Source organism: Ylistrum balloti, unplaced genomic scaffold (genome assembly GCF_031769215.1).
Source record: "Ylistrum balloti isolate Yb309-2 unplaced genomic scaffold, AGI_CSIRO_Ybal_v1 Utg370246, whole genome shotgun sequence".
NCBI lineage: Eukaryota > Metazoa > Mollusca > Bivalvia > Pectinida > Pectinidae > Ylistrum > Ylistrum balloti.
Window position 1 is genome coordinate 424,355 of NW_026782198.1, and position 144,179 is coordinate 568,533.

Genomic DNA, 144,179 nt, shown 5'->3' on the forward strand with positions numbered 1-144,179 from the left:
ACTGTGAATATCTGGATAGCACATAAACATTAATGGAAATATATCAAACATGTACACTCAAGAACAGAATTAATGTTTTTACCGTGATGTCACATTAATTCTCATGGGGCTTAATATAACCAAAAATTGTGGAGAAATCATCCTTGACCAAAATAATTTTCAACTGTTCAGCCACTCAATGCAACTTAAAGTTGTTAATTTGAAATTATGCCGATTTCTTTTTAAACTTTTTTCTTTCTGTTGCTACCAAACGGAAAACTACCATTACTATTATTCTAGTACTGTTAAATTCCTGAGTTATGTAGTTTCATCTTTACACCTTATATCCATTAAAGAATAGGGTGTGTATGGCTGCCATTTACAACACAGTTCCAATATAGGTTTGTTATTGCACCTTCTGTGTAAGGAAATATCCTTTGATGTTAACAATATTATTACTGGATAACAATCATGAAAACAGTCTTGCATCTCAAACTCAATCTTACTTGACAAAATAACTCCCCCACTCCCCTCATAGACGTAATTATTCATATTAACATGCACAAAATATCAAGGCCTTACATTGCAATGGACATACGACACACTCCTGGAAATTTTCCCTCTTCCAAAATATTTCACAATAAAAGAGCACTATTTCACTCATACTAGATCACAATGTACATAAACTTGCTTACATGGTTGATTCTACAGCTCATCTCTTATAGCAATAAGGAGAAAAATATTCATGAAGGTAAAACTTCTCTTCACTCTTTCCTTCATTTCAATTAGAAATATTTGGTTACATGTATATATCATCAATATGATCTGACAGCTTTCTTTTATAATTAGTAAAGTATTGTAACAATTACAACTATTGATCAAAGTATATTATACCTAAAATTTTTTATGAATGTGCAATAAACCAGACAGATACAGGAGGAAACGAATAATAGATGTTGGTGATATAACAATTTTCAAAGCCTTACTATAGTAAATCACACCCACAGTTACACATCTTGAATTCTATGACAGAAATGAAAATCAATAAGTTACACAAGTCCAAAACAATGAAATGTTTTATAGATTTCAAATGATAAAAATATTGGTTTAATGCAGGAATGACACTGGTGAACAATTAAATAATAAGGATTTTTAATGTTGAAACTATCTTCCACTGTCATCAGTCAATAGCTACCATTTGAGCGATTATTCTTAACCCTGGAGACTTTTAAATCCAATCAAAGCAAACATACAGCCAATCAACAAATCATTTACAGCCAATACCATCTTGGTAAAAATCATCTCCAGGTATACAGAATAAGAGTTAAACACTGCAGTTTCAAACACTAAAACATAATATTGGGAGTCTTGTACAATTTAACTTCAGTGGTCATGAATTTTCTCAGTCAAAGGTAATTTTTTCTGCTTTCAGACACACTTCAATATCAAAATTGTCCAAGAGGTTTTGCTGCTGTGCTACTTGATCTGCCCATGAAACCTTTTCCTCCACACAATTCTCATTGTCTCTGTCTCCATGTTCAACAGAGATAACATCACATTCTTCCATACAAACAGATGGAGTTGAACTACGATCTCCAACCTCAGAAGCACTCTCAGATGATGTGTCTGCAAACAGACCTTCCATGCTGGAAAAATAAAAAAAAATGGGAATGAAGAAATTTCGAAGTGTAACAACTCAACAAAACGATAACAGACCTTATAGTATATATCTCAACCCATCCACAGAGAATTCACAAATTGATAATGGTTATAATGCATGAAAGTTAAGACTTTTCAGGGCATTTTTTTAATACTTTATTGCAGGTTTTTTAATGAAACTTTAAAAAGATTACAAAAGATACTTGCATCAAGCCATCACTGCAGATTTTGGTTTACAAAAATGAATACACCAATTTCAGTATCTGACAAGATTAACACCGCCCATCCAAAATGCAAGCAGACATGGTTTGTCAACTGTAGTTTTGAGTATACATGAATTCTACTTGACTAGTAAAAGGCTATAAACAAAAGGTCATACAATCTGGATTTGATATATGATGCTTGAAGTTGAGAGGGTGATCTACAAAGACATCCAGTAATGCTAGCATGGCACCTCTCATAGTACAAATTGGCCTTACAATTAGGCAGGTGCAATTGTGCAAAATTGTAACTTGCATCCCTGTGTAAGACTGCATTACAATAAATATTCACTATATTTAATTGTATTTGAAATAATATTTGAAAGTATTTTTTTACCAATTTAACATACAAGTGAAATACATCAATACAGTATCGGTTATTTCTTTGATTCACTTAATACTAATTGATACAAAAATGTTTCTTGGAATTAACGAATGTCAAAACTAGTAGCAATGTTTTTTTTGGGTCAGGTCCACATTATAGTGATGGGACGATGATCAGATATAATCTATTACCTAATCGTTTAACCTCATTTTCTTAATTGATCATTGGTACCTTCAGATGTTTTAGCAAAAATTAAATTCATATGAGTAATAAATATGCCATTTGCCAATGGTATTAATTTTTTGTTAGTTCTAGGTAAGCGAGATATTGAATATTAAAGACATAGCCAGACAATTATGTAATTGATTAACTACATCAATACGCCTATAAGTTTTTAATTGATTATTGATTGCGGGTTAATTGTTTGATGATCTGACAACAGATAGCCAAACTCCCAATTTTGACCTCTCAAAATTTCACCATTAGTATGATTACCTCTGTCCGGGGGTAGAAGAGTTGTTCCAGCGATGCAGCCCTATTCTCCATAATCTGACCTGTTGATCCCAGGACCGGCGACTACATTTCTGGCCCTTGTCTGGTGTTCTCGGGTAACCTTTCTGTCTCTCATGTCTGATCACAACAATATATCAAAATTGTTATAAAATATAAATGATACAAAATCATTTAAATTTGAATTAGTATATTAAATATGTTGAATTCCTGAAAAAACAACATTCCATTGATCTTCCGTCTTGAAGTTATCCCATGGCTAACTACTGATATTTCAAATGTCACATGTCAATAAAGTAATAAGAGTTCTGTTGAGATAAAGCACTTCACTGGAAATTTTGTTCCACAAATGGATGAACTGATACCTTAGATCATACAAATTAACTTCTTTAAATAACTCAAATTTTTCTTGTGATTACCTCTTGATCTGTTCAATATAGTTGTCATATGCAATGGTGTTTTTGCCGTAATCAAGAGCCTTTTGACGCCTGTTGAGTATTACTTCATTCTTCTCCACTTCAGCATCCGTTCTACTGTTTTCTCTAAAAGTTACAAGGAACAAGATGTTTTTGTTTTAAGAATTCTGGACAATTTAATCATAAAAACACTTTCGCAGCCTTCCCAGCTACATTCAAGCAATTTTGGGTTTTGATTTGAACAGTCTGCAAAACTGAACGAAACTGATCATATTACTGCATTAGAAATCTTGTTACTGATGTTTTGCTGACTGATTTTGAAGTTTATATTTCCACTTATGAGATAGATTAAGGCTAAAAAAAACTCTGAAATATACTGGTAACTTATTTTAGAACTTCCTGAATAAAAAATTTCTACATGGAAATTGGAAATGTTTCTACCATTTAATTCATAAACATGTAGACAGCATTTTAAAGAATACTTTATAAAATATATCAACATTTTGGAAAAACATGCAACATGCACAACAAAAATTCTTAATCATTTCAACATCAACATTAAAGTGCGTCAGTAGTACTTGGTATCTGGTAAATGCCTACAGCTTTTCCCATTCATGATATGACTGAAACGATTCATTGTGACATTTTAATAGTGTATTCTGGCTTCCTCCCACAGTAAAACCTTCCATTCAGGCCAACAAGAGTAATTAATATAAGTTTCAGTTAGTTATGAGTTAATATTCTAATTATACTTCAAATTGGGCTCTTGTTCCGATATATTATCTTGTTCCGATATATTATCTTGTTCCGATATATTATTGTATTGTGGTCAACTTTTATTGTTCCTATTTAAGTCAAAATTAAATATTACAAACATCAAGTGTACCATATCAAAAATAATGACATCTAAGTTTGTGTCATCATTACTGCCTTATTCATGACCAACTTAAAAATCTGAAAGGTAGGAAAACAATATTAATTCTGTTACAGATTTTATTTGAGGTCATATATAAAAGGATACTTAAAACATTTAAAACTATTCTTTTCTTTGAAATGGCAATAAATGCTGCTACAATCAGTACAAAAAAGTCTGGATTAATCAGAACCGATTTTGTACCATTCTGAAATACTGATCTAACAAGGCTAAACTACTCCAGTTTAACAGGGTACAAACCTGAAGACTTTCTTTGAGTTTTTCTTGTTATCTGTCATCTCCAACTTCCTACGAAATCTACAACATCATCATACAGAACCTTACAATAAATCATGATAAGTTTAGTTTTACGATATACGTTTAAAATCATAATTATTATTATTAATTAACTGCTGAGGTGTTGAAATCCATTTTAATCAACACACTGGTAACGTATTTCAGGTCAGTATGCTTCATAACAAGATGACTTGTATATCAAAGCCCAGATCAGCCAATAACTGCATTCGATGGTTCTCAAACTTTTAATGTAATTTATAACAAAAACCAAACAATTAAAAAAAAACTCCCAACTAGGCATAGCCCAAAAAAGGTACAAGGCAAAATAAAAAACACAGATTATTATCTAAACATACCTCCTGCTTTCTTTGTCACCAGTGGCCTGACTAGTTGTCGTGTTTGTTACATCTCTGTTTACCTCAGGAGTGAATCTGAAGGAAAAAAACTTTCAAATAAGTTTTCCATCCACATATCTTTGAAGTTATTATTTTCAATTTTGGATATATATGAAAGATGCAGAGACTTGCCTACAACTTTTTTGTATTGCAATTCAACATATCTAAAATTTGGTGATTGGTGCTGAGTGTCATTAAATGTTTATAAAGACATTTTTTTAGATATATAAAACAAACCGGCAAGATCCTAAATCAGGAAAATCTTCGTCCTTCAAACTGATCTTTGTGAACTCCTGGTTGTCCAGCTCCTTCCAACATGCACGTCGTTCTCTAAAAACCAAAAAAGTAAAAAATCTTAATTTTAAAAATTATATAAAATATTATGGGGACTGTAAAATATCTTGACAAACACTATAAGCTGATTCGTTTCTTTCGTGTCCTTTGTATTACCTTCTGTCATCCAAATGTTTCGAGACCCCTTGGCCTTGCTTTGGGTTAAGTGGACTTCTTAGAGGACTCAGTGGACCATTTGAAAAGTATCGGTCATTTCTGTAAATATTGAAGAATGAAAGGTTAAACATGTATTCTTCCATGGATGCTACATGCAAATTTGTTACATGTATCCTTCCTGTATTACTTGTATTATTCTCATACTTTATCAACTTTCCTATTCTGACACTCTATTTACTTTCCTGTATTTGTGTGGTCTGATTTCAATGTATATCAGAACTCAGTAGTGAGCAGCTGATGATCAAAAACAGATAAAAATCAGTTATTCATTCAAAAGCAGCACTGATAATTTGTTGTGATTTTCTGTCCGATTTCAAACACTAAAATTTATCCATTAACCATAAAAAATGTCTTAATGCAACAAATATGCAATGAATCTACCGTTTTGTTTTTTTCCTTGATTATTTTCATTTCTTTAATTCTATCAAGAAAAAATTAACCACAATTTTTTTTTTAATTTGCTTTGGTAAAGTATAAAGACAAAAGCACTACTTTCTGCCTAGAGTCTAAATGGATTATGTTACAATAGAATAATTATTATAGTGGTCACAGTTACATTAAGTTTTTAAGTAGCCATCACTTCCAGTAAACATCTATTGTTGGTAATTATTTACTTTATCATAATATAATTCGACACATGTCAAAAGATTCTGTCCAAGCGATTTTGGCTACTTACACGATCAAGTCCTTATTCCAATTGGCGTATAACAGGTTAGTTTGCGTATCTTACACAGCGTTTTCCTTGACCTGTTTATTATGCTGTATCAATATTTAGATTTAACTGATTATGCAAACACTTCAATCTTCTTTTTTTTTTTCTATTCAGGAAAATGATTTTATTCAATTACTCGTAATTTTTAATTTTCCATTGATCAATTTCAGCATGGAATGTAGTACCTTTACATTAACTTATACATTGGTACATGTTTTAGAGTTGTTTGAATGTTCACCCTGCCGGTCGAGAGGATGCCTTTTAAGTTTCAGTTAATCCTGCCATTCGAGAGAACGTTCAAGTTCATCTCGAGATGCTCATAAATCTATAGACATTATCGACGTAACGAATTTTAACCAAATTCAAATTCAATAAATCCACTAACATGATAGAGTATCAAATGAATACACATTATCAATATATTTTACTCTCTTTATGGTACATGGAAAATAAATGCCACATTGAAAGCGCCAAAAAATTCTGGACTTTGTTTTTGGGAATGAACAATGTTTACCTTTCTATGTTGTCGTTTCTGGTGGCCCTTCTTCTGTATGCTTGCCTCTGCCGTCTTTCGTTTCTTGATGTGCTTTCCGACATTTTAAAGATTTTTGAATATACAATAAGAAGTGTTTAAAAGAATTAACGATAAGTTTATTACTAACCTAAAACGTCCCTACGAGTCAACCCTATCAACAAATGCCCAGCATATTTCGCGCCAGCTCCCTACGCAAGCGCATTTCTCCGAATACACTTTATGAATATTCATTAAGTATTGGCCTCGTAAAGACCTCGTTCAAAATATTCTTTTATTTGCAATTTATTATTTTCTTATTAAGACAAAAATAAAATTATCAAATAGATTATTTTTTATTTTCAAATAGTCAAAGAAGGTGCTTGCCACCGAAACAACTTCCTGTCTACACATGCTAAGAAACGCGTATTCTGATTGGTTAATTCTGTGTTGTTTTTCAAACTCTACGGCGGCGGCCTATCTGCCTGGACACATCTAATGCTATGAACAATAGAACATAAGAAAAACACCAAACGATGATGTCCAGGTAGATTCCAAAGAAGTAGACTTGACTCACCACCTACATGTCGTCCTGAGTCTGTTGTTTATCTGGGACGTGCTGTGTTTCGAACAGATAGCGTGCGTGTGTTCCAAAATACTAGGTTTTCCAACCCTGACAACACGACACTCGACCGCTTCGCCAGCTGATAAGTTGTTCTCACATTGGTGCTAACACATCTATATGGAACTGTGAATGTTCGTGGCTTGGACTTTTTGGATTAGTGGTTTACATTTTCGGTGTGGGCCAAGTAATGGAAAATGTCGAAAAGTAGACATGAGCATGATCGACCTCCCCCATTGCATCTGCCTTTGAGAACTTTAGCAACTAGCAATACACTATCGCCTGCATTTGGCTTTGGAAACTTAGGTCCAGTAAAGATGAATTCTCCTATGTCAAACCTGGCTATCAATCTCAGCGAACTGTCAACAGGAAGGTAAGTAAATAACATGCTTATTTAGGTGAATGACACCTCGTGCTAATGATATTCTGATACTGATACTTATATTTTATTTAATGCTTGCAAGTTGTTTCTCAATATTTTGTATATTTAAGCTTATTGATATACCTTATTTACTGTTTACGGATTTCTACTTAAGACTCAATGTTGCATACATAAATTTATTAGATTGATTGAATAGGTTATTCACGTTATTGTGTACACAACAATATAACTTTCTGGTGAGTGACATTCATTTACCATGCATGATTGAACACTCAAATCATTTACTAATAGTTATCAACATTTTGTGATTTGTGTATTCTTGATTGTAATACTCTAGCAATTTATTTTCATAGGCACAAAAAAAAAAAAAAAAAAACATCACCAAATGTAACATTCAAGATACATGAGCTGGTTTTCATTCTTTCATCCAGAGGCACTCCAAGAAGAAAGCTGTCATTATCAAGCACCGATACACCATCTTCATCAAGCCACCCAACTCCAGAAAGGATGAGTTCTACAGAATCAGGTAATATACAGTTTATGCAAAACAATATTTAAGTAACAGGAATCAACATATAAGGTGAGATTAATATTTGTCAAGCTATTGTTACAAAATTTTAATCATTTTCATTATACTTTTAATATTCTATGACTAAGTTACATATAAACTGATTAGTATGAAATAGATGCAGAGGCTGTATTGACTGGTATGATATATTGACACTGATTATAGTATATTGATTTACATATGTATGAAATTAAAATTTATTAAGAAAACCTTAGATGTAGGCCTTTTCCTATTGTATGTTACTTTGCAGGTCCTTGTCAATTTTTATTGTTCTTCATTTAATTAATAATTAATGTTGATTGAAAAACTATCTTGCCCATAAAAATGGAAAGACATCGATATATGCCATTTGAAACAACCTTACATCCCTATATTTTGCACATTTTGTAGAAATCAATATACACCATCTCAAATGACAACATATGATCTTTATATAAGTATATTTTGTGCATTTTGTTTTATGAATTTGTGTTTTTGATAACCTATTTATAGTTATAACTGACATATTTTAACTGTGGAGATGATTTTTAAAGATCCAAGTAGTAGAGGTTTCAAAAGAAAAAATTGATGAGGGATACAAATACACTGATTCAGTGTTTGCTTGCAAAATTTTCATTGCCCCATACAAATATACACACTTGTAATTGATATTCAATTAATCCAGTTTACATGACCTAATTCCTGAATACATTTGGTATATTTGCCCCACCCCTTAGCTTACCTTGTCCAGTTTTGCAAGCAATAATGATTGGCTTGGGGAGGAAATGGGAAGTAAAGTGAAAAAAGGATGACAGATGGGCCAAGGAATTTTATTGCATTTACTCCCAGTTTTAACACCCATTAGAACACTCAGAGGTATGAAAACCTTCATAGCTTCAGGGCCAAATGGAGTCCATTAGGATACCAAAATTGTTTCTAATAATGTACACTTTACCTATGTGATGTGCTCTTGACGTTTTGCTTCCTACTTAACTTTATGATATAGGTAAACATAATCACCTGTTCCTACCTATGCCAAAATCTAGATACAATTGCAATTAGATGATAAATGGATAGCCATTACAAAATGTTGTTTCCTGCTCTATTTTAATCAAGATTCATTAATTAGTTATTGAATTTCATATCTTCTTTCACAACACTTTTGATCTCTATAAAAAAATGTTTCATTTGACATACTGGAAAAGAATGGTCTCAAATTTTATGCCATTACAAATATTAAAGAAAACATAAAATTGAATTGACATTTGATATTGGTTCCATGATACAGTTAACAAAGTATTGTTACTTTCCACTTGATGTTGATGCTATAGAATAAATACTACTTGATATTTACATAAATATTTCATTTCTTCTTTGACATAAATCTTAATGACCCATTTGAAATATTATTTTACTGTAAGTAATCTTGTTAAAAGTAAGTGATATGTTTGTGTATGGCTGAAAAGCAAAATTAAAATAAATGTTACAAGAAGTTATGTCATGGTCTGTGTCCTACCTTATTGTTCTTTCTGTCCTTATTGTCAAAATATGTTTTTGGTTGCCATACCCCCTGAAGTTATGATTTTCAAGAGAAGTCAGTGATGCAATAAATTGCTTGCCTAAAAATTCTTTTATGGACGAGCAGAAAATGTATAATGATAGTATCATATGGATTATGTCAATATTACCCATTGTTAAAATTATCAATTTTTTGCATCTTGAGTCACTTTTGACCCTGAGGAGCTCTTGCAGTTGTAAATGGTACATTTAGTCTTCAAACTAGCTAGATGACAGTTGAAGTGACAGCTACCCACACCCAGTGCTACCTGTACAACCAAAACAAGTTTTATATAACCAAACTTACATATTTTGCTTGGGGTGAAGTTATATATTTCAATAGTTCTAAAGAACAGTTATATGAGGTATTGGCATCACACGATTAGTGGTTGACAAGACTCACTGGACAATGAAAAAAGTTCAAAGAGGTCCTGTCTGATCTGTCATTTTAATATTCAAAGATTTTATTCAAAAGGTGTCAAAATTTGAAAGTTCTTTTGTTGATATGAATCCTACCTAGCACCTGTAGTGCAAGTTTGTAATCACTTTCACAGTTAAGTTTGGACTCTACAGTATTATTCATTTATCAGTTAGGACATCCATCGAAAGAACATCACTGAATAGTTTGGTGAGAAATTGTGTTAGAACAAATAGGTACAGTGTTGTGTTTTTTACCTTAGATATCCTGTTACTATAGAGTTTACTGTGTATCATTTTGAAATATTTTGAATTGTTTTATCATTTGTAGAAAATGTTTTGGTATTATTCATCTACTTTGAAATTGATTACATATATCATCTTATTTCAGGATGTTTTGTGGATTCTCCAACCCCTCTTGACTCACCGACACTGGAAATGAGGTAAAATTCATTTGGGTTTTATAACTAACAAGGACTTTGTGTCTGAAAAATATTTCAGCGATATCATGACACTTCTATTTCCCCAAAATATCTTGGGCACAGGCTGCTGTAAAGTCTTTGTTATGAAAAAACACTGCCTCATTGTGAGCTTATTATATATTGTAGAGATCAATGGCCTAATCATTAATGATTTTGGTCTCAATTGTCTCTGGCTTCAGATGACAAGATACAAGTGCTCAGTCTAGACTTCTCCAGCTGGTCAACCTCACCCACACTTCAGGGTCTGATCACTACAAGGCAGAGCCAGAAGTGTCTTATCTAATAAACGCCCCAGTGTATATGCATGACCCGTCTTATCCCAGTTTCTGATAACTTTGATTTGATCATTGAACTTTTGGTATCCACTTCTATATATATTTTTTTTCAAATTTAGATCATTTGTTTGCTGGAAAATTTATTTGGATTTGTAATTTTCCCATAGATACTGAATACCAGGTGTGCTTATTAAGTGCAATGATGTAATCAGGATGTTAATACATGCACTTGTTCATTCCAATTAGCTGATTTATTTGTATAAGAGGCAAACAGATGCTTGAAATGTTAACACTTATTGAAAATGAGGTAGCTTGATTTGAAAATTGAGGTAATTCTGTTTAAAAATAAGATTGTAACCATTAAGGCCCAACTGATAAAATTCAGGCGACAAGGTTATTTTGATTTTTTTTGTGCCAGTATATTTGTGGATGGCTTCTCCTGTTTAAGCATGATTAGCTGAGTCAGTGCATATGAAATATATTGACTATTAAGGAATGAATGGTCATGTTTAACCTCTGGTCAATAGTGATTGATGGGTAGTGACCAAATCATTGCATCATAACTACATGTTGAACATTGACCAGGGAAATGTCCTTTGATCAGGAAATCAATTTTCATTTATGTAATACTTGTAATAGGGTTTGTAGGACTACTTCCTATATATATATTAGGCAATATTTTATGTTACAATGTTTCCAGTGTACTTCTCGGCAATAACTCTGGCTTTCATTCAGTGCTGCTCTGCACCCCTTGTTTACACATCTTGTATATTATTACCACCCTGTGTACCAGATAGAGTTTCAGGCTGAACAAGTATGGTATTGTAATATGAAATTCCTAGTTCTTGAGTTCTTTTCTAGTCAGGACTCTTAATGTCACAATGTGAGTTAGATGTATTTAAAAGTTAGGAATAAAAAAGAAAAAGAAAAAATTTAATCCACACATGTACATCGAAATCCATGCATTTTGTTCTTTAGATAAATTGTTGATAAAGAATTTCAATTTTAAAAACATGATGAAACATGATCAAAAAAGTTAACATGATCTTGTTTTAGATAACTTCAGTTAATTTGATTTTATTCAGATTTAATTTTGTACATGGTTACACAAATACACTACCCAATATTATAAAAAGAAAGTTTAATTAATTTTAAACTTTCAAGTCATGATATTTTACTTTTAAAATGATATAGATATTAAAATTTTACACAAAAAGTATCTAGGGGCCAAATAGGGGCTTAGTTTATTATGCCTGTTGGGTATGTACTATGTAGCAGTCATATATTGCAGTATCATAATCTTTATGCCAAGATTATGTTCAGGCACAGGGAATATTTATGACTTCATTAAGGATTATAAAGGCTTATATTTCTCTTGTCATGGCTGGTGTAAAAATGATACCTAAACCTTGTGCAATCTATGACTGGTAGATGGTGATTTAACTTGACCCCTGGTCAGTAATAGTCACTTATTGATGGATTGATATTAACCTACCTATTGCATCATAGCCAGGTAGGATGACCAGGTGATTCCAGAACTACACAGTCTCTTTGATCAGAGAATCAATTTCAAGTGGGCATAGTATCTGTAAGGGTTGGTTGTAAATTCTAACATACTACTTACTTCCTACTTTGGATAAGATTACATCACTGAGCCAAGGACTACTATTTTTCTTCAAAAGATCTCTATAATTTATTGGGGTCATAAACACCAAAACCAAAAGTCAAATTCAAGGTGACTCTGGGGTCAGTAATACCATTCTTTTAGGTCTATTCATTTTAAACTTTGAAGACTTTGTAGAAAGTAGTTTTTGTATTTTATGGAATTGATGAATAATTACCAAAAAAATGTCTAGTTTATTACATAACTCTTTGAAAATGAAAAATTTTAATAACAAAGAAATTCAAAACATCAGAACGTCAGTACAAAATATTACATTTTAAGCAGGATTTGATAAAAACAAACTTCCAGAACAAAACAATATTCTTTTAAAAAATCAGAATTTTTTGCACATTTATTTTCCTTTTTTCTGTTTGAAACTTCACATTTGCTATGAAAAGCTTTCCAAGAATTTTACATTTTGATGATATATTAAGTGAGTCAGAGGTGTACATGTGTTTCCTATGTCACAGTAATTAAGCCTACACAGACCTATTTTTCTCCTAATGTTAATTAGAGGCCAAGGCTAATGTGCAAGTTCCCCCCCAAGTGGATTGTGCTTTCCTGTAGTACTGTTGACACTAACCCCTGGGGAGTTTGAGCTGGCTACTTTGGGGCAGTATCATGTAACAGTCTTATACACAGGTTGTATATTGCATCAAGTGTCAACACAATCCTAATTCTGAATGGAGATCTTTAAATGAGTACATTGTCTTTTTTCTAATTCAAACATGCACATTTGTTGAGTAATTCTCAATATTCCTTTTCTAATGCTACATTATTTGTTACTTTACCACATAGGATCATTTTCATTTTACATCAAAGTTTAACAAGTATAACCTCACCAGATTTCACTGAAACAAGAATAGTGGTTGTGTACAATTCACATTAAATAAAGATACTACCACATTGTATTTTCTAAGTTTCCTCATCATGTAGGAATTTGAAGAAAAGTTCAATTGCATGCTTCAGAATATGTCCCTAGCAAACATAAACTATGACAGATTTTTATCTTTCTATTATTATGAAACAATTATTAATCACAGTAAAGATTGTTGAATCAGATGGTGGTAAATAAAGTTAATTTGTATGTATATAAGGCTCTTGAAAAATTGTTAAGAACATAAGTGTTGAAAAGTAATTTGGGAAAATAGACATCTCAAACATAGATTACTCAGTGAATTGAGTCATTGTTTGATTCATAGAAACCTTCAGACAATGGCTACAGTTGTTGTGTAGTTATCTCCCTTGTCTGGGTCAGGGGATGTTTAATGAAGCATAAAATGAGTTCATTCATCTTCTGCTACAGCTATTATGTCATACTGGACAAGCCTGCAGACAGGGTCAGATTTATGGCCTTTTAATACTCCTAATCCTTCTGACCAATCACTGGCTTGGCTTTCTCTTGCTTTCCTGTTTTCTGTTGAAATCTAAGAAAGCAGCCCCACCATGCCTGTGTTTGTATTGGAGTTAGGTGGATTAGGAAAGTTTATACTACAGATAATCTTATTTATTCCATTCACCAAAGTTTGTCCCCCTCAGTTGGCAGATGGGGTCCAATCACAACACTCCTACACAAGCCCTTTATTTAAAAGTTTCCTAGCCCCTGATAAGTGACCCTGTCCCCAAGCTGTTACTTCACACACCATTTTGTGAAAGCCCTAAATAAAGAATCTGATAGGGCCTAGCTCTAACTCAATCCTGATTGTGAAAAATCATTGGCCTTCCATACAGATAGGGGTTGATAAAGAGGACTGCAGAGAAATCTGTCCTCAATTGTCCTAATCCCATTCATAAAAATGTAAATTGGATCACACTGCAAGCTGCTAGATGGTAGCAGATGTTCCAATAAATACCAGAAAGGTGCATGACCTCCTCTAAACCTTTGTGTAGCATACAGGAAATGGGCAGAGAATGAATGTCATTGTCAACAGAAATTGCTAGGTCTTCAGTGTGGAAAGTGTGCCCATTGATTAAACAGAAGAAAGTGCAACTGGTCATTTGGTCTGACTGTCCATTTGGCTGTCTTATTTATTATTGTCATGTCTGAATAGTTAAATGACATGTTTTAAATATTTCTGCATGAATACATTAAAGTTTGTATGACTTCAAAAACCTGCAGATGGAAACCTATATCATTTGATGCTAATAAAAAAAGACCATGCTAATAAACTGCAGTTCTAATTATAGCATAATATTATGATAATGCCACTAAGATTTGTCATTCCTACCTCTCAAAAAAATTTCTTGTTTTCTGAAAGTTTATTTGTACTTCGAAAACTTAATGATTTTGAATTATGCTTTAACTGAATTATTATATAATCCAATTAGCTTACAAAGAGCTTTCAAACAAAGGTTTCGTATCACCTGTCTATAGATAGGTAGTAGACACACACTGGTAATACATGTACTCATACCGGTGTGTACCTGAGTGACAGCAGGTGAGCCAATCACAGCCCCACCATCTGTCCTGCTAATTAAAGTGTGATGCTAAAAATTACCTACCTGTGTACATAGCTAGTACTAAGATAAATGACAGCTAGGGCTAAATTAAACTGTTTTTCTAACAATGGAAAGACTTATCATCAGGAAACCACACAGATTATCTGCCTTGAGTATAATCTCTGGCAGACACCAGATTTCAGAGGTGATTTGACATTTTACATTTGCCTATTTCGACCTCTGACTGAAATAGAAGAATTGTAATTTGACAGTTCACTTTTGTGTTAAAAATTACAAAATGAGATTGTGAAAATGATCAAAATTGAATTCCTTTGTCTTGTATTCATTCTATGTCTGACAGAAATTTGTGCTGCATCACTGGTTATGTCTGTCACAATGTACATTTTTACATGGATTATTGCTTATTAAGATATAAACTATAATTCAACTATAATGCCTATGACATTGTTCAATCATGTTATCATATCAACTAAATATTTAATGTCTTGTAGGTTCTACTGTCTTGTAGGTTCTACTGACACAGATTTATTTTGTCTTCCTCTATTGCTCCAAAAACAGTTGCTTCCCTTAATTCTTTTTCTTTCAGGAAAACATATCTGAGGTAATATTATGGTATATTATTATATGAAATTTTTGATCAAATTACTGCCAATTATTGTCTGAATCACAAGTCTATTTTTTTTGTTTTTTTAATGTTTCAGACTGGTATTTCTGGGGGGAAAAAGATATTTTTGTTATTTGATGTGGTAGATATATATAACAATAATTTGTTTTGGGATTAAGTCTATGGGCCTGAAGGGAAGAACTGATCACTGCATATAATTTGATAGGAAGGATAAAAAGGCTCCCTCAAGGGAACATTACCAGCTTAGAATTCATACATAGGAAATATGGATAAATGGGAGTTTGATTTGCCTGTTCCTGCTTAATTCTGATGATCAGGTTGCAGAACAAGTATTCCATAACAACACCTCTACAGGCAGACCTTGTAATCTGGGATGAGTGGAGTCCTGCTAAGTTTATTTTCACCTGTATGAAAAGTGTGCTGGGGTTGACACATCTAAATTAACACCTGTGTGAGGTTATGCCTGATCAGATAGCATAGTATTGTTATATATCTATTTCATGTGGGTGCTTTAGATAGCTTTGTCTAAGACCTGTTGCCTTGTCTAAACACCCACCCTAGGATAGAAACACAAAAGCTATCCACATACACATCAAGTTTTCTCAACATTTCACACTGACCAGAATATGTAAAGAATTGTCCATTTTATTTTACTCATACATACATGGAAGCCAGAACTTTTGACCATTGTCAGCAAATGATAGTTAAAACACCAACAGCCTGTACAAATATTACTGAAACGCCATGTGAATGTTTGGAGCAATGGTGGAGTTTATCCAACATTTTACATAGGCAGCAGGTCAGAGACAAAAAGCTTTTTCATTGCTCACCTGTCTTTCGAAACCCAATCAACACTAGGTAAATAAACAAGTGTTTTATGATACAAAGTAGCATGTTGGTCTGTGTGTGAAGGAACAGTGGCAAAGTTTGTCTAATATTTCTCACCTATTGTCTGCCTTTGATCATTTTAGTACCATCATAAAAAGTAAGACATGATGGAATTTCTGAAGCCAATCATTGCTTTCTAAGTCAAAAGTATGGTAAAATATACTAAAATGTTGTTGCCATCATCACTGAACTTGATACTGACACATATACTTCACTTTTTCCAATATTGGTAAATCCAGAAATCAAAAGTCACACAAACTCAACATTAAAAATGACATAATTTTCAAAAAGATACTAGGAGAGTGAAAATACTGAATGAAACTTGGAACATATTACTCAATTTAAGAATTTCACACGTCAGTGTCAGATATGTAAGTTGTAAATGCCAAATACTACTTTAAGAGGAAAGTCTATCTATTAATTGGATTATAGTTTTTACCGGTGATAATTATATTACAGTTATACCTGTCTACCTGGAGTACAGGCATCATGCCTTAATTAGATTGATCACCTGATTAAAATTACCTGTCCATTGTTGGACCTGGTGCCCATGTAATTGGGTAGGTGTGACCTAGTTCTCAAGGTGAGAAATTTTCACCTGACTGTCTCATCTCTTGTCTTTCCAGCATGCACAGATTTGCCAAGAACGTCAAACCAGATATACCACCTGAGGCTTTTACTAAGTGAGTCTACCATTTTTTGTAAAATATCCTGTTATAATTTGATATTTATTGGTGACAAGTACAATATGGATATAAGTTGTATTACCTGAATTCAGGTGTGATAATTATGGCTAGATGTGGGAAAACAGGGAGTTGAGATGTTTGTATGGTGTTTGAAGTTTTATTTTGATAAGTAAGTGTAAGCTAAGGATGTGTGTCCAGTGAGTGTCCAGAAGACAACGGAAGAGGTCAGTCAGAATTCTAGAGCAAATGATTTACTAGCCAGTCCTATTCTTTCTCAATCATCACTGGCAAATCTTGAGGAGTTTTCTTTTGTTTCCTGGATCAATTGATTACCTAAATGAGAAGTGTAAAGTCATCTTTAGATTTGAATTTTATTTGGAGCAGAATTCTTTAATATTTCATGAGGTTTGTAGCTTTTATTTACATTTCTTAATTTTAGGATCATTTGTATAAGTTAAACAAATGAGATAGAGTTGTGAGCACTGAAATAGAACATCATTTCCTTGTTATCTGTTTCGTAAAACACATTGATATGTTTTCTAAAATAGATTAAATACTTCGTCAGCATCAGTTTGAGTTGGAAGTGGGGAAGGGAAGGTTTGTAACCAAATAGATTGATAATTCCAGTCTTGACACTGGCATGCTACTGTGACATAGACTTGTTGACTAGGAAAAGTTTGATGCTACCTGCGGTCAGAGACAGATTGTCTAGGATATGTGTACTAGACAGGTAAGGGAGACTTAAGGTAGCCCTACCTTACAGGAAGACATTTGCTTAATCCCCAAATCCCAGATACACAGGGCTACTGTGGCTGTCAAAGGTGATGTTAATTAAAAGCCATTTACTAAGGTAATATATGTCAACTGACCAAAGATTATCAATATGCAAGGAATACCTGGCTGACCACACAGGTAAATGATGTCGGATTAATGTACCAGAGATTTATGTAATACGCTAACTGGACAGTGGCTACTGTGCTTGCCATAACTGTTTGAAGATGTCACTTCCTCACAAAATTACTTTGGCTTGATTAATACGCATAAAGATTAGCTTCTGTGACTGACTCTAATTAGCTGATACCTGTAAACCCATTAGAACAGGAAAGAAGGTAGCTCATTTGCATATTTCACACCTGAGTTTTTCTTTCACCAATAGGAAGAAGACAATCGCCTTCAGAAGAATACAGTCAATGCCGGTAAGTAATAGGAAACAATTTATTGCCATTAGTGGACACTGGTCTCTTTGGACATATTTACCTGTACTTAACATTTCCTGAGATACCTAAGTGTTAATTGATGAAAGGGACAGATTTCCTTACCTATGATATCCTGTGTTGTGACATGTGGGTGAGTGTTGTTGCTTCCTGAAGGAAACTTCCTGTGGAAATGCTTGTTGATTTTGTGATATATTCATTTAAAGATTTTTTTTTTTAATTTTGTTAAAAAAGGATTAACTTAATGATATGTTTAATGGATAATTTCAGATTTGTATTTGAAGTATAAAGTTTTCATAGACAAAAAAGAACAAAATTAACACATGAAGGCTTTTGATTTTGTTGAATTACTGATTCATAAAAATACATGTAGGTGTTTTTCTTATTAAAATTGAATGAATAAATCAAAATTATTAGTATATTTAGAAAGAATAGATCCTTTACAACTATCAGATATGTAAAGGGTTTTCTGTGTATTTTTTTGTTTTGTTTTTGTTTTTGTTTGCATCACCATGGTTAATGGTGTTGATTCATGTTATTGTCAACATCTTATTGAATATTTTGTGTTTAGATCCATCGCTCAGAAAGTATGTGTTCAACTTAAATCAAATCAAAGTGAGATCAGGTAGTGAATGCCTAACCACATACAACATTTATAAGATATCTTGCTGGTTATAGATGCAGGGAAACTGCACTCTGCATTTAGCTGAAATTCACTTTAAAAAGACCCTACATAAGGTTCATAAAACTTTGGTAAAGTTCTATACAACCCCAGGACTCCTGGTTTTGTTAAGGAGGAGTAGGAGTTGATTTGTGATAGGAGCTCTTGATAATTTGAACAGAAATTAGAGGAAGAAACCCAAAATATGGATAAAAATGATTTTTTTAAATCATGGGGTTAACAAGATATTTTACTAGAATAGGCCTAGAAATGTTATTAAGTGGAGATAATATTAAGACTGTTCTTATCAAACCTAGAATAAAGGTATATTGCACTGTAGACATCTAACTTAAGGAATAGACAGATTTCTTGTTTTTTTTTTTTTTTTGAGAAATTACTTCAAGATCATTATTAAATGCATAGTGAGTTTGTAGGATTGTAACATATACTGTAAAAAGCATCAGTAGAACATTCTTCTACTTTCTGCAGGAGAGACTTTTATGAACATTTTAGTGGTAAAAATGTCATTAATCTCAATAATGTTTTTTCTTTACTGTACATCATTTATTTAAAACGGCAATACATTTTAAAACAAGTCTACTGTAAACTTCCTTTACCTTACTAACAAAGTGGGACAGAGAAGACATTTAACTACAAGTGATTCTTGTTTATCTATCATAATAATATATAGAATCACATTTACAATATCAAAGGAGAGATATCTACTTTGTTGCTTTACTTGGTTCAGTAAAAAAAGTATACAAAAAAATTGTGTTTCATGTTCTGTATATTCTATCATAGCATTCAGTTACACAAATTTAAATATAAAATGGTATCTTTTAAAAGGAAAAATAAATATCTAAAATATACTGTTGAACAATACAATTTGTCAAAGAAGTGCTAAGTTCAAATATGATAATGACAATTATAATCATACAAACAGAAGAGGAGCTAGACATCGCAACATGTAATAAGTTTCCCACACATAGTAACAATATCTCCTCTTTTCTAGAAAAATGTAGTTATCATGCTATGATATACCAATTATTGTCCTTCAAAGAAAGTTTTATTCAATTTTATATTTTCATACCTCAAGAAACTTGGTGTCAGAAATTGGTTTAGTTTAATATAAAATGAATATGTACTGAATATCTCATTTTGTTTCCTTTGTCACAGTAGAAAAAACTAGCTTAGTGAGGATACATCAATTTTGACTTTATACCAGTCTATTAAAATGTTATTTTATTGATTGTTTACAAAAAGTAATATATGATTAACAGATGCTTGGTAAATTGTCAAAAAAATGAATTGTTTTTTGGTTTATAGTCTATAATCTATTTCTGGATAGCTTTTAAAAGTTTTAACAAAGTTGCTGACACATAGCTGAACTCAAATTTTTGCAAAATCATTTTGAATACAATAGATAAGCAGAAGGGAGATAACTCAACATCTCAAAACAGATCTAAGGAGAGGTGTCAGGGTCCAGTCTCTTGCAGTTCTATGCAAGGTTATAAACAAAGGGTAGCTAACTGATTTTCCTGGGGAAGTACATTATTACTGTTTAATATATAAAATATAAGAAAGATCACTAATTTGACCTGTTTTCACTCTAATTGTACTGCCATTTCTTTACACTACCTTCATTCTCAGTGTACATAAAACTATACAGCCAGAAAGTCCTGTAAATTTGTTACCATCTTGTACACTGTAAACTTGAGTGCAAGTTCTATTCACATGGGCCATATTTCAGATGGGGGTGACAGTATAGTTATCAAAATGTCATACAACTGGTTGTGATATACAGACTTATTCAAACTGAAACAAACCTGTAAGTTCAGAGGTAAGGCCTAGATAATTGTTCACTTCCATTCAAGCATGTATTTGCATGGTCAAGTAATGTAATATAAAATGTATGTGGTTTCTAAAGTGTTTCCGATTAATTTGGTGAATGTGTTGGATATTACGTTTATATAATTTTTTTTATACCTGCCTAATTATCAGTGTCATAAAACCTATCTTGCTGTCCTGTATTATTAAGATTCAATTCTCTCCTTATAAGCCCAACCCTATCAGAGTTTCAGTATGATTACAAAATGCTGTATCATTTTCCTGTGATAAACCTATCTGCCAACGTTGAGTCAGATGTTGTGTTAGGCCCCCTAGTTTTTTGTTTTTTGTTAACATTACTTCATCTTATGTAAGGTTTCATCTCCCAGGTTGTCGTTCTATCAAAGCAAGGAAGATAACCTTTATGGTCTTTATGGCTGCCCTGTTAAAACTCTTGTTTTTGTTAATATTTAACAGACAATGAAATATTTTCCTTATGAATCATGTATTGACTGTAGACGATCCTTTCCAAAATTTGAACCTGCAATATAGTTTCATAACAAAATACAAATTAGGAATATGTATAATGTACCAGTATGAGGCAAAACAGAATACAAATGCACAATGGCTCAATAGCATAATTCAAACCTTTAATTAATTTTTGTTCATTTATCAGCTTCCAATGATGAGACTCAGCCCGATAGACTTCAACTGTGACATGGACAAAGAGAATGAGAAGCAAACTCTGACCTTTGGTGATCCTGAGGCTGACCACAGCTCAGAGAGTCTGGAGGCTGACCAAGAGGTGACGAGATTAGTCAGGCCACAGTTTTTCTCGGATGAGAACAGTTCCCAAGACAGTGGTGTAGACTTGGAGAGAGATGGAAGGGTAAGTTGATATTAGAAACTTGTATACAATTTCTGAGGGGGCATGGGTAGGGGGGGGGGGGAGTTCTGTTCTTGGGATCTAGGCTCTTTATCAAAAAGTTCAAGGAAAGTTTCAGTCATCATTGAAAATTACAGAATATTTAGATAATTGATTACATGATTCCATAAACTGTACAAATATTTGACTGGAAAAAATCTTTTTTGGACTGAAACAAAGTCAGGGTACAAATATCTGTTAAATTCTAGTCAAAAATAATATTTTTACAACTATTCAATAAAGAGCTTTATGTTTTCATTGGGAAATAGTTTTTAGTGCAAAATTTATTATAAATAAGTACTTTGAATATAAAGATCATTGGTTGTAAAATTTTGAAATGTACACATCTTGGCAGCAGGTAGATTATGATGGTAATACCCTTGTTCAGAAGCATGTTGTGTCTCTACATAAACTGTCTATTCCACTTCTATTGTTAAGCTTTTTGGTAATTGTATAATATTTACTGTCAATAAATTGTTTACTTCACTGTTTCCTGCCCTCTATGAGTTCCTTGTGGAAAGTCTGAACACTTCTTGTTGTCAAATTAGGAAGGAGGACTTTATTCATTTGATAATATAAAAAGTTTGATTTGGTTTCTTTGTGTTTTGCTGGAGTCACTTAGTGAAATGACATTTGAAGTTCCATAGTATTTACTAAAATGCACAGCAGAAGGTCAGAATAGACAGTATTCCTTTATCTTTATTTTACAGGTTATTAATGTTGAAGTTTCTAATTTATCTATTTGTATATTTTGCATGGCAACATGTCATTTGATATGTTGAAAGATGAAAGCAACCAATGAAAAAATAAAACAAAATAATTTTCTCTTTGTTTTAGTATGATTCTTCCATTTCATAATTTCAAATTAATACAATAGAGCTACATATTTTGATATATTTTATAGTTCATCAAAATTTTTGAAATGTACGTTTTGCATTGAACATGACAATAATGGAAATATTGATCCATAGATTAATTCTAAATCGTGATAAAATGGCTAACACTTTAGTGTCTCAATAAATCCCAGTCAGTCAGATAAATATTCAAAATATTTAATGGAATTTTTTTTTTGAAAGATGTGCTAGTTTAATATTTTGTATTTATCAATTGAGTTTAGATATGTATGAACCATTTTTGTTTTTTCATTTGTGTTCATCTTTCAATTGTTTTGTTGTATTTGTCATGTGTATGCACCTGAGGCTGCTATTATAGAAAGTCTGACGTCACAAACAAGTTGTGGATATGTTAGGAATGAAGTCTCAGTCGTGATAGATACAAAATCCTAACATTGAAATGTGTGTGATCCATAAAAACTATTACATCAGACTGAATACAATTAAATATAGATTATTATAATTACAATAAATCCTGTGACAATGACAGATTTTTTTTAAACCAATTTAGCATTGCAATATAATTTGGAATTGGAGTTGATAAGTCTCAGATTGATCAATAGAATTTTTACAGCAAAAATTACAGCTTGAAAAAAAATGGTTTTCAGTAAAATTAAATTCTCTTGTCTGTGGTGTCTAAAAGTTTATTTTATTCATATGTCACTATAACTGAGAATTTCATTGATTATCATATTCATCTTTCATCTTTTAATTGAATGTTTCTTTCATATTTCATCGTCTAATTAAATTTTTATTCATATTTCTTCTTCTCATTGACTGTTTCATTCACATTTCTGTTTTTCATTGACTGTTTCATTCATATTTCATTTGTTATTTGCGCATTAAAATATTTCCATGTTGTAATATTAACTTCTTCCTAATCAGAAAATTAACTCCTTACATTTAACTGCTTTGCCCAAAATACAAACTACATGTATCCTGGTCTTCATATGCATCAGAAATCCTGCATCAGCATGCCAGGGGGCATAACTCCAACTGAAACATGCTATGTATTGACTTGTATGCTTGGTGATGGGAATTTCTGTTGTCTGAGTATTTATTGATGTGTTCATCAACAAAATAAAATCAAACCAAAAAAGGAAACTGAAAAGGAGATCAGAAAAAAAGAAAAATCAAGTGAAATTTTGATAAAAGGTCAAGAATTTTCATTTTGTTATCACATTAGCAAATATATCTGTATAGCATTGCATTAAGTACTTAATAATTTACACAGCCATGTCAGATTTCAGAAGAAGCTCAAGAAAAAAATTGGAAGATATGAATAATTCTGTTTTAAGTATTAAGAAAGGAAAAGAACATGCAAAAAAAATAAGTTGAAAATATTAGAGTAAATCTTTTGGTGTCAGTGTAAGTAAATCTTGTTGATGAATGCACAAGGTAATCAGACGATTAGTTATAAAAGTTGAGCCTGTTTTAAAAATCGGAGCACCCTTTTGTCACCCCTCAGGATGAGTTCCAGTTCGCAGCCCCCATCGGCGTGCCCCCACGTAACAAGATGAAGATAATCAGTGAAGACACTTGTTCACCCCTCAAATACTCACCTGTCAAGTACCTGACCGACAGTAACAGCGACTCTCCATCACGACCACGCTCTAAGTCTGTCCCCGTTACAGGCCTGGTACGACCTTGTATTTGTAAACCTATCAAACATGTCTCTGCATACCACAAGAGGCACAAATATACTTCAAAAAAAGGCTCTTGACATTTGCTTAAAGTTGAAACAGTACATGTCCCCAAAATGGAGTCCTGTCTGTTACATATTTGCAAAAGTCCAGGATAAAGATTTTTTCACTAGTAACACACTTAACAAAACCTTAGTGAGTAAATATTCAAAACAGGTAATCTTTCACAATGGAAACTTGTCTGTCATGAATCAACACTAGTTAGTATGATTATTTTCCCCTTGTTATCTCTCTTTGGGATTATTTTTACATATTTTAGATTTTTAAAACAGTGAATCCAAAAAGGAAATTAGTCATGACAACTCCAAACTACAAAGGATTTGGGCCATTATTTTTTCTAAGTCATTTCCCTTTGTCACTCCTAATTTTATACCTTGAATGTCCCAAAGTTGTTCAACAAGAGTAGTTTCTATTCTCTACCAATGACTTTCTGTTGGCCTTTTCATTGAATTGTTCTACTCATAAGTTAAAATTTATTTTTCATCATCCTTCTCTTTTTTTGTGTGAACTGTCACTTTGGTTTTCAAAACTTAAAATCATCTTATTAATTTTGTAATTAATTACATCATCATAATTTAGTGTATCATCGTTTCTTATTTATCATACATTCTTGTGAATTATAAATTTGAGTGATATTAATGTGGATATTTTCATGTGTGGAATTTCTGCAAGAGACTTGTTCATTGATAAATATTTTTTAATGAAAAATTGAATTAATTCTTTGTTGATTTAAGGAGATTCATAAATAGTGGATTTACAGAAAGGAAATACTCATTCTACAACAGAAATCTTGATAAGTGAATTAATTGAATTTCATTATCAAAAGTCAAGTCTCTAGCATAAGTAACAGTGTGTATGCTATTATTTTCCCAGCACTTAAAAAAGTCATATTAAAAAGTCACATAAACCATATCCCCTTAATGTTGTTTTACCTACAAAGGAATTTTCTTCTTAGATATTTCCTCACTTTATGGACTTGTATTGTTATTAGTGGTTGTCTGCCCTTGTGTAGTATTTGTCCTGTTATAAACATGTATTTTATAATGGTTGTCTGCTCTTGTATAGGATTTTTCCGGTGCTAACATTCGACCTATGGAGAAGTCTGACAGTCCTCTCAAGTTTAACCGTCTGCTTAGTCACGATGATGAAGATGTGGACGATGGCTTCCTGGATTGTATGGACAGCGAAATCACCCAGGTGTGTTTCATTGCATTCCACAATTTTATTATGAAAAAAGGAAAAGTTTCACAATAAGCACATATACTCCTTGTTCTTTTATAAAATCATTGAGTTATGGGGTTAGTGCTCCTTCCCATTGTGATTAACTTGTTTTAGGCCAGTTTTGATTTACCCAACTCCCCATCTAGATTTCACTTTAAGATTCCTCACTGACAAGTCCTTGAGAGTATAAAACATTTGTATGATGCATTTTAATTCATTATTTCACTCTACTGTATCTGTTGATAATTTGATATTGAAAGGTACTATTACATGTGTCTTTTGTCAAATTCCCTTTAAAATGTTGTTGAAATCACATGAATGTCATTAAAAATGCTTCTGTCTAGTATTAGAAACATATCTGAGCTAGACCAGATGTTAAAAAGGCACCCAAAAAAATTATTTGATGATGCCACCTTTCATTGGTTTAATTCATGTTGCATCTGTATAGTTCAGCATTAATTTCTTTTAAAATGGAGTTATTATATCATTGTATACATCATCTGATATTCTATCTTTCAACACTTTGATGTATCTGTTAGTAATAATATTATTTCATTTTTTTCCCCCTGTTTTAAAGATCAACAACAATGGTCCCAATGTGTCGGACACGATGGCATCCTTATTTAGTGCTCCCGTTGTAAATGAGGACCGCTTGGCTAGCAGATTGGAGTTGGAGGAAGATGTCGAAACACCTGTGGTGAGTACATTCTGACAGGTTTTCCACACTAGGTGACATTTTGTATCCTAAAAGACAAAGCTACAGAATACACTAGAATAACCATTTCAGTCTGTTTATCTGTAGATAGCGTTTCTGAAATACTTGAATCAGCACCAAAGTAGAGATAAGGATTACTGTGGTTCATTTTTGGGGTTCTAAGATTTTGGTGGATTCTAAAAACTGGCAAGACTTACTTTGATAAAATTCAATATAAAACATGTTTCAACTTGATAATTATTATTTCTATTTTTCACAACTGAAATTGGGACAAAAGTTTTAGTTCTGCAATTTTGGTAAATTTTGAGACAATGCAAAATCGTCACTTTTTATTTTGTAATCCTGAATTATTTGTGTTTTGTAATATATTTTGTTGTGTTTTCAAGTGTTTTGATAACAATTTGTGATTTGTTTTTATGTTGTTTGATAGTCAAAGCTTTGAAGAATATTTGCTGATGCATGATAGTAATAATGTTGTTTATTACCAATTCAGATAAAGAGGTCCAACAGAAGACTACTCAACAGATCCCAGTCTTATGATGTGCGGAATCGACTCAACTCTAACAAGCGTGATCCCCCAACAGACGATTCCACGCCCACACAGAGCAAGCGGCGGAGATCTGTCATCTCCTCCAGCTCACCTGTGTTGTCAGAGGAAACAAGCAAGGTAAGCTCATGAAATTTAAGGCATTTGGGGTTTTCATTTGGCATGAACTCATCTTTATATAGTTGTCTGTCACTCAGTTTTTATGCCCCCTGAAAATCACTTGACTTTTATGTTCTCAGAAAATTATGTCGGTCTTTCTGTCTGTCATATCCGGAGCATAATTTTGGTCACAGTTAAGCAAAGATCTTTAATACATTGGTCATCATAAGACAATATGCATTATACCAAATTCAGGAACCAACCCTTTTAAAAAACTAATCAAAGCTGACAGGCAAGATGCTTCTGACACTATTCAGATAGAGATTCACATCAATCTGGAACTAGCATTGCTCTGCTTTGAAGTTAATTCTCTGAGTTGGAACAATACAGCAGAAGGCAAAGGATCAGAGGATCACTGACATCTATTGTTAGCGTTCTATCTAAAACACTTTAGCAAATATCTTTTTTTAGATAATCAAAACGGTAAGCCACATCATAGCTATGATCGTAATACACCTTTGTACCAGGTTTCATGTTCATATTTGTAAAAATTACAGAGAGAAATTTTACTCGATTGCCAGCAGCATTTGTCATTTTGTATCACACTTGAGGGCAGAGTCTTCAAACTGTATATCTTAAAATATGAAATAAAGTTAGCTACATTGATGTACACAAAATTTCATTTTCATATATGCAAAAAGGAGAATGACAGACACAGCCAATAATCACATCACCAAATAATCATGTAATCAACAATTTCATCAATGACAAAAAACATCAATGTGTATGTTTTATACAAAGAGCATGGGTTTTTGTAAAGCGTCTTGAAACCCTTTTGCCGTAAATACTGAATGTTAGCAACATTAAAATTTTAATAAGATCATAAGACATTGCTATACCAAGTTTGATGTTGATTTAATGGGGAATAAAATCAACAGCAAGAAATAATTCATCCCAAAATTGTTTTGTCAGAGATGTATAAAACACATCCATCTGAATTATACCCTCATCACATGATGTGATGCATTTGTCCTTTTGTTTGTTTTGAGTGTTTAAAGAATTGTTGTCATTTAATAATAATTTTAGCATATTAAGGATTGGAAAACAAGCTAAAACTTCTTGAAATCTATATCAATTGCGAGTTCATATAGGCTTACTTAAGTGTTCATATAATTATCTCAGTAAAAAGATATCCTTACAAAACATACAATAATAATACACTCACATAGTTACTTTTGCCCGTCACAGATACAAATATATCTGTTTGCTAAATAGGACAGGATGGTCTCACTTGGATATTATTTTCATAGTTATCTTGTTTTTCAGACGCCTCCAAAGCCAAAGTTGTTCAGATGCCAGTCAGAGACAGAAGCTGTGATTAAGTCGGCGCTAAATAGGATAGCCAATGAACCAGATCTCATTGGTGATTGTTCTAAGGTGGGTGTCAGTTGTTAATGTAGCTTATTAAGTCTGCAAAATTTTAAGGTTGACAACCTTAACTGTGAAAAGTTGCTAACTGTCTTTTTCCTTGTCACAGTTGTGTAGTTAGAGTTAGGGGTGAATTGCTCTTGAGAATAAGGCCAAATGAAGTTATCGTTCTCAGTTTGCTTTCTTTCACTGCTAGAATACGAAAATTTTATACTACACAAAAGTTCTTACATTTTTTCTGATTTTGATTTGCAATTTCCAGATTTTTCTAGCTCTGTCAAACTTATGCCAAGTGTAAATGGGGCTATTGGTCTACATAAAAGCAATTCAAAGGCCATCCCTTATCACCTGACTGATCTTTTACAAGTAATGGAGATCTCTCTTAATTTTCTAGTGATTTCTTTCAAACTTGCTAGGCTAATATCACGATGACATGAAGTGTATTCTTTTTAGTACAAAATATCCTAAATATTTCTTTGATATGGAATGGGCATATATGATATGGCTTAACAGTACTTTAGTTCAAAGGAATCGTCCTGAGAAGCTAAACATTGATTTTATTTGGCCTGAGATATAATTTTGTTGATTGCTTGATAACATTGATGTGATCAAGTGTCACAACTGTCACAGTTTCTTCAGATGTGATAAACTTCCTTTTCCAGGCTTTAAGTGATCTTGTGTTGTGCAACATATTTTAACATGTTCATAATAAGACATTTAGATTTTATTTTCTTGAGAATAGGTATTGTTTCACAAATTATTAGTTACCCAAAATTGATTACAGGTCCAGAATAGTGCTATTAACAACAAAATACTGACATATTAACAAATATTGTAATTAAAAATCAGACTCCATGAAACTAAGGTTTAACATAAAGAAAGGTTTCCATGTAGCACCTTAAAAATCAACTTTTTAATTAAGATGGAATATTTTCACTAGAATTTGTTTCTACTGTGAATCATAAAAGATCATACTTCATATTGATGCAAATTCATGGTTTTTCAAATCTGCTTGTGTGCATTAGATATTCATGAATTGATATTACATGACCAATACATTTTCCCTTAAATCCAACTGGAAAAAAATGTGAAATATTAAGCATTTCATGAATTCAAGAAATTAATGAAAATTCTTAAACAGTGTACGCATGTCAATGTTTAAGCAATTCTTGTGTCATGAATTTAAACAGAATGTTTTGATATTTTCTTATAGAAATATGCTAAAACTTAATTTTCCTATTACAGCCTTACTGCTTGCCTACCATTACCGGAAAACACCAAGATCTCAAAGGAATATCTGCTGAGACGGTAAGAGTGAGAGTAGGTCAACAATAAATTATAAAATCTTAGTAAGACAATAGAGGTGACAAATCCAGCGTAATTACCTAAATTTTACACAGTTGAGGATAAATTTTGTGTAAAGTATATGCAAAGATTGAAGTAAAATTTGACCCCAACAAATAAAAAACTCTCATCAAATGTTTACTTTGTTGTTGTAGATGGTGGATGTGTTGAACAATGAGTATGACCATACCTTAGAGAAGTATATCGTTGTGGACTGTCGGTACCCCTATGAATTTGATGGAGGTCATATTAAGGTAATTGTGAAAGGACAGTTTGTAGGAAAGAAGGGGCAAAGTTGTGTGAAGTACAACATGTGTAACAGAAGTTGTCATTTTAAGAAAAATGTTCTGTTCATTGTAGAAATTTCTTGATCATGGGGAATACTGAGCAAAGATACTGAATTTGAATAGAAAAATTACTTCTGTAGTAGGAAGTAATTTCTTTCCAATGATGCTAAAAAAGTCTTTAAAATGCTTTAACTCAAAAGGAAGTGAAATCTAGAAAGCAATAATCTGATTCAACACTGAGAAAAAAGGAAAAATGGATGGAAAATAAAATCACATACATATTTTCCATAAGATTTTCATTAATTCAATGGAAGTAACCATTTCAAAAAAAAACACAGCAACAGTTTCCTTAAATGGTTTGTTCTTATGATTTTCTTGTTGAATTTTTCAGGACGCAAAGAATATCTACACAAAGGAGGCTATCATTGAAGAATTCATTAAACGTCCCATCACAGCAGAAGATTCTAACAAACGTGTCGTGCTCATCTTCCACTGTGAGTTCTCCTCGGAGAGAGGTCCATCTTTGTAAGTATCAACTCTTCTATACCATTGCTGTTGTTTTCCCTTACACAGTGGTGCTGTGTAAATATAAACCTTAAAAATTGCAAAAGAGTTCATTAAAAGACATTTCTTGATAAAATTGGCCTGTTTTTGAATTATTTGTTATGGAGAGTTAATTTGAAATTTCATACCTACCTGTTGTAGAAATACAAACTTTCCATATGTAAATATTTTACTGTTCTTGTTGTTTTAGATTACGTTTCCTGAGAAAAATGGACAGAGATGTTAACAAAGAGTGCTATCCTGCCCTACACTACCCAGAACTTTACTTACTCGAAGGAGGATACAAGCTTTTCTACCAGGACTGCAAGGTAAGCACAGTTTGAACATTTAGTGAGAAACATAATGTTAAAGGAAAAGAAGTAGAAAAAAAAAGAAAGAAAAGAAGGGGGGAAAAGAAATAACCTAAGATAGATTGCAATACTGAATTATAGCATTGTTAAACAAAAATTACAGATAAAATTATTCCAAGTTTTAAAACATGATTAAATGTTAAATGTGATCAGGCAGCATGACTAGGTATTTGGGTTCAAGTGTTTGATTCTTGTTTTTGCCTGTAGGACCATTGTGAACCACGCAGCTACAAACCTATGCTACACAAAGACCATACGAGTGATTACAGACATTTTCGCGCCAAGTCTAAGTCATGGGCTGGAGAGAAGACAGGAAGGACAGGCTTCAGACCTCTTAAGTTTTAAGTCACAACACCAACCCCCAGACTTGGTGATTAAGGCAGCTCTAGTGTTGCCCAAGGAGTAGCCAGCCACCTCGTATTGATGGACTTTATTAATCAGTGGTGTCTTGTGCTTCTGTGGGTTATGCTTTTTACAGATATATTACTCTTATAGTAACCGTCCATTCGAGAATGATCTCTCCTTAGGAAAAAAAACGAAAAATGTTAGCTTCAAGCGGCTGAATGGACAACAGAATCAGTTGCATGGCTGAACGAATGATAGTATTAGCTATGTGGCTGAACAAAAGAAAGAATCAGAATACAGGAATGTGCTGATGCCTTTTAGGCATGTTATCTGTTCAGATAACTTGTAACAGTGTCTCTATCTCCAATATCTTACTCTTAAACCTGTCTCTCACTCTGTTTTATTTCTTCTGTTATGTTTTAAGATTGTTTTCCATTTTTACTTAAAAATTGAGGTTGTCTATACTAAAACAAACGAAAAATGAAAAGAAAATCAGCAGAAAAAAGCTGCAAAAGATTATTAGTACTTTACCAAGGCTGAAAACAGTCTCAGTGCTGTTAACTATTGACTATTAGGGTGAAGAGAGAAGTAAGTGTGTGCGTGTGTGTACATATGTGTAAATGTGTATATCATTTTGTCTGTTTTACCATGCCCTGTGTTTATAAAGGACTTGTGTCTCCAGTTTTAAGACTTTTGGTTACATAACTGACAAAACTTCAGAATTTATTCAAGTCGATTTCACATTATCATTTTTGACATTATTGTCATTCGTCAACTACCTGATAAAGTTGTGAAGGAACTGTTTTGTCAACTATAGAACCAATAGTTATATCTGGTAGACACCATGTTCCCACCCATAAACACATGTGAATAGACCTCATTCCAAGCCATGTACAGAATTATGTACATAGATATAAACAAATAAAACATTAGGTTATTGAAGTATTCCATCTATTTATTTCTGTTCTCTGGGCAGTATGTGTGTCTATTCCAATAGTGCTGTAGTGCTTAGTTATCTGTGTGTGGAGAGAGAATGTGTTATTATGTTCTTGTACTTCTGCCTTCATGCACATTCTGATTGATTCTATAGCAGCATTTGTTCATGTATTTGTGTACCAATATGCTGACTAGTCAAATTTCTGCTTTGGAATGTATCTCTTTGATGTGTGCAAATATATCAAAAAGCAAATATATGAATATTTGAAAATCAGTTCTTCATATAACTGCCCAGAGTGCAGATTTCAGAATCATATCAAAACGGTTTAAAATATTTAGTGACATTACTAGAAGTAGAATCAATATTCACTTTAAAATGCTTGAACTGTTACTCTAGATGTGATCTTGATATCCAGATAAAACAACAAAAATAATGATGACTTTTAATTCCCATTTTGAAAATAATGATTAGATTTTATCAGCATTAATGAAATTGAAATTTCATGCATAATTATGTATTGATTAAATCATCTGTAAGCTGTTGTCTTTTATGTCTGTATATGAAAAGATTGTGATTGATAGTGAGAGAAGATGAGATTGATTTGAAAATCTGATTGTACTTGTGTGTGTGTGTGTATGTTACATCGGGTGCCATTACCTGTGGGAGAGAGGCCTACGGAACGCACCTTGTACAAAGTGTACAGCAGAATACAAAGTCTATTTATGTATACAGAGCAACACAGTCTGACATATTGTATTGTGCAAAGGGCAGATAACTCACAAATGACCTAAAAACAAATATTTGTTTTCATAATAACCAGAAGCTTTATTTTAATTATTCTGTTAAGTATGGCACTGTTGTTTTAACACGAAATGATAAAAAAATCAGGGATTTTTATTGTTTTAAATTTTTTTTTTTTACTGGTGTGTAAAACTGTCATAAGCCAGCAGCCTCATCGAGTCAAACTTAGGCTTAAATATTTTAATTGTGTCTATGTTATTTCTCATTTCTCAGTCATGTTTCCTTTGTCAAGAATTTTTCCTCACTTTTTTACTGTCCTATCACTCCTTTCTATCTGAATATATACATTATTATTAATAAACTGAGGGGATGTGACTGAAAGATTTTTTTCCCTTTATTTCTGTTATTCATAGATTAAGTTATTTTAATTTATTTCTTATAAAATACTGAAGATCTGCTTTATAAAGTGGTCAAGATAGAATCATTATCGTAGGTTTAGTGTTGTAGTGTTTAGTGTATGATTATAATAGATAGATAGTTGGTATTGTAAATATAAAACGTAGTAAGCTATGATATATTTCAAAAGTGGCTCTTTGGAAAATATTCCAAAGATACTGATGGATTAAATATATTAAGTGTGGGTGGTTGTGTCGCTGTGAAGCTTAAGTCATAAGGTGGACAGCTTTCTACCTCTCTGGAAATACAGGTATTTAGCAGTATTGTGTTTTGTTGTGAAGTTGCTAGTATTTGAGAAAATGTATTGTCAGACAGAGCTACAGTGGCTTGCATTCATGGGTGTTTTTATGAAAGTATGTCTCAGCTTTTTAGCTGATTAAAACTATTATACTGAGTATTCATAAAGCAATTATTAATTCAATTCAATACTAGGTGTAATTTTGTTGTCAGGGATATCAGATAGGGACTTCTCTGTTTTGTTTTAAGACTTGTATAGTTTTAGTTTCATAGGAGTTTCTTGGTCGTATGAATGTTTATCATGAACCTAACCGATGTTGATTTGCATGATCTCAGTTGTAGTAGATAACATGCAATTCATGCTAGTATAGACAAGGATTTTGAGTGCAATATCAGTGTAGTTATGATAGGGTTAATTTTTTTATGTCCATATAGTCAATGATAATTTTTTGTAGGATATATAAATTGGTAATATAATGATAAAAATTCAAATTTTCAAAATTATGTTAAGTGGGGAGGGGGGTGTTGGGGGGAGATGATTTTGCCAAATGCAGCATTTGTGATGCCGAACCATAGGTACGTGGTATAGATCTCCAGTTCAGTTTGTGTAAGGATATGTACCACGACCCCATGATCAAATCATGCCTGTGATATAAAGGTAGTGCATCTTGGGTGTAAAATATGACTTGTTTAGAAAGATAGATACAGAAAACATCACCAATTAATTTATAGATAATTATCAAAAATATTTGTAGAAGAGATGATGAAATATCTGAGTGTTAATTTAGTGGTGTCATGTCGAGGCTGAAAATTAAAACATTGTGAGTCAGCCTGCTGCATTGATTGTGTTGTACTATTTATACACATGTGTATTATTTACATATCCCTCCAAACAACTAGAGAAGGGACATATTTAAAATCATATAGAGTGTAATAAATTTTTATCTAATCTAACCTTATTCTGGTTGTTGTTCTTTAAATAATGATTTAGCAGATTGAAGATTCTTGTTCTCTGCATGGTTCATTCAGACTTTTATATCATTCAAATATAATGATATATGGAAAAAAATTAATATTGCACAAACTTTGAAGATTAAAAACAGTATCCAAATCTATGTGTTAAGTCTTGAATGCATTTTAATTTGTCTTAATATTGAATATTAATATCTAAATTTCAATATTGAAAAGTCTGTATTGTCCATGTTTTGAGCGAACAAGCACTGAAAAACATCTTTGAGACAATGAGAATGTTATTAAGTAACAGATCAATTGACTCCATTAGATGTAATGGTCACAATTTTTGATAATTCACTGGTATGTAATTTGACATTTTCATGAAATATTAATTGGTAAATGCCAGTTCAAAGGTGAAGGTCACTTGGTTCAAGGTCAGTTGCTATCTGTTGTAATTGTGTTATACTATATCAAATGTGAACCAAGGACAAAGTAAAATTTTGAGATTTAAAAATTATTTTCACAGTGTCATGTTGACCAGAGTGTACTAAATGTAAAAGCAGCCTCTTCCTACCCTCCACCAATTAGGATACTTTCTATGAATTTTAAATCAGGAGGCAAAATAGCATTTAACTCTTGACAGTTCTGTCAAATAAAAAAACAAAACAAAACAAAATCTCATTAAAACAGAACAGTAAGGGGATTTCCATGAACAAATTTACATGGAGTTTTCAAGGCAAGGAATTTGCATTTGTTGGGCATAAAAAGCAGGATCCCACTGGTAGAACCTGTAAAAAATGGGTTTCAAAATTGAAACAAATTTTCAAAAGTCAGCTCCTTTAGTACTGACAAAGAGATTGTAACTTATTTCATTTGAAGATTCCTGGGTTTAGAAAGCTAAAATTTTTATATACAGGCTTGAAGATGTGGTTCTCTTTGGCAAGTTATTATAAATCTTTAGAATAAGACTACTTTATCATAATGTGATTTTTGCGTCATTCCTTATTGGATTTTGATCAAACCACACATAAAATCAACTATGATATCTTGGACAAGTTCAAATTTCGGGGCTGTTGGGTCAAGGTTAAGTACACTAACTTTTTCTGAAAATCATTGTCAGCGCATTTTCATCAGTTTCCACACTGTAATAACTTGAACAAGTTTGAGTTTCAGGGTTGTTGGGTCAAGGTCAATAAGTAGTTACTTACTACATGTATTGATAGAAAATCATGGACAGCACTCTAGCAGCTTCATTTGTTACAGGATTTTCATCACACCTCACACACTTACAAATGACCATAACTCATTGTTACACATTGGTGATGAAACTGAATAGACAGATTGCCATACTTATTTATTGCATTTCTAAAATCAGTTACAAACTAATTGCATACTTTCCTTTGTTGCCAAATGAACACCAAACAGCAGCATCATTATAAGTTATTACAGTGTAATAGCTTGTAGGGGTTGGTAGGGGACATATATTGCTGTAACATTGCTAAGTACAGTTAATGACAATGTCTGTTCCTGTCCTTTATCAATAACTTTTGAATTTCATAATGTTCACAATTCGTTCTTTAGTATTGTACTAATATGTTCGTGTGGGTCCTTTCATAACTGAACATGTTCAAAACAATCAGCTATTAATTTCCATTGTTTACAAATGTGAAATGTTTCAGTTTCAGTCCTGACAGATTCAATTCTAAATATCACTGAGTCTCTGACCTTTGGAAAATTATTTTCATCTTTGAATTTTTCATCTAAACTGTTAAAAGGATCTACGCAGATACCACATGCAATTTATTTATTAATATAACAGGTTTTACATCTCCAATTTCGTCATTTTGGCTTTTCAGCAAATGAGGCCACATTTCAATGTTTAGAGTTTTATATAGCTTATTAAATATGGCATTTTGTTGTTTGTCTGGAACTGCTTAGTTTATTCAACCAGATCTGGTTGGAGGGGCATTATTTGGGCAAGGACATTTTCAAATAAATAAAATGGTGACACAGACCCTAATGGAAATAGATGTATGGAACTAACATTGACAAAATATCAGTTTATAGAAACAAAAAGAATTGAACATTTTTTTTTTTTTTGTAATCAGTTCTGAATTCTGTATAAATTGAGAATGAGAATCTCCAAGAATGTGGTGGCAGCAAGAGGGGCTGGACCAGATATAGGGAACTTCTGAAATCCAACTCCTTCTTTCTGCCTCAGATGAAAGTATTTTAATCTAATTCTATATTAGTTTTTCCTGCCAACTGCTTGATCCAAATCAACTGAATTTCATATATTTACATTACCTAAATAATCCATGATAAACAGTAACATTATGATGTTATAAATAAGGATTAGGATATTTAGTTTTTTCTCTCACCTTCTTTATCATTAGATCACCACAGAAAATAAATAAATTTGAGATGATCTTCATCTGGCTCCAATGACACAGAAATTTCAACACTGGAAATACTCGGAAAAATTTGTATGCAGATTATGTATATGTTGAAATGTTTTTGAATCTTAAGACAATTTTTTTCTAATATTCTTATCTATTTTGAATTCTAATGGAATCCTGCATCTTTCTGAACCTTTACCAGTGGTAAATAGGATCCAGTCATTAATGATCATCAATAAATGGTGACTAAATAACTGTACATTAAACTTAGTTTTAGTGGAGTTATCACCATGTGTTAGTGTTTGCTCTCCAGGCAATTATTTCCTTCTTCGATTACATTTATCATATTTTGTACAAATATACATGTACATCTGTGAATACGGGAAAGTTGTTCACTGAAATAATGACTTACATATTTAAATCCATAGCGAAACAAAGGGAACCTGCATGTGAAATTTTAGAAAGATCCATCCAGTATCCGGTATCAAGAAATAGTGCAAACAAATTTTCAAAATCCAAGATAGCCACCTGTCAGCCATTTTCTTCTTCAGATCAGTCTTAAAATCGTAAGGTAACACTTAGGACCACATAGAACTTATATATAAAACATGCATCTAGTACTTTTCAAGGAATAGCAAAACAAGAATTGTTTACTGACAGATGACAGACCATGGATGTAGGGCAATTTGAATTTGACTGTTTTCATTAATGACCCTCCACCCATGGGTTTGAGGCCTGCCAGGGACAGTCGCTAGATACTGGCTGGAGGTTGATGGGTTTCCCTCCAGGAACTCTGGTACATCCTCATTGTGTCTGTTCCTAGGGCATAAAACAAAACACTATTTGGCCAAACTACTGACTCTTCTGAAGTTAATAAATTTCATTCCAATATTTCATTCTTCCCCTTCACTAATTACAGTATATTTCCAAGCCCCATCCTCCAGAAGCATTGTTACATGTGGTCTGGCCATATCTTTTACTGTCATTGACTCTTATCAATGACTTCTATCCATTTTGAATTTTGACCGTGATGGTTTTTTATGTACTTCCTGTAATATTGTTTATTTATGACAACACATCATTGTAACTACAGACATGTCAAATCATTTTTGCTGTTATTGCAGTTTTACGATGATTTGTCTTACCGGTAACTTAATTTCTTCCTACAAAAAGGAGTTAGTACTAATTGTTTTTAGTCCTGGTTCAGGCATTAGTGTACTGCTTCATAGGTGTTATTCTTATTGCTCTAGCAGTAAGCCTATACTTCACAATAAGCCCACATATACTCATCCTTATTTAGAAACATTAACAAATACAAAGTCCTGTTATCTATACACATGTACTTGACATTCTTAAGAAATTATCAGATGTATGAAAACTTACGAAATCTATTTCCATTTGCAACAGTGATAAAACATATTGCATGCTGGTGCAAGTGTTCTATGACTTTGCATAATTTCAGCCAATCAAACTTTATTATCAAGTTGCACAAGAACATACTACAATGTTTCATGAAAGATGTGGCATTTTTGACAGTGATTAGTGATTACTAGTTGTATGGAGTAAGACACAATGGAGTATGGCACCGGAGCATACCTTCATCAGTCTGTACTCACGTTTTGATATTCAAATGTAATAAAACAGACATGGCACTTTGCTTCAATCAATATGAATTATGGATCTCAAATAACTTTCCCATCTAATTTTGACATTTCTTGAATCACCTTTGATTTTCCTCAGTGGCCTCCTACCTTCAAAATTGAGGCCGTTATAATCACTTATGAATCCTAGAAGGACATAACAGTTGTATGATGCAGTTAAATTCATACATCAATTAAAGGTACTATTAATATGTGTCATCTTAATAACAATAATGCAAAGAGCGCAGAGGAACCAGTACACATTACCTTTGTCAAGGGATCAGCTTAAAACAGGGTAATAAAATAATATCTTATTGCTCACTCCTCAGAACAGCAAGATTTAATAGTGGGCTTATTACCAGGCATGGGCTTAGAGCACGATAAATACAGTATGACGATGTACTACAGACAAAGTCTGTGCAAAAAACACTGTAGAAACAGAGAACACAAGACGTATATATAGATATCTGTACTTTATTATTGCTCGACTGTAGTTGTCTGGTGTGGACAAGAGTACAGTTAATATCTGTAAACAATCAAGGTCATAACAAAGCTAGGGGGTGTGCTAAAGGTCAAAGTTCACGGGAGAGGTCATTCTAAGGTCACAGAAGAGGTGCATTGTATCCTGAACCCACAAACCCTAGAAACTCTTCTGCAAAATAGAAAGTGTGCAAAATTCTTATATACGATAATTGGTATATAATACACGTATATAATATATGTAATTTATAATTATATATAATTTTTTTTCTATAGATGATGTAAAGCAGGACAGATTTGCAAAATATATGATAATTATTTTACAGATCGCTGGCCTAGCTATTCAAAGGAGGTAGATAAAGTAATCCCCAAGATACTCGTGGGGGTGATTAGTTGATGTAGTTCTAATGCATTCGTCTTGTTATTGGCAACATGAATCAAAATATGTGAATCTATGATATCTTTATGTATCCATGAACACTAAACAAGAGTGAACTCAAGTGAGTACACAGGAAGAAAGAAACAATTAAAAAAAAACCAAAAAAAACACGCCATATTTCATGAAATTCAAAAATTTTAAAACACTTGAATAATTTGTGTAGTACTTAATTAACAAACAATGCTTCTAACTAATTATTATTTAACATTAAAATGGCCAAGAAAAAAAGGCAAACATTATAATGATGGTTAATTTTCTACTTTCATCATGACACTAGAGTTATATGTTTGGTGATCAGATTACAGTTTAATAAGAAAAATTTGGGTTTGAAAATTTTGGCTTGGCGTTGAAATAAATGTGCATCTTTGTGCATGAAACAATGAAATTCATGTAAAATGGAAAGGGTGAGACATGGGTCAAGTTCAAATACTCAAAAGAATTTTAAACTATGTTTGACAGTTACATAACATTCACTGGATCTACCAATGATAAATACTGTTGAAAAATACAGATTATGCAGAGAAAAGAAGCTGTTTGAAGACTTCAGTGTTGCCATGGTGTTGGAACTGAAAAATCATGAGAAACATCATCAGCAAGCTTAAAAAATATACCGTGAATCAACCCTTCATATACGGAGATCAGTCACTTTGTCAACCCTATATAAAGAGCACCAGTCAATCAAAACTGGCCCACTTTGTGTACAAAGCACTTTGTTTACAATATGAATTTAATTTCAACATGATACTTGTGACTTTCGTATGGCTGAAAATGTTTATTCTTATTAGAAAAATGAACAATTTGATGGGAAAAAAAATATTATGATAGAAAAAAAAATCATGATAGTTATTGCAGCTCCGCAGAAGAAGAGTTGACATTGGGCAAAAACACATTCTTTGGAACAAGTACATGTACAAATTGTACATGAAATATGAGAATCTCAAAAGTGCACACAAAAAAAAACATATACATGTATGAAACATATGGCCCCATTCCTTACTCTGAAGCTAAAACAACCTGTTCCCTGTCAAATTCTCAGAAAAATCAGAAGGAAGAGTACAAATTGTGTTTCTGAACACTTAATGTGAGCCTGTCACATACAGGATTTGCTATTTCTTTACCTGGCATATTGCCAATTTTGTCAGTGATCTAAAAATTTATGTGATAATTTCAACAACAATGAGAAATTGGCAACAACTGACAATTTCTAGACAGGTAAAGAAAATGGCAGAGAGTTAGTGATGAAAAGAATAAATAGACAATTTCTTTTCAGATTGAATAAAAAAAGTATTCTGAAAGTAGGAAACAGGTTTGTTTTTTTTTTTATTATTAAATTTTACAAGAAATAAAATTCCAGTCCAAAACCAACCTCAATGGCAGTCTTGTACTTTGAATGAAACTGACAAATCTGTTGAAATTTGACTTCAACTTTAACAAACAAGGTTGGGTCCTTTTAAAGTGAGACTCTGGCAATAATATATATCTCACTAGCAAATGCTGACTTGTACCCTAAACCAAAGCAGCCTTCTGACCCTGTTTACTACACTGAGAAAAAACAGGTCAGTCCAGGCTCGAAGAAAAATAACTACATTATAGTATATATTCATATGAGCAGTTTGTACAGATATCAGTATATTGCATTGTTGTAACTCCAAGAGTACAGCAGAAATAAAAATGCTTGTTGGCAGGGTGTTTTTCCTGATACAAACTGCAATAACCATTATCACAACCAAGCTAGTAAAATATTGATCTACTTAAAAATCCCCACACATTTCATTTTTACCAACCACAAAACTTCTGTTTGAATGTCATTTATCAAACAAAGGCTTGTTATTATCAAATTAAAATCATTTTCATTAATTTTCTTCTTGCTTAAATAGTTTTTAATGAAAAATTTGTAATGGTCTACCAGCCATCATGCTTCATTTACTCATAAATATAATTCTGATGAATGATTGGTAACATTTTGGAACACGTTCAAATAATATCCAATCAAATCAGTCAAATCATTCTGCCCTGGAATCTATTGAAAATCCCTGAAATTCACACTTGCTAAGCATTGTGACTTAACAAGCAAATAACATAATTAATTAAAAAAAAATATCATCAAGATTAATGTTATACAAAGCTTAAACTTTGAAAATCTAAATGAAGGAAACAAGATATTTACAATATTCTTTTAAATATAGCAAAAAGAACCTTTCTAATGTGAAATTGTAAAATTTGTAAACAAAATATTCACTAAACATAATACATGTATATGTAGTAACAATATAAGCCAAAAAAAAAAAAAAAAGTTACAACGACAGGCACTCAGTCACAAACAACAAACAATCCTCCCCACAAATGTCTACCCTTCTGTCCACCATATGTGCCAAACTCTATAATGTTGCTTATAAATTACTAAACAGGTTTGACAATATATATCAACTGACTTTGGACTTACAGTTAAGAAATGATATTTGATTACATTATTATCATCAAAACCAAGATGGCCCCCCATCCCCCACTTTTTTTTTGTTTGGTCATTTTCAAGAACATCTCGTGAGCTTAAAATTAAAATTGTCATCAATTTACAGTTTAAATTTCATCAACTAGTCGTAACTTTAGAATGCATAAAATTTGTAGAAAAAACTGATGAACACATTTTCTCTGACTGACATCAAATAGAAGACACTGACATATTTGAAGTTTTTCATTGATGACATCACCATATAATTGTAATTGTGACAATGATGTAACAAATGAAACCATGGCAATCTGCAGCAATTCACATCTATTCTTGAATTATAACAGGTTAATTAAAAACTTCAATTCACAAAACGTGTTTAGAGGTTATAAGCAGCGCACATTGACAAACCTTGAAATGTTTACCAAATTTATGCCATCACAATCATTTGACATGAGTAAATTTCTCATTGCTGTACAATTTTGAATTTTCAGTTATGGTGAACAGAATCGACAGAAATTTGTAGTTCTAATAATGTAAATTGTTGTCTCAGTAATAACATAGTGCCATTGATGAGGTTAGCAAGTCTAAACAATGGTAAATATATAGCCCTTTATACCAAATAATGGCAGACAGAAAACAGGGAACGATAAACAACAAAGGGAGGTCACTCTATGTAGTGTTGCTAAAAACAACCCTGGAGCCCATCTGATCCAAACTTCATCTTTTAAATGACAAAACATTTTATAGTTATTTTTTCATCTTCTTTTTGGTTAAAGACTGCAAAAATATTCTGTAATTCAGTAAGAGTTTTACAATTTCAAAAAAAAAACATGCATCAAGAAGTCTGCCATATGAAGATGAATTCTTTAAAGGACTGGGCTACGGGGTGGGAATGAGGGAGAGGGATGGGAAAGACTTCATTGTTAAGTAGTTGTTATATATAAACTTAGTTCTCTCAATAGCCACTTTCATCCTGCAATTGCTAAGCCTAATGTGATATTTCTCCTCAATATTGTTTTTGTGCACATTTCATATTTGTCAATTTTGAATGAGTTATATTCCATAATACTGATAGGTTTATATCCTGGAGAAATACTTCTTCAAAGGTTTTGGTTTTTTCAAACAAAATTTTCACATCCAATTACTAATTGATTTTTACTCCAGACAGAAAATTCTGTAAGAATAATTCTGATAACGAATTCCCTGAAACACTCGGAACAATATTCATGTCAAACTTTGATGAAATGTCTACTTTTTTTAAGTTTATACATGTATACTTTTAAAATATGTGTGTACGATTTTAATCAGATATTCTTACAATGTTCAAACTTTATACAAGTACTTGGGGAACGGAAAAAGCAAATTTCCAAATGTTACAAACACAAGTATAATATTTCACACTACTGCATTTAGCATACTACAAATAATATAAATGTTAATATGTATCCTGGAGACCCCCTCTGATGGAAATAGACTGTTCCATTTCAAATAGCAAGAACATTCTATTATGGAAATTTAGAGGTGACCAGGATGGCATGAGAGGTATAAAAGTTGAATAGTCCCATTAGACAAAACATCAATTATAAGTCAGATTAATCACGTCGATTATTACAATTTGCAAAAATTATTTGTAAAAACAGATCCAATTTATTTTTTTTTATTATTGGCCATCAAAAGTTTTAAAGTAGGGTAAAATGATGACAGTTTAATGATTACTTTAAAAAAAAAACATTTTCTTTTTGCTATCCCTTTATCTCTTGATACTTAATGACATGAAATAAATAGTTCAATATAAATTTTTCACAATTTTAAGTTGTAAGGTTATTTTTCTCTTTTTTAAAGAGTCACCCGTAAAATAATGGTCTATATTTAACATCCTTAAGATGTAATTGCTGGGAATTATTAAAGCACAATCAGGGGTAAGCAATGTCTGAGACAGAAATGAACGAGTACATGCTGGATTACAAAACAGGAAGACGGTTCATGTCATACAGAAAAAGGCGACAAAAACACTGAAATATACAAATAATATACCAAGTGTCTATAGGTAGATACAAATAAACCAACTCCTACAGCTAATGGTCTGTGGCCATCAGTAATCATGCATGTCGGTAAACTGGCCACCTTCAGCGGTCATTTCATAATTTTCTCCTCTATAGGAGCCCAGATTTTACAATGCAGTAAATCTGTCATACAGACAATGGTATTCCACAAACAATTCCAAAATGTGTTGGGTTTTTTTTTTATTATTTTTTTAGAGATTACTGCAAAGAATGGAATTTTTTCACATTTACTTAAACCAAATCTTTTCCTCTAAATTAAAACTGAAATTCATACGTGTCAAAAATATAGCTTTTATAATTCTAATCAGAATAAATCACATTTTCACATAAAGCTGATCTACCCAGGCTTCCATAACTCTCCTTGAAAAGAGTGAAAGATATTACCACATCAATGCCTGCTCATCACTAAATTCAAGGCCATATATGGTTGACAATACCGGTAATGTATGCCCATATATGATTATAACAACAAATACATCTCCATTTATGGCAACAATTACACTGATTGTCCTAATATGGATTTGATAAGGTATTCTTTGTCAATATATGGTCACATTTCCTAAAATTTTAAACCTTTCCATCTCTTTCTCCACCATCCTTTTTGTTTTGGTTTACCGCTGTTGTGTATGGCCACAAATCTACTGGGACTTGATGGTAACAGTTACTTAATAAAACACTGAGATTGGGTTACTTACTTGGGTATAAACATAAACAAACGAAAAAATAATAATAATAACAAAAAACATCATGCAACAATTGAGTAACATTTAAAAACTCAATCAAAATACAACTTGTTACTGATGACGAGGTTGGGGGGAAATGCACACAATCATTGTTAATATTTCTTAAACAATTCAACCTTGGTCACCATTATAGTCTGTGTAAATTGTTCAATATTTGTAATGCACCATTTTACAATATTAACTATAGTCACTTGCAAAAAGAAAGGGAAGAGGGGAAACATGCCATGTCTGCTAAAACATCCTTCAAGTGAATTCAAATGCTGCAGTGAACAGTCCATTCATATTGCTGTCATTCCATTTTTGAAAAAATGTTTCTTTCATCACACTAGCAGTGACTTTTCCTATCCTTGTGTTTCTCGGACATATTTTCTTTTCCTGCCGCTTGGATCAATGACAAGTTGACGCAGCTGTCTGCTCCTTCGGCCACCTGGGTGTCCTATATCAGCTTTTGACAAGTGTTCTCGATAGATGTAACAGCCAAACTTAGTGATTAGTAGGTGGAACAGCCAGGTCAGCCTGCTTGACTTTAATATCTTAACACCTAATCTGATTGGCTAGCTACCTCCGCTGCATCTGCACGACAAATAGGACAGGTTCTGTTTGTCTGAAAAAATGAAAAGGGAAGTTAAATAGTTATGTTGTAAGTGCTTTGTTGGCAGGCATTTCTTTTCTTTTTCAAATGCAGAATTTCAATTTCAAAATAAGTTTAAAAGAATTGAATTGAAAATCTTGAAATTTTACCGAAGCAAATGGAAAACATACCTTAAGCCACTTATCCACACATTTGGTATGGAATTCATGACTGCATGGTAATACACGGAGGAGCTGGCGATTCTCAAAATCACACATGCACACGACACAGGAAGTCTGATCCATGCCTGAGTGGTGCGTCTCCTTATTAAATCTGTAGGCGGGCAGCTGATCTATTTCAAGTTTAGTCAGCCCCTTGGGCTTTGCGTCTCCTAATCTCTCCGCAAGATTTAATAATGCCTCATAATTTTCTACCTCTGTTGCATCTTCTCGGAAATCCCGTCCAAATCTTGGCAATGGTGGATTACCCAACATGGCACTGAAATATTCACAAAAATTTTCATTAAGGTTCGTAATTCTAATTTTGAATCCTTTCTTGTGCTATGACACAATACCAAAATTTAAGTATGACTTCTAGATGAATTGCCTAAACAGGAAGTGTAATACTTACAGGAAGTGTAGCAGGAATCCTGGGTAGGGTGGTGGAGGTGGAGGTATGGAGCGTAATCTACCATTGCGGCCAGCTGTACGATGGCGTGCATAGTATCTGTGAAACGGTCCCTGTAACATAGTAGAATAAATTGAGCACAACTTTTAGCTAGCAGCATGCCTACATATAAAAATAACAAGGATTGACAAAATATGCAAAATATGCAGTAGTTTATTTCAAAGTTTCAAGCATTATGAACTAAAATGATGTTACTGATCCAGTTGATCAAATATTTATAACACCCATTTGCAAGTGGATGTGGATCAAATTCTAGGTTAAAGTACACATCATTTTGAAAATTTTCAGAGATAAAGGATATGGTTTGTTAGGAAGGTTGAGTATTGCTATGACAAACAGTTGGTGCTATTGGTTGGGTTGTCCAATTTCTCTTCTAATATGTAGTTGGTGTACTTACGTAGATGTCTTGAGGGGAGGGGTGGACCATGGGCTCCTGTAGGAGGACTGGAGGTGTGGCTGTGAAGGCTGTGGCCCCAGGGTGGTGCTGGTGTAGAGCTGCTTGAAGGGGATAGGCATGGCGGTGATCTGATATTAATTGGACTTCCTCCTCGTGACGCTGTAATAGACATGCGTTATTCAATAAATTCAGAAAACATTTATTATTGGAGATTGAGGTCTTAACTGTTGAAAAAAAAAAAAGGGGGGGGGGGAGAGGAGGAGTTAGGTGTTGTTCAATAAGAGTTCAATTTACTTTCATTTCTAATGACTTTTTTAAAATAAAACTGAATTTTTACATCAAACTAAAAATAAAGAAAACTAATATTTTACAAAATTTGATTACAGAACAGAGGTATGAATCCGTAAAATTGGTTTCAAGATCAAACATGAATGTTGAAACATTTCAAAATATTTTAACAATGTTGAAAATGCTGTTGGCCTTACCTGATGGGTGGAGCCGGTGAACTGTGGTGGTCGTGAGGCCAACTGATGCTGAGGTATATGACTGCTGGAGTGAGGAGGTTGAAACATGGGTGGTATCGAGCCTGGATGGATGGGGATTTGTTGTATGTTACAAGATGGGATCTGCTGCACCCCACAGGATGCAGGGATCTGGACATTACAGGCGGGGATGGACCATGTTGGCTGGCTGTTACATACAGGTAGGTGACCCGCAGCCGTGCACATTGTGATCTGGTGAGGGCCAGTACATACAGGGATTCCATAAGGAGCCATGGTCACCGGAGCCGACACAGGCACCTTTTTGAAAGAAAATCACCATATCTTGTACTGTTTTACAACTGTATAAAATGATGTCAAAAGCAAGAGATATCTGACAAGAAGAACAAGAATTAGCCAATTATCAACATATATGAAAAGAAATGAGGCGTATGATCAATAATTTCCTTACTGATACAAATGAATACTGAGACAATAATAAAAAAATAAAGTAAGAAAAAAAACCAATAATTTTGGAATCATCAATATTAACAAAAACATAAATTTTCTGAGAATGTTCACATCCATCTAAACTCTTAACAACCAAGTATATACATCCTTATATTTTATATACATGTACATACAATTTGGCTCCACTTCTACTACAACTTGTCAATGTCACTAATGAACAGACATGGGGGCACTTACCCGCTCCACATCCATCAGAACGGGCTGCTGAACTGTCTGGTGGTGCGGGGGAAGGGCTGCTGGGTGGATCTGGTGACCCATCATGTTTGGGGGCTGGAACGCGCGCCTCTCTGGGGAACCCTCATTGTGACGTAAAATGTTTCTCTCTCTTGTGCGCCGTCTCGTTCCCGGACTGAAATGTCAAGGAACAGATACTGAAGATGTGACAAAATTTGATTTCTCCAGCTTGGAAACATAATGAGTTTGAAAATCAAGATCACACAACAACTCCAATAACACAAACATTCTGATCACACAACTCTAATCAACTCTAATCAAACAGCAAGGGATCATTCTGATGTGAAATTACTTGGCTGCTCTTTAATAATCATTCTTGACTGAATCAAAACTATGTGTAGAATTCCTAGAAGCTTGATCTGCTGTAAAAAAGCAAAGAGGAACCAAACAAACAACAAGGCTATCAGTACCACACAAACCTCACTTAGTGTGATGTTGAAACAGCATGGAATAGTCCAGACTGATCCAAATCAGGTGAGCAGAAGGGAACACAGCCACAACATTTTCAGCAATTTGACAACAGAGGATATCAAATAAAAACTTTTTAATCTTAAATATGGTAATTAATGACTCTATCAGAATAATAAAAGACACGCTCCTGCTTAACGATCTGTCACAATTTTTTACTAATTACTACTATTTCAGCAACACTCAAAAATATCACAACCCAAAGGTCACCATCTATTACCAGTGCCCATTAAAACAAAGTAATGAGTGTATTACAAAAGCAATTAAAATTGTCATTAAAAGAAACCATTAAAGTTTAGTATGCCAAACAATACTTCAAATGCTATTGTTCCAAATAATATTTGTAAAAATACTGTCAACAAATCCTTTTGGAAAAATCAATATTGAAACTATGGATTTGTTTTTTGTCATTTACTGGCCACTTATCAACAAGGGTTTAAGCTTGTAGATTGTTTGTATGTTCGTTGTCATTTGATGTATCACTTTTATTTTTGATAGGACTGGATATGATGCTATCTAATGTTTATATTTACAATGGCAATATCAATACATTACTATCATGTGACTGTGATCACGTCATCATGGTCTTGAAAGAGACAGTGACTGTATACCATCAAAATGGCTGCAAGTTACACTTTTTATAAAAAATCAATCATTTATGTTAAGAGTGATTACAAATTACAAAAAACAGCACTATGAACTGTGTTGTGACATTTATAGCCATTATAAATGACAAAGCAAAGCTGACAAACATGCCACATGGAAAGTATGTTTGCTGCAAAACCGTCATTCATAGTGACCACAAATGCCATTTGACAGTTTAATTTTAAAACCAAAACTACCTCTTGTTTATGTTTCATACCTTATGTTACCCATATATATAAATATTGCTAACATAATTATATGAGCAGGTTTGAAAGGAGCAAAGATAGAAATGGCTTACTTTGGTCTGTTGTAATGAGGTGATGTAAAGCTTAATTAAGAAATTATTGACTAGCCCTTATCATAAAGACTATGGAAGTATTTGCATATCCATGATGATTTCATTTGGCATTACCCTAGAGGAAAAGTTGGACAAGGTTGAAGCCTCTGTATAATCATAGTCCTGGCTGTGTGACGAATTACAACACAGAACTTTCGTAACAGACGATTGGGAGACAGCTGTTGGTTTATCAAACATGACTGTATCCTCAACAGGCTGGCTTCTCGGAAACTTATCTCTCTGGTTCCTTCAACTTCTTGAAGAATCTGTGCGATGTGATGGTAGCGACCAGCCTGGGATGCAGCTGCTCCAGTCATGAAGCCTTGCAACATTGTGTGTGTCACTCTGTATAATGACTGGTCGACCATCCGAGCGATTGTGTCCAATAAGGTAATGAGGTCATGATACTCCTCCCTCATGGTCAACTCTAGGTAGGCCCAGTGGTGACACTCCTCATAAAAGCGTGCTCGAAGCTGGCGGAAAAGTATACGTAGGGACTGGGCCACTACTTGGGGAACCATGGGTCTATCATCCTGCGAATTTCTTGGACCAGCACCATCATTGTTGGTCATTTGTCCTCCTGTATCATCATTGCTAGTCAATCTCTCCCTAGCAACATCACTACTGGTCATCCTCTCTCTAGCATCATTATCCAGAGTCATCCTTTCTCTGGCAACACCAGCCCTGGTCATCCTGTCACTAGCAACATCATCTGTGGTCATCCTCCCCCTAGCAACATCACTACTGGTCATCCTCTCTCTAGCATCATTATCCAGAGTCATCCTTTCTCTGGCAACACCAGCTCTGGTCATCCTGTCACTAGCAACATCATCTGTGGTCATCCTCTCCCTAGCAACAACTTCCCTAGTCATTCTTTCCAAAGCAACATCTCTGTTCATGCTTTCCCTAACAGCATCATCGTCTCGTCGATGAATGCCCTCAAGAGAGATGATGCTACCTGCCACCCAGCACACCCATCTAAATGCCCGACTCCACAAGGTGGATACATTTAGTGTTGAATTATCTCTAGTCTCCAGATTTCCAATATCTTGTACATTATGTCTATGTACTGAAGTTGGAGGAATAGGTTCTTCCATTGTAACATCAAAATCCATGGTATTTCGTTCATAGACTGTGTATAATGAATCATCGGAGGATTCCACTTCATCCACATCCGGTGAAGTAGGATGATGCTGTGAACTTTCACCTTGATTGAAGACAGACATTGTCTCCCTTTGATATTCTACATGACCTCTATATCTGTTGTTTTGTGTACTAGTTTCAGTTCCTTCACCATTGTTTATGGCATTTGGATTTTGATCTGTCTGGACCCTTCTGTACAAAAAGCTGTTAAACATGCCATGATCATGTGAAAGTAGCTCTGGAGACATGTCTGGTCTATAACAATCCATGCCAACACCTGGTGAGGTCATGCTATGGTGCATGCTTTGGTCTAGTAATGACGTTGATGGTGCTATTGGTTGGCTTGGAGGCCAAGTTCCATGGTTAACTGGATGTCCAGTGTAAATTGAATCTTGATTTGAAGGAACATGTGAAGGTCTGTATCCATCAGTTCTGTTGTCAATTGTCCTTTCATGTCTTGTATATAAAGCCCCAACACTAACATCTAAAGAGGTGCATTGACCTCTTTCAGCTGTTTGTGCATTCATGTGGTTCCCAAATCTCTGAACAAGGTAACTAGGATCACATTCACTCCCATGTAGATCCCCCACACCCTGTTCTTGCTGATAAACATGGCAAGATCCATGACCCTGATTTGCTTCTGGGTGGAAGAGATTGTCCATTCCCCTCCTCAAGTTTTCTGATGGCAACAATACAGATTGACCAACCATATTTTGTTGCTGATTGGTCACATGACCCTGCCTGTGGCCCACTTGGGTGGGAATAGCCTGTAATGATGAATTTTCATATTCACTACATGCATAACTTTGTGAGCAGTTGTTTGGTAGTACAGGATTCCCAAATGACTCCTGCATAAACTGTCTTGGATTTGGATTCACTGGTCGGTGTTGAATGTTTCCATTGAAGTAGGGATGGAATCGTCCATCACCATGGAATGACGCTAATGAAGGTACATCCTGTCTTTCAGGATATTCTGCCATCACAGGATGATGTTGCAGTGTAGACAAAGGATTATGCTGCTGTTGCTGAGAATCCATTGTATGAAAAACCGGAATTGAACTGATCAGAGAGGTTTGTTGGACTTCCAGATCTGGCTGTTGGTGTGGAACTCCATGTTGCGGTATAAAGAGAAATTCTCCAGGACAAACTTCTAGTGCACAGCCATCAATGCCTGCTTCACGAAACATCAGAACTTGTCGCCCCACTGACACAAAGTTTCTGGGCATCATCTCCATGACCAAAGGACTTCCAGAGATAACTGGTATAGCCACTGGTACAGGGCCAACATGATGCACAACAGAAGTCCTAACATTCCAATTACCTGCCATTTCATTTCCCTGTTCACTAACAGTCACTGAAGTGAAGGTGTGAAGAAAAAAGATATGCCAAAGTGCATGCTTGTTTTGTTGCTAAGCAACCTACATAAGACACATTCAGCTGCGACAATTACATTATGACATCATCACAAGTATTGATGACATCATCCACAATGAACTGTAGAGGTCAACTGATGAGTTCATCCTCTTGTGACATCACAATGGTTAAGTTACTGTAGTTTATTTAGACTATGATGAAAACAGCCCATACCCACTTAAATTTGAGAGCCAATGAAAAGAACTCATGACAGCATGTAGTTAATGTACATACCTTTTTTTCTGAAACTAGTCTCATTTCTTAGTCTTATTGAAGGTCAATTAAAAAACATGTTTCTGTGTTATTCTACTGAACAGCAATAGATATGGGTGGGCTTATTACCAGGCATGGGTTTACTGGCAAATATGGCACTTCAATCTTTGAAACTGTTTGCCTTAATATAAGTAAAAGCACCAACCTGACCCTGACCCATGTAAATATATCCTTACAAACAATTAACTTTATTCTTTTTGTCACTTTCTTCATATTTGATTGTATACCATGACCTGATGTCTGGATACTCTATTTATAACTTGGAAACACTATCTACCACGTAATATACTTTTTATCAAATTTGTACATCTGCATTGTTTGTAACAAATTTATAAACTTAATTTACAGAACCAGTCAACTTTTATTGATGAAACTGACAAGATTTGACAGATGTATTTATGATTTATTTTGATATTTCAGTTCAGATATGAATTTATCAATTATATCTCTGAAACATTTTGATTCCTATCTTTTATTTCTATATTTCTAGTCATCAATTATGTTCTCAGAAAAAAAGAAAGTCAATTCTATCCTCCAATATTAGGCCACTTTATTTCCTTTACAATCAAAAAGTTTATTCCAAAATTGAAATTCTAAATTTAAGGCACTAACTATTTAGGTATGCTATATTCTTAGATAGTCTGCAACTTCTTAGAAACAGATCAATTAAATGAAAATTCATCAAAATTATTTAAAGGTTTCTGGAAATTTCGGTCTTGTTATTTTTCTTGTTGAACTACATTAACATTTGACTTTGCAATTCAAGAAAATGGCATCAATGTTATCAACTTGTAATAAATAATGCTGGCATAACTAAGGAGACATCAAGCCACTGTTAACTGTTGACAATATCCACCTTCACTCGCATCTGTAATATCGGAACTCATTAACACCAGAAACTGAGAATTCCTTTTTACGCCAAAGATGATAATTAGTTCTTGCGGAGTAAATTAGGTTTTAGTATTAGGCAGCTTTTCTACCTCAGACAATTGCGACAAGTGATGAACCTAGCTTTGGGAAAAGCGCCATTTCTGATGTTTACCGATAGGGAACCTGCGAGTCATTGTCACAGTAGTCCAAAAGAACAATAAAGAGAGTTAGGTACTACAAGTTATCAATGCAGGAGTTTGGTTGGCACTTTATCTTGTGAATAAATCTTACTCATGAAACCCACCAGCACTATATTTCATGTTTGTATCAGATGAGATGTCACCATACTTCTCAAGTTGTTCACAAGGACAGAACTTTACCGTTGAACCTGATGGAAGGTCACCAGTCTCTCAACTTGTTCAAAAGGACACTTTTACCTAGTGAACCTAACATGAGGTCACAAGTTTTTCAAGTTGTTTACAACGACAGAACATTACCTTGTGAATTTGATGCAAGATTTCTCAGATTGTTCACAAGGACAGAAATGTAAATCTTGTGAACTATTATTTCATCAGCGTTGTTAGAACCATGAGTTTACAAAGAAGAGAAAAAAATTAATTGTGATCCTAAGGTCAGGTCCTGTTAGTACCTAAGATCGTTCTAAAAGCCAGAATGAAATCTTGTAAACCTGAAGTAGGATCACCAAACATTCAGATCTCAACGCCAGGATATAATCTTGTGAATCTGAGGTAGGATCACCAAACATTCAGATCTCAACGCCAGGATATAATCTTGTGAATCTGAGGTAGGATCACCAAACATTCAGATTGTTCTCAAGGCCATAATATAATTTTGTGAACCTGAGGTCGATCACTAGTCACTGCGATCGGGCTGAAATAATCTTGTGAACCTGGTGTGGGATCACTAAAGATTCAGATTATTTTCAAGGCAGCAAAATAACCCCCTGAAGCTGAGGTGGGATCAGTCATTCAGGTTGTTCACAAGGCCAGAAAATACTTTTGTGAACCTGAGGCAGGAATATCAGTCTTTCTATTCACAAAACCAGAAACAAAGTCAAAGATTAGGTCCCCAGAGTTAGAAACAGTTAACAAGAAGAAAATCAATCCTGTACAAGAAAAAAAATCCATTAGGACGACGCTATGAACTTATCTACACTGATGAACACTAGTTTCCACTTTGAACTTCTAGGAATATTAGTTATATTTGGTTTACAGCCAAGCTAGACGTTTCCCAAACAGAGTATGTATATCTTTGTATAATTCATGTTCCTCCACTAAAACAGACTGTATACAAACATTGGATTTCCTACCTGCTGGTGCTGCCTGTGTTTGTGTATTCAACCTTCAAACCTTCTGTTTACTAATATACATGCATTCAAAACTGTAGGTAGAAATGGGTGTATATGTGCGTGTTTGCATGTGTGCGTAAGCGCGTCATATAACGACATGTAAAACAGATTTCTGATACTGACCTTCTACGAGCCCTCGGTGTGTTACTGCGATCAGAGGACGTCCTACGTAGGCTTGCAGCTCTGCGTCTCACTCCGCCAATCCTGGTGCTCTCCGTCAGCGTTTCCCTGTTCTGTGAAGGGGGTGGACTCGGAGAGTTGGTCAAATCAATGTAACTTCCCGAGGTTTTCCGTCGCTTTCGACTTGGGCTCTCACTCTGAAAGTTGTACAAGCAAGCCATTATATGCTTCCGTTTTCAATCAGTCTCTTGTATTGATTGTAGGCCTAGTCACAGCTGAACCAGCATCCAAAGTTATAAACCCACCACACACACTCACACACACAAACACACACTACCATTTTCACTGTATTCCTCCCTACCATTCTCTCTCTATCTGCCTGACAATCAATTGTCTTTGTTCTCGTAACAATGTCGTTGATTTCATTATTTCACAGCCTGCTATCTTCTATCTATCACAGATACCAGTGCCCCGAGTAGCAAGTGTGCTATATATTGATGTTTAGCTCTAAGCTTATCTTCCCATCTTGTTTGTACAAAATCTTTGTTCTGTTAATATTTCTCCCAACAAGCTTACTTCAGTCAATCTCAATTGCCTTCATGCTCAGTTCTGTAAATATTATTTTCTAACTTTACTATAATTTTCCCTGTTACCTTCACTCGATCTTCATATTTTTCCCTACCATTTTCAATAAATCTCATCTCTCCTGATTATATTCATTCTCCCTTGTTAATAAAATTCTAAACAAAAAGCTCTAAATCTATCTTCTTTGTCCAAATTCTTCCTCTGTAATTTAATTGTCTATTTTCTATCTTCTATCTATCATATTTGCCCAAATTCTTTGTCCTTTGATGAAATTTTCATTTTGCTACTCTCTGAATATCTTGTTTGTTCCCTTTTCTTTAGTTAAATTTTCTCTAATCTGCCTTCCGTGTATGTGTTTATATGAATGCTTTGTTCCATATGAACACCCTAGTCCTGATACTAGGCCAGAGGTATGCTAATTATGTGCCATATCTTCGTAGATACAAGTACCAACATAATTCAAAACTCAAACATATGACTGTACTCACGTTTCCTTCACTTCTAACAAACACCGACACCAGTAAATATCATACACATACTGTAGGCATACAAAATCTTTTAAAAACCGTAAGTACAGTTTTTCCACATAACCTCCGAATTCTATTGGTAATTCTTTAATGCTTCTGCAAGGTTTCTAGCTAAGCTTTAAACGGGATCACAGAAATCAGCTAGCTTTTTCTTTGTTTTTGTTGTTTGAGGTACTTTAAATTCCTGATACATGATTCACTCAGACCAATTTATAGGTAACTTGTACGGTAAACGTAAGGTAGGCTTTCCTTTGTACTTCACCATCAGATTTGGACATAGAGGACAAAACCACACATGATTACGCTTCAGCATTGATCTGGACAATGAGGGACCACTGGCTTGGATTAATCACTTCACAACCCTGCAGAGTCATTCACATCGTTTTCCCAAATAACTCGCATATTTTGTTTTCCAGTCAAATAAATAACTTGCATATTTTGTTTTCCAGTCAAATAAATAACTTGCATATTTTGTTTTCCAGTCAAATAAAAAGAAAACAATTTAAATCTCTTACCCTCCTGGAAAACTTTTTTCTTTTTCCCGTAAAATTTTGTTTAAATTTTGTATATACATATACATGAAATTTACATTCCAGTATTGTTGCAGTATGTGTATATTTATTAACAGTTTTGTAAACAACATCTGAACTGATTTAAACTTTGCCTTTGATATAGGTATACATACATATATATATTAGACTCCATGGCTATGCATCAAATCTGCACAAGCTTTCATGCATACAATGTTCTGTTCAAAGGTACAAATTTCATGTTTAAAAGTCAATTCTTATTTCAAATATCTAGAATTTGTGCAGCAATGAGGATAGTGTGCACAAAGTAGTACGGTGTTCATAATCAGAGAATCTAATATGTGTGTGTGCTATTTCACGTAACGTTTTCATAAGTCATACACAACTTCAATTTCATTGAGCCGTTTATTTTAAAGCAAGCCTCTGTATTTAATATATAGGACAGCTACAGCTATGCTGGAGTTTTAATTCACATCTCTGGTCCCACTATCTTTTGGTTGTTGGGGATTGTGTTTGTATATATTATATACAGTAGTAACCCCTTTGTCGCTGGGGCTAGGTTTGTTAAGAAGATTGTGTGGGCCCAGCAGACTGGAGGAAAAAATTCCCATGGTGTTTTCATGTCTTCTAATGTTTTGCCTGGTGACCTCATTCTACAAATACATGTGTGTACACTGTATAGAAGGGCTTCTCTCGTTTATTCTCCTGGTTCATGACTGCAATTTAAATTCAAATTTATTTTAAGCCTGCATTGTATGGCCATTGTGCCCAGGGAGGGGATCTTGAAGCAAGGCTGAGTTGCCTATCTTTTGTGCTGGCATGTGAACCTGGGGGCATGGCATTGTTAGTTTATACAGATGACTGTGGTCAATACCCACTCCTTCAATATGACCAATGTCCAGCTGAACAGGGGCCACAGGTTGGCCTGTTGGTCAATGCTACTTGCCCTCCAGCTATTGCTCTGGTCAGAAGCCCTTTTAAGCATTCAACCCTTTCACCCCTACATATTATCCAAAGTAGGCATGACCCAGATCTCGAATGGCTGGGTCTACTGTTGGCATTCAAGGATGACAAGAATGATATCCCAGGGAGGGGTGTTTCCTTGATCCTTAGAGTCATTAGTATGAGTCAAGGGAGCTTATCTATCAGATCTGTGCCAGGACTTCAGGTCCCCTCACAAAACCTAGAGCGTTTATCAGCCAGCCTTCCCTGCATAAAGGAAATGTCACACAATCCATCTCCGGGCCTCCAACAAAACACTTCCCCAGAAACACAGTCTGCAGCTACGCAGTGCTAGGTATTAATCAGGAAAAAGATGGAATGAGAAAAGGACGAATAGAATCTACACAAGATCAGAAAAAAATAAAGACTGAAGTGTAAAACAGTGTGTCAATATGAACATCAGTATAAGACGGTGCAGATTAAGGATGAATACAATATGAGTACCATATAAGATAAAGCAAATCTACATGTCAGGAATAGTTTCGGATGTAGAGTTAAAAAAGAACAAAAAGAGAGCTCTTCATGAGACAAATACTAGAGTGAAGCATAATTCATTAAGAAGTACAGACTAGAAAAAAGAAAGAATAAAATCTTACAAAAAATCTACAATAAAATCTAGACCCTAGATGTCAATCACTTCTACTGAGAATAAAACAGAAGATCCTGATATATAGAGCCTACAGCAAACCCAAGATAAAATCTTCATATGTCAGTCTTTGTAAAAAGGATGGACAGAGTGAAAAAGGAACAAATACTATCGACACATTAGATCTATCTGCAATGAAATTAACCTACAGCTGAACATCCTATCGCCAATAAATCACAAAAATTAAAAAATGCTACCAGAATATCCTTAAGATCAGCAGATAGTCACAGAAGCAAAGAAAGTCCAATAAAAAAAAAAGCATACTAGATATGTTCTCGGATATCTCACAACATTCTATTCAATTTTTATGATAAATTTTTCGTTCAGACTCGTACTACAAAAAATCATGTTATACAGTACTCTAGATAGCTAATAATAGCTGTTGATGAAGCCTGGATATTCTCTTTATGATGTTCGCAGTTCAGTAACCAGAGTGAATTGAAGCACTGAAAGCCCAATATATTTAAAAGAGACAGAATCTACTTGGTATTTCCGGCTCATTCCAATAGTATGGTCTCATGTTTGTTGACAGAAATACTGCTGCCAGCCAGAATTTCTAATATTCTAAGCACACAAAGGACCTCAAAACCAAACACCGCCAACTTAATTAATCTGAGTCTAATTACATAGGTCTGCAGATAGCTAGGTTGTCTTTAATTCATGCTGAAAAATTATTTCAACGAATGCAAAACAAACAACAACAACAAAAAAAAACAACTGAATTATGAGGACTAGGCATTCATATGTTAACCATTTAATGATCGTAATATTTATCTTGAAAAAAAAAATCCTGAGATATAAATAATATTGGTTAGCTTTCAAAAGAATACTTGTATTATTAACACTGTTTTAATTATGAAGTTGCACACACACACACACACACACACACACACACACACACACACACACACACACACAAACAACAGAAAAGATAGCCTGGAGACCATATAGCACAAAGGAATCTTTTTTCGTGAGAAAATTATCATGTACAGTATATACACTGCTAGGCCCGAGGCTGGGCATGAAATACACCTAAATGAATACTGACTAGGCCTGCGCGACCTCCACAAGTTTTCATCGCTTGGGTAGAAACACATCAAATAAATAAACTTTGTGTGCTAGGCAGAAATATATGCTCTGGGTTCTTTATTTGAAAGTCAATTTTCTATCCACTTCCCTATCAGAAAACCCACATAGTTTTGGTCAACAAATCGGGCAGCTGGCTGAGGCTGGCTGTGTGTTGTTAGGTCTGTACAGGCAGACTTGGCCGCTGTGGTGAACAGCTAGGCACATCTCTGCTTGTGAGTCCCAATATTGATCCTTCCCACATACAATATTCTCTCTCTCCCTCTCTCTATCCTTCAAACAAGGCTTGGTGGCCTCCAGCACTCCAACACTCTCAGGGGCCACAAAAGGGGTAAATATTTACACAATTATAACAAATGAGAAAATCAATAAAAATATTTACACAATGATTTCCCCCCCCCCCCCTAAAAAACATGAATTTTCTGGGGGGTAGACTTGTAGAGCATTTATGATTTTATAATTATAATACCATTTCCCTTAGGAGCCCCAATGGATGCCTGGTAACAGCTATTTATCTGTGTAAAGCACAGAAGGGTGGATTCCAATTAGGGCCAAGTTTCAAAGCGTTTCTGGAAGAATAACCGTGGCTTTTCAAGATCTTTTACAAATGTGGAAAACTGTACAATGTTTTGTGAAAGGCACTGCAAACTTTAAACTTTTATCTCCCTTTGTGTCTTGTGTCTATAGATTCCAGTGAAGACTTAAACCAGGTTACAACCAGCAGAATTAATGACCTAGAAACAGTTACTGATTTCCAAAGTAAAATTAGCTTCCAGCAAAACAGAAAATAGCAATATTCCCCTTAGTTTCTCATGTCAGAATTGCAAAATTTACACAGAAAGTCAAATTGATGTTTGTTATGAAATTTAAATTCAAACATCCACTAGTCATTTATCTGTTGAAGGAGCACTTTGAAAATTACCACGTAACCAACAATTCTCAAGATTAACAGTGATCTTTCTACATCTTACCTACAATATTGTGAACTCTATGATTTTTTTTCAATAAACACATTTTTCAATCTATGAATTATCTAAAAGAAACAAATATTTTCATCGAAATTATTGGTACTACAGTTCTAACAGTGACATTTTCCCCCATCTTTTCACAAATTTTAAAGACAATTGTTTAGGGAGAAGACCTAAATTTTTAAACAAAGCTCCATATATCTCATGCATCACCATTTGACAGTGTGCTAGCTAGCTAGAGCACCATTGCTAGTCTGATGGTGTGTTGATTCCTGCACCAAGAGCACCTAAATAATCATTTCTCATCCATAATTTACTCAGAGCCATCACCGACAATCCCAACAGATCTGGGAGGGTGACATCTTCATTTAACGCTTCTTCTGTTACATGATTTCACATCTGGTTATGCAGGGGCTATTTGTAGCTGAATTTCCATATTCTATTCTCTTGGCAATCTCTTCTTAATAAAGAATTTAAAGCTATAACAATAATAAGTAGAAAAAGAACTGTAATAAATTTGAATGATCCGTCTTGGGTTTTTAGCTCAAATTTGTATGGATTTTCTCATATATTTCATAAATGTCAGAGACTAAAAATGGTTTCTAATTATTTCCACAAAGGGAGACAACTATACACTATTGCAACGTTTTGATGAGCACAAGTGAAATCAATATTTAGTGTAAAAGTCTCCCGTGGTGGAAGCTAAGCTACATTATTGATGCCAAGCACAGGCTCTGTCGACTGGCAACACTGCAATATTTACTTTTTCTATCTTGAATTTCAACGGGGCTCATGAGCCAAGTCCTGTGACAATAATGGCCGATCTGCCCACATCACATGATGCAATGTCATCCAATCTCAGCCAGATCTCCGAACCAAAGCATAATGGACAGTAAATTACTTAACGCCACAGACAAAAAAGGGAAAAAAAACATGGAGCCCAACAAGTTCAATCACAAAACGCCTCTGACATGATCTTCCTAATAACTACATATTGACTGGAAATTAAATTGTTCTTAGAATCGGTAAAGTTTGAATATTGCTGATAGAGAATATATCTCAAACCTTTATTTTTTTGAAAAAATTAATTTTAAAAACTTCTATGAAATTGATAATGTATTAAAATAATCCGTATTTACACAAAGATCATCTCTGAATTTCACAAATTAAAACTGTAAAGGCAAAATGATGAGGACTTTTTATAACATAACCATGTGACAGAAAATGTCTCCTGATCAAGATCTTGTTTTGTCTTGTCAAAACAAAATGACAAGGGAAACAAAGGACTGATTGAATATTCAATACAAAAAAGGTCTGCTGCCAAACTGACAACTACCCTGAAGTAATGCTTCAAAAATGCTTGCAGGTAAATTCTTCTGACATTTCAATACCAGCTGGCAACCAAAATGATTCATAAAGGTAGATAAATAAAAATATATAAATAAACACAATAGCTTTCACTTGATTAACAACAGAAATAGCATGTAATATATTACATATACCAGAAACATACAGGAATAGGGTAGCTGGGGAAAGGGGGAAAAAAACAAAATTTTTCTTCCTTTTTTTTTCACATGTACATGAACTATTGGTGAGCTAATTAAGCTTCAATTTTTCTCCAGACTGACAGGGGAAGTCATATCCTCATTTTTTCAAATTGAGGCTATTTGATGCACATAGGGCCATGAGCATGATTATGGTGCCAAAAGGGCTGTCAGCATGTATGTAACTTCCTATGGCAAAGACCCAACCAGCATGACATTAATCAGACATTTCCTTTGTGAACCCTCCGACACATATGTTTAATTCTATGTACTTGAACTGACGACAAAACTCTATCATGAGAAGAAAGTGTATAATGAATTGTACTTAGACCCACTCAGGAGAACGCAAAAGTCTGATATACTTTTATTCAAATGCAGAAAATAAACATTATGATCCAAACTGAAAAATACAATAACAATTTCATTTTTCCTTCCTGTTTTTGCTATATCAAAAAGCAAATTATTTCCACGACAAAGAATCATATTAGATCTGCCTAACTGTAAACCAAACATTTGCTTCACTTGTCCTAGTCTAATGGTACTAACTTATAATTTATATGGTTCGCCCTAGAGGCAAAATCAATGGGCGTTTGTACGCACTATACATAAAAAATACATCAATATCGTCAGAATTGTGTTCATAAAAATGAGTGCACAAAAAATCACATTAAAAAGCAACAAATATTGCTTCTTACAGGTATCCTTACAATACTGATCTTTGACAACGATTGGAAAATCTCACTAAAAGAGAAGTACCTGATAGGGAGACAGTGATATTGTGAACATTTTTTTACATTTTTGTTTGTTTATTTTCCTTCTTGCTGCTATCAATGAACAACATTCATAACCAATATAACTAAACATGTTCGATGGAATGGATTATCCACTGACAATCAGAAAATATGTGTAGCCCAGCATCGGTATTTCTAACCCTGGGAAAAAATTCTACAGTTAAAAATAAACTTTTGTCTAATGTGCTTTGCATTACTACTGGGTACTTTGAAGATCATCATTTCATATTTTCAAGATGCAACATCTATTCAACTTTGCCTACCATTAATGTATAAACTTGAAATCATTCTTCAAGTCTACAACTGTTTTTCATTCATTATTTAAAAACTCACTTTTGCCCATTTTCATTGAATGAGTAATTCCACAATTGCTTTTGCATACAAGTTTCATAGATATTCACCCGAAATTTAAGCACTTCTCCAGTACTTTTCAAATGCCTCTTTGTAACTTTCCAGGTGTGAGTTTCCAGAAATAGGAGGGGCTTGAGTGTTGCTTTTTTTATGACACCAAAATATAATAGTAGGTAAACTCCAGACAAAGGACACTATACAAAGATCTTTTGAAACAATCATAGAGTCCCCAGTAGAAATATCTTAAGTTTCAATGGAATAATTAAGCATTCAAACGAAAGAGTTATTCTTTGAGAACAAGTCTCAAAGCTATTTCGGGCTTTCACAATGAAACTGTAGTCTGAAATTAGCATAAAAATGATAACGCTGATTCAATTTGGGCTCTTCCAATAAACTGATCAGACCATCAGACCTACGCCACAGAGGAAGCACCCAAAGAATGGTGCGTGCATCGGAGGACTAGCATTTTCCTACCGTAGAAACAATCTTAACTAGATATCATTACAAAACTTCCAACTAAATTGATCTCCCCTTGCACACTACACAAAAATCTATTTTACACTACGTTTGTGAATAGGCACCATGCTAACCGATTTGGCCGCATACAAAACAACTAAACCAAAGCTGAACCAATACGACTTTCACTGCAAATAAACACGAGATCAATCTGACTTCACATGCAAACCAATACAATATCAATCCATATCAAATATGAAACAGTCAGAGTTTGCATGAATTTGAATAAAGAAATTGAAAAAAAAAACCCAAAAAAATTCACAAATTCAATGTGAGTTTGCCTGCAAACGAATCAATGTGACTTTACATCATTCTGTATCCGAAACACAAAATCAATGTGAACGTGCCTTAGTAGGACATGAACAAAACCCATTCCGGGCATGATCACCAGTCATATATTAGTGCAGAACAACACAAAATCAATGGGGCTTTCCCTGTGTTCAGCATGCACCAACTCGAGTTTGATTTTGCCTTGTTCTGTACATGTGGATCGGTGATGCATGCGCGTGCTGGGAAGGTGAGCACTAACCTTTCTGCCCGAGTCCTCCGAGATCATTTCTACAGCGGCTGCGCATAGCTGGGCCGCGTTCTGCATTGGCTGGTGGTGAAGTACAGGCTGGCGGTGATGATGGTAAATGTGACTGTAATTGTTCTGCAGATCTGTTGGTAACAAAATGAAAATTACTGTTAACCTTCTAAAATTTCATCAAATCAATACAATGCTGATCAATACTAAGCTAATGCTGATCACAAGGACACATAAACACACAACACATACATATAACATAAACACACATACATATAACATAACACACAACACATACATATAACATAAACACACATACATATAACATAAACAACAATACATATAACATAAACACACATACATATAACATAACACACAACACATACATATAACATAAACACACATACATATAACATAACACACAACACATACATATAACATAAACACACATATAACATAACACACAACACATACATATAACATAAACACACATACATATAACATAAACACACATACATATAACATAAACACACAACACATACATATAACATAAACACACATACATATAACAACACACAACACATACATATAACATAAACACACATACATATAACATAAACAGACATACATATATCATAACACACAACACATGCATATAACATAAACACACATACATATAACATAAACACACATACATATAACATAAACACACATACTTGCAACACAAACACATTTAACATAAAAAAAACTAACACATACACACATACTCACAACACAAACACACATACATTTAACATAAAAAAAACATACACACATACATAAAACATACACAAGCACACTAACATATACACACATACTTACAACATACAATAGGACACATAAATACACAACACATACATATATCATAAACACACATACTTACAACACAAACACTGATACATTTAACATAAAAAACAACATATACACATACACACATACTTACAACATACACAAGGACACATAAACACACAACACATATATATAACATAAACACACATACACACATACACACATACTTACAACACAAACACTGATACATTTAACATAAAAAAACAACATATACACATACATATAACATACACATGCACACTAACACATACACACCACAAACACACATATAACAAACACACGAACACATACACACAACAAACACTTATACATATAACAAACACACTAACATACACATTTATATTACATAAAAATGCATACTTATAACATATGTATGCATATAAATACACATGTACAATACACATGTAAAATACACATATAAATACACATGTACAAAACACATAAATACACATGTAAAATACACATATCAATACACATGTACAATACACATATAAATTCATATGTAAAATACACATATAAATGTACAATACAGAAAATTGTAAAAAAAACAGAGGACAAGATCAAAATTATGCCATGATTTTTTTTCATTCCAACAAATCATTTCAGATCAAAATTATTTTAAATCAAATACATTTTGCCAGAATAATGATAATCGATAAGTTAAAATTTATTTCATTCTTTGGAAACATTTTGAATTTGACTATTATTTTTTTGTTTTGTTTATTTTTTTGTAAGCGATGTAATGATTTATGGTTGGTGACAGCAGTGGTACCAACAGTAAATAAAAAAAAGTTATCCTACCACAATGGTTACTGATAACATGACTCTCACCCAACTCTATCTATTTTGTGAGCAGGATAGAGAGAATACCTTCACCCTTACACACCATCACTGTCTCTGCATGTATTTCCATAACAACCAGCCTTGTCAACAACCTGCTTTTATACAACAATCCTCCGACATCTCATTTAAATATTCATGCAGGGCTTAATTCAAACTAAAACTAGCGCCCAGAAGCCAAGCTGGACTATTTCCCTGAAGAGAAGCCTCTGGAATTATTGAGGAAAACCTCCTGCCAACATCATCCAGTCAATTCTGCTTCCTCTCTCGGAAGAATTCCAAAAGCTTCTCCTTCACATTCAGACCAGATAGCAAGATACACCAGACCTACAGACAACACTCAACTTTACAAACAAGCCAACAACAGCAATCCTTGACAAAATAAAAACCCACCAAACTTAATTTAGGGAAAACAGCTACATACATGTCTGCACACTTTGTCTGCTGCAGTATAAAACTACTTTATCCAGAAAAAAATTCACTGTCTAAAATATCTTTCCTTTCTTGGCTAACATCCAACAGTTTGGAAAAAAAATCTTTTGGAGAAGCAAATTTAAGACTAATTATAAAGCATTTGTTTTTCACCTATGCTATTGTACCATTTTTTGGACATTGTGTTTTAGTAGCGGCAGCCATCGAGACCGTTTAGCTGTTGCTAAGTACATCTAAAAGGATGAAATGTAAATAGTTTCATTAATATGTCCTCATGTTCTCACCAGATATCTCAACTGACAAAAGTTCAACACAACACAATTATCATGAAACATGTTACACAGAAGACATATGATATGCACATGTGTTGTATTGTATGTGATATGTGCCATGTATATGTGTATTCATCTTGCCCAGAAATAATGAGCAAGTTGCTCTAAATTTTCAACAGGTATTGTTCTGTGGCTATATATATATATAAATCAGTGGAAACTGTCTTTCAAACAATGATGTGATAATGACAAATACAGTGATAACATCTTGCATCATTAATTTTCCTCTATTACCATGCAGCCAGCATTTTACTGGCAATCTTAAAAGTGTAATTCTAAACTGAGCGCAATTCAGGTTCACTTATAACAGTGAAAATTAAATATACATAGGAATTCATCAAATCTATGAGAACAGAACAATGAGTGATATGAATGTCACATTTCTAAGACAAAACATTTAATTCACATACATCTTTAAATCTTGACATCATTACACTGTCTATGACATCATCATGCATCACCTTAAACTATATTCTTCACGTGTCATCAAACAATCATATTGTATCGAAAGGAAGACCCAGTGCTAGTGAGAAGATACTGGAGAGGGGGCTAATTTGCAAGCATCCTCCTGTGCATAAGTGAACGTGCCCTTGGATAATTGCCGCACCTTACTTTGATCATAGATGCACTCTATGAACGATTATTTCGACAAGTAAAAGATCACGATTAGTTGATGATTACCTTCATGTTCATGATGTTATAAAACAATAACCAAAAAATAGAAATAATATTGAATTTTAGGAACCATTAGTCTGTTACTCATGTCAAATCATGACAGGTTAAGACCCCAACCAAAATGACACATAAAAACTTACACCGTATATATGTTTCAATCAGTTAAAATAAGCCAAAAGTTAAAACACACTTGTTTCTATATTTGACTAACAAAATGAAAGTAGAATACTATTTGCTGGTTCTATTGGCATTACATTTGATTCTCTCAGCAGTGTGACATAGTATAAACAGATGATTTAAGAGAACTCCTTTGAAATATTCACTAAGTTACGCAACCATTGATTCTAATGTGACTGTAAAGCTGAAAGAAACAAAATCGGCAAAAGGGCTTATTCATGGGAAGAGGCTTATTTGCTATAAAATACCCAACATGCTCCCCTTGTCATACAACTACAGATAATAATTTCTCATGTTCTTCTTGTCATACAACTACAGGTAGCAATTTCTCATATTCCGTTGTTTTCAAACATTTTTTTTCTAAAGTGTGAAATTTATATCAAAATCAATGAAAAAGTTATAAATTTATTTTTCTAAAAAGATATCTTTTGAGGTTCTTCTTATTTAGTTATAATGGTCACGATCTCATTTTTTAAAATAAATTGAGGGGAATGTTTGTGACTTCAATATTTCATTGACCCAACACATACATGTATTGCCCTATAATAAGAAATGGTTTACCTTGTGGATAGACCTTTGACTGCTGTAAATCCACGGAGCTAGGTAAAATCATAACAGGATCCATTTCAGTTGATTTTGTCACTTCATATGCAAGTATACGTATTGGGCTGTGAAAACCCTATTGAACAGTGTCAGTTCAAATGATAAGTTCTAGCTTTTTATCTGAATAAAAGTTGAAGATTCGCCCACGTATATAAATTGAAAACAAAACTCTCCAGGTTGAAATGGAAGTAGGAAGTGCAGTGAAAGAGTTTACAAGTCAGCTGTAATTTGGAGCATGACTCGGTCAAGTCACACAACTAAACACATGGTCTGAGTCAACCAGCGCACAACGCCTACCTTTGGCCTCGTACTACAATGTACGACTCAGTACATAGAAAATCTTTTGTAAACAAGCACAGGCTACCCAGTATATGTGTAAACAGCACACACTCGCACAATGCACACACAACAAAGATATTCCCCAGTCCCCCATACCTGTACAGGTATAGCTAACAACCACACCTTTAAGCACATTCCAGCATGTGTGTATGTACAGGTGTGTTTTCCATTATGTGCACATGAATTATATATAAGAATTTATTTACTCCAGCTGACTTAAAGATGTCAGAAAACTATTTATATTCACAGATTCACAAAATTAACCAGATATAACTAGAGGTAATGCTTTTGACAGGCATATTCTTAAAAATAATTTCAGAAAACTTGTGAAATCAGCCTTAATCTGCACATTAAAATCTTAGTAAACTACATGAATTATACATTTCAATTCTTGGAAAAAAATCAAATTTTAAAATCAGAAAATATTGTACAGCTTAAGTGTAAAGACTTAAAAACGTGTCAGTACATAACTATATATATATACATGCACTGAATAATCAGTCAAGCGCAACCTCTTGTCCTATCTCAATGTATGTGTTCCTTGTTGGTTACAGTGATTCACACAAGGTGTGTGGGTGCTGGGGTGTGCCCCAGGAGGGGATAGGCCAGGTCACTGAGGGTATAAGAAGGTCCAGATGTCAGGAAGGGGATTTATAGTTTTTGCATACAATAGAATAATATTTATATACCAATCTTGATGATATATTAATATGAAGTGCTTACATTAAAACTAGGTCACTTGTCATTTAAGTACTAAGTGATTGACATTTAAATGTTAGACAGTCAAGCCGAGATAGGCCATGGAGTATAGTTACAAATACCACTTTCAAAATTGAATACCAATTCACTTTAAGGTCTTTAAGGTCTAGTAAAATTAATATAGAACAATACAAAAATGCTAGCTACAAATGTAAGAAAATAAACAAATAAAACACCCATTTTTAATATGAAGGTAAAGGCATATTCGCTCAAATAATTCATTTTTAAAAAAGTCTATCAAGGTTGCATGAATAAATTTACCTATCAACCTTCACGGTCATTAATATGTTAATTCATATATCTGGCCCATGCCTGGTAATAAGCCCACTCATATTTATTTACACTCTGTGTCATATTCAGTAGAAATAATAACAAATCTTCCCAAAGGGTATTTATCATATTGACCCTGGTCTTATTAGGGGATAATACAGTAGATAGATGCTTCCTGCTTTCTGAACCACAGGACTGGATATCAGTTCTCTAGGCTCTAAATATTCTGTCAAGAAGGAAAAAGAAAAGCCATTTTGTTACTATTATAAATGGCCAAAGGCTATAAATTCACACAGAAACAAATTGGGATTCTTCTTCACACTGAAAACAGAACACTTTCCCTTTCTTAAATATGTTATCATTATGTCTGGAAATACATGTTCAAAAAAAATTTAAAAGAAAGTTTCTTTTTCTGAAGTAAAAATATATTGAGGATATATACAAATTGAATGTTTTCCTGTCCAATATACCAGGACACTTAGGATACAAAAGACCACTATTTTTTTATCTTCTAAATGGAGAGAACTATTAACTAATTCCAAGTTTAAGTCAATCAATATTGTAACATCAGTATGACAATAACTTTCATTAAACAATTTTAAACACAATATAGTACCCAACATGATAACCGAATCCTGACTCAAACTTAAATTTGATGGCAAATAAGAACAAAAGAAAAAATTAAGTCAGGTATTCTGTAAGGGAATCATCTGCTTCTTCAAGAACACCATGTAAACCTTGGTTATTCAACGTCAGTAATGTCACCCCCGAAATCACAAATCACCATAAACAACAACAGAATCACCAAGTATACCAACAAACATCAAGTTTAAACATATTCTTGATAGTGATGCATGCCATTTACCTGTTTAATTATCTGACAATGAACCAATGTCTCCTAATAAGCCAGCCAAAATGTATAATGCTGTTAAGTAAAGATATGAACAAATTTCATATTACATTGCTTTATGATAAAGTCTAGATTGATTTCTTTCCCAGAGTCGACCCATGGTCTTATAAAAAGATTCATAAGTCAATATTTAGCCAGCAAAAGGCAGGAGAAGGCAATTCCCAATATACATTCACATACAAAAACTTCGGACCCTTTTTTTTTCATTTAACGGTTGAAATTTATGTATCTAAAACATCACACAAACTCAAATTGAAATTGTCATGCCAGATCAAACACAATCTTAAATGAAACTGGTTTATTTCACATAAAAGTAAACATTTAATTAAGAGAGACACAGAAAAGTTTTAGTTATTTAAGATATGTTTCTGTTTTGTACACTATCTGAATTTTTGCTTTGTATTCCATAAATGTTTCTAGGATAATTACAAAGATATTTCCCATATTTTTTTTTTAATCTACATGTATGTATATATAAAGCAAACCAGAGCCTTGAAGAGCATTTGAATCTTGTAGCCCTGGATGACTTTACCAGGACAGCATGCAACCTTCCCCCCTCCCTCCCCCCCCCCCAAAAAAAATTGATCATAAACTAAGCCCACAGCTGGCATAGTCCTGCTGACTTTCTGCTTGGCCAACATTACAAGAGGACCTATCTTTACAGAAAATTTTACAAGTGGTTAACTGTGAACACGTAAAATTCATTTGACAAAGTGCTTGTTCATCTAGCTGTACTAGCATGAGGGAAAAATGATATTAGCCCAGGCTGGGAACTCTTCAGGGTGGAACAAAGAAGGTAGAAAATCAAGGGTCTTATCCTCAGGAATCTGGGAGGCCAGTCAAAGATAATGGAACACCAACTAATGCCAGACCGGCTTACAGACAGCTGAACTTCCTCCCAGCCCAGATAGAATGTCATTTAAATCTCCACAACATGGCCCCTAATGCTTTCTCCACCGAGTGGAAATTTAGACATATTTTTCTTTATTTTATTGGTACTCTCTGTCTTGCTTAAAAAAGGATGTGTTTGATTTTTCATGAACAAAATTTGACTCTTAAAAACAAAATCAAATGAAAATCAATAAAAACAAGTCTACAACATTCAGGAAGTTAACTACAAAAGTTCACATTGGAAAACGAAAAATAAGTTGACATGGAAAAACTTTGAGCACAAAAATTTGCAATGTCTACATTAGACAACCCATTATCAAATGAAAATAATTCAAGAAAAGCAGAGATAGAAAAAATAATTTGATAGAGTTGTGCCATGAACTCAAGTTCTAAATTACCAGGGGCAGATAGAGCCAGTATTCTAGAGAGAAACTAAATGATTTGATAAAATTGGGCTGTCTCCCACTTTAGTCCTGGCATATAAGTTAGTAGATCTAGATCAAACCTCTAGTCCTTTACATACACAAAGAGCCTCCAGTTAGCCTGGCTCAGCTCTAGATCTGCTGGCCCACAGCACTCCTATCAAAACTTGTGTACACATGGACTCTGAAAGTCTGGCTAGTTAGCTTTAAGGGCAGTCTAAGGTCCTTTTGCAATATTCAATCAGATTTCTTTTCCTTTTCTAGATTGAAATGGAAGAATTTTAGAGAAAAATCAAGTGACAAGGCTAGTTACCTTTGTTGTATTAATGAAACAATTCTGTTTTATTTATTTTTAAGAGATGCACTTGTGAACTTTAATGTGTTCCTGACAATATAAATAAAAACCTTTGGAGTTTTAGAGTTGATACATAAAGTTGTTTGACACTTTGTAAAGTATTTCTATGTTATAAAATACCTGTCTACAAGTAACAATCATGAAAAACACTACTTATTACGGTAACACAAAAACTGATATAAACAAAGGGGAACTGACCCTCTAGGTTAACCCACTAAATGCATAGACTAAATTATGTATATAGGTGTGTGACATACACCATAAAAGCATAGCTGTATGTCAACAATTAGGGCCTGGTTGTGAAATTCCTAATCATTATTATTCAAAATATTTTTTAAAAAAAATAAAAACAAAAAAAAAAAACAAAAATAAAAAATTACTTTTAAACTCATTGTAGAAAAAAAATCATAATTCTAAAATGAATTAACATATTTTTGTTAATTCTACTAGAAGTGAAAGCCCAACAAAGTGATAAATAGAAAAGGGCACATATATAGAAAACCTCAACTAATAGTCCACATGCCACTAAAATCTTATTTTAAAACTGTTCAGGTTCTCTAAAAATAATATAAATAATTACACACACAAAATATAAACATTTTGCTATCTGGAAAATGATAAACATCCACTGCATATTATTATTTGATTGATGTACTGTACAGAATGCCCTATGACGGTTTTACGTAAAACTGCCAGCTGACGTGCATTAACTGTTTTATTGTAATTTACATCAAATCTCACATGTTAAGTATCATTAAAATTTATCATTTATCATTTTAAAACTTGTAAGTCAAAACCACTTCAGTATTTCAAAATGTTCAGGTTGGCAACCTCCATGTGAGTCACATCTAAAACTCTCAATTTCCCCGCAAGCTTCCCCATAATAAATTAGGTATGCAATAACCGTACAAATATTATTTTCTAGTACAATGAAAGGCCTACTGTGTACATGTAGGATCTTCAATTCTTCTACGCAACGCATCTGTAGATTTCAAACATTCCTATATAAAAGCAACTTCAAATTGATGAAATATAACTTGATAATGATCCCAGTCTGACAAATGGGATGGAATGTGATGCTTTCTTTGTACACCTGAAAATCATACCTGATTTTATCATGAACTCTACACACCAGCAGATCTGATATATATAAACTACCAGCCATGGTGAAAAAGCCACATACTGTACGCACCTGTACAGCGAGATACAATCCAGACACCATGGTACGAGCCAGACCCAACATAAACATACATACAACAAAATTCTAAATAAAACATTTCTCTTACTACCAGTTCAGTATTTTGTTTTGAAATGAAATGTTTTATTTTAAAATTTTAATTTCTTGCAATGCACAGAGATCCAAGCAGTATACAGTATGCATACATTGAGACCTATATCTGTGCCAGGCAGTCAGCTTGTAGTTTTATATAGGTAGTCCCTCAAGGCCATCAAACAAAGATGACCTAGATTCACATTTGCCCTCAAATGGCCCTTTCTGCCAAACTCACAGGAACTTTATTTACACTTTCGTTCTCAGTTGTACTGTTAACAGCCATTTTGATTGAATTTACAGTGCCTTTTTCAGATCAAGATTGGAAAGCCCTGAGTTAATCCTTTAATACTATATCCTAGTCTATGCAAGCAGTAGTTGACAGCTTCTTACTTAAGTTTGTAGTTACATAACTTTACAATGGCAAAGTGTGGAAGGATTTAGATATATACAACACAATAATACATTAAATTACAGACTGTACTTCTCTGTTCTTCTTGTACAATGCCAGCATATTTACGCTTAATAAAAAGCTTGTCCAATCCTTCTTCACCTTGTCGGATTTGGAATTAAAGTTTCTGCATTATGTACAAGCAGAATCATGAACTAGATACAAATCAGTGACAAACACATGGACCATTGACCATATACTTTTGTCTTCAAGTTCTTACATGAGTTACCATTTCTCCCCAGACAGTTCCGTATCCTAATACTATGAGCTAACAAGTTAAAACCATGCAAATTTTGATGGGTCACACATTTTAAAAAATACCAAATGAGCCATTACATTTTGTACTATGGGTTACTAACTAGAAAATATTGTCAATTGTAACCTTTGATCTATAAACCTTAACCAGTGACAACTTTAATGACTAGATGGACAACTTGATGTATTATGAGAGGTTCTCAAGATATGACATTGATTCTGAATGAGACTGGAAGGATGTATGGACATGCAAACCACCTCCTCCCTCCCCTTCCCCCTCCTCCCCCCATCCACCCCCTTAAAAAAGATAGGATCATAAAAATGTGATCAATTTCTTTTGTAGCCACTGCCTGATACCTGATACTGCAAACAAGATGTACAAAGACAGTACAAAATCAACATCCTTTGGCATAACAAGGGATCAGCACAAAATGGAAAGACACTATGTAGACCTGTATTGCTGTGGGGATGAGAAAATGACAGATTCAGACGATGAAATGACATCAGAAATTACCAGGAACAGAAGAACAGAGAAGCTTTTCTCTCCAACAGCAAAAAGGCATCCTTCCTCATTGATTTTTTTTTCTGTGTCACCAGCGACTTTGTCCTCAACATTTTCTGTGGGATATCTTAAGGTTCTGAATTCAAAAAGCCATCTGATACATATTTTCTGTACATAACAGAAGTATCCTTTGATACAATACTATGTCCATATGGTGTTCCCAACCTATAACATTGAATTTGTCCAGTTTTCTTGAATTTTCTTTTGTTTTCTATTTCATTTTCAATTACATGCACTTAAAATGTACAGCCACATACAAATTCTATCAAGTCATCTTTTTAAATGTGTGTGCATTTTCTGATTGTTTTCAGTATGATTTGTAAGGGATTTAATTTTACTAATTTTTACTAATACATTTACACAAACAGGTATCAATGCTGACCTAATCAGTGATGAGATCAGAAATATAATGTTTAAAGACGACATAAATAGATCAACATGATAGTTATATCATAATCATTTATCTGATAACAGATAAAATATAACTGTGGATACTTTCCCGAACAGAACACAAACATCTATCTAACAATCAAAACACCAATAACACTGACTACAATGCATATTACAGATAATTATCTAGTCATAAAAAACACACCAGCAATGACGTAACAGTATTTCTAGAATAAGATGAATAAATATTGCATATATTACAAAATAAACTTGAAATTCACACTTAAAGCTATATTTGGAAATTTACAGAGATAGTACAACTACAGAAAAGCACCTTCTATCTAGTGGTAGGATTACCTATTAGTTGCATTGTGGGTAAAAGCCATGGTAACCACGACAACCAGCTGAGAGAGTGACAACAAGTCAATACTTCAGCCACCAGCAACCAGGCTAGAAAATAAATCCACTTTGGAGAGAATTCCCCTTACAGTTTATAATTTATCGGCCTCATTGTAGAAAACTCTCACTGATTGGACGAGCCAATTATAAGCTGACTCCATGATAAAGTGAAAATGCAAAATGTTACCAGTTTTATTCTGATAAATCAATCCCAGTTGACAATTCATTTATTATATGAAAGATAATAGGTTTCAAGTATATATTATATTTATAATGATACGCACTGCTATCAAGTATGATGATTTATATATAAATTTATGTTCATGTGTATGACAGGTGTACTGAATATATAAAACACAATATTGAAATAAAAGTTTGCAATACAAATACATAATAAGACTTTAAAAAATAAGGGGGAAATGAACAATGAGAAATAAAAACAAAAGGAAAGAAAATCTAAAATTGATGATTTTTTTCTTCTGGGTGATTTAAATGAATGCATTCAATACGCATGTATTATGACATGAAATTGTTTTCTTGAAGCAACACAACCATGGAAAAAGGAGAGAAAAATTGGTCTGAATTTGAACACTAAATACTTGGTACAGACTCTGGATCTATCAAATGTTACATTTGTCATGTGATGAACATTACTTTTTTTACATTACCTCAGGATGATTCATATACATAACTGGTATCTATGCAAAATACGACAACTGGATATTAGATTAATACAAATGGGCCATAACTCTGTTTATTACATGTACTTCCATGCTATATGCCAAGTTATCAATTTACAAATGGCACACACAAAGTAACATTATCATGACATGATATATAATTGATATTGTAATTGTCTCCTTATTCGAAAATGTACTCTTCATCTGTAATATAGAACATTTTTTCCTCTTTTTCCATATTTGACAAAGGGATACAAAACAAACCACAATATCAAACTGAACCTGATGATAATTGATGTGTCGTTCACATGAAGAGTAACACTCATGCTCAAATCATTGAATTTTTTTTCTGATTCTGTAGAATAATCAAATTTATATTGTGTAAATAATGAGTTTTGTACTCGATCCTACACCCTAACAAGTACTTGTATGTAAAATTTGGCAGTATTCAGCATATTGTACATTAGACAAAAGCAAAATGAATTAGAGTCTAACAGACCCACAGATGGGACAGAGATGTGGAGATTTATGATCACAGCCATTGGTCTTTTTGTTAGTCAAAAATCTGCAATTTCTTGTGCATGGTTGAAAAACTTGTTTGTAAATTTATGGACTAAATTACATACAGAAAATAGTAATTTTTGTAAGAAATATAAATAGTAAGGAGCTAGATGATGGATCTTTACCACAAGTCTGAAAATACCAGTATCTGACCAGTATGTTTCAAATTTTCTCCAAGTATGCAATTATGAAATCAAGACACCAGACAATGTAGCATTATAATGGTGATGTTGTGCACCTGGCACAAATTTACAGGTATAATATTCATGTCTGCTTAGAAATGTTTAAAACACTAATGAAACACCTCCTCTATTCACAATTATCCTGTAAACAGTTTTCTCACTAATTTTTACTAGAATGTATATCAAAGCATTAATTTCAGGAAACAGATCACATATTTGGTTATATTTCAAAGAATTGGACAAATGCCAATTCAAAGCCCAGGGCAAAGGCTGCAAGTATAAAGTTGACAAAACAAAAACAACAGTCTATTTTTTTTCTAATAAACTTACATGTATCTCTACACTTAATGTCAGAGTCTTGAATTATACAATGAAATAGAATTTCCCATTCCAATACAATGGGCAACCTATTTGCTAAGACAGATGAAACAAAAAACTAGCAAATCTCCCAAGGCATGTAAAAATATTGGCTTGCCAAAGCAAAGTTCTTGCATGTATTTGGTTCAATTCCCAAACTGGCAGAGTATAAGAAATCAACTTTAGAGTTGCAGAAATTTTGGGAAGATATGAACAGGCCTTCTGTCAATTAAACTATTTTTCAAGCCTTAATGGAAAATTTATATTGAATAGAATAAATCAAACTTGGAAACATAATAACCTGCAATATTTACATTAACTTTTAACAAAATAATGTTGATGCTTCTTAAATTGTTTGTAATTTGTACACCATGTATTAAAGTATTTGTTTATAGCATAAAAATGTTATATTGCTGCTTTTTAATGAATTTGTTTATTTCAATGAAATTCCGGATGAAACCACATCCAGTTGGTCAATTCATATCAATAGAAATACAGACACTTACTGCAACAGTAAAGTGTTGTTTATCCTAATTTTGATTCCAAGCAGCTTAGTAAAACCTTTCAAAATCATGTTAAAGTAATGTGGATTCAAATTTATACATCATAAGGAAATGAAATCAGACAAAAGTTTTGTATAATTGTTTAGTTCATTCTAACTCACTACTGGTCCTTGACAAATTCTCGCCAAGTACTACTCTTCACCAAAGATTGCAAAAAGACATTCATTGCCAAAATCATGATATTTCAGCACATAGATTTTTCAACAATGCAAATACTTTGTTTCAAAATGCCCCCAAAAAATGTGAAGTTATATGCAAATCAGAAAACATTTCTCAAGACAATGGCAAAAACTGGTGGGGATAATATGTCAACGAATGTATAGATTTTCATTTAAGTGTATCAAATAGCTGCCACAACAGAAAGTAACATGGCATTGACTTGCATTTTTGTTTGTGTAACATGTGTTTGGGATACAAGTGAGTGGTCACACATCCAAATGCTGACCACACTTCATGTTGCTTAACTTTGGACCGCACACATGCCACTTAACTACTAAGGCAAAGTATTGGGTTATGTAGCTAAAATGCCCATATGCATAAACTATCACATTACCCCCTTCGCAGGTTAGCATTACTGAAGACTCCTGGATTCATCCTGACATCCTTAGCTTACAAAACTATCCCTCTCATTGTTATAGTGGTGCCACCTCAGCATCTAGACCCTCCTGGGGACACCTTACAGAACACCAGACCCTTTTCTGCCACCAAATTTAACATGCAGCAGAGTGTAACAGAGTGATTGCAACTTCAGAACATCTTAAGACACCACAATCAACAACACAGTTACTAAAGCCAGCTATCCATAAACTGTCACACTTGGAAGGTTAAAGTACATGTATTGACTACCATGCATGTGATAAGTGTACATTTCGCCCCCAAATCTTGAAATACAAACCCTACTTGAAGGTGTCGAATATGATGACAAAAATTCATAATTGCAAAAACATGTGTATCTAAATATGCATAACAAAATTTGACCATAGATTTAAAATTCACAAGCTGTTAAAAACCATCTTGGAAGTACAAAAACAGTGATTACACATACAAGAAAAGCTACTAATGCACATACCAAATGATTTAACTGATATGAGGCTGTTTATTTCTGTTGAAAGTGTATACAAATTTCTGCCAGAAGAACATTGAACTAGTAAAATCATTAAGTTGTGACACAAGGGACTTAAATTTGGAAGTTGATAACCAGGTCAGACATTGGTATTACAATGCACTTCATTCAAGTCAACTTGACCAAACATGAAAGTTCTAAGCTTTTTGATCATTGCTGAAGCTGACATATACACTGAAACTTATAGTTGCAATAACAGCTCACATGCCTTAATCTTATCTGTTAATAAGTATGCTTTGTCAAGCTAAGCACAAATATAAAACTACATTATGTGTAAAAAGTGAGGATATTCTGTAAGCAAAATACTGACTAACAACAAAACAGAAAAATGCTCACCTTGCAACCCTCGTCTTCTGGTTGTTTCTCTCAAGTCGTAAAATGGCGGACTTCTGCGGGGTTCTGTTACAGTTGGGCTTAAATTCGGACTTAAATTGATTATTGGAGGACTAAGTGTACTGAAAAATCCTGCTGTTCTGTCGGGATTGGAATTAGCTTGTCTTGCGATTTGTCCCAAGTCTGTTACATAGGCTGTGCCATTGCGACCAATGAAGTTCTCAGTATTGGTCACCAAGGCCGTTGGTGAGATTTGACCAGTCACATGACAACCTGGAGATTTCGGAAGAAGGTGGTGATAGTGTTGATAAATCTGTGCATCTTTCTGGGTGGCTGCTACGGGCATTCTATGTTAGTGTCCAATTTGGTCTTTAATATTTCTTTTCCTTGCACATCTTCAAGACAGGAAAGAAATACACACAAAATCAACATAGATACATATATATATATATGCGTGTTTGTACTTGGCTTCTCTTTAATTCCCAACAATAGGTTTTGAAAATGATTAGACAACTGAACGTTTTGTTAAATATAATTTGCAATAACATCTAGCTTACATTTATATGTGGTGAAAACATGATACCATCGACAATATTTGTTGTTCACTGAATCTTTAGCTTAGATAATCATCATCCTACCATCAGTGTGATGTCATATATGTATATTCCAATCAATTATAATAAATCAATATTGTAAAACTGATTTTTTTTTTCATAAAGATTAGTTGTAAATGAGTTGTGGTTAACCAACTTTCCTGTGTTGTTGTGGTTTTTTTTTTTTTTTTTTTTGAATATTGCATTCTAGTTAATACAAGAGAATGTAAAGTTGATGGGGATAGTGTTAATGTATATTCTGCTAGTGTTTATAAATATATTTCTTTGTTGTTAGTGTTACTAAATTGCTACTTGTACTCCTGTCAGGAAGGTTTCAATCTACTATGTGTTTTCCTATATGCAAATGTATGAACAGATAATCATTATAAGAGAAAGAACACTATTGAAAGAGTGAGACTGATAAAGAGTTATTGATTTTTGTAACTTTGTAACATGTATCAGATGACAGCAATATTCCGTAAACCGAAATGTACATACAGTACATCAGGTGAAGCAGTATTATGCAGCGTTCCGCACGTGTTTTCCGAGTATTCGTGTACAATTCACTGTGGGTTTTAGGTACAAACGTAGTCACGAGGCTATGCTAGGCAGGGTTGGGCCAAGTAAATAGATTACTACAGCAAGCTAGGCCTAACGCTAGCCCGATTGATTCACATACACTGCCACGGTACACTAGGTCGACAACATAAAATACCTGACCGATTTCCTGACGCAAAATGTTACGCTAAATGTACGAGGAAATATTTAAAGAATAATCATGTCCAAGACAGTTTTCATTCATTATCGCAAAAATAAACAATGCAGATTTTAGGAAACCTCGGTGTAGCTACGTAGCATATTGGCTTACTCAGGGCTGGCCGAATTTTTCTTGAAGGCAATCAACATGGGATCACACGGAATGGTTGCGTTGCTTCGACAGTTTAAGAGTACGTTTACAGTTTACATACTCACCCAAAATTAAGTCTTTCGATCAAAACTTCCAGATAAATCCTTTATACAGAGGAACGTGTTGGTTCTTGGTGTAATAAAGTGCGAATGACACAGTTTGCAACAATTTCTGAGTGTGTTCTGAACCGATAATCAAATCAAGGATTCCCCGCCTACGTTGTGACGTCATATCCGAAAGGAAATACCTCCCTTTAACGGAATTTACCGAGAATATCCGAGCTTTGTCGTATGCAAATTTATCAACACAAAATTCTCGAAGGAAATAAAAAAATCCTCATAAGTTTTTCGTGGAATAAAGAAATATATTTTGATCCATTGTTTTGTGTGTTTTTGATTTTTACAAAACATTATTTTTTTCAAAACAAATGAAGTCGTGTTATCATATTCTTAAAATAGATTTGATATGCATTAATATGATTGGTCAAACAAACCAACGTGATAGGTGCTCGCAAATTTCATTGGTCAATATCACGACCTTGAGTTGTTGTCATTGACAGGAGCTATGTAGCGAGCAGGAAGAGAAGCAGGAGTTGAAGAGAGAAGGGTTGGAAAGTTGGAAATTGTCAAATTTGAGAAGAATTCGGCCATTTGGATATTACAAAACGTAACATTAGTAATCAAAGAATCTACTAATTACAAGGACTGCTTTGGCATTTCTTATTTGATACGGAAAAAAGACGGTTGAATTGCTGTGAAGTTTTGCCTAACATCGGGCGCCATCTTGAACCTTGTTTGTAAACAACATCCCCGAGAACACTCAGGAAGAGTTCGTCTTTAAAGGAACTTTTGTCTCATTCATTTTTGAAAAGGAACGTTTTTCTTCTTTCTTTCGTCGTTTTGGGTGGATATGACTTATCCACAGATGTCAAATGCGAGCAAGATGAAGAAATCGTCGGAATATCATGCCAAACAAAGGCGTTTCGCGGGAGGAGGACGTTTTTCACCGAATCGTGGAAAAGATAAAGGCGTACCATCACCAGTGTCTGCCATCAACGACCCAAGACCTCGCCTTTCACCAAAAAATCATTCCGCGAAAGTTCAGAAGGAACAAGGACGATATGACGTGAAAAACGTTTCGCCCAGAACACCAAGTCCCGACGGACAGATGAACGGTGTTTACGCTGGGGCAAAATTTAGTGACCCCCCATCTCCGGCAGTGCTTCCAAAACCACCATCTCACTGGATGATGAGGTGTTCGTATGAAGAACCTCAAAATAACGATGATATGAGCAGTCAGTTGAAAATGATTTTAAAAGTTCAGGTGTAATTAGGGATTCAACATTTTTTGAGAACATTCCAGAGCTATATTTTTGTAGCAATGTGAATCAGTATTAATTTGATTTTTCTTTCATTGTTATTATGTCCGTAAATTTTTATATGTAAATCTATTGTATGTCTTTTTCAAACGAAGCTCTTACAGTCTGGTCTGTTTTTCCTCATCTATTCCCAAACCGAAATCTTTGATCTCGCCAGGATATTTTTTGATATGTCAAAAGCTGATGCTTTATCTCATTATTCAAAGTAACATAATTGAACTTAGTAACATTTAGTAATGCTTTTCCAATTTGTCTGCAGCATATTTGCTACTTTTAAAAAAGTTTTTAGAACAAAGTTTCCTTTTCATGTATTACTTTAAAATGTTTCGATAATTTATTTGTAAATATGTAAATTGTTTTCTGGTATCCGTTTTGATTCTCTTTCAACAGCTTATTTTGTGATGAGACATGCATACTGAATCTGGAAAGTCATTATATATGTCTTAATTGTTTAAAGTTTGTTTTGAAATCCTTGGGCCAAATGTCTTGATAGTAATACATGTACCTAATAAGCAGAGAAACTTGTTTTTGAGGAGCTTTATTAATAATCAAGCAATTCTAAAAAAAATCAATTCCTGTGAAATGTATTTTGCAAATTTTAATGCAAGCTTAAATCCTGGCTATGACAAAGATCATCTATTTATCTGCTGGAAATGAAAATACAAACTTGTTCACTCGAATGTAAATAGAAAATTTGTAGATAAATAATATGTAAATTGTAGGTTTGCTGAAAGTGCAATAGTGATGTTTTGCCAAATTTATATTTTAAATGGAATTTTTACCTTCTTAATGTGATAAATGTTGTAATAGATGCTATGAGAAGATGCTTATGTCCGAGAATATAGTAAGTTAGTGACATCTACATGCCATTTCATCCAGATCATTATTTCCCATCGAATTTACCTGTTTTATTTTTTTTTTTATCAAATGCAATAGCATTGTGTTATTTCATGATCATGATATCATCATTACATTATGTATAGTATTTTTTTCCCCTCATTTTTTTTTTTTAATCGCAATTCTCATACTTCCATTTTCATACACCATAGTCGATCGTGCCGGTGAAACTCGGATCCATCGATCATTATCATTGTCATACATGTTTGGATGTCAAGTGTAACTTGTGTGAAAGAAAACTTGGATCAGGATCTTCGCAATACTGTTATAAACTTTGATGTGGCAGGGACAATCTTGCGTGCATTTTGCAGGGACTTGACAGTGCTGATTCTGTGATGAAGTGGACAAGGGCATCTACTTAATGTTATAGTGTCTGTGATATGAAGAGGTGATGAAAGTTCCAGAACTTTTTGAAAAATTTCTAAGGAAACCTACAGTCTACAAAACTTTGAAGTGAACAACTGACTATTTCCAACGCCAGCAAATAACTTCTGCGAAAAAGCATTCAAATAAAATACCAAATGCTTCTACCATTTCCCCATCTTTGGGCCCTTTTCAGGGCCCCCCCATTTCCTCAAGAAGTGCCATATGGCATGCTCGAAAAAACGCAAAATCTATGTTACAGTTTTGTCTTGTATGTTTTCATTTTCGTGTTCTATTTTGTCCAGTTTTGTGTTTGTCCTTAATGTTTACATGTTGGCTGAACAATTTGGTGAGTATTTGAAAATGGGGAATCAAGAACTGCTGAAACAAATTTTGAAAAAAAAAAATTCAAATTATGACTAATAAAATGTGTTGGATTTGTGGGGCTGCATGATCAGAATACAAAACTTCAATACTGAAATGTGGACTTAAATGGTGGGCATCAGTAAGATTTCTAGGATTTGATAGTACTCGGATGGTGGTGTAATTAGTGAGATCTGTGCCATTAGAGAGAACAGGTCAGGTAAAATAGTAAGATCTTTGCCATTACAATTAAGGTATGAGGTGATAGTGTACATCAGATCTGTGCCATTAGAGATAATTATTAAGATCTTTACCATTTGATAGAAGGGATGATGTGATAGTGTACATTATAAAGATCTTTGCCATTAGATACAAGGGATGAGGTGATGGTGTACATTAGAAAGATCTTTGCCATTATGTACAAGGGATGAGGTCATAGTGTACATTAGTAAGACCTTTACCATTAGATAAAATGGATGAGGTGATCGTGTACATTAGTAAGATCTTTGCCATTGGATAGAAGGGATGAGGTGATTGTGAACATCAGTGAGATATGTGACATTAGAAAGAAGAGATGAGGTGATGGTGTACATTAGTAAGATCTATGCATTAGATAGAAGGCCAGGTTAGATACAAGGTATGATCTTTGCCAGTGATTGTGAACATAAATAAGATCTTAAGTGGTAGGTAATAGGTATGGGATGTTGGTGTACATCAGTGTGATATGTGACATTAGATAGAGGGAATGAGGTGATGGTGTCAATTAGTAAGATCTGTGCATTAGATAGAAGGAATAAGGTGTTAGTGTACATTAGTAAGATCTTTGCCATTAGATAAATGGGATGTGGTCATAGTGTACATTAATCTTTGCCATTAGATACAAGGAATGAGGTGATGGTGTACATTAGTAAGATCTTTGCCATTAGATCAAAGGGATGTGGTCATAGTGTACATTAATCTTTGGCATTAGATACAAGGCATGAGGTGATGGTGTATATTAGTAAGATCTGTGCATTAGATGGAAGGAATAAGGTGTTAGTGTACATTAGTAAGATCTTTGCCATTAGATAGAAGGATCTTTGCCATGAAGGTGATAGTGTACATTGTACATGATAGTGTACATTAGTAAGATCTTTGCCATTAGATAGATGGGATGAAGTGATGGTGTACATTAGTAAGATCTTTGCCATTAGATAGAAGGAATGAGGTAATAGTGTACATTAGTAAGATCTTTGCCATTAGATAAAAGGGATGAGGTGATGGTGTATATTAGTAAGATCTTTGCCATTAGATAGAAGGGATGAAGTGATGGTGTACATTATTAAGATCTTTGCCATTAGATAGAAGGGATGAAGTGATGGTGTACATTAGTAAGATCTTTGCCATTAGATAGAAGGGATGAAGTGATAAGGTATCTAAGTAAGATCTTTGCCATTAGATAGAAGTGATGAGGTGATGGTGTACATTAGTAAGATCTTTCCCATTAGATAAAAGGGATGAGGTGATGGTGTACCTTAGTGAGATCTTTGCCATCAGATACAAGGGATCAGGTGATTGTGAACATTAGTAGGATCCTTGCCATTAGATAGTGGTAGGTAATAGTGTACATTGGGAGATAAGATCTTTGCCATTAGATAGAAGGGATGAGGTAAGATCTTTGCCATTAGATACAAGGGATGGGTGATAGTGAACATCAATAAGTGTACATTAGTAAGATCTTGGTGTACATTAGATATTAGATTGAAAAAATAAAGTGATAGTGTAAATTAGTAAGATCTTTGCCATCAGATACAAGGGATCAGGTGATTGTGAACATAAATAAGATCTTAGGTGGTAGGTAATAGGTATGGGATGTTGGTGTACATCAGTGTGATATGTGACATTAGATAGAAGGGATGAGGTAATAGTGTACATTAGTAAGATCTTTGCCATTGGATAGAAGGTATGAGGTGGTAGTGTACATTAGTAATCCATTAAGTGGATCTAGAAGGTATGAGGTAATAGGTACATAAGATCTTTGCCATTAGATAGAAGAGATGAGGTGATGGTGTACATCTGTGAGATCTGTGCATTAGATGGAAGGAATAAGGTGTTAGTGTACATTAGTAGGATCCTTACCATTAGATACAAGGGATGAAGTGATGGTGTACATTAGTAAGATCTTTGCCATTAGATAGAAGGTATAATGTGATGGTGTACATTAATAAGATTTTTGCCATTATATACAAGCGATGAGGTGATTGTGTACATCATAAGATCTTTGCCATGGAGGTAGTAAGAGGGATGATGTGATGTGTACATTAGTAAGATCTTTGCCATTAGATAGAAGGGATGAGGTGATAGTGTACATTAGTAAGATGAGGTGATTGCCATTAGATAGAAGGGGTGAGGTGATAGTGTACATTAGTAAGATCTTTGCCATTAGATAGAAGGGATGAGGTGATGGTGTACATTAGTAAGATCTTTGCCATTAGATAGAAGTGATGAGGTGATGGTGTACATTAGTAAGATCTTTGCCATTAGATAGAAGGGATGAAGTGATAATGTATATAAGTAAGATCTATGCCATTAGATAGAAGGGATGAGGTGGAAGTGTACATTAGTAAGATCTTTGCCATTAGATACAAGGGATGAGGTCATAGTGTACATTAGTAAGATCTTAACTATTAGATACAAGGGATGAGGTCATAGTGTACATTAGTAAGATTTTCGCCATTATATACAAGCGATGGGGAGATGAGTGTACATTAGATAAGATCTTTGCCATTAGATACAAGGGAGTGTACATTAGATAAGATCTTAGTGTACATTTAAGATATTTGCCATCAGATAGAAGTGATGAGGTGATAGTGTACATTAGTAAGATCTTTCCATTAGATAGAAGGAATAATGTGTTAGTGTACATTAGTAAGATCTTTGCCATTAGATAGAAGAGATGACGTGATTGTGAACATCAGTGAGATATGTGACATTAGATAGAAGGGATGAGGTGATGGTGTACATTAGTAAGATCTTTGCCATTAGATAGAAAGATCTTTGCCATTAGTGATGAGGTGATGGTGTACATTAGTAAGATCTTTGCCATAAGAAAGAAGGGATGAGGTGATAGTATACATTAGCAAGATCTTTGCCATTAGCTAGAAGGGATGAGATGATAATGTACATTAGTAAGGTCATTGCTATTAGATAAAAGGGATGAGGTGATAGTGTACATTAGTAAGATCTTTGCCATTAGATAGAAGGGATGAGGTGATGGTGTACATTAGTAAGATCTTTGCCATTAGATACAAGGGATGAGGTGATAGTGTACATTAGTAAGATCTTTGCCATTAGATAGAAGGGATGTAAGGCCATTAGATAGAAGGGGTGTACATTAGTAAGATCTTTGCCATTAGATAGAAGAGATTACGTGATCAGGTACATTAGTAAGATCTTTGCCATTAGATAAAAGGGATTAGGTGATGGTGTACATTAGTAAGATCTTTGCCATTAGATACAAGGGATGAGGTGGTAGTGTACATTAGTAAGATCTTTGCCATTAGATACAAGGGATCAGGTGTTAGTGTACATTAGTAAGATCTTTGCCATTAGATACAAGGGATGATAGAAGGGATGAGGTGATGGTGTACATTAGTAAGATCTTTGCCATTAGATGGAAGGGATGAAGTGATAAGGTATATAAGTAAGATCTTTGCCATTAGATAGAAGGGATGAAGTGATGGTGTACATTAGTAAGATCTTTGCCATTAGATAAAAGGGATGAGGTGATTGTGTACATTAGTAAGATCTTTGCCATTAGATAGAAGGGATGAGGTGATAGTGTACATTAGTAAGATCTTTGCCATTAGATAGAAGGGATGAGGTGATGGTGTATATTAGTAAGATCTTTACCATTAGATAGGAGGGATGTGGTGATATTGTACATTAGTAAGATCTTTGCCATTAGATAGAAGGGATGAAGTGATTGTACATAAAGTAAGATCTTTGCCATTAAAAGGGATAGGTAATAGGATGGGCCATAGATTGTGTGTACATCAGTGTGATATTGACATTAGATACAAGGGAATGAGGTGATGGTGTACATTAGTAAGATCTGTGTACATTAGATAGAAGGAATAAGGATGAGTGATAGTGTACATTAGTAAGATCTTTGCCATTAGATAAATGGGAGGGATGTATATTGTAAGATCTATGCCATTAGATAGAAGGGATGAGGTGGAAGTGTACATTAGTAAGATCTTTGCCATTAGATAGAAGGGATGAGGTGATAATGTACATCAGTAAGATCTTTGCCATTAGAAACAAGGAATAAGGTGTTAGTGTACATTAGTAAGATCTTTGCCATTAGATACAAGGGATTCGGTGATGGTGTACATTAGTGCCAAGATCTGCCATTAGATAAGATGGTATATAAAAGTGCATTAGATGAAGGATGTGTACATTAGTAAGATCTTTGCCATTAGATAGAAGGGATGAGGTGATAATGTACATCAGTAAGATCTTTGCCATTAAATAAAAGGGATGAGGTGATAGTATACATTAGCAAGATCTTTGCCATTAGCTAGAAGGGATGAGATGATAATGTACATTAGTAAGGTCATTGCTATTAGATAAAAGGGATGAGGTGATGGTGTACATTAATAAGATCTTTACCATTGGATAGAAGGGATGAGGTGATTGTGAACATCAGTGAGATATGTGACATTAGATAAAAGGGATTAGATGATCGTGTACATTAGTAAGATCTGGTGATAGAACATCAGTGAACATCAGTGTGATATTGTGACATTAGATAGAAGGATGAGGTGATGGTGTACATAAGATCTGTGACATTAGAAAGAAGTGATGAGGTGATGGTGTACATTAGTAAGATCTTTGCCATTAGATACAAGGGATGAGGTGATAGTGTACATTAGTAAGATCTTTGCCATTAAATACAAGGGATGAGGACATAGTGTACATTAGTAAGATCTTAACTATTAGATTCAAGGGATGAGGTCATAGTGTACATTAGTAAGATCTTAACTATTAGATACAAGGGATGAGGTCATAGTGTACATTAGTAAGATCTTAACTATTAGATTCAAGGGATGAGGTCATAGTGTACATTAGTAAGATCTTTACCATTAGATAGAAGGGATGAGGTGATAGTGTACATTAGTAAGATCTTTGCCATTAGATAGAAGGGATGAGGTGAGAGTGTACATTAGTAAGATCTTTGCCATTAGATAGAAGGGATGAGGTGATTGTGAACATAAATAAGATCTTAAGTGGTAGGTAATAGGTATGGGATGTTGGTGTACATCAGTGTGATATGTGACATTAGATAGAAGGGATGAGGTGATGGTGTACATTAGTAAGATCTGTGTGTTAGATAGAAAGAATAAAGTGATAGTGTACATTAGTAAGATCTTTACCATTAGATGAAAAGGGATGTGGTGATAGTGTACATTAGTAGGATTTATAGGACTTAATAGACAGGCTGAGTTGGTGGTGAACATTATTGAGATCTCAAGTGGTAGATACAAGGAGTGAGGTGGTTGTGTACATAAGTGGTAGTAAGGTAAGTGAGATATGTAAGATTAGATGGATGGGTTAGCATCATGTTAAGGGTGATCTGTAGGGGTAGATAGAAATAGTGAGGTGGTGATGTACATTAGTGATATCTTTGAGGGTAGTAAGAATGCATGAAGTGACGGTGTCTAATACTGAGATCTGTACGGATAGATACAAGGGGTGAGGTGGTGGTGTACATTAGTGAAATCATGTTAGCTAGATAGGGGTGCTGGAGTGGTAGTAAAGGTAAGTGAGATCTGTAAGATAAGATAGAAGGGGTAACATCATGTTAGGGGAGATCTTCACGTGTAGATAGAATCAGTGAGGTGGTGGTGTGTATTACTGAGATCTGTATGGATAGATACAAGAAATGAATTGGTGATGTACATTAGTTAGATCTATGTTATTATATAGAAGGGATTAGGTGATAGTGTACATTAGTGAGATCTATAGGATTAGATGAAAAGGAGTGAGATGGTAGTGTACATTAGGCGATCTGTAGGATTAAATAGAAGGGTTGAGGTGGTGGTGCTCACTTAATCATACATTGTTATAGAATGCTCGGTTCTTTGAAGATTGATTATTGGTATTCCAGAAATAGGAAACAGTATGAAAGAAAAATTGCACTGTACTGAGGGTTCATGGGCATCTTGCATTTGAATGGATGATGTATACATCATGTTTCAATATCCTAGTCTAAAACTCCAAAGAAAAAAAGCATTCATCAGGACACAGGCAGGACAGATGGGTTGACCCAAAAATCTTGGGATATGTACATGAAACATCATCCACCTCAATAGCATGCCTGGACAAAACCTATAACTATAGACTGGTTTCAAAACAATTTAGTAGTTAATTACAAACTACAATAGTTCAAAACTCCACATGGACTTATACATAAGTACATATATAATATTCATGGTAGACCATATTAAGCCTGATGGCATCACTATATTGTCCAGTTCGTAACCCTTTCTATGACGTCATTATATTATTTGCTCTAGAATTTGTATACTTCAGGGAAGATTTTTTATGCGTGAAACTGTCGCGTCGAAGCCTTCACAGATGATACTCGAGTTGACAGTAAATAAACCATGAACCTATCATCCCTGACTTCGTAGATTTAATATCCTAGTCTAAATGCAAGCAAGGTTATGCTCTGAAAACAAGATTTAAAGAAAAGGTAATATACAAATCTACAATTAATGGGTTGCAGACCCTAACATTGGTGCACTACACATTTTCACCATGTGATCAATGTATACACCAAATTTCTTATTGTAGCTTAGATATACGCAAAGATATGCTCTGTACAAGATATTTTTAACAAAGGACAATAACTCTTTAATTAATGGGTAAAGGTACCTGAATTTAATACACAGCATATTGTTTTGCTTTTGGTTTTTACATGAGCAATGTATACATTGGGCAGTTATTCTCCCTTAAGAAATTTTTAACCAAGGGCAGTAACTCTGTTATTGAAGGGGTCGAGGACCCATAATTTGGTTCACTACACATTCTTTTGATATGATCGATGTACACTCTATGTTTCATGGTCTATGCTTTACTGTGGGCTAAGAACAGACTGACAGACAATGCGGCGATTATGTGCTCACCTGAAAATTTTCAGGGAGAACAAAAACTGTTTTTAAATGCTGTGAATTAACTGCCAAATTATTATCCATTATATTTTAGTATTGTCATTTTTGGAAACAGACTGCTACAGGTTTATCAGTTAAATCATGTTACATTATGTAGGTCGCTTATGAGACCAACACAAATCTGACATCAAAACATTGAAACTCACAAAGGCACTTGAATCATTGATCATGTCTCATTTAAACACTTGAAAGATGTAAATTTCATTCTGCAGAACAGGTACCGAAAAGAAATATCTGGAACAATATTTAATTTTTTTTCTTCATTTTGCAGCAAAATTTGTTAAGTCAGTGTGATTTTTCTGTGTGGGGTATCTTTATTTATACCCTATCCATAAATACTGTAAAATAGTTTATTTTTGCTGGGGATTTATTTTTGGTGATTTTGTGGGTACTCTTAATCCATAAATTCATATGTCCACAAAGAAATAAATGATATTACTGGTTATGTTTTTGGTATAAATGGGGGTATATTTATCCATGAAATCAAACAATCGTGAAATAATGTTTTGAAAAAAATTGAAAATTGAGCCCCACAAAAATATATGATTTTTCAGTATCTTTAAGTATGACCAGAATGGCATTTCACATTCACTTTTCACCATATTCATTCAAGATGAACGGATAAAGAAAAAGGGAAGTAAATGTAAACCAGATCTTTGATGGTAACTTACTGTACCATTTAACAATGATGGGCATACCGAATAATGTTACTGTTCACTACAACAGGTCATTATGTACTATAAAGTTAAATGATAACTGTAACGACAATGAATTATTCATATGTTTATTATACAAAGTTCATATTCCTGTTGTGTTAAAAAAAATAAAACATTACATCGAAAGTTGACAATTATAAAAATTACATTAAAATCTTTCAATAAGATGCCTTTTGTCTCAGGCACTAGCAGTTCAGTGATACATAATTCTTAAAATACCTTTTGCTTTTTGACAAATAAACAAGACACCAGAAAAACAGATTTGTTGAATAATGTTCATAGTGGTTTAGAAACACTATCAATAATATTTTCTGTAATAATAATTCTTAGAATTACTCCATGACACAAAAATCTACTGTTATGTTTGAATAAGTAAAGCATGAAGAATTCTATCTCCCATACATCCTGCCTGGAGTGATAGAAAGAAGAGAAGGAAGGATACAGTATAGACACACGTACTTTTACACTTGCTCACAACACCCACTAAAGATATGGCAGGAGATGGAAGAACAAAACTAAATGCTAAGTGTGTTGGGGAAAGTATTGAATCAGTACTTTAACATTCATCACCTTGTGAGTGGGGGAAAGTCCTGAGTCAGTACACTACCAAAACTAATCTCCCTGTGAGATACAAATCTCTGGCAGTGAAATGGATTTTTCATGTTGGGGGGGGGGGGGGTTTAAATTGAACAAATATTGTTAAAACTGAAATTTTATATTTGAAACTATAGCAGTAATAAATTTAATTTAGATCATTACAGAAAAAAATGTTTAACCTTTCAGAAAAAAATGACACCAGTTTCAATATTTTCATGTTTTTTTAGGATATTTAGGTTATTTTAGGTTTTTAACAGCTGATGACTTAAACCAGATATTTAGAATATTTAAAATGGAAAGTAAAAAAAGTTTGCAAAAAAAAAAGACAGAACAATTGCTTAAAGGGATATAAATCTGCATTTGAAATACAAATCAAACTCTCAAAGTCTTTAAGAGTGTAGTGGAATACATGTAGATATGAGTTTGTTCCAAAGCCATCTCCATCTAGATTCCAATCTGTTCCATGTCCTAGCTTTCCTACCCCATATTTTTGCTGCTCCATTGAAACAGCATAAGATATCATGGACATGCTAACACTCTTGTCATCAGATGTTTTATAATAATACTAATAATAATATTCCAATAACATTCTACAGCTGGAAGCAAATAAAGAATCAAAATTCAAAGTTGTGCCTTCTAAGACATGGTACTGGTGTTCTTTTGTCCCATCATTTCAGTAATTTACAAATTTCACAGAAGGCACCTATTTAAGACAGTTATAGTACATAAAAATATTGCTAGCTATGGGATAAGGTTGCATATATAAGTATTAGCTAATGTATTTTATCATGTATTTATGACTATACATGGTTATGTACTTCAGTGCTCATACAACACACAGTATTGAAGTACAATTCTACTTGATACAAATAAAATAAAGTGCAATAACAAACATAAAAAATTAGTTTTGCAAGAAACGTACATGTACATAATATTTCATAGTTTTGTAAATATAACTGGATACCATCAAAATTACGATTTTTTTTTATCTATGTTGACCTTTTATCAAAGCGAAGCTTATAATGTATTCAGTAAACAAACAACCTTTCCACAACATTCATCATGATCAGTAATTAAGAATAATTAATTATTTAACAGACATAGATAGACATTCTGATTCCTTGTGAATTTAGTCCAAGAAGAAAGTTACTCATAAGAATCTATATTGCACCAGCTAAATTATTTCATCTGTAGAAATTTCATATTATAGAACATTTTTTTCATTACAAGTGTTTATCTAGAATAAATACAAATGAGTTTTTCTATTCTTTTATTAATATCTACTTCAAAAACCCAGCACAGTGTAAATGTTTCAACTGAGAAAATTAAAATCATTCCTCTTGTTTATTTCTATTCTAAACAAAAATCAACTTAAAACATGCAATTTTAACAAGCTTTCTTTACATTAACAACATATAAGTCACATTTTAGATGTGTGCTTTCTGGGGACTATCACACCCTAAAATGTGACTATCAAATTAAACTGAAACAAAATGTCTAGACATTTACTTAAATGAACACATTTCAAGAAGTGAAGTCTTTTGAAAATGTCACATACCCGCCCCCCCCCCCCCCCCCCCAAAAAAAATAAAAATATCCATAAATCAAAAGAAGGAGAAAAAAAAAGAAGCTTGTCCCACTGTGCGTTAATCCCTTCAATTCCAATTCAATGAAAAATAATTTGATGTTGAAGAAAATGTTCTGCCTGATAAAACAAGAAGATCAGGCACAATAAACACATTACTATTAATCCTATCTACTAGATAGAGAAATGGCCCAGCATTGATTCCTGTGTAAATTCATATCCAACTAAACGTAAGAGATTGATTCTCCAAAACTCTATTTACAATGCTGAATTGACATCAGAGACACAAATGGCCAAGGCATAAAGCGATGACTAGACAAGCTACAGAAAAAAGAAGCCTTTTTTCTCTCTCTCTTTTCTAAGATCCTTTTTAGTTTGTTTGCAATGTACACAAAACCCGCACACTTTCTCATATACAATAATACATACTTATATACAACAAAAGGTTATTTATTACACAAGCTTCAAACCAGCATTAAAATATATACAAGTATGCAACAGTATTCCACATAACATTTTAAAATGGAACTCAAAGCTTATTCATTGAGGAATCAACATGGGGCTAAGATGGTAAAGCTATACACATACATTGCATTGAAATAAATAAAATATTTAAATAGAATTACAGAAACTAGGTAGTCACATGTCATAGTATTATTTCAATATTCCATGTTGCTTTACTCCCTAAAGAGTTTAATATTTGCGATCAGAGATTCACAAAAATAATAAATCTGTTCTGAGATTCTTTTGAAAACCTCTTTTGTCTGTGTCCAAGATATCAAAAACGAAAAAAGAAAAATAGGCAAAAGATAAAGTTTCTAGGTTTTATAGCAGATATTATTGGGTTTTTTTTAAAAATAAATCTGATCATACTCTCAATTTTAAAATAAGAAATATATGTAACCTGTTTTTGATTTTGATTGAATGTAACAAGTCTATACAGCTAGATGTGTTTAATACTTGTACGGTTTCGGATTTTCACTGTTTGAAATGGATTTTGAAACTGAAATGATGAGATCGTATTAGCTACAATTAAACACAATAATATCATTGAGTTTTTTTCAGGTATGGATTTTCTTTCTATTTACAATACAGACATGACGCATAGCATGATACATACATCTTAGCATGCACATTTGAAATAATTGAGAAATGAACCAAAGCTTGTGCAATATGCCTTTCATCAAATTAATTAAACTGACAACTCCTAATCAGAAGTCTTGTTATTGGTTTCTTAACTTTGTTTGTTTTTATCATTTCTGTCATTTGAAAACTGAAATGTTTGCAGCCAGTATATACAGTTTAACAGAAACTGCATGGTTTGTAAGGACATACAAAATACAGAACACAATTCTTTCTAATATGTTATCCACTCCAAAATATTCTGGTTAAAAATGCATGTATTACTTCTATATGGAATAAGAAATCAATGGATTATATTCAAAGACAACAAACTATTAATACAAATATCAGAAGAAAACATACTCTCTTGTTCATCGATATTCGGAGAAGAAACTCAATAAAGTGATTGTGAACAACAAGAACTACTGTCTTGTATGCTAATTTTTGCTCCTAGACTAAGCGTTGTGAAGTTACAAGCTACTTACAAAGTATATTTCTGCAAATATGTTTCATTCTAAATAAAAAGCAAAGGAACAGATGAAAATAATTCACTATTTGACCACTTTTCTTCCAAAGCATTTCATCACTAGGAACCCTAGTCTTCAATAATACACATAGATATTTGCAAAATAATTATCACACATTAGACTAAGTAGTCGGCAAACTCATGCATCTTAAACTTGTTGTCTGTCTTTCCTCACAAGCAGAAAATTGCTATCCACTTTTTCATTGCTATTTAGTTTTCTGTAGTAAAATACTTTTGCTCCAGGAAATCAGGCAAGTTTGTCTCAGTCCCTTGACATTGTACTGCACATTGTAACAGCATCATTTCTATACAAATTGATTCATATTACAATGGACATGTATATTTGCTCCTTAACACACTTTCTTACCAGGGCTTGGTAAAATACTACTACGACAGTACGGCCGTGATCTTATCTCTCTCTGCAAGATAAAACAAAAATACTACTTTAGCAAATACGTGCCATATATCACATGAGAGTGAAAATATTTACCCATTGGAAAGTTTTTCACAGTATGTAGTATTCTAATCAAGTTATTTTTTCTCCAATAATAAATTTCTTGCATTAGTATTGTTCAATTCTAATTTTTAAATCCATTTGATTATTTAAATAACACATTGCATTTACATATTTAAACACCTGAAATGAAACATGGCAGAGAAATAAAAATTTTGAAAATTACTGAACTGAATCATATAATGGTATATGTATGATGACAAAATCATTCTGTTTCATTAGTATTCTAAAAATGAACTATCAAATCTTGTAACATCTCAAGAACAACACCAATGAGAAGATGTACTATGTCAGGGCAAATTTCTAGTTATCTTGTTATACACTATGGGCAAAATGTATTAACTTCCTTCATCAGAGACTTTGCTTCGACTGAAAGGAAGCTGTTAAAAGCAGAAATTGTAGCATCAAATTCCCATTTAATGAAAACAGACATACAAAAGAAATCGCAAACCGTCACACCAAAAACTCAGAATACATTTATGGTAGGTTAACAATTATTTCTATCAAAGGGTGAATCACTTATCAATAACAGAAAACTTGTGGTATTAGTACACAGAACACAAGTGAATGAATGGTACAAACTTCAAACTCCTGGTAGTCCCCAGTTGACCCGGTTGATAGTTCTCCTGTATTTGTGAGCGGCTGGAAGCAGCTGCTTACCGTTGTATGACTAAACATGGTGTCGTTTGTTGTCCCGTGATTGTCCTGCACGTTCTTTTCAGACAGTACTTTACGAGCAATACGATTGGATCGTCGACGGGATGCTTTACCTGATTGGATACCAGCAGGAGTCTGAAATAGTCATGAAAGTACAAGTGTACATGGATTATTGAAACACAAAAACTGCGTTTTCATTGCTCGAGTCAGAATAAAAAAGTCTCTGGGACAAAATTACACAGCAGGAAGTAATTTCTCACTGATCATCAAATGATCATGGGCAGGTGTTGGATCTGTTATACATTAATAAACAACACAGTCTAATTGGTCAACTTTCCTTCTCATATTGTTTTTGACTCCATGGGTAACCAAGAAACAAGCCAGTACACAATGGCAGGGTGGCTTTTTTTCCCATTGCAAACTTTAAATTATGCAGCTCACTTCACATGCATTCATACTCTTTAAAAGCCCAGTTACCGATTTTCATTTCTGAATGTTTCCCTTTCCTCAATTTTACAGACATACTGAATAATATTAACAGCACCTCACAGAGAGGGCAATTTACGTACAAGTCAATAAACTTACCAGTTTACTTGTAGAAGCAGGAGGTTTACGGTAAGGGGAGGCAAACACAGTACTATGTTGTATACGGCTGCAGGAGGCAATTCTACTACAGGATCTAGGCGTACGAGTGGTATCGTTTCCCTGAAGAAAAGCAAATTTTTTTTAGATATACTGTCTCCTATACAGGTGTACATTATGTATCTGTTTTCAATGTATATAATTTTAGAATGCAGCATAAAAAAAACATCTGGGATCCAAAATAATGAAGTGTTTTGGATTTCCTGAAAAATCTAAATTAAAGTTTCAAGTCCATAGTTATCACTATAAGTCAGATATTGATTACCTGAAAAATCTTTTGCTTTTTTTTATTAACAGTGCATCAATTAAATCTTAAACTAATATTGAAATATAACACAAAGCCAGTAATGCACTATCACTCATGTGTATGACAACTTAAGATTGAATATGAAGAACACTTGAACATTCAGTTGTAATTTAGACTGTAGTCCTTTGTGTCATAACTGAAAAAATGTGTCACTGTAAAATTCTTAAGTTCTTGTATGCTCTGTATTTCATTTATAATGCTTAAAGAAATAGTACCCTTAAACAGAACAGATGACACAAAACATTACTCAGTTGGTCATTTGGGCCAAATGAGCTAAAAATCAAATGATTTTCAACAATTGTTTTGTGGCTGAAAACAAAAGTGGAGTACAGAACTCTGTATACAAATAATCTTTATCATGCGATTCAATGCCCTGAAGAAGGCAACAAACAATGGTGCAATAAGAACAAAGACAACAAGAGATCTGGAGACATGCAGGGCAAGGCAAACTCTGTAAGCGAACTGAGAAAATATATGTCTATTTTACGTTTTGACTTTTCAGATTTCTGATTTGATTTCTGCAATTGCTGAATGCCCTGCTAATACAGTATTCAATAATTCCAAATTAAATGTACATGAACACAAAGTAAGTCAAAATGGACTGTCACTCAAGAGTTTCACTGTTTTGAAGTTAAAAAAGAATCTCTAATACAACACACATGTTAACAAGTATTTAGCCATGAAGTCAAAACCAAAGTAAGTTGTATATATCAGAGGCACATAAACAGCCGGTTACTGTGATGAACTTGACAAGATTGTGATTTGGGTTGCAAGAATTACAAAGATAGGAGGCTGACTGAAAAGTTTACCTTGGAATTTAAGGACATTTGAACAGACACTCCACCATCATTGAGCTGTGACACAAGACAAAACACAACACATAAACACAAACCTCATCCTACTATCAACATGTAAGGCTCTCGTAACATTTTCTTTTGATTTGAATAATGTCATCTATCTATAGTAGTGTACAGTAATTTTTTTCGCAAGATATATGAATCTACTCTATGCATCAGCACATTAGTCATATATCTTTGTCGGTACATACCGGTACGTAAATGACATATGTACAGACTTAGTAAACAAGAACTGTAAATGTCTCACAATCCCACCTTTGACTCATTAACCAAGTCCAAAAAAGAGAAGAAGAAAAAGAAATAAAAAAGCCCCTTTAGATTTTGCATCAGTCAGTTAAGTTTTTGTCATGTTTGCAAAAATTCAGTGTTTTAACTTTGTGTAGAATGGAATATTACATTTGTTTCTAATTCATATGAGTCTTATCTGAGACACCTAAGGTTTGGTAAATATTTCATATATCTCTAACAAATTTCATTTATAAAAAACCTTCCATTTCTGGACTAGCCCTTAAGACTCTTACAGCTGGGTTCATACAGAAAGTTGCAACAAGTACATTCAAATATATTTTCTACATATTACATGTGAATGAAAACTGTCCATGTAAACTTAAGACGAAAAGTTTGAAAAGCAACTGCAAATTCAGATGAACTTGCATAGTTGCAATGAGTGTAACAATATTTATTGTTAAAAGATTTTGGAGTTTGTTTTGAACTGGTACATGACAGTAAAATTTACTAATTTTTAAAATTACTTCTCACCTTTCTCATCTTGGACGGTGTTTTGCTTGGGGTACCCAGGAAACGCCGTTTGGCAGGAGTGTTAGGTTTACTGCCATAGAACACCTCTTCCTCCATCAACTTAGCCTTGGCTTTATTCTGTAGGAAGTTCATATTTGACATGTTGTTAAAATGACATAGCTTTTGTAAAGTTGCTAAACAAAATTATTAAATTGATTATCTCCTGTTAAGTTTTTTTTCTCTCCTCTTAATCAAATACCCCCTAAAACCTGCAATGACAAGTTATATCTACGATGTTTTTTATTCAAGTTCTGAAATTTCTCAACTGAGGAAGCACCATATCAAATCTTAGGCAGATTCATTTGAGTAATTCTCAAGAAATAATGAAATCAAACTAACAGTTAAAATCCAAGTAACTGATGCCTACCCTATCCTCCTTTTCTTTAATCTTTTCCTTCTGGTATCTGGTCCAACGGCTCTCTATGTAGTCCATAAAACGCTCACCTTCCACCAGAAACTGTTGTTCATGGGTTTTCTCCCATGCAGCAATGTTATCTTTCACCTCCTCCTCTACCTGAACGGAATAAGTCACCATTACAGTATGTCAAGTAGCACTCCGCATTCATTGTTTCTTATTTTTGATTTTTTTTATTCCACTTATTTAGACAATGTATTTTTGAGGAAAATGAAGCTGTATTAGAAGTTAAGATGTCAATAAAATCAATACGAAATCATTTCAAACTTGAAGAAGTAGCACATATTCATAGCTTACTAATTATCAAATCAAAATTGGACAATCTTATCAAAAGGAGTGCTACAATATGTCACTTTAATTTCCAAAGGTTTAACAGAAATCTGCAAATGCATAATTAACACCATCCAAAAGTATATATACCTTGGGCAGTTCCTTAAGGAGTTTCTTCCTGGCTTTCTCCTCTTGAAGAAGATTACCTCCCCTGTTGTTGAATCTGTTTGGGTCACAAGCTTTCCTCTGAAGGAGACAACATATGTATATAGATATATTCATATTCATTACAATAAACTATACAGTAAAGCAACTGTTGCATGTGATTTATTTTAATCAAATTCCTGACAGAAACTTCTTTGTGAAAGATTATGGTCACAACTAACACCAGAAATGATAAACAGTGATTATTGTATAGCATAAAAGTATATCTGTTTAAAAAAAAATTTAATCATCACAAACACCCAACCCTGTTGAGGCACCTGGGTCGGCATTCAAATAACCATTCTATAAAGAAATCATCATGCTTGTTGCACACAGATCAAAATTCTGACCTTCGTTGAATCCAAACAGATATGCAGTTGATAGAATGTTAGAATAAATCAGACTTGTATTGATGATGAAAAGTTTAAAAGTAGCTGCAAAAAAACAGCCGGTTTACAGTGTTTCAAATCTTACAGATAAAAATAAAAAAATCTTCCAAGTTAAAGCTTCTAGAAACTGACAAGTTGGATGACATGTCACTTTCTTATTAATCCCTTACCGTCACTCATCTACCAAAAATATGTTTAATATCACAAGAAAAAAAAGTACCAGGTCGAAAACATAAGTAGTAACTAACCTCAAACTCAAGCATCTGTTTGAAGAGTTCTTCCCAGCGAGCTACATTTTCATACAACTGGCGGTGATTGTCGTACATCTGTCGTACTTTGGCCACCTCCTGATCGTGAATACCTAATAACTCCTCCGTGTAATTGTCTGTTTAATAAGAATAGGTCATCAGTAATAACACTTGAACTTTATATCATTCCAACACTGATTTAGGGTATATTCGGTACTTGGTAAAATATAACACTTGCATGATAAAATAATTTGTTCTCACAATTATGTAACTTGTGTATGTATATCCAATTGAATTATGGTATAACAACAATACATGTATAAAAATTTACTTTGTTGTGATTTTTGGGTAAACCTTGGTTTAGCAGTCACCAGACTCAAGCAGATAATTTCTGTTGTTTCCCTTGGGTGACCTTTTGATACAAGTTTTACTGTATTTGTTTAAAACAATCTCAAGAAGTGTACCAGTAAGACAAGCATACTGACTTTTGCTTTGTCCCCCATCAGCCCCAATCCCATGAGCTATGGAACTGAAATAATTTACAAATTTTCTAAAAGTAATAAAAGTGATCTTGACCTTCACCAAACAACCTTGAAATTGGAACTGATCAAGATATCATACTTTATGTGTGTGAAGTTTGATGAGAATCCCTCAAGGAATGAAGCTGCTAAAACATTGACAAAATTTCACTGATGCAGGATGGACAGATGAAGAGGAAAACTATACCCCCTCCTCTTTTTTCACCAGTAAGGGACAATAAACAAAGTGAGATGGGGCTCCCCTGAATATTATAACCCAACCCCCCAAATATTACTGATCAGGAAGTCACTGATCAGTAATATATGATCATTTGGAAAATATTTTCATTTCCAAAGTGGTCAAGGGTGACATATGAACTTTAACCTTAGCCATGACTACCAAAATTAAGCCAGGAGTATGATGATATGGTGTAAATATAAACCAAATGTTTTCAAGGAATTATGAGATATTTCGTACACAGATGCACCCACTCACTCAAGCACAGACAAGTGATTACTATACCTAGGTGGGAAATATTATTATAGCACCTCTTTTCTACATTTGTTTTTAAGAAACAGATGAGATCTGACATATTTTTTCAAAACCAACATTTTTTTCTGATTACAAATGATCTGTGATATCCATTCTTTCAACCAAATATTCATTGCACCATCTGTTATTTATTGGAGACAAGAAATGTCCTGAGAAAATTGAGGAAGAGAACAAAAAAAATGATGATTTGTACCAGTGATGTGGAAATGTTTGAAGGCAGCTCTCTGCTGCTGACTGCAGTAACATTTATCCCACCACTCCACCAGCTCTCGCCGTGCACCCTCCACAAAACGCTGCATGTGTTCATACTTCAGCTTCTCACATCGAGTGACCTCCTCTTTTAACTTAAAAAAAAAAAAAAAAAAACACCAAGGAGATTTAATTATGCCATTATTATTGCAAAAAAAAAAAAATGTTCCCATACATCCTTATTTTCTTAATATGCAGTAACACAGTGAGAGGATTGTTATGTACTGTAAGTAATGAAAACACTTGAAAATTTAATTTTCAAAATTACCTTTTCCACACAAATTTAATAACTCTTGAAGACAACTGCCAATTGTTATTAAAACTTACAGCCTGCATTACATTAGGCTTGACCCCTTCCTTGCCCTCTGAAAAGGTGGACCGGTCATCACTGGCTAAGCCAAGTCTATCCCATAAGACATGGATTCTCTCCCACAATTTGACTGACTCCTGTTTTAAGTCTTCCAAGAGCTCCTCAAGCTGCAGAGAAATCAGACATACACTCAGACTAAGTAATGTAAAAGACCGAGAAAAGATTCTTTACGGAGACTAAAACTAAGAAACTTGCTTATTTGTTATTTCAACAAAAGTCTGGGCCAGTGTATATATCTCAATTTTACTTACCTCTGTTTTCAGTAATTTTAAGGATTTTAAGTTGTCTTCAGATAATTGAAATGTGTCATCTTCTTCACAGATTACATCCCTTTCAAAGTCTGACTCTGGTGTTCTGTCCATTTCTTGAAACAGTACCACAATTCCTTTCTTGATATTTACAAAGTCTGTAAATCGTTTTGTCTGAAGAGGATAATTATAAAAATAAACTAACTGTTAATTAAGTAATTCAACACAACAACTGCATAAGACTGTTAAATCAATTGATCCATTTTCTTTAGACAACTACCAGTCTACAACTACCACAAATTCCCTTGAAATATAATAGGTGTGACATCTACAACATGGCTTTTTATGTCAAAAACTGAACAGACAGGTGCACAAGGATTTTGTTCTTAATCTGGCTTTAGCACTAGTGACCACAGCTTACCTAGCATTACAGTGATTTTTGGTACTGAAATATTTCAGTTCTGGACTCATACTTTTCCTGTTGGACTCACTCAAATTTTCAGAACCCACTATCTCTCATCGAAACTAGATTTATCAAAACGTTGGCAATGGTGCTCAGGACACATCAGAAAAAAAAACATTTTTTAAAATAACATAGCACATTAGTAGCTTTTTCCCAAACTTGTCCAACCTTTTCTGTTTTGAGAGAGTTGACATGTTTTTTCAGTGCCTCCAACTGTTCTGCACTGGGTGTGGTTCCTGTTGGAATGTAGTATGGAGTTAGACACATAAGGTCACAGAGTTTCTGATCCTCATCTTTCAGAGTCTGTAACACCTGTAGTCTTTCACGTTTATCTGCAGCCAGTGTCTCACATCTCAATTTTAAGTCCTTTTCAAGTTGGAGCATTGACAGACCCACTTTGGCCTGAAAAATGAAATCAAAAATAAGTTTTTTTCAGTCAGTCATCCATATCTTAGTTGCTCAAATTTTGGTTAGAGTTAATCAGTAGTTTGGGAAAATTTTTAAATAATTAAATCGTGTGAGAACATTCTTTTTCTTTTCACAGCTGTTATGTCAGACAGGTATACAGTGTCAAATTTGATTTGGTAATCCTTAATTTTGCAGTTGAAACAGTTTCAACTTTTCAGGAACCACTGATTATTTCTCAATATATTTACAAAAACTTCCAATTATGTTGACACAATCTTTGCAAAGATTTTCTAATAATCACATTATTATCAAATGATCACTGCTACAGACAATAATAGAATATACTTCTGTCTTAGTTTCACCTTATACTCTATTGTATTTTTCTGAAGAGCTTTTTTGCTAATTCCATAGTAATGATTTCACTGGTATAAACGGAGCACTGATTGGTCAGTGTGAGTGATAATGCTGTGTCAGTATACTAATTGGTATGACCATTGTATTTCTCGTCAATCATAGATAATGCAATTGCCCTTGTTTCTGCTGGACTTCCCCTTTTGTTGGTTTTGTTTAAAATTTCAGTGCTAATTTCCATAGTCTAGCTTATCCTTATCCTGTTTTAGTATCAGTATAACAGTAGCCCTATTCCAAGATACTGGGTAACTTCATGTCTCCATAAATAGTGTTAATTAAATCCAAAATAATGTGGTTTATATTATTGGGACATTCATTTAGTATGGTAAATGATAGTCTGTCTATACTGGGAGATGTACATTTCCTCTAGACTGAATGGGATGTTTAGATATGTATCATTTCATCCTGTGTCTATAAGCTTATTTTTAATTTTTGTGGTGTTTTTTTGTTTGTTTTGTTTCTCAATTGGTTGAGCATGAACTCTGATCTTATATATCACTGGCCTGTGATGGGGTTCAGTGCACATGATAATTCCTTTTATTCACTGACCAATTAGTGTCACTATGCAGATGTCTCCTATTACCAAACACAGGTACAATGAGATCTTGGTTGGGGGAGAAAGGATTAAATTCAATCAAATTCACCAAAAGGTGTCTTTAAAAGTTTACATCAACAGGAACAGCATAGAGTGGCACCATATGTTTATGAAAGATGATATTAAGGACATAGTTTTACATAAATTGATAAAACAGGATAAAAAAAAATCACAGATAACAAAGGATCATAGCCTTAGAAAACTTTTAGCTTACTTTGTATTCTGGTACAGACATTTCCTCCGTTAAGATATCTAATTCTCGTCTGTATTTTTCTGTTCGCTGTGAGATTGAATTCTTCAAAGTTTCTTCTTCCTGAACCATTTCATCCAGGAGGTTGCGAAGATGCAACATCACTGTCCCCGATCTTTCCTGTCTCTGTGATTCACATATACCAATCTCACTCCATATTCTGTGTAATTTACACATGGCCACCTCCAAACTCTGAATTAGCTCCTTCTTAACCTTTTCTTTACTGTGTAGATACAATAAAAAATTATCTTAACGATAAAATATCATAGACATTTTTCAAGAGGGCTATGATCGTATGTCGGCAACAAGGATTCAAAATTATATTTCAAATATGTCATCAATATCTGTTCTCTTTCAAATTTATGATATATGAATAACTAAACATGCAATATTCAAAGGTCGTTACTTTTCTATCGAGAAGTGGGTTAGGACAGGTGGGTTACTAGAAAAAATTGTATCACGAACTTATGATTATGTTGTGTGAACGATGTACGAGGATAATAGAATCAGTAAACAAGCGGGCTCGCGAGTGGGTTATGAAATACAATGATCATCGTTAGAATTCGAATTACGTTTTTTCTTCCTTTATAACATTTCTAATTGTTTCTTCCATGACTGAGAACAATAACAACCGTAAGTAAATTTGGTGATTCAAAAAAGCGAGACGGATTCACAAGAGCAGCACACCGGATTTCTCATAAGTCAATCTACTCAATAAACATTTTAAATGTCCACACATTCAATCGAAATGACTCAAGATGCAATACATTGTACTGCTATAACCTATGATTGATACTTACTTGAACGACATCTTAGTTGTTTTCTTTTTATAAATTTCACTCAAAAATATCCGACATGTTTTCCCCCCGATTCAAACTTCGTACACAAACCACGGATTTTGATTGGCTGACCTAAATGTAAGTACGATTTTCATTGGTAGAGTAAGGGAAGTAACTCTGCTATTTTATTTACATGTTAAGACATCACTAATACTCGATTTACCTCCCTTAGGTCTGAAATGCAAATGCATTCATATTATTATTATTAAATAACAACATATTTAGGTTGATATCTATTATGCATCTAAAATCATTAAAACTTTATAATTACATGTACGTATATTTAACAGTAAATAACACAATTTGATAAAATTGATATCAAGGAATTATTAAAAGTGAATCAGTCGATTTTTAAAACAAGGGTGGCATATCCACTACTGCCGTCTCAGCGAGTCAAAGCATATCAAGAACACGGTCACAAACATTGCATTTGTATTAATATAACATACTAATTAATTCAATATTGTACAGTGAATTTGCATTACTGTGGCTATGTTGAATCTATACCTTATGAGATGTGTATGCCTAAATGTGAATGAGACAATTGAACAAATGGATGGGAACGAAAGAAAGTCATTTCATCTTTTTGTAAGATGCAATTAATGTTTATGCCCCCAGTCCGAAAGGTCGTTGACATTTTCAATTTTTGTGTTATCTATTTGTTTGTCTGTTGTTAGCTTTAACCTTGCCCATAACTTTTGCATCGTAAGAGGTAGTGCTTTCATATTTGGCACGTGTCATTGTCAAGACCGTTCTTATTGTATCAATATTTTTGACCATATAAAGTAAATCGTTACCACAATGAAGACATAAGTATCTTTTCACAAAGTGTGCATGCAATCAGCACATGCCTTACACAGTAAACTTACCATAGACGTAACTTTCATGACTCAACATAAAAATAATGCATTTTTGGTTTTTAAAGATTCTTTTGTATTTTCTTAAACGATGCCGGAAAATCAATTTTTATGTTTGAAACTTGCCCAAGTTCCATTGAATTAACCAACGAGATATAGTCGTTGATAAACGCCATTATACGGATTTACTGTCCTGACTATGGTACCAGTGTAGATTCTCTGGCTGTGAACGGTCAATAGTATCATCAAAAGCATGTAATCTGTACAAAGTCAACGGTGTACGAATGTAAATTCGTTTTGTTTTGTTTCAATTAATCAAATCAAACACACACACACCAAATGGTTAAAATAAAAGCCTGTAGATTTCTAAATTAATATTAACATGACCAATGTAAGGACAAATAACAACTGCAGATAATACAATATCTTCTGGACGTACAGGTCTTATTCTCTATTTTAATACTTCATCAAACTGCATTTTGTCACAGCGAAAACCCACTGTTTATGAGTAGAGCAAGTAGAACAACCGGAATCAGTTTGCTCCATTTTATTCATTTGGCGTTTCAGTGGACGATGAACGCATTCTCATCAACAGTCATCTCATAAATACGGCGCATTCTTTCGTTTTGTCGACAAGAAGTTGTGCATGGTCACTATCAATTACCAGCACAAAAGTAAGCTTTGAACTTTCGTGATATGACATGTATCGTCGTTATAAAGAAAACAAGGAATGTATTGCACATAGATACGTTTGAAATTTTTGGAATTCCTTAAAGATTGATGGAATATAAAAAATATCCTTGGCAGAAAAATTGATCATCGTTAATGTGTTTGCCTGTAGCATTTTTGGTTCACTATGACCAAGCATTATTTGGAACTTAGAGAGACTGGTTTCGATTCCTGTCTACTCCAAATGAGCATATACTTCTTCAGTTAATAATGGCTATTCTATTGTTAACTTAAGTGAATTGACATCGTTTTATCTGAAATCTGTTGTTCGGAAAAATGGAGATGTTTACCTACGTATTGGTAGTCATGACATTTCTGTGATTTCATTTATGTAGATAGTTAGTTACTTTCCTCACATTTTCGCTTTTTGCACCCCTGGGACATGTCATGGCAAAATGGAAGGCACAAGCGAAGTAATTTGATTGGTTCCAAGAGAAACAAATATGACCAATCGCACTTTTGAAGATTTAAAGGGGCGACACCCAACTTCAAAGCCATTGCACTATACTGTTATGTGATCTCGAGATTCGTTTGGTGTATCTCAATTTTGCAATGATATGTTGCACAGGTGCAGGAGTATCTAGAACGTTTTTTTCTGTTTCCGCCTCCATATCATCTCCAGAAGTGGACATTTTGTCAATATGCAGATGACACTTTTGAAGATACTTCATCCGCTGTAATTTTTCCTATCCTGCTGATCAGTCAGGCCGACATCTAGTGTTCCGTGATACTCTCTAACTTCACGGACAATTGGAACACATCCATCTCTAACATACATATATGTCAGTCCGACCATTAAAACTGATCTCTGTCCAAACCATTACCGAACGGACAAATGTCTGAAACATATGAAATTTCTTCTTTTAACAAGATATAGGTCCTGGGTTCATTCATGAAGTAGCATGCTTGGGGAATAAGACTTCAAGTTTAGAGGTATTGACTTCACTATACTGACAGAGTCTGAACAGGTTAGCAATTCAGGCCCATTGTTACTCCACCGTATACTCGGATGCTCATGAACAGAGTTATGACCATGCAGTTTTATACCTTGTAAATACAATAACTCCAGTAAATATAAACAGATTTAGTTGAAACTTATTATGCAGCCTTGTAACAAACATCTGGGATGACTTCGACAATGGGACCGATTCGATTCTTGTTTGTAGAGTTATGATTCTTTGACGTTTTATTATTACCTTGGACCTTGTGAACATGGTAATACAAACAGATTTTGATGAAACTTGGTATGTAGTCTAAAAAAATAAGATATCCGACGTGGTGGACAATGGACCGATTCAATAGTAATCTACAGAGTTAAGGCCCTTAGTAATTTTATTTCTATTGGACGTTGTGAACACGATAACTTCTGTAAATATGAACAGATTTTGGTGAAACTTGGTATTTAGTTTTAAACAAAAAAATCTCGGATGAGTTAAACTATGGAACCAATTTGATGTAGCTTAATGTTATATCTCTTTGAAATTCAAGTTGTGTTGGGATTCGTCAGGTGACCGTTTAGGCCCGTGGACCTTTTGTTTAGATGTATCTTTCCACGTTTCTGTATTAGCTCAATTAAATGTACGTGTCTCGATTGTTCGCCCCCCATATCGAATAATGTAGTTTTAAGTTTCAAGGTTTCGTTCTTTTGTGATTAATTACATAAGTGCAGATTATTATGTAATATTTGCAAGCAGTTTCAGTGTCTATCATCTTATACAGTTATCAGAAAAACAAGTCAACGCGAAATTCAAAACCCAAAATAGATGAAACAACGGGCAACACATATACAAAAGAAAGAGTAACAAATCAAAAGAGAGGGGAAAAAACCCAAAACAAAACAAAAAAGCTGTGTGTTCCCGAAGGAAAACTGATTCATCGACTGCACCCATTATATCAGTCTTCGTCAATCTATGTGAGTAATCGCAGACGAGAAGAAGGTTGAAAACAAAACAACCAGGCATGCTTACATCAAAAACATCTAAATTAATGACTTAAAGTTTAATGGAAGGCACATTTTATTTTTGTATATCTCAATAGCATAAATACAATCCTATAGTCTTCATCTTTCTGTACCTCTCGAACCCCTGCGTGGTAAGTTTATCTGTGATCTGTGGACGTCTTTAACCAAACTCGGAAGGAATATTGATCTTAAGATATCGAATCAACTAAGATATATATTTGTTATGGGAAAGCAGGAATGTTACTATGCTGTAATAGATCATTCACGAATAAAATTCACTTTTATTCGAGGGTTTTATACTCCTGACTTACATAATGACTTTCAGATGTCATCAACAAGATGACATTTCTGATTAGAATTACTTAAACAGAAGTAATTTTATGAACTTTTAAGCATTGATATTTAATGTAATTTGCGTAAGTTAGGATATCATTCATTAGCTCCAAATATCAGGTAGGCCATAAAGGCCAACTTTGAAAGTTCATTTTTGTTTGAAAGCAAACTCTTTCGTATAAGAAATTAGAGTATCATTCCATACTGCAACCATTTATTTAAAGCTTTAGCATTTTCTACGTTTTCAAAAATATCAAAAGCCAATATTGACATGCTCAAACGCTTTTAAGCCATTTTCCTTGTTCGATATTGTTAATGCAATAGTTTCCATTGATATTGTTTGGTTATTCAGTATGGCGTCTTACTACTCTGATATTATCCAACAGTTACCGACAAAAGTTAGATCTTATTCTTCAAATGCAGTTACATGTATTATTTTCCTTCACGTTATTCTATAAAAGGTCAGGGAGTATTTTTTTTCACAAATTTCGATTTCCAAAGATTTTTTCCTTAATGCAGATATCTGCCATTCCAAAATTAAAAAAATTAATTCTGTTGCATTTAGTTTAAAGTTACAGCCGTAAAGCAACTAAGCTATTATCCAAAATACCATGAAAACAGCCATAGTTACCGTTTTCAGCCTACTACATCATTTCATGGATAGTTGAATTTTACAATTGAGTAAAGATCCAATTTACAGTAAATTAGTTTCACGGGTTTAGAACAATAAGCGGAATACTTTTTTGCGGTGTTTACCGTCTAGAAAATACATGCATCTAAAAAATGTTGACGGCCTAAATTACATCGAAAGGACACTTCCTCTGCCAAGACAAGTGGTACCGTTGACAATTTTGTTCTTTATGGTAATTGTAATTCTTTAATGAAACTTACACTAAAAAGTATCCGCTATACTTCTGATTTCTTTAACATTGTGTGCATGCGCTCGAAACATATGCTCTTCATTTGTAATAAATATGCAAACATACATAGAAGATCTTATGGGTTTTATTTCATAAAATCTCATATGAAATGAACTAATTGATTTAAGATGATTTCTATCATATAGCACAGAAAAATTGATTTTGTCAGGTTGTAAAGTAAAAAAACTTGAATGGAAAAATCAAACGCCATTTTCGGCGTAACGCCTTTGCTCATATTAAGACATCGAAATAATTTTCTGACCGCCATTGAAAAACGCTCCAGGGTATTGTACATTAGTGACATGTTCCCGGATGCTACACCTTGGCTTTTCTAATGCTATTTCCCCTGGTCTTGTGCATAGTCGATAACTTATGCTTTTCATGTGATCCTCTAAGCACACTCTTTGATAAATTTCTCTCCCTCGGATCCCCCCTCCTCTCCCAATAGAATGGAAGACTGCAAATATAGATCTTGTGCACAAAAACGAGCTATTTCCTAACATGGTCAGAAAAGTATCATTAACGGAATGTTTTCTTAGTAACGACTTTTGTCAGGGTTCGATATCGGACCTCATTTTTATATTACTTGTAATATGTCGCTTAGCGGCGATAACGCACTCGCGATTAATTTCTGAGTGGCAGGCGTTCGATTCCTCGGATACTCCGGTTTCATCACACACCAAAACACCTTTCAATACAGTAATCAATAATGATTAATACAAACTTAAGAATTTTTTCGTAATTGTAAAATGAATAAAGTTAGTAAGCATCTAGGTCTCAGCCTATCAGAATCTATCGGTTGGACCAATAATATTGACTTTGAAATATTACAGATTACGCTATAAATATCTAACAGGAAATTAAATGCAGACAAAGTGTAAGTCGTATTTGTCTTCAGGCTATGACAATAACAGCATTGTCAGGTATAATCTTGTGGTACCTCAACCTGACGTGTTAGAAGAGCAAGCTGGCTTCCTCTAAATCAGAGACATATATAACACACGTCTCTGTCTAAATCAAAGTTGCAAAAATTACAAAATCTTCATCATCAACGCAACAACGGCCACAGTGATCAGTAAGGAGTTTCACGGGTCAATTGCAAATATCAGAAAGTAGTTCATGCAGAGACGAAAGAAACGTGCGACGAATTTTACCAGACCACAAACTTCCAGTCTTTAATCACAGCGGTGCAGTAGCAGACTGTCAGATTCATCAAGAAAATTAAAGACGGGATACAGTTAACTTTGAAATTTGATTATATTTTATGATATTTTCAGCAACATTACACATATATGTATATAAAATATAGGATGTGAAAACAAGCCAAAGCTTATTACAGAGACTTGTAAATGTAGAGGTTGAGAGTACAGATCGCCTTACTAGCCATGGCAAGTGGAAATTTTTCTTTTTGGCGAACGGAATGGTGTCCGGCTTAAGACCGAAGGATCGCTAGTCGAACCCCACCGAGGGCAGTGTATTTTTCATTACTCCTTCCTTTTACCAATTATGTAAGTGCCCGCTTCTCGCCACATGCATTAATTGTTATGGACAAGTTGTGATATTTTGAATAAATTGTGGTTCAGTACTGCCAGGGATGTCCCTGGTACTGCGCATAGACAGTTTGACGGTTACGTGTTTTGGTTTACGTCTGTACTGAACAGTAACATGCTGGTTTATGAATGGCAATTTAAACTACGACGAAGAATCGATATTATTGATACTATGATAGGTGCATATCGTACTATGAATATGATTGATTTCGTTTAACGGCGATAAGTCGGGCTACCGATATCTTTAGGGTATACATGTCAAGTGTTGCATCACATGGCTTTACGACATCAAGGCTACGACCTCATTCAGTCGGAACACTTCGGCCAATTCACAATAATCTTTGATGGAAAGCGAAGTTCTCCGAACAGACCTCATTATGCGGAATCGTTGTAACGTCGGTTTCGATTGGTGAATGAATGCAAGTAAACCAATCATTTTCTCCCTTTCTTCTGTCATGGGCTTGTTGACAAATTCAATGCGCACATGTCCGGTGAGAACCGCTTCTTCATGCATACTGGACATTGGTCACAATATGGCGATAATATTTGGACGGATAACAAGTCCACCATTATAAATACGATATATTGCGCCATGTCGAAATAGTGCTATATTCAGTGGATTGACAGAAGGTAAGTTTGCATGACCGACAGAGGTCATTGTTGCCGACATTCAGCATCTCTCGATCATTACTATTTCGAACCAATTATTTGCAGTTTTCTTGTTCTTGTTGTTTCTGTTTTCTCTGATCAGTCGAAGATTCACACTGTTGAACTTCTTGAGTTAAATCCTCGTATCAATAAAAGAAACAGACGATCGCATAGCAAATGAACCGTGTGACTGTTTGATGTTGGTTGTCATTGCACTACAGGTACTTGTAGACATGAATGTTGTTTTTCAAAAATCAAATATTATAAGTTAATAGAGAATATACCATTTTATAACGCCGCGATGCTAAATTTCAAAGCGCAGTAAAAACAACTAAAGCAAAACAAGGTAACTACGTGGGTTATTTTTAGCACTTTTGTTAATGAGCATATGGGCATTATAAAAATGAATAAACACGTTTCTGCAGAGCCTCCTGTGAGGAATCAACCCTTGGTCTCTGAGATAATAATCCATTGGAGGTGGGGAGGATCCTGGGTTGGGTCGGGGAGGGGAATTTGCCTGTTCTTAATAATCCCCTTTTGGATTCCTCCTTGGGGTTCATTTATATCAGACACTTGACGACGAGGGACATTGTTTAATGTTCGACATAAACGAGTGCTAAGGAGGAATCTCAAAAGAGATCACTGTTCTTATATGCTGGCAAATCAGTTTGTGACCTCAGAATAATTTTGAATGCAACATTTCATAAATGAATATGGACGGACCTGCATGAATTGATATAGGCATACAAAAATTTTAACAATGCTTGCCAGAAAGCAAAATATGATCAGTATATGTCTATCCTTGTTTCATAAACTGACAATTTTGACTTTGATCAAATCAATATTATGAAAACAATATATGATATCAAATTTATCAAAAGCAAGATATGCTACGATAATGAGTTATCAGATTTCCCAGTTGCTGCCCAGTCTGATTACTGAAATTGATAATTATCATTGCCCATGGTATAGATTGATATGGAAACTATCTGCAGTACATTGATATTTCTGTCTCCTCTTCAGAAATCAATACAGCAGATCATGTTTCGTAATGTTGATATAGTAGCACGGAATCTGTATCAAAATAGAATATAAAGCTTGCCAGTATTAGATTGGTGTAGACTTATCATAAAACTGTGTCTTCTCACACATCCAGTATCTATCAAATTATCAATGACATCATAATAAGTTGCTTGTGTTAACTAAACAAATTATCCTAGTATAAATATGATCAGTTTTTCTTTGGAAAGTAGTGTGAAAATCAATATGAGTTATTGATTATGTTCATCAATAATCAACTTCTAAAATGCAACCATTTTTTTTTTAAAATCAAAGGTTTCCCAGCCGTGAATTGATTGTGGAATTCCTGATTTTTTTCTTCATTTTAATTATTGGTTAATTGTACATGTCTCTGAAATCTTTCTCTAATGCAACAGATGAATATTGGTGAAAAACAAAAGAAATTTCACCTTTTTGTGATCTGAAATTAAGTCACATTTTTTGTGGGATTTGCCTATATTGAAAAATATCAAAATTCAAGTCACTAGTGAAAGTATACACTTGAACACAGAATAAAAGCATTAAATAACCTAGGAGTTGACATCTTGTTAATCCATCAGAAACATTTACATCAGATATCAACATAACCAATTCTAACATTTTGATACTCAAGGTCTTCTTGTGTCATATGAATACTTAATTTTGTGGCTCTGGACAGATTGGCCCTAGCTCTGAGGTCATATGATATATCACACTGAAGGTGACCAAGAAGAAAGAAGTATATATAGAACCACAGTTTGAGTAAGTGATGACTTAATTTTCATAAGTCTGGACAAGCAATAGGTGATACCTAAACAAATACAGGTAGTGTTCAGGAACATCAAACTAATGGTTTCCAATAGAGGAGCTGATGGAGCTCTTCACTTGACACCCCTAAGTAATGGCTACAAGTGTGAAATTGAAATTTCACTGCCTATAACTTGAGCTCTGTTTAAATTATAGAAGCTATGTTGTTTTAGTTTTTTTTATATAAAAAATGAATTCATAAATCATACCTATTCCATTCATCAATATACTGTTCTGTACTGGCATTTAATGGTAAAATCACATTTAGCTTCAAATAAAGACTCATCATCAAGGGAAACCTAGCTCATGGATGTTGGATCTTTTGTGGTAACGTACTTCAGCTGTCAATTGTGGTCTTTTTATGGAAACTCATACAAAATTTACATGTCATGGATTTTAACACTGAATTATGCAATGTGTATCGATAGACTGGTGCATTGTAGAATTGTATCTTTACCAGGGAAAATGTACATCTTAAAACTTCACATTGAGAGAAAAATTGTTTCAGATTATGGAAGGGTTATTTTAGAATTTTAATGATGGAACTCATATTTAGTTTAAAATTTTGTTTTCAGCAGACTGACCCAGTGAAATTTTGCTAGTCATTAAAAACAATGCAGAAACAGCAATTTTTGTAGGATTTTTTTTCAAGTGAGTTCAGAACAACAATTTCAAAATTTTGATGAGTGCAAATACTAAGAGATGTAGTGGGTTTCTTAAAATCTGTTTAAGTCCCAAAATCTGTTTAAGTCCCACAGGAAAAGTGTGAGTTCACACCAGGAATGCTCCTTCTACATTTTATTCCCACCAGAATTGGAAATCGAGAACACAACAGACTTTTCTACATCAGGTGCTTATCTGTTTTTTCCCTACTACAAACCAACCTGAACTCTTTCCACCAAGCTGTATGATAAGCCCAATGATTTTCATTTGTTTCCCTATTGTAAATATTCTGTTTCTTGATAACAAAATTTCTGTATCTCAACCTATGGTGTTTACATATATTGAGTTGATTTGGTATTCATCTCACGGGCCTGGCCAGGATGTGTTCAATGTTGTTGGTTCTGTTGATGTATACCTCATTCTCATTTGAAAATTTGATAATTACTTGGATTTACATGGCAAGTGTTGTTGGTGAATTGGAATACATTTACCCTTTCAGAACACCTGGTCTTTCCCTTGTACTTTTTCAGAAGTCTGGATGTAAATCTTTTTTATGTTCATATTTTTGCCCTAGTTTTTTTTAATTTGAGTTTAAATTGATGGTTATATCAACAAAATGTACTTATTAAATCCACAATGACGAGAAAAAAATTATGATCTACATCATAGGGTCAGAGGAGTGGGGCTCGTTAAGAGAAAATATCATCATATTGCTTAGACAATTGTCTTATTTATCAGGAAAAGATGAAGTTAAAATAGTACTTAAGAAAAATGACAAAAAAAATGAGAATTGTAAGACTACAGAATCAACATCCACATTTGTATTAGCTATAATTATGTAGGTACTGCACTACTGGTAGGATACAAGTATGTATATTTGCCTTGAGTTGTAAGGTGAGGTATTAGCAACCAATATTGCTTCCTGTTATGAGTTCGATTAAAACATGATGATTCACTTAGAGAAAAAAAATGAAACATAAACTGACTGATGATGATACAAAATTGACTGTTTTTCCTTATTATCTGTCTTAAAGTTTTGCACCTGTTGCTATACATATACCTTGCACATATAAGTACCTTATATCTGATTTCAATATATCGGACATATTTAGCCTGGAGCTCAAAGTATTCTATCCCAACCCATGGGTCATATAGTCTTTGTATATGGATAGGATGTGACGGTGTGTCATATTTAGATATCAGTGGCTTAGATCTTTGCCAACAGGAAACTGAATATAGAACAAGCAATGAGAAATATCTATCTTTGTCTGAAGGACCAGTGAGATTATGCTATATACCGCAGCATCCATTGTCCATCGTCCGTCAGTCAACTTTTCTCCTAAAAATCACTAATGGTCATAAATAAATGAGAGGATTTTGAGTAAATTAGGTCAAAAGCATTTTTGGGGAAGAAGAGTATAGTTTGTGTAAAAATTGTAAGTCTTTGCACTAAAGGGTCTAAGGAGTGGGGCTCAAAAGGGGGCATTTTAAAATCTAACTTCTCCTGTAGGAATAATTGGAGATTATCCAAGTTTTGGCTGAAGCATTTTTTGATGAAGGGGAGTAAATTTTGTATAAACAGTGAGTATTGGTCCCTCTTGGGCAGCAGTGGCAGGGCCAAATTTAGAAAATAGAGCAACTTCTACTCCTCCTTTAGGAATCATTGGATTTGGGGCAAATTTTGGTCTGAAGCAATTTTTGGTAACAGGGAATTAGCTGATCTGAAGCATTCTTCGTTGAAGGTTTTTCCTGACTCTCTGGGGACAGAAGGAAGGGGCCCAAGAAAGAAATCTTTATATAAGTTCCTTATTCTTTTGATTGAATGAAAAAAAAAAAAAAAAACCCAGGTGAGTGATACAGGCCCTAGGACCTCTTGTTTAATGACTTAATCATGTCATATCTGATTGTATCCAAAATTTTTATTCTCAGGTTCAGGTTGGCTTTGGATGTCACCATGTTAAAAACAAATACCTCCGTCACACCAGATTTGGATTTAGTATACAAGAAATGGGAACAGCGCACCCCAACTACACCAAATCCTAAACCAAGAGAGGTAACTGGACAGCTGACAAACCGAATTTTGAGTGAGGGAAGACAACGCTGGAGAGAAAAGTTTGGTGATAGTGTACGACCAGTACGTCACAGAAAAGTTCGAGAGAGGAGGAGAGCGGCACCAACTCCTACAGATTCTGTAAGTTTTTAAGATACTGTGCATCATCTTACAGCCATAACCCAGATCAGCTCTTAGCTTGCTAGGTTATTTATGGCTTGGACCAAATTTTACAAAATTTTGAAAAAGAAAAAATGTAAAAATATTACAAGACATCATGTTTAAAATGATAATATGGAACTATTTCATGTAGATATTATTGTGCTTCTTTTCTGTTTGGAAGAAAAATTATATTATCTACACTGTTCAATTTATCTCCCTTCGTCCATACTTTCTAAGTTTCTTATACATTAGTTATATTGTGATAAGGTTTTAATTCTAAGACATAACTAAAAAGATATTAAAATTCAGTTATTCTATGGAGGATATTAGTATTGCATAGATGATCATATATATTTGAAAGGGTAACTGATTTCCAACATAATTCTAAAAACGAAAGTTTGTATTTTAGTATCATTTTCTGTAGGCCTTACCACCATTGACTTCCAAGATTGAGTTTTATCAAATAGACATTTGAAATACTTTTCATTTTTGATGGAAAATTATATATATGATAAAAAATAAATTAATTGAAGAGTTTGTGAAAACTTAAATACGAAAGAAAACAGACTAATGTAGAGTTAGCTTTTCATGATAATTTCTATTGGTAAGCTTAAACTTAGTTCATAAGCATGGACAAGAAAATGATCATGGATGTTGTGTAAAGAAATAAAATGCAGTCTGCAAACTACATAGATGTGAACAAAGAAGTCTTTAGATTATGTCATGAAACTGTGCTTATAAAGGTTAGTAATCAATTTTATATAAGTGACTGATCTGATTATGTGTTCATGTTTTATCAATGCTTAAAGCCCTAATTATGAATTTACAGTATATCATGAAAAGCATGTTTAAAAGCTTAGACAGCTAATAGGCCTTTTTGATTTTTTCTAACATTATGTTATATCTATCTTGAAAATTGTGTATACTTTATACATTCTTGTGATAATTTTACAATCAAGGATTGATCAACTGGTTTTCTGTTGAAATGAAAACTATTGTGCAATTATTTGTTGATTGTATCTGGAAAATAAAGGTGTATTTTGTTTATATTTTTACTCAGAAATGAACTTGTTTATATTTCTTCTAGGATTTTGATGCAATAAGTAATACATACAGATATAATTGGATGGAGTCATGAAAAACACAGCTCCTAGTTGCTAGGGTGTGAATTAGACCTCTAGCTTGAATTATTCTTTTTTCTGGTTTTCACCTCCACTAATACTGATGATTGTGGTGAGGCTATAGTGAAAATTTTGTCTCTAGCCAGATACTCTGCCACTAGACTAAAGAGAAATCCCCTCTAGCTAAGGCTAGAAAACTGACCATGTCTGCCTTCAATTCTAGTATCAGTAGGACTCATCAGTTTAAAACATACACTTTGTATTTGAGACCTTATAATGTACAGTATGAACTGATAAAATGTTATTGGTCACTTTTGTGTAAAAGAATTTAAAAGAATGAAAAAAAAACAGCATTTAATTTGGATAAACAAACAAGTAATTGATGAGTTGTTAGCTAGTTATGATAACTGATCATTGATGTTGAAATCTCCATGAACACCACAAAATATGCAAAACTTCAGTGGCTTATAGTCATGCACTACACTGTAAAAGGTGCAGATTTCAGTCACACTTGACTGCACATGATCAGTTATTACCTCTCTAATTACACTCACCGACTATAATGATTATATCAAGATCTTGTCATGACTGTTTATCTTGAACCTTTATATAATATGTATATAATCACCGTGACCAATTACTCATGATTATATGCCATTCCATATTGATATATCACTTCCTTTCTTTGAATACATCATACACTACATCAATGAGTGTCCTTGAAATTTTGATTTTTTTCCTTGTAAAGATTCTGTGTCTGTAATTCTCCTATACCAATTTCAATGAATGTTTGCTGGAACCTTCAGTGGTCAAAGATGCACCAAAGTAGACAATCATATTGTCCTTTCACCTAAGAAATTTGGAAGGGCAGTGCTAAACACTGTCAGATGGCATGAGTTTCAACAATTTCATTCCAGACCTAAATTTGCAGGAAACAAATGCTTTTTATCGATGGAAGGGTTCTTAAAGGTGCTTTATCAAAATTGTTCCTTTCATGACCTCAGAGCTCCATGTTTGTCCTTAGGGTGGGGGTGAAGTTTTCAGTAGTATGTTTATGTAGAAAAGTGATAATTTAGAGCGCAGCTTGTTCAACTTTCATTGGAAATAATTTTACTTCATTTAGAATTATTTGTATGGAATGGAAGTTTAATGGATGAGCAAAAAGAGATCAAATTGACTTGAATTTAAAAATTCCTCTCACAACCCAGCTAAGATAGAATCCAATACCTTTCATGAATGCGAAAGATCTTAGACTTAGCACTAGAATTATGAATTTTATACCTCAGAGTTTCACATTTTCTCCTCAAAAGAAGGGGAAGACTGCAAATTACCTTCTTGTGCTATATTTCAAATCAGAACATTCTATTTTTGAGCATAATTTGTTTGCTTACCATTTGAAAGAATTCAAATTCAATTACTAGTATGATATGAACTTATGGTACTGAATGTTACCCAGAGGTCTCAGATGGGTGGTGTCAAAATGGGTCAATTTTACATAATTAAAATAAAAGCTTATCAAGATAAAGACATGGTAGATTTCAAGAGTTCATAATGGCAGGATCTCTTCAGATGTTTGACATATTGTGCTTCCCATGTCTCAAGTGTCTGGCATTGCCCCTGAGGATTGACTGAATTTGACAAATTGATATAAGAAAATGACAGGGTTGGACATAATTGTAACATTTCCATCAGGAATAAATCAAACTTGGTTACAATTATTAGCTTTGGATGATACTCTAATGTTAGCTACATTTGCATTACATGTACAATGGAGTTCAGGTCATTCTGAATTAACTGTTTTTACAACAAATTCAACAGCTTTTATAGAACTCGGATGATTCTAGAGGCCCCTAGGCCTCTTGTTGCAATGGAAACATTGTGTACCTCTAGAATCAATATTGATGTAATGTTTGGTGAAATTACTGTTAAGATTGGCTGGAAAAGATGGTTGATTTTTTATACAATATTGTCTGTATTGACATGTCTGCTAGGCACAGTCTCTGTAGAATTGATCATGTATTGTCGAGTAGAGTGCCCTTAAGATATATAAGACCTATGGCCAGTTTCATTTATCAGAACTTTGTTAAAATAGTCCATTTAAACACCCTTTCAGGAGAAATTGAGATGGAGACATGTAGTCTTAAGTCTTGCTGAGAGTCTAACAAATAATTCTCTTTGTCCATTATTTGACATTACTAGGTCACAAACTATTGAAAACTTGATGAAAATAATAACCTCATTAGTGACCTTTTTATTAAAGAAGAACTTGTCAGAAATGAATATTTCTCTTTCATCATTATTTGTAACAGCTGTACAGTTAAAAAATACTGTATCTCTTTTAAACATATGAATGTTATTTGATAGTTTTTACAGACTGTTAACATGCACAGGGCATTTAGTAGCCCCATGAGTGTGAGTTTTGGCTCTTTGAATTGTAAGGAAATGTCTTAATTCAAATATATTTTGATCCCCTCTAATTTATGATGAAATTTCCAAGTTGCTAATTACGTTATGCTCTTTTACATCTAGAAATAGTTAAATCATTTGAATGTTACACAAATATCAATATATTGATTATTGTCTCTGCCTCAGGTGGCAAAGTCATCAAATTCAATTTGCTCTATGAAGCACGATAATTGATAATGTTATTGGTGTTTTGAATATTTGAGAAACATTACCCTGGATGCTACCATTATTGCTTTCTTAGATATCTAAAATGTGTTTCAAATTTCCTCCAGCTTTTATTGCCTTTGCTTGAAAATAAACCCATCCATACTGTTTCATGTTCCTATAATTAGACGACCCCTAGCTTTGAGACAAGTGCCCTGTAATCAACCTGTCCATGACTTTGAGACAAGTTTCATGTAATCAACTTGTCCGTGACTTTGAGACAAATGTCCTGTAATCAACCTGACCCTGACTTTGAGACAAATGTCCTGTAATCAACCTGACCCTGACTTTGAGACAAATGTGCTGTAATCCACCTGACCCTGACTTTAAAACAAGTGTCTTGTAATCAACCTGACCCTGACTTTGAGACAAATTTCCTGTAATCAACCTGACCCTGACTTTAAAACAAGTGTCTTGTAATCAACCTGACCCTGACTTTGAGACAAATTTCCTGTGATCAACCTGACCCTGACTTTAAGACAAGTTTCCTGTAATCAACCTGACCCTGACTTTGAGACAAGTGTCCTGTAATCAACCTGACCCTGACTTTGAGACAAGTGTCCTGTAATCAACCTGATCCCAACTTTGAGACAAATGTCTTGTAATCAACCTGACCCTGACTTTGAGACAAATGTGCTGTAATCCACCTGACCCTGACTTTAAAACAAGTGTCTTGTAATCAACCTGACCCTGACTTTGAGACAAGTTTCCTGTGATCAACCTGACCCAGACTTTGAGACAAGTGTCCTGTAATCAACCTGACCCTGACTTTGAGACAAGTGTCCTGTAATCAACCTGACCCTGACTTTGAGACAAGTGTCCTGTAATCAACCTGATCCCAACTTTGAGACAAATGTCTTGTAATCAACCTGACCCTGACTTTGAGACAAATGTGCTGTAATCCACCTGACCCTGACTTTGAGACAAGTGTCCTGTAATCAACCTGACCCTGACTTTGAGACAAGTTTCCTGTGATCAACCTGACCCAGACTTTGAGACAAGTGTCCTGTAATCAACCTGATCCCAACTTTGAGACAAGTGTCCTGTAATCAACCTGACCCTGACTTTGAGACAAATGTGCTGTAATCCACCTGACCCTGACTTTAAAACAAGTGTCTTGTAATCAACCTGACCCTGACTTTGAGACAAATTTCCTGTAATCAACCTGACCCCGACTTTAAAACAAGTGTCTTGTAATCAACCTGACCCTGACTTTGAGACAAGTTTCCTGTGATCAACCTGACCCAGACTTTAAGACAAGTTTCCTGTAATCAACCTGACCCTGACTTTGAGACAAGTGTCCTGTAATCAACCTGACCCCAACTTTGAGACAAATGCCCCGTAATCAACCTGACCCGAACTTTGAGACAAATGTCCTGTAATCAACCTGACCCTGACTTTGAGACAAGTTTCCTGTGATCAACCTGACCCCAATTTTGAGACAAATGGCCCGTAATCAACCTGTCCCAGACATTGAGACAAATGTCCTGTAATCAACCTGATCCCAATTTTGAGACAAATGTCCCGTTATCAACCTGTCCAAGACTTTGAGACAAATGCCCTGTAATCAACCTGTCCCAAACTTTTGAGTCATATATTCTGTAATAAACTACCCATAATGAAGTGAGATGCTTTGTAATAAGCCCATTCCTAACTTTGTGTCATATATTGTGTAGTAAGGTCACCACTGATTGTGTCAAATATCCTGAAGTAAGCTTGCCACTAATTTTGAGCCAAATGTCCTGTAGTTAGTCTGCCACTGACTTTTGTGTCAAGTGTTATTAGCCTACCCTTCTCTAAAGAATTATAGGTAATTTTCTTGGGTAGTACTTTATGATTTTGAATTCTTTGATCTACAGATTGCCTCCAGAGTGATAGCCCAATTTAAGAGCACACCAATTGTGACAGCAGATTCACTCAGAGTTGTCCGCCCTTTCATGGGTCAGTGCTGTGCTTGTCTCCCAGATAGCAAGGTTTGTGTTTAAGTAGTAGTAAATAAACATTAAAAATATTATCAGTTTTTTTTAAGATATCTCATTTTGATATTTTTTGATAAAATTCAGTATTTTTTGAAAGAGCACCTTGATTTTCATACTGTAATCTGCCATGACTATATGTATAAATCAAGTTTAAAAAGGTGTTGATGATTAAAATCAAAACAATTTTTTTTGCTCTTTCCCCAAAACCTAACCATATTCAATCTATGAATGGGGTCTACTAAGTCACTAAAAATCAGTTCGGGTCATGGAGCCTGTGTTGTAAAACATGGTAATGGTTACAGCTTTGGTGGAAAGTCTTAAACAACAACCAGATTTTAGCTTTTCTTTGCTCCCTTCTCTCTTTTGGTTGAAGTTGGGAATTTTGCCTGGAGGGTCACTTTTTTTGTCTTTTACAAGGTTATGTTAAATAGTTGCATACAAACATTTTCACATTTGAAATTTTTGTTTGTTTTCATAGATTGATCTGATATCGAGTACCACGGCCAGCCAGGGTATCAGGGACATTCTCAATGTAAAGACAGAACTAAGGTACTATGATGGGAAACGTATGTCACTTGAAAGTGTCAGAGGGTTATGAAATTTCTCCAGTGTTAGAATAGTTAATGCTGATATATTTTACCTTCGAAGGCAAGAAGAAAATTGTCATGGTTATCTGAGTTGATCAATATATATACTGTATCATTGATATATTATCTTTTTTAGTATATTTTAAATCAAAGTTAATATAGGTATAATATGAAACTGAACATACTAACATACTGTCTTTTAAAACTTATAGCTCTAAATTCTCATAAAATAGTCGATGAATTTGATATTTAATAATATATTCTTGGGGCTTAATTATCATGGTTTTTTTCCCCAAAAAATAGTATTTTGTTGTCACTTGATTTCGTGGATGATATAGTTCAATAATTCTAGTTACTAAAGTTCATAGACATTGAATTCATACATTACAAGTACTGAAGCTATACCAATATAAATCCCTCAGAGAAATTAATGACTGTACAGTAGTATCCATACAACATTGTAAAAATTATCAATGGTTCTGTTTTTTACTCTTTTGGATGATGGAATAAAACCACTAAAAAGACACTTTTAAAATAGAAATTGATGAATAATACAATTGTCTATTTCATAACTTCCATTTAAAAAAACATTCCTTTCACATGAAGCTTTTTGTATAAGCATGAAAATTTGACCCATCGTTAAAAAAAATTCTTTACAATGAACACAAGTGCAAAAATCAGAGGGATTTCTGATTTCACATCTCAAGTTTAAGTGAAAAGGGTGACAATTTTTGCAGCTTTTTTTCTCTCCATCAAAAAAAATTGCTGTCCAGATTGGTGATATGAAGTTGAAATAAAAACAATGATTTAACTTGGTCTTTTACACATGTAATTTATTAAATGGTATAGCTTATAGTAAACAGGTGATGTTTTACATTGAAGTCTTGCTGTTACTTAACAAACATTGAATTACTTTTTTGAGAGGATGATATGCTTGGCCCATATTCTGCAATTATTTGACTGCTAAATATAATGAAAATTAGATACGATCATATGCATGTGTTATGTAGGGGGTAGTCTTTGTAGTGAGGTGGTCAGTAAAGGGAGATGGTCATAAAAGAGAGATAGCCATTAAAAGAGGGGTAGACACTGTAGAAAGATGGCCATTATAGAGTGGTTCACAATAGAGAGAGGTCAATAAAGAGAGATGATTACTAGAGAAGGTTGACACTGTATAGAGATGGTCACTATAGAGAGGTAGACACTATATAGAGATGGTGACTAAAAGAGAAATGGTTATTTAAGCAAAATGATCATTATAGAGATGGTCACTATAGAGAGGTAGACACTTTATAGAGAAGGTCACTAAAAGAGAAATGGTTATTTAAGCAAAGTGATCATTATAGAGATAGTCACTATAGAGAGATAGACACTTTATAGAGAAGGTAACTAAAAGAGAAATGGTTATTTAATCAAAGTGATCATTATAGAGATGGTCACTATAGAGAGGTAGACAGTATGTATATGGTAACTATAGAGAGGTAAACAGTATATAGAGATGGTCATTATAGAGAGGTAGACACTTTATAGAGAAGGTCACTAAAAAAAGCAAAGTGATCATTATAGAAATATGATTACTATAAAGAGATAGCTATAGACACTAAATAGAGATGGAAACTATACAGAGATGGTCACTATGGAGAGAAGGTCATTAAAGAGAGGTAGTGACTCTAGAGAGAGTGTCATTATAGGGTGGAGGACAATTTAGAATGGTGGTCACTATAGAGAGACAGTCGTTATAGAGTGGTAGACACTGTAAAATGGTGGTCACTATAGAGAGATGGTCATTATAAAGTGGTAGACACTGTAAAATGGTGGTCACTATAGAGAGACAGTCGTTATAGAGTGGTAGACACTGTAAGATGGTGGTCACTATAGAGAGATGGTCATTATAAAGTGGTAGACACTGTAAAATGGTGGTCACTATAGAGAGACAGTCGTTATAGAGTGGTAGACACTGTAAAATGGTGGTCACTATAGAGAGATGGTCACTATAGAGTGGTAGACACTGTAAAATGGTGGCCACTATAGAGATGTATATACTATGAAGAAATGGTCATATAAGATGGATTGTCATTAAAGAGTTTTTTTTTACTATAGACAGGTAGACATTATATAGAGATGATTACTATGCAGATGGTCATTAAAGAGAGGTAGTCACTATAGAGAGATGGTCATTATGGTGTGGTAGACATTATAGAAAGGTGTTCACATTAGCAATATGACATAGGTGGCTGCTATAAATAGGATGTCATTATCAACAAGTGGTACATATAGACAATTCAGACATGTATTGGACAAGAAGAGGACATATTACAGACACAGTATATAGTGATAAAGCATCACTGAGAATGACTTGACAGTTGATAAGATCTTAAATGATTTATTATGGTACTGTAGGTCTGGTGGCTTCCTGGAGACTTCATTTGACCAGCTAGTGTACAGTCTGAGGAGAAAGACCATACACAAGTATCCTGATGTATCACTGTCTGTCCTTACCTGTAACAGGTATTTAACCATTCCTTAGGGTAAAATTTGTACTCATTTATTTCCTACAAAAGGGACACTAAAATAGTTCTTAGAAATCATAATTTACCATGTTTAATTGGCAGTAAGCCCATGTCTTGGAAATAAGCCAATTCATAACTATTGCTTTTTTCAGTAGAAATAAGAATAAATGATTTATTTAAGGATATTTAACCATATAGAAAGCACTCTTCATTTGGTCTTGGTAGCCGAAAGTCCCTGAAAACCTAAGGATATATAAAGACTGTGTTCACAATAGTAGACCAGCATTGAAATATCTGCTGCTTTAAGCCAAGTCCTTCCTGGTTACAATATTTTGATATGGAGCAAGCTAGCCCAAAGTCCTCTCACTAACACTACTTATTATTGTTTTACATTTACATTTTTATCGTATGGTGGATGTCATTTCTGCAATGTGTATGTAAGGGTGGCCAATCAGAATTAAAAAAGTGGTAACAGTGTGGTTTTTGTCTTTCAGGGTTAAAGAAGCTGTGCTTCAGCATTCTGAAGAGGGTGTGTATCTACGATATTCAAAGCTGATCTGATACTTTCATGCTTTTATAATTCATGTTTTAGATTTTAAAATATTTAATTTCAAAATCTCTCCATCCAATTCTGATTTACTGGAGCTAAAGGTTAAGGAAGAATTTTTACTGCACAACTTTGATTTATTATACTTATAGGGTCAAATGACACCAAATTTTTTATAGTTATATGACACCAAAACTTTCTATAAATAGTAACATTGATGTTGAAGTTGGATATATGTATAGTTCATTATTAGCAGATGATGTTGTGGGAAAGGTACAGTCAGGAGATGTTGTGGCCAAGGACCTGCTTAGTGGAATGCAGGCAAAAATCTCCAATAGACTTCTACGGTAGGTTAGCCACACTCATATCCTTGTACTGTTAATTCATCATTTAACAAAAATTAAAAAAAAAACTGGAAAGTATATCAATAAAATATATAGAATCTGTGATCTGGAGTAATTTTTTAAGATTTTTGGCCGGGTTGCACATAGTGCAAATCCAGGTTACAGTATGGTGAATGTCGGGCGGGCGGGCAGGTGGGTGGGTAAAAGGGGTACCAGTTTTGTAGTATCAACTCCTCCTAGAGTTTTTGATGTAGAAGCTTGAAATTTTGTAGGATGTTTATATATATGTTGAAGATGTGCACCTATTAATTTAGGATTTATTCCGGACCTTTTTTATTGATTTTCCGAGCTTTGGAACTTAGACATTTTCAACAGTCTGGCATGGGAAATCCAAGATGGCAGCCTTTGCCTCTCATTGGTTGAGATGTTGTTTTGAGTGTGATAGCCTCTCATTGGCTGAAATGTTGTTTTGAGAATGATATATAACATTGCACTCATCCCGCAACCTGGCAAATTGTGGCTTTGCCCCATTTTTCAACTTTTGAAATATGTTCTTGCCAATAACGAAACACAATGTCACACACTTACCAATTACTGTATAAGAAAATACTTTTCTAACCTACAGGTTGGCTGGCTGGTTCCTGCTGAAGTTCCTCTCTTACTTCCTACATGGTGTCCAGATCCACAAAGGACAGCTCGAGATGGTGCAGAAAGCTGTCGCGGTACTTAACACCTTTTAATTTGCTGCCAAAATATCTTACCTAAATTTCTTCTCTTAAATATTGAAAATAGAAAAATCATCATTCATATAAAATATTCTTGAAAGTGAGATTAAGTGAAAAATGTTCAGTTAAATTTGAAAGTAAAAAAATCTTGCGCAAAAGGCTACTGAGTGGAAGCTCTGAAGGGGCATTTACTGGTATCAAGCTCTTCATTTAGATTACAGACCTTGTGAAATTTACGTATATGCCATCTTAAATCTGTTCAACGTATAGGGGTGGGCATATTACTTAACAAGGCTTCAGAAATAAAATGCATTCATGTTTCTGTTTCATTGAGAATAAATGTGATGATCTGCATTCCCCTACATTGGGGCGGCTTATAAGTGGACAAGTGTTTATCAATACATTTGTTAAGAAGAGAGGAAACACTTGGTGATATACGTTTCTCAATTACTGGACATGGCATTTTCCTTTAATAAACTATATTACATAACAGCATTTCTGTTTTTTTAGAGAGGAACCCCGGTGATCTACATTCCTCTGCACAGGAGTCATCTTGACTACATACTGGTGACCTTTGTACTCTGGAACTACAGCATCAAGGCCCCCTACATCGCTGCTGGCGACAATCTCAGGATGCCAATATTCAGGTGTGTACAACCTATATTTCCTCATTAATTATTAATTCTTAGACTAATTCTGCACATGATTTAGGTGTTTTGGAAAGTAGGTGTTTGTTTTTATGTGTATGAGAACACTATTTCTTGTTTCACATGAATGAGTCACTATTTCTGTGTTTCACATAAATTAGTGACTATTTCTGTGTTTCACACAAAAACAAGTTTATGAAGTATCTTTATTTCACATGCCTAAGAATCTGTTTCTCCTGTTTCAGCTCCCTCATCACAGGACTTGGAGGTTTTTTCATCAGACGTAAACTGGACAAGAAGATCGGTAGAAAAGACAAGGTGTATCGAGCAGTACTTCACTCTGTAAGTTTGTGTGGACTTTTCCTTTAGGTCATTTGATAAGTAAAAAATTAACTACCCAGACAGTGTGACTTAATAATGCAGATACTTTATTGTTAGTAGCTACTTATTTCTCTGACTCATTCTTATTACTTGTTGTTGAGTTATTATAAAACTTAAATGAAGTATTGAATTGCTTCACAGTACATGCAGGAGTTGCTGAAGAGAGGCGAGGCACTGGAATTCTTCATAGAAGGTGGACGCTCCCGAACAGGAAAGGCATGTCAGCCGAAAGGGGGGCTGGTATCTGTTGTTGTAGATGCACAGCTTAACGGTATGTAACTTTATCATGTAAGTTTGTGAAAGAAATTATGATTTTATGATAAAATATGTCTTATTCAATTTTGATCTGGGTATTAAGATCTGCCTGTAAAAATTAAGACACTGTAGCCTGCTCTATATCCTATGATTGATATGTCAATTTATGCTGCATTAAGTTCATGCAAGGTCTTATGGTCACCTATATTGCCTTTTCAGTAGAATCCCCTTCAAGTATTCTTAACATGGTGTGGGTAGTACTAGAATGTCTGCTTCAGTTCTGCACTATCACAAGAAGGCTTACTCAAACATACCATAACCTCCCAAAAAACACCTACTCACCTACAGTGTATGCCTCACATACACTGACAGGCAGACAAACTTTTAACATGGTGAAGTAGGTATGTTATGCCTTGCTGTTTCAGATGTGATGGAGGATGCTTACATTGTACCTATAAGTATTAACTATGAAAAGATTCTGGATGGAAACTTTAATCGAGAGCAGATGGTGAGTGATGAAATAGGTGTGAAGATTGTAAGTAAAAATAGGAGAGCGAAAAAAAAAGGTAAAAATATGCAAAACACAGGTATACTTTTTGCAATCCAAATGTGTTAAGGGTCTGTGAAAATTTCATAGAGTGCAAGTAGTCACCACTTTGTTGTTTGTGTGTCCATCTGTCCCTTTGTGTTCAGAGCATAATTTTACCAACAGCTTAGCAAGGATCATGAATCGTAGGGTCATTGGTCATTATAAGGCAATGTGCAGTGTACCAAATTCAGGGCCTGCGACCCCAGTTATGGTTGTAAAAATTTTGTGTCCGGAGCATAACTTTGCTTTCATTTGATTTAGGATAATGAAATTTAGCGTCATACATAAGAGCAGGTACACTTTACCTAATTGAGGGCCTGAAACCCCTGATTTACAGAATTATTGCCCTTTAGTGTCCAATGAAGTAGTTTTTGAGTAGCATTCATCTCTTTCTCTGATAATCATGTGTAGAGATATTCTCAAAGGTTTTAGAATATTCAGTGCCATGTTGATTAGAAATGAGGGATCTTTTTTAAATGTATTGGCTTTCAACGATTATAAACATTCAAAACATTAACATACAATGACACACAAAACTGCTAGAACAATTTTGCATTACTTTGTTGTATTTATTCAAAAGAAGCAAGTGGCATGAATGACTTTTGCCTGGGTTGTTTTCCCATCAAGCAGTAAAGTGATTTATGTTTCAGGGCCTACCGAAGGTAAAGGAGACGTTTATTGGCACCATCAAGGCTATATGGCGGGTCTTCTGTAGTGACTTTGGTAGTGTAAGAGTGGAGTTCTGCCAGCCTTTCTCCCTCAAGGTAACACGGTTACATTTTTAATGTAGAGATAATCATTGAAATTTGAAGAAGTTGACTAAACTTTTCTATTTTCCTTACCATATGTATCCAGGATTAAGCTTATGTCTGGTTATAAGTCCATCCATATCTGTTGTTGTGCAACAGATTTTCCCAAAAATGCAATTTTATTGATTAGCACTAAACCCTAAGGACTTCAGTTCTTCTTCTCAAGTCGTTAACAACAGGATGAATCACAGCAATGCAGACTGATTCATGTCTATGACTGTTTTTTTTAAATGTTCTGAATGTTTGAATGTTTTGAAAGCTGTTGAGAAAATTATTGAATGTCAATTTATATTACGTTGACTTTTAAAGAAGTAGTTTGTCATATGTACATTTCATGTTGATATTTTGTATCCTTGTTTTAAGAGTAATACACCCTCTGACATTTTCTTTTCTTCCTGTTTCAGGAATACCTTGTAAAGATCCAGCCTCCACAGCCCTCCCCTCCTAATAGTGGTAGTGACTTGTCTGGGCAGGACAGTCCTCCAGAGTCTCCCCCTCCTATCCACAAGGCCGGCAGTGTTAGCTCACTGTTTGGGACAGACATTATGGTGGAAGATCAGCGCCATGCCATCAAACAGTTGTCAGAACATATTGTACACAGTAAGTCTTTCTCCTACACACGATATCTCTGTAACCAGCAAACCTTGAAACTGATTTGGTGGCAAACACTTAAAGCTTTGCTAGAAATATTTCAATACAGACTTATCTCAAATTTGACAATAACAAGCAAAAATCCTCGACATAAGTATAACAATTTCGTCTTCTTGAAAGGAAGTACAGATGATTTATATTGTGACTTGTATCAAAAGTTTGACCAGGCTGCATTTCCTACATTTTAAACCAAGATTTATTCCGTATGCTGTGAGGGTATGTCAAGTATGAGATTAGGCATTTCTGAATAAAATACAGCTGACAACAAGGGATCGGCTTATTATTGAGCATGTCCTTATCACAGGTAGTACATAATAAAGTGAAGGTAAGACAACATAATCATGAGTATTTATATTGACAGCTTGCGTCCACGCCACCCCAGTGATGTGTACCAATATGGTGGCTTTTCTTCTCCTCACAAAACACAGGGAGGTGAGTACAAAATTAATGAAATCTACATTTATATTTGAGGAATGAATTTTTTTTTATCTTCTTAAGTGTATTGAAAATTGAAAATGAGTGATACCATGCAGCTTGAATCTTTGTGATGAAATAACTGCATCAGTTCTCATGTTAATATATATTGTGTATACTGAAATTTGTTTGCAGATTTCTCTATCACAAAATTTGATGTTATGATCAGTGAAAAACCTAAGAAATGTGACATTTAATCTTGATATTACCCAATATGACGTCCATCGTAGTAGTTACTAAATTAAATCACAAACTTCAGGTTGCGTCAAAAATCATCTATTCTAACATATTGCGAAGGAAAGTAATATTCTAAAGGGTCTTCAATTCAGCAATTACTGTAAGTTTTTATGTTCATTTAGATTCTCTAGAAAAAATAAGGGTTTATTGGTGTACTAGCTTGCTTTTAATATTTTTTTGTGTGAAGGGTAAGGGTTTTATGTTCTACATGTTCAAATTTATTACAAATTCTGTAACTACAGGGCACAACCATGAAGCAACTGATACAGGACTTTGATTGGCTGATGCATGAAATGAAGAGTCGTAACCGTGATGTGGCATTTATAGGAAGTTCCAGCCAGGTCACTTATTATGCCTGCGCTCTTTTGGGATCCAGTTTGATTAAAATGTAATTAAGACTCTATTTCTGATTTAGAGATATTTTTTATATCTAATTGTGAAAGAAAGAATGCACTGTTTAATATCTATAAACCCTACATAAGCTACTGTCTAGAAAGATTTTCAGAATTCATACAGATACTGTAGTGTCTTGTTAATCCAGTCACACAATATAGTTAATTTGTTTGTCCAGCTTTTCTGCATCACAACCAACTGACAGTGATTCACTTTTGTGAACAAGACAGTAAATATGCTTTTCAAACAACTGTAGATTCTTTTTAAGGAGAACTTAGTTGTGATACTGAAATAATCCTTTTTTTTTGTATGATTTTTATTAATCTAATAATGAATACTATTATGCCAATGTAATAGTGAATTAGAAAAATAATATGAACTTTTGGAAAATTTTTACTTTTCATCTCCTCATTTTCGTGGGGATTATATTTTGATTTTGTGAGTACTCGACACCCACAAATCCATTAGTACATGAGCTGTTTAAACTGTTTAAAGATGTTCATTGACCTATATTTATTCACAAAATCAAATGTCTACACAATAGTGATATTTTGACAGAAATCCAGAAAATTGAGTCCCACTTGAAATATATGATTTTACAGTTTACAATCAGGTTTATCAGTAAATGATGTAATTATTTTGTGTGCAGATCCAGCTCCAATGAAGGTGAAGACCAAGTGATACCAACATTAAGTCTACCTACAGTGTTTGAGTTGAGTTACTACAGCAACACACTGGTGTCTGCCTATTTACTGGAGAGTGTGTTGGGTAAGAATGCACCATTGCCTGTTATTATCAAGTAAAACTATACACCAAGCCCATTTTATCCCTTTGATATGGATGGGGGCTAAGTGTTATATTGTTGGCCATATCCATCATATAACATTTTTATCCATCCTGAATCATAGTCTTTAGAATTCTTGAATTTCATGGACAATTTTTATGCAAGTTGGTGATAATATCTTAGATAAGGCTTTCAGAATCATGTTAGAATAGTTGATACTATTTATGGACAAATTAACTAATTGATATAGACGGGGAAGCATTCATTCATTATTATTTTTTATATTAATGATTTAGAGTTCAGGAATTTTTCAATCTAAAAATTAATACAGGTTGGGGCCAATACAGCAATCTATTTCTAGTTTGAAGGAGAGGTTTTACCCCAGTTTTCAATAGAAAAAATTAAATATGGTCGCCCTTTGTTATTTCGAAGTCACTAGGAATGCTGGAAAACTTCAAGTTATCCAAGTATTCAATCTAAGTGAGATTGAATGTTTGGTGAAAAGTTCGGCTGGGACAGAATTAAACAGGGTCTTCGAGTGATACAAGTTTGAGATAACCAGGTTTGATTGTACAAGAAAGCCATCAATATAGACAGGCATTCTAAGTGAAAAACATTTTCTGGGAATCAGATTTTATATTGATAAAAAAATGGTGTAAAGACAGGTTTAATAGTAGTGATTGGATGTTTATTGGTCACCTTAGTGCTTATATACCACTTTTACCAGTTGTGTGATATACCATCTGTGATTATTTATCTGTAAGATTACCTATCTTTTCCAGTTTGTTCTGTGATATACCACTGTGATATTGGATTGTTTGTACCGAGCCAATCACAAACTGCTGATGTGATGTCTGCCTCCACCGATGATATCCTGGACACAGCCTCGGAGATATGTAAACTGCTCAGATATGAATTCATATGTATTCCGGTATGTCAACTCGAAAAGTAAAATACATATCCTTTATATAAAATACGTCCATAATTATTTGCAGGAGAGATACTATTTTTTTAATTTATTTTCTGATTCAACTGGTTCAGTACAATTTTAATTTTGAAATAGATTAGAGATGATGACTTTCAGCCTTTCGTCTGATTTTGGCTTTGTCAAAATCAGAGTATAAGGCAAACTTTCAATGTTTCCCTTGAAAATAACTTTTAGAATTTGAGTTTCAGCCCACTTAACTTTTAATCTGTGACAGAACATAAAATTTATCTTATGCATACTCTCTGACTTGGATTAAAATACTAGAGCAATTTTCTTGTAATTTTTATATGGTATGATTTTGCTCCTGCAGCCGTGTGACAAACTTGAAGAAACACTTCTTGAAACTCTACATCATCTGATCTCTCGTGAACTCTTCAAATACCGGGACCAACAGGTAGTCTTTTGTTCTAATGTTACATGGTTGCATTTTTCCTCGGATAAGCCTGGGGAGGCTACACATATCTTCTGACACTAGATACTGCAGAAGATATGATCACGTTTGCTTTCTGAACCCTGGAACATGTCATGGGAAAATTGAAGGCACAAGCAAAGTAATTTCTTGGGTTCCAGAGAAAAAAGAATGACCTGTCACAGGCTGATATGCTTGTTTTGAAGATTACCAAGGAGCAACACATAACTTCAAACCATTACATTGCACAGTTATGTGACCCTGATATTCGTTTGATGTACATCAAAGAATTGTACTAGTCTTTTTGTCTTGTCCACAAGGTGTCACACATGGGACCTTTAATTTTGCCATGACACGTTCCAGGGGTGCAGAGAACGAAAGTGATTGTAATCCCTGGAGTATCAAGGCTGATCTCCTGACTGAAAGTAGGAAGGGAGGCTTAAAACAATATAGAAATATATTGTTTGCTTGCATATAAAGAAAATACAATTTAAGATATGGGTTGGTTTATTGTCAGACATGGACTTATTGCCAAATGAATATATTTATTGATTTAACTATGCAGAATTTTGATACAGTCTGTGACGGTGAAATGATTTGATGTGGGTCATACTTCTTCAAAAGTGCAAGTGTGTTGATACAGGCATTATTCATGGTGACACCACTCTCATAACTGGCAAAATTCCAAATTGCAGTCCAACTCTCTCTGGATACATTTTCCCTGTTCTGTATATATTATATATATATATATATATATATATAAATCATTTTTTTCATTTTATTTGATAATTTTATTAATCAGTGCTTTGTGGAATTTCAGACAGGTTCAAACCTTGACCTTGTCAATGCTCGTATGTCAAAGCAGTTTGCTGAAGTGGGCTGGGAGGACGAAGAGTTGGATGGAGAAATATTCCAGGAGCAGTTTATTAAGGTACAGATGAAGTAAAATTTCTTTCTTGTGTGATACATGACCAGAGTTTATGTAAGTCTTTGAGACAGGATTATATCTGTTCTATGTTATTCATATTTATACCCACCACTTCCTAATGAGGGGTGTAAAGTAATCATTTTGTGTGCATCCATTATCACCTTGTGTAGAGGATATCTCATTAACTCCTGAACAGATTTGGTTCATATTCACACTGAAGTATCATTCAATGTATGGATTCTATGTTATATAATGCCTGTATCAAATTAAATGAATTCTTCCTGATGTCCAATTTCGTTATTAATTCTATAATTCTTAAGTTGCCATTTTCCTTTCCATATTTCTGTTTGATCAGTCCTTCATCAGACTTTGGACTCTTAACTTGTTACAGTACTCTCCCTTGTGTAGTCAGGTGTTTAATATATGACTTTACTTAACGTACAGGCTAACATGGAGAGGCGGGACTGTGTAGAGAACATGGTATTCCTTCACCACATACTAGCACCATTCCTCGAATCATACCTCTTGACTGCCCGCCAAATCAACACAAACCTCAAAACAGAGATGCCAGGTAAAATCAAACCTATGCCTTCATCATTTTTTTGTCTGTTTGCTCTCAATATTGCATATTATTTTCCCTGTTTATTCATTTATAAATCCTATTTATGGTTGTTGTAGTTGATGCGCTGAAGTTTGGGGTTTGTTGATTTGTTGAATTTGTAAGGTTTTGTTGAACCTTGAACAGTCAGGGTCATTGGCCGCGATCTCCTTGTAGTAGCAGCTGGTTGCTAGCTAAATGAACAACAAGTAGGAGATCCGCCACATGCCATCCAGAGCTATAAGGGTAAAGTGTCTTGCCAAGAGACACAATTGCAAAAGCATCATATGAGCCATGATATCAGTTTTTCTGGGAAACACAAAATGCTACAAGTAAGGATCATGCCATACACTTTACCACAGGTCAAATTGTCTGTTGCTCTACCAGCTGAGCTAGTGTAGCCCAAAGGTTTAGAGTTCAGGGTTGTTAACTATAATCAGGATGTTCATCTTTTCACCTGTAGATAGAAAGTTTGCAGATGGAAAATTTTCGAGGTACTTTAACTCATTAAACCAATTTTCATCAAAGAAGGTTGCAATCATGATATGTACCTAAGGCTGTGCATGTAAGATTTTTATTTCATTTTGATGAATTTTAAAATGATGATGTCCAATATATGTATTCCGTGTCTTCTCAGGTAATATTGATTTCTCTTTCTATGAAACATGATGACCACAACGAGATCCTTTAATTGTTGTGCATGTGAAATAAATATTTTCATTATTTCCAGGATTTTCTTTCATGGAATTTTTCTCCATGAGTAGGGGATATTTTTATCAGTGTAGAGTTAAAATTCCTGTAATTATGCATCATAATGTTGTTTTGACAGAGGATGATTTCCTGCATAATGTACATGCTTGGGCAAAGACCAGAGTAGAGAAAGGAATCGCTGGTTATGGTAAGATTTTGATAGAGGAGTTTTATCAGATTTAGGCACTTTTAATTAATGGACATTGTTCTGGTATGAGAAAGAATCTGGACTGTATCTTTGCAATCAAATCTGATTTCAAATTTAATTTTTATGTGATTTTTTCCCCCATTTTTTAAGAAATCAAAAATAGATATGTTCCTTGAAAATAAATATTGTTTCAATTTTGGATTCCAGCTGAGAGTGCTGCTTTTGAATCTATAAAGAATGCCTTGAAAGCATACCAGGACGTTAAGGTAATAGACTGCTACTATGCTGGCAATATTCGGATGGTGGAGGTCAGAGATCACTTTGAAGTTCAGGACAAAGTCAATAATTACATTGGCTTATTGGAGAGTCTACAGGAGTGAATATGCATCACAAAGTGTGGGTTTACAGGTTTTACCTTGAGTGAAAGAATATATGCAGCTGATGAGGTTTCAAGGGATCAAGTCAAAGAGCAAAGGATCTTTGTGGAAAGAATATATATCTATTTAATTAGAGAAACAAGTTTTAAGGATACTTATAGAACAAATGTAAAAGAATACACGTAGATGATCAGTTGTTCGAAGATCCTTGGAGAAAAGATAACACCTGTTATTCAACAGTTTGAAATACTTCTATGTGATAATACTCGTGACAAACTTCCAAACCAGAGAGAAGAAGATTGCAGTTTTGCATGAAAGTGCTCTTGGGATGAGACATCACCAATATATTGTGCTTAATCCAGTTTTTGTGTGAATGTGTTGCAAGAAAATGTTTTCTTGCATGAAAACTGAAAACATGTACACACATTTAAGTGTTTGTGATATGTGTAAGAATTATATCTAGCTGTGTTAGGATCAGAGACACTGAAGCTTAATCTCACCAATGTTGCCAAGCACATAAACAAAAATATTCTCTTCCGCTGCTTAGCGGTGTCTAAAAGGGTTATTGTATTTGTACAGTTTTCAATTTGATAGATTTTATCCTCTTTGCTAATTGAATTTCAACACTCAAACAAGTTTTATGATACATGTACTGATTATTCATTGTCAAAACTTTTGTATCTTTTTATGTATCAGAAGATTTGAGATTATAATGCATAGTGTTGAATTTAGCTGCATGAGTAGGTGTACATGTTAATTGTTATGGGAAATGGAAACTGTTTATAGTGTATGGAGCCGTGGTAAATACTATCTGCAATATACACTTGATAACAGAGAACTTCTCCCTAGCTCAATCAGTTGAGTGAACTAGTCTTTTCTTATGCTCAATCAGTTGAGTGAACTAGTCTTTTCTTTAGCTCAATCAGTTAAGCATAATACTCGTAAGTCAGAGGTCCTAGGTTCAAATCCCACCAAAAGCTTTTGAAAATGAAGACCTCTGCTATATTGATACCCATGTTCGGACTTGGGAATAATACTAACCATTGTCTCACAGACATTATTAAACCTTTGTTTTGGATGTTTTTTGTCAAATTAAGAAGGCAAAATGCAGCATTTGGATAGACAGAAAAAATTCTAAAACTTGAGGACATGTTCCTTCCTAATCATTTGAGAGCTAGACTGGTAAGTCATAGTCCTTGGGTTTGATCCCCAGTGCAGCCATTCTGTACTCCTTAATATCAAACTTCTTAAAATATATTACAGATTTGAATTTTTACTAGTGCTTGAAGAGATGTTACTGTAGATAGAAATTTCTCAGATTTAGCAATGCTTGTCTGGACACCAATATTAGTCATGATTTGCATACAAGTCTTCAGGTATTCAAATTCTCAGAAGTAAAATGAATGAAAATTATTTCAGGAATTTGACAACAAAATCTTCCATTATTAAAATCATAAATTTTTCAGGTGTGTGTAATTTCTTTGAATCTATTTGAATGATATTGAACTCAAAGTAAAGGCACCTCATTGATATTGCAGATAAATTTTTCAGAATGATATTACATCAGAACATCATTGGTTTTCAAGCTGATGATTTGAACTTTTGAAGTTATCTTGAATTAGTGTTATGGAGATAATATAGAATCCATGTAAGTCTACAATTCCGCCCCAAATTCTGTTTGATTTTACTTATCCATTTTTCTTCATTTTTTTTGATTTTAATCCATGTGACTAGAACCATGACTGTTTTTTTTTACATAACTTAAGAATTCAAATCTGAAATATTTTGAAATATTGTAACAGGGAAGTGTTAGTCATGGTCCAAGTTAAGTTTATTTAGATTTTCTTATCCTTTGTAAATTAATTATCATTTTTATCTTGCCATAAGATTGGAGTTCAGACATATTGCTTCTTACGCAGAGTTTAGGGAGATGCTTATTACAGGATGATGAAACAGCAATAGAGATGAGGAGGGTTTATTATATTAATATTGTTGCCAGACAAATATGCTTATGTAAATATCTTAGATGTATCATTTTACTTATGTAGAGATAGAATCAGAAAATGCCAACATTTGCCTGTGATAAAGGAAAGATATGTACTGTAGAAAATTGTGAGATATGTGATGATTGTATTGTGGTTATTAACCAATTAGATGTTGTGTATTGCAGTCTGTACGATTATAGCATGTTGGCTTTTTGAAACTTTTCATCATACCAGTAAGAACTCTTTTAGTCTTGATTGCAATACATAGTATTTAAAGAGAATAATTGATACAGAATAAAAGTGAGGCCTACTGAGAGGGCAGGGAGGTACAATGTACGTTATCTTGTATAGGTGGTAGGGTTTACTTAATTTTACTGTTTGTAATGTTTGAATGAGGAAAAATGAATTCTCATGACCATGGGTGGTTAAGTAACTATGTTTAATGTAATCAGAAGATTTATATTGGGTATATATAACAAAGGCTTGGTGCATGTCATGATTGAAATAAACAGGTTTTACTGTTGTAATAATGGACCACAAATATTTGGTGCATATGGTGTTTGAAACGTTTGATTGTTGTACAATATACACTGAAATACCAGGCATCTTGGTGCATCAGACATTTGGATTATTCAGGTTCTTAAAAGAAAATGTTTTGGTACAAGCCAATGGGTAATTTTATTCTTGATATCATTAGTCTTAAAATTGAAAAAATTGAAGGAAAATTATCAAAATATTTAAATATTTATAGAATAAGATGAAAAAGTCTGAATTCACTGAACATCATGAAATAAGTATTCTATATGCAGCCCATTAATGGAATTTCTTCTGAAAACTTCAATACTTTCATAATGTTCTGTAAACAAACTTTCTTTGAGATAACTAACTTTTCTGAATTACATTGATTTACATTTGTGAAACAGATCATACTATCCTATAGCCTAATATCTTTTTATCATCCATTTTATCTCACAACAATCAACATTCTTGAATATGTTTTGACTGGGAAATCAATATAATTGCAAAAGAGAGGCGTTTAACTGTAGTCCTCTTTACATAATTACATGTGTATTTCAATGAAATTATAGTTTACAGGTATATTGAGATCTCACGAATTAGTCACTCCAGTTGATGTGTACTGTACTTCAGGGATAGTGGATGATGGGTTATCATACTGTAGAAACATTAATCTAAATTGTTTTTTACTTGGGATGAATACTTTATTGTATAGAGCATACATTTAGATAAGATTTTCTGTATTATTTTATCATTCATTAGACATTTAGATATACATGTATTGTATTACAAATAATCAATGACATGTTTTTCAAAACTTTTTCCCCATGTTTTAAAAATCTAGTCCCAATATACTTTGTATATCTGAATATCTGTGTTGTTTCATGAGACAGCTTATATCATGTGACAATCATGTGACATGTCATTTGGCTGTTGAAGATATTTAGCACCAGATCACAGCTTAATGTAAACTCTACACTTTACTTGGAAAAAATGAAACTTGATATTTTGAAAAAAATGATGGTAAAATTGATGATGAAAATTTTTGTTTTAGTGATTGACATTACTCTATTGGATTATGTTGATGCTGAGGAATATAATGATGAGGCATAAAAGAAGCTTAGGTACTAAATTATTAAAATGGGATAAGTCATCAAAAATTATTTTATTTACAAAAACTTCAAGTTCAGTCAGTTATGGCTTAGGTGATTTGATCTTGCTTAAAATTTGAATAATTTCACAGAACACTGCTAGTTATCTATATTCCTTGCTGCTTGTAAAGGGACAGAACACTGCTAGTTATCTATATTCCTTGCTGCTTGTAAAGGGACAGAACACTGCTAGTTATCTATATTCCTTGCTGCTTGTAAAGGGACAGAACACTGCTAGTTATCTATATTCCTTGCTGCTTGTAAAGGGACAGAACACTGCTAGTTATCTATATTCCTTGCTGCTTGTAAAGGGACAGAACACTGCTAGTTATCTATATTCCTTGCTGCTTGTAAAGGGACAGAACACTGCTAGTTATCTATATTCCTTGCTGCTTGTAAAGGGACAGAACACTGCTAGTTATCTATATTCCTTGCTGCTTGTAAAGGGACAGAACACTGCTAGTTATCTATATTCCTTGCTGCTTGTAAAGGGACAGAACACTGCTAGTTATCTATATTCCTTGCTGCTTGTAAAGGGACAGAACACTGCTAGTTATCTATATTCCTTGCTGCTTGTAAAGGGACAGAACACTGCTAGTTATCTATATTCCTTGCTGCTTGTAAAGGGACAGAACACTGCTAGTTATCTATATTCCTTGCTGCTTGTAAAGGGACAGAACACTGCTAGTTATCTATATTCCTTGCTGCTTGTAAAGGGAATCTATATTGCTTTATAGATGTGTTGAAATTTCATATTCATTGAAATGTTTTCAGAAGTTGTAAGTATAAAAACAGAGATAAATGCACAAAGGGTGGGCTTATTACTGATTATGTGATATAACTGGTAAGATATGGTAATATACCAAACACTGCCAAGATAGTGAACATTTTGTATTTCTAAGCTTTTTACAGCATATTGTACAGATTATTTAGACTGTGAGGGTATCATGAGCTGAGCCAGCGTTAGACATAGTGTAAGTCTACTTGGTTGTTTATTGAGGTAAATTAAGCTCATATACTGCATTGTAGCTCAAGGAATATAAAATTTTACATTTTTTGAATATATGGAACATATTCTCAAATGAGTTGTGAATTTTCATTTGTGTTTTAAATAATTTTTGCGAGACTTCCAATTTAGGGTCATAGACCCATGATCTTTATAATCTATATAACTTTTTGTTAGTATTTTTTGTGGCTTCAAAATACAAATTGTGTGTCCTACTCTTATTTTTGTGCTACCAACATACATTCCTTTCTGGATCAGATTCTTCATTTTGAAAAATTTTAAAGTAAGGTTTTAAAACAAATCAATCTTCAGTATTTCACAGACAATGAACATGATACCTTTAAATTCCAGTTTTAATTGAGGTTTAAATTCCATAAATGATTGAATAAGTAGATTTGCAATAATTGAGGTCTATCCTGGTATCTGTATTTACATTATAGATGAGAAGATAAGTGTTGAGATTTGTTCCATCCTTGAACACCTGATCTTGGCTTTCTTGAACTTTTTTCACGGGCCTTTGTGAACCTTTAAACTATACCTACATTCAGGTGTTTTTTGTCTGTTTTTGTTCTGGTGTCTAATTGTATCTCTTGTTTGTGAAGATGATTTACTTAACCACTTTTAAGAGAAACTCTGTCTGTTCTTGTTGAGTTTACAAATTCTGATACTGTACTTGTAAAGTACTTGTAAAGTAATGTTTTAGATAGGTGATTGAAAAATAATCAACTTGGTCAAATGTCTGATTGATAGCTTTTTCTTCTCTGATTATTTTCAGGTGAATAAGTTTCTCTGTCATACTGCTAGGCTGTATCTTGAGACATCTCAGGATATTTTTAGTAGATGTTCTGATGTCACCAGTTATTTTGTTTAATATCCTGCTAATATGTTTAACAAGAACTTATGTTGTCTTTAACTGACAACAGCAGTGTGAATTATGATGGAGATTATTCTTCTGAAAAACATTTCTGTTAGATAGGACAAAACTGATCACAGCTTCCTGCTGTTTCATTAAAAAGGACAGGCAATTTACGTTTTGAAGATATATTGGAATACAATTGTTGATACCAGTATTTACGTCCTACTGTAATTTTGTAATGGATATTTTATGTATTTTTTGTTTATTCTGTGTAAGACTGTCCTGTGTAGAAATACAGGTAATGCTAGCCATGTTTAGCACTCATCAAGTTTTTGTCAATGCTAGATTACTCTTCATCAGATATTTTTACTTGCATAATTACTTGATGTTTACATTCAAAAGCTTTTGTTTTATTTGGCATATAGATTCTTTTTTAATATTGTAATGATGAGTTTGTAACATTTTACCTGTATAACGGTCTCATATTTTTCATTAAAGTGTTTGTTAGGATTGAAAATTAGTAACATTAAGTCACTGAAGGGGCTTTGTGTTGTGACATCCATATGCTTATTATAAAATAAAGAATTCCATGCAGATTATGAATATGTAAATTATGACTGATTAATGTAGAAGTAAGGGAGATAACTCAACTATTAAATGTTACAATTAAAAAAAGTCTCATGAGATCATAAATCATTTGAACCTTTCATGACCTAAATATTTAGGTTTTGGTGATTAATAAGGGTATGGATTCATCATTTCCGTACAGCTATATCTCACAGGCAGAAATTTTCAAAAGCAGGTTGGATTTTATTGAAATTTGTATCAACTAGGCTATAATTTCAAGATTTGCCTAAGATAAATGTGTATATCAGTGCTGGGCCATTCATAAATCACTTACATTTATCCAACTCATCAAGAATATCCTTATCAGTATGGAACAATAGAGATGCAATGTTGTCAGATCTCTAACTAAACAGTGCAATGTTTGTACCGGACCATCTTATTAATATGTGTATCACTGGAATAAACTACGACAATACTCTCTGGTTATCGTTATAAGCTATCACTTTGTAGAGCTCTCAGCACATTCAATTGACCTTGACATTCAGTAGTACATGTAACAGTAAACGGTTCGAAAACGAATGCAGGAAAAAAAAAACGACTTAAGGGTACTGTAAATGTGCTTTATTTGGTCAATCAAATTTTTGCAAATTAGCACAATGATATTTTACTGCAATAAAGTCAGCACAAAAAGCACCAAAATAAGATTATGTCTAAAATATGTACCACATACATTAATATGAAATGTGTTTTGGTATTAACCCTGTATGTACCTGTATGCATTCAGTTCAAGGTTGCAAACCATTTTCTGCATGCTATTGGCCAAGGGTGGAGAGACCTGGGATTAAAATAAGCAATCATTTGGAAAGTACATATATTATCAAATTTTCTTCAGCTGGAGATTAGCAAGATCTGCTACTGATGGCCAGTATTTAGCAAAGTTTATAAAGTTCTTCCTGTTAATGGGGAGTGTGTTCAAGGTTGAAAGTTTGAAATTTTAAAGGGTTTAAAAAGGGTGATTTTTCATGAATTTGAGGTTGGAAGCCATTTGAAAATGCCTTTGGTTATGTTTATGTATTTGTTCGGGAGATGGAGATCAAGTGTGGATGTTCTTATGACAAAACTATGATATTTGCATATTAAAAGGTCTGTTGTCAAAATGTGTCTTTTAAATTCCTAACTAAAAGTTGGTTAAAAAAAATACATTAAAACAAACTGTAATAGATGAGTTGCTAAGCATGCTGGTTATCTTTTTAAAACTTGTATTATATACTTATATAGGGATTCGTCTCTTTGTCTTTTACAGTATGTCTCAGTTTTATATGTCAATTAAATATTTATAATCACAACTTGTTGTTCACAGTCTAAGCACTGAAAGTTTTGTTTTAAATTTCAGTGAAAATAAAATAAATTTATTTGAAAAAAGTGTGGTGTTTTCATTTTAGTTTCTTTACAGATAAATGTGTATTATTATCACTTTGTTTATCACAGGGACATGAGATTTTAGAGACAGTTCTGTTTATCACAGGGACATGAGATTTTAGAGACAGTTCTGTTTATCACAGGGACATGAGATTTTAGAGACAGTTCTGTTTAACACAGGGACATGAGATTGTAGACACAGCTTAGTTTAT

General features: G+C 33.9%; 6 protein-coding genes across 9 annotated transcripts; 3 read left to right on the forward strand and 3 right to left on the reverse strand.

Moving 5' to 3' along the window:
• Positions 1–731: 731 nt before the first annotated feature.
• Positions 732–6,584, reverse strand: LOC132552385 (histone RNA hairpin-binding protein-like). Its single transcript, XM_060216555.1, has 8 exons — positions 6,491–6,584; positions 5,205–5,303; positions 4,992–5,084; positions 4,716–4,790; positions 4,324–4,380; positions 3,153–3,275; positions 2,719–2,853; positions 732–1,625 (listed from the first exon to the last, which is right to left on the reverse strand). The coding sequence occupies exons 1-8, from the start codon at positions 6,571–6,573 to the stop codon at positions 1,382–1,384; spliced, it is 909 nt and encodes a 302-aa protein (XP_060072538.1). The 5' UTR covers positions 6,574–6,584; the 3' UTR covers positions 732–1,381.
• A 389-nt stretch (positions 6,585–6,973) lies between these two features.
• Positions 6,974–31,601, forward strand: LOC132552379 (M-phase inducer phosphatase 1-like). Of its 2 annotated transcripts, XM_060216546.1 has the most exons (16): positions 6,974–7,482; positions 7,923–8,017; positions 10,404–10,455; positions 17,032–17,088; positions 18,248–18,287; positions 21,470–21,682; positions 24,080–24,250; positions 25,380–25,511; positions 26,113–26,232; positions 26,744–26,917; positions 28,223–28,333; positions 29,570–29,632; positions 29,824–29,922; positions 30,347–30,480; positions 30,710–30,827; positions 31,077–31,601. In XM_060216546.1, exons 1-16 carry the CDS (start codon positions 7,307–7,309, stop codon positions 31,212–31,214), a joined length of 1,893 nt encoding a protein of 630 aa, XP_060072529.1. In that variant the 5' UTR covers positions 6,974–7,306; the 3' UTR covers positions 31,215–31,601. The 2 variants fall into 2 exon arrangements, with proteins under 2 accessions (XP_060072529.1, XP_060072530.1); XM_060216547.1 differs by lacking the exon at positions 24,080–24,250.
• A 12,042-nt stretch (positions 31,602–43,643) lies between these two features.
• Positions 43,644–80,008, reverse strand: LOC132552383 (E3 ubiquitin-protein ligase RNF38-like). Of its 2 annotated transcripts, XM_060216552.1 has the most exons (10): positions 79,946–80,008; positions 78,384–78,775; positions 63,365–63,495; positions 54,293–54,486; positions 47,595–47,766; positions 46,893–47,207; positions 46,408–46,566; positions 45,954–46,063; positions 45,515–45,821; positions 43,644–45,356 (listed from the first exon to the last, which is right to left on the reverse strand). In XM_060216552.1, exons 2-10 carry the CDS (start codon positions 78,724–78,726, stop codon positions 45,294–45,296), a joined length of 1,794 nt encoding a protein of 597 aa, XP_060072535.1. In that variant the 5' UTR covers positions 78,727–78,775; positions 79,946–80,008; the 3' UTR covers positions 43,644–45,293. The 2 variants fall into 2 exon arrangements, with proteins under 2 accessions (XP_060072535.1, XP_060072536.1); XM_060216553.1 differs by lacking the exons at positions 78,384–78,775; positions 79,946–80,008 and adding an exon at positions 65,136–65,165.
• Positions 80,009–80,789: 781 nt separating this feature from the next.
• On the forward strand, positions 80,790–81,209 carry LOC132552392 (proline-rich nuclear receptor coactivator 2-like). The gene has a single exon (XM_060216561.1). The coding sequence runs from the start codon at positions 80,790–80,792 to the stop codon at positions 81,207–81,209; it is 420 nt and encodes a 139-aa protein (XP_060072544.1).
• Positions 81,210–94,488: 13,279 nt separating this feature from the next.
• Positions 94,489–104,831, reverse strand: LOC132552382 (protein regulator of cytokinesis 1-like). 2 transcript variants are annotated; one of them, XM_060216550.1, is made up of 14 exons: positions 104,811–104,831; positions 103,975–104,233; positions 102,515–102,748; positions 101,887–102,057; positions 101,593–101,742; positions 101,210–101,360; positions 99,946–100,082; positions 99,255–99,350; positions 98,787–98,933; positions 98,381–98,497; positions 97,574–97,618; positions 96,401–96,520; positions 95,819–95,950; positions 94,489–95,063 (listed from the first exon to the last, which is right to left on the reverse strand). In XM_060216550.1, exons 1-14 carry the CDS (start codon positions 104,819–104,821, stop codon positions 94,995–94,997), a joined length of 1,839 nt encoding a protein of 612 aa, XP_060072533.1. In that variant the 5' UTR covers positions 104,822–104,831; the 3' UTR covers positions 94,489–94,994. The 2 variants fall into 2 exon arrangements, with proteins under 2 accessions (XP_060072533.1, XP_060072532.1); XM_060216549.1 differs by having other exon boundaries at positions 95,741–95,950.
• A 6,940-nt stretch (positions 104,832–111,771) lies between these two features.
• On the forward strand, positions 111,772–137,029 carry LOC132552407 (glycerol-3-phosphate acyltransferase 1, mitochondrial-like). Its single transcript, XM_060216575.1, has 23 exons — positions 111,772–111,828; positions 116,284–116,545; positions 122,217–122,330; positions 122,815–122,885; positions 125,324–125,431; positions 125,928–125,962; positions 126,237–126,327; positions 126,950–127,046; positions 127,560–127,696; positions 127,942–128,038; positions 128,219–128,348; positions 128,758–128,840; positions 129,572–129,685; positions 130,135–130,330; positions 130,743–130,813; positions 131,335–131,480; positions 132,135–132,253; positions 133,052–133,200; positions 133,568–133,651; positions 134,487–134,597; positions 135,039–135,165; positions 136,022–136,090; positions 136,298–137,029. The coding sequence occupies exons 2-23, from the start codon at positions 116,309–116,311 to the stop codon at positions 136,468–136,470; spliced, it is 2,559 nt and encodes an 852-aa protein (XP_060072558.1). The 5' UTR covers positions 111,772–111,828; positions 116,284–116,308; the 3' UTR covers positions 136,471–137,029.
• Positions 137,030–144,179: the final 7,150 nt, after the last annotated feature.

What these genes read in the sequence shown, in the direction of transcription:
- LOC132552385 (XM_060216555.1), bottom strand. Translation starts at nt 6,573, where the DNA reads ATGTCGGAAAGCACATCAAGAAACGAAAGACGGCAGAGGCAAGCATAC. An exon ending in AAACATTTGGATGACAGAAG is followed by an intron (nt 5,085 to 5,204) that starts GTAATACAAAGG and finishes TTTGGTTTTTAG; the next exon opens with AGAACGACGTGCATGTTGGA. An exon ending in TCTTCTACCCCCGGACAGAG is followed by an intron (nt 1,626 to 2,718) that starts GTAATCATACTA and finishes TTATTTTTCCAG; the next exon opens with CATGGAAGGTCTGTTTGCAG.
- LOC132552379 (XM_060216546.1), top strand. Translation starts at nt 7,307, where the DNA reads ATGTCGAAAAGTAGACATGAGCATGATCGACCTCCCCCATTGCATCTG. An exon ending in AGCGAACTGTCAACAGGAAG is followed by an intron (nt 7,483 to 7,922) that starts GTAAGTAAATAA and finishes TCTTTCATCCAG; the next exon opens with AGGCACTCCAAGAAGAAAGC. An exon ending in TCGGAGAGAGGTCCATCTTT is followed by an intron (nt 30,481 to 30,709) that starts GTAAGTATCAAC and finishes TTGTTGTTTTAG; the next exon opens with ATTACGTTTCCTGAGAAAAA.
- LOC132552383 (XM_060216552.1), bottom strand. Translation starts at nt 78,726, where the DNA reads ATGCCCGTAGCAGCCACCCAGAAAGATGCACAGATTTATCAACACTAT. An exon ending in GGATTCCTGCTACACTTCCT is followed by an intron (nt 45,822 to 45,953) that starts GTAAGTATTACA and finishes TGAATATTTCAG; the next exon opens with TGCCATGTTGGGTAATCCAC. An exon ending in GTGTGGATAAGTGGCTTAAG is followed by an intron (nt 45,357 to 45,514) that starts GTATGTTTTCCA and finishes TCATTTTTTCAG; the next exon opens with ACAAACAGAACCTGTCCTAT.
- LOC132552392 (XM_060216561.1), top strand. Translation starts at nt 80,790, where the DNA reads ATGACTTATCCACAGATGTCAAATGCGAGCAAGATGAAGAAATCGTCG.
- LOC132552382 (XM_060216549.1), bottom strand. An exon ending in AAATGTCCTTAAATTCCAAG is followed by an intron (nt 96,521 to 97,573) that starts GTAAACTTTTCA and finishes GCTTTTCTTCAG; the next exon opens with GGAAACGATACCACTCGTAC. An exon ending in CTGCTTCTACAAGTAAACTG is followed by an intron (nt 95,951 to 96,400) that starts GTAAGTTTATTG and finishes TGACTATTTCAG; the next exon opens with ACTCCTGCTGGTATCCAATC.
- LOC132552407 (XM_060216575.1), top strand. Translation starts at nt 116,309, where the DNA reads ATGTTAAAAACAAATACCTCCGTCACACCAGATTTGGATTTAGTATAC. An exon ending in GCCAGCCTTTCTCCCTCAAG is followed by an intron (nt 129,686 to 130,134) that starts GTAACACGGTTA and finishes TTCCTGTTTCAG; the next exon opens with GAATACCTTGTAAAGATCCA. An exon ending in TCCTCACAAAACACAGGGAG is followed by an intron (nt 130,814 to 131,334) that starts GTGAGTACAAAA and finishes CTGTAACTACAG; the next exon opens with GGCACAACCATGAAGCAACT.